General features: G+C 35.4%; 12 protein-coding genes and 2 non-coding genes across 31 annotated transcripts; 6 read left to right on the forward strand and 8 right to left on the reverse strand.

The window, feature by feature from the left end:
- Positions 1 to 2,649: 2,649 nt before the first annotated feature.
- Positions 2,650 to 5,952, forward strand: LOC111804816 (receptor-like cytosolic serine/threonine-protein kinase RBK2). The gene is made up of 9 exons (XM_087128114.1): positions 2,650 to 3,079; positions 3,699 to 3,808; positions 3,895 to 4,254; positions 4,336 to 4,587; positions 4,656 to 4,813; positions 4,977 to 5,056; positions 5,136 to 5,271; positions 5,350 to 5,499; positions 5,573 to 5,952. Exons 1-9 carry the CDS (start codon positions 3,039 to 3,041, stop codon positions 5,738 to 5,740), a joined length of 1,455 nt encoding a protein of 484 aa, XP_086984240.1. The 5' UTR covers positions 2,650 to 3,038; the 3' UTR covers positions 5,741 to 5,952.
- A 2,211-nt stretch (positions 5,953 to 8,163) lies between these two features.
- On the reverse strand, positions 8,164 to 14,468 carry LOC111805746 (uncharacterized). The gene is made up of 4 exons (XM_023690965.2): positions 14,309 to 14,468; positions 9,647 to 10,783; positions 9,435 to 9,551; positions 8,164 to 9,338 (listed from the first exon to the last, which is right to left on the reverse strand). The coding sequence occupies exons 2-4, from the start codon at positions 10,778 to 10,780 to the stop codon at positions 8,502 to 8,504; spliced, it is 2,088 nt and encodes a 695-aa protein (XP_023546733.1). The 5' UTR covers positions 10,781 to 10,783; positions 14,309 to 14,468; the 3' UTR covers positions 8,164 to 8,501.
- Positions 14,469 to 15,429: 961 nt separating this feature from the next.
- LOC111805749 (Ribosomal L18p/L5e family protein) lies at positions 15,430 to 18,083 on the reverse strand. Of its 3 annotated transcripts, none has more exons than XM_023690968.2 (3): positions 17,749 to 18,083; positions 17,261 to 17,407; positions 15,430 to 15,927 (listed from the first exon to the last, which is right to left on the reverse strand). In XM_023690968.2, exons 2-3 carry the CDS (start codon positions 17,369 to 17,371, stop codon positions 15,475 to 15,477), a joined length of 564 nt encoding a protein of 187 aa, XP_023546736.1. In that variant the 5' UTR covers positions 17,372 to 17,407; positions 17,749 to 18,083; the 3' UTR covers positions 15,430 to 15,474. The 3 variants fall into 3 exon arrangements, with proteins under 3 accessions (XP_023546736.1, XP_023546735.1, XP_086984247.1); XM_023690967.2 differs by having other exon boundaries at positions 17,261 to 17,430; XM_087128121.1 differs by lacking the exons at positions 17,261 to 17,407; positions 17,749 to 18,083 and adding an exon at positions 16,183 to 17,246.
- A 1,009-nt stretch (positions 18,084 to 19,092) lies between these two features.
- On the reverse strand, positions 19,093 to 36,497 carry LOC111805230 (putative manganese-transporting ATPase PDR2). Of its 3 annotated transcripts, XM_023690192.2 has the most exons (22): positions 36,349 to 36,497; positions 35,943 to 36,239; positions 34,410 to 34,502; positions 33,379 to 33,581; positions 31,265 to 31,337; positions 30,927 to 31,099; positions 30,664 to 30,835; positions 30,124 to 30,228; positions 29,930 to 30,040; positions 29,736 to 29,822; positions 29,479 to 29,661; positions 27,354 to 27,404; positions 27,136 to 27,261; positions 26,222 to 26,301; positions 25,259 to 25,367; positions 23,567 to 23,695; positions 22,479 to 22,544; positions 22,211 to 22,282; positions 21,070 to 21,221; positions 20,814 to 20,925; positions 20,616 to 20,732; positions 19,093 to 20,460 (listed from the first exon to the last, which is right to left on the reverse strand). In XM_023690192.2, the coding sequence occupies exons 2-22, from the start codon at positions 36,189 to 36,191 to the stop codon at positions 19,348 to 19,350; spliced, it is 3,576 nt and encodes a 1,191-aa protein (XP_023545960.2). In that variant the 5' UTR covers positions 36,192 to 36,239; positions 36,349 to 36,497; the 3' UTR covers positions 19,093 to 19,347. The 3 variants fall into 3 exon arrangements, with proteins under 3 accessions (XP_023545960.2, XP_086984411.1, XP_023545964.2); XM_087128285.1 differs by lacking the exons at positions 35,943 to 36,239; positions 36,349 to 36,497 and adding an exon at positions 35,038 to 35,174; XM_023690196.2 differs by lacking the exons at positions 33,379 to 33,581; positions 34,410 to 34,502; positions 35,943 to 36,239; positions 36,349 to 36,497 and adding an exon at positions 31,895 to 32,091.
- On the forward strand, positions 33,739 to 33,840 carry LOC111806239 (U6 spliceosomal RNA). Its single transcript, XR_002816789.2, has one exon. It is a non-coding gene; the product is annotated as a U6 spliceosomal RNA (small nuclear RNA).
- Positions 36,498 to 37,735: 1,238 nt separating the features above from the next.
- On the reverse strand, positions 37,736 to 43,258 carry LOC111785932 (uncharacterized). Of its 3 annotated transcripts, XM_023666311.2 has the most exons (11): positions 42,992 to 43,230; positions 42,260 to 42,380; positions 42,111 to 42,181; positions 41,929 to 42,010; positions 41,375 to 41,490; positions 41,091 to 41,309; positions 40,683 to 40,985; positions 40,180 to 40,272; positions 39,683 to 39,871; positions 38,857 to 38,934; positions 37,736 to 38,108 (listed from the first exon to the last, which is right to left on the reverse strand). In XM_023666311.2, the coding sequence occupies exons 2-11, from the start codon at positions 42,306 to 42,308 to the stop codon at positions 37,998 to 38,000; spliced, it is 1,311 nt and encodes a 436-aa protein (XP_023522079.2). In that variant the 5' UTR covers positions 42,309 to 42,380; positions 42,992 to 43,230; the 3' UTR covers positions 37,736 to 37,997. The 3 variants fall into 3 exon arrangements, with proteins under 3 accessions (XP_023522079.2, XP_023522078.2, XP_023522077.2); XM_023666310.2 differs by lacking the exon at positions 42,992 to 43,230 and adding an exon at positions 43,237 to 43,258 and having other exon boundaries at positions 40,683 to 41,309; XM_023666309.2 differs by having other exon boundaries at positions 40,683 to 41,309.
- A 2,745-nt stretch (positions 43,259 to 46,003) lies between these two features.
- TRNAK-UUU (transfer RNA lysine (anticodon UUU)) lies at positions 46,004 to 46,075 on the forward strand. The gene has a single exon. It is a non-coding gene; the product is annotated as a tRNA-Lys (tRNA).
- A 1,089-nt stretch (positions 46,076 to 47,164) lies between these two features.
- Positions 47,165 to 49,549, forward strand: ACP2 (acyl carrier protein 2). Its single transcript, XM_023691056.2, has 4 exons — positions 47,165 to 47,323; positions 48,079 to 48,180; positions 48,802 to 48,924; positions 49,286 to 49,549. The coding sequence occupies exons 1-4, from the start codon at positions 47,258 to 47,260 to the stop codon at positions 49,415 to 49,417; spliced, it is 423 nt and encodes a 140-aa protein (XP_023546824.2). The 5' UTR covers positions 47,165 to 47,257; the 3' UTR covers positions 49,418 to 49,549.
- A 1,256-nt stretch (positions 49,550 to 50,805) lies between these two features.
- On the forward strand, positions 50,806 to 54,223 carry LOC111785816 (superoxide dismutase [Cu-Zn] 1). 4 transcript variants are annotated; one of them, XM_087128019.1, is made up of 8 exons: positions 50,806 to 50,966; positions 52,199 to 52,287; positions 52,371 to 52,472; positions 52,580 to 52,675; positions 53,098 to 53,129; positions 53,219 to 53,294; positions 53,644 to 53,697; positions 53,960 to 54,223. In XM_087128019.1, exons 2-8 carry the CDS (start codon positions 52,212 to 52,214, stop codon positions 53,980 to 53,982), a joined length of 459 nt encoding a protein of 152 aa, XP_086984145.1. In that variant the 5' UTR covers positions 50,806 to 50,966; positions 52,199 to 52,211; the 3' UTR covers positions 53,983 to 54,223. The 4 variants fall into 4 exon arrangements, with proteins under 4 accessions (XP_086984145.1, XP_086984148.1, XP_086984147.1 ...); XM_087128020.1 differs by having other exon boundaries at positions 50,835 to 50,966; positions 52,156 to 52,287; XM_087128022.1 differs by lacking the exon at positions 53,960 to 54,223 and having other exon boundaries at positions 53,571 to 53,703.
- Positions 54,224 to 54,436: 213 nt separating this feature from the next.
- Positions 54,437 to 59,534, reverse strand: LOC111785815 (putative pre-mRNA-splicing factor ATP-dependent RNA helicase DEAH5). The gene is made up of 2 exons (XM_023666197.2): positions 56,056 to 59,534; positions 54,437 to 54,983 (listed from the first exon to the last, which is right to left on the reverse strand). Exons 1-2 carry the CDS (start codon positions 59,355 to 59,357, stop codon positions 54,590 to 54,592), a joined length of 3,696 nt encoding a protein of 1,231 aa, XP_023521965.2. The 5' UTR covers positions 59,358 to 59,534; the 3' UTR covers positions 54,437 to 54,589.
- A 1,551-nt stretch (positions 59,535 to 61,085) lies between these two features.
- Positions 61,086 to 72,397, forward strand: LOC111804819 (uncharacterized). 3 transcript variants are annotated; one of them, XM_087128528.1, is made up of 15 exons: positions 61,088 to 61,504; positions 61,994 to 62,224; positions 63,098 to 63,412; positions 63,849 to 63,956; positions 64,907 to 65,096; positions 65,946 to 66,208; positions 67,841 to 67,964; positions 68,481 to 68,557; positions 69,526 to 69,780; positions 69,860 to 69,936; positions 70,660 to 70,751; positions 71,437 to 71,519; positions 71,611 to 71,682; positions 71,887 to 72,012; positions 72,089 to 72,397. In XM_087128528.1, the coding sequence occupies exons 1-15, from the start codon at positions 61,370 to 61,372 to the stop codon at positions 72,134 to 72,136; spliced, it is 2,196 nt and encodes a 731-aa protein (XP_086984654.1). In that variant the 5' UTR covers positions 61,088 to 61,369; the 3' UTR covers positions 72,137 to 72,397. The 3 variants fall into 3 exon arrangements, 2 of the variants coding, with proteins under 2 accessions (XP_086984654.1, XP_086984655.1); XM_087128529.1 differs by having other exon boundaries at positions 67,841 to 67,952; XR_015422936.1 differs by lacking the exons at positions 71,887 to 72,012; positions 72,089 to 72,397 and having other exon boundaries at positions 61,086 to 61,504; positions 70,686 to 70,751; positions 71,611 to 71,669.
- Positions 72,398 to 73,076: 679 nt separating this feature from the next.
- LOC111805778 (putative nucleolar protein 5-2) lies at positions 73,077 to 76,519 on the reverse strand. Of its 2 annotated transcripts, none has more exons than XM_023691006.2 (9): positions 76,363 to 76,519; positions 75,897 to 75,996; positions 75,594 to 75,635; positions 75,259 to 75,438; positions 74,997 to 75,161; positions 74,674 to 74,874; positions 73,867 to 74,364; positions 73,651 to 73,785; positions 73,077 to 73,573 (listed from the first exon to the last, which is right to left on the reverse strand). In XM_023691006.2, the coding sequence occupies exons 2-9, from the start codon at positions 75,972 to 75,974 to the stop codon at positions 73,223 to 73,225; spliced, it is 1,650 nt and encodes a 549-aa protein (XP_023546774.2). In that variant the 5' UTR covers positions 75,975 to 75,996; positions 76,363 to 76,519; the 3' UTR covers positions 73,077 to 73,222. The 2 variants fall into 2 exon arrangements, with proteins under 2 accessions (XP_023546774.2, XP_023546775.2); XM_023691007.2 differs by having other exon boundaries at positions 76,360 to 76,473.
- A 1,501-nt stretch (positions 76,520 to 78,020) lies between these two features.
- On the reverse strand, positions 78,021 to 93,216 carry PES1 (Esterase/lipase/thioesterase family protein). Of its 5 annotated transcripts, none has more exons than XM_087128215.1 (15): positions 93,195 to 93,216; positions 91,994 to 92,443; positions 91,472 to 91,523; positions 90,994 to 91,049; positions 90,085 to 90,243; positions 89,877 to 89,981; positions 88,767 to 88,873; positions 88,019 to 88,140; positions 87,034 to 87,142; positions 86,121 to 86,254; positions 84,978 to 85,347; positions 84,087 to 84,200; positions 83,026 to 83,111; positions 82,425 to 82,769; positions 78,021 to 82,312 (listed from the first exon to the last, which is right to left on the reverse strand). In XM_087128215.1, exons 2-14 carry the CDS (start codon positions 92,406 to 92,408, stop codon positions 82,469 to 82,471), a joined length of 2,130 nt encoding a protein of 709 aa, XP_086984341.1. In that variant the 5' UTR covers positions 92,409 to 92,443; positions 93,195 to 93,216; the 3' UTR covers positions 78,021 to 82,312; positions 82,425 to 82,468. The 5 variants fall into 5 exon arrangements, with proteins under 5 accessions (XP_086984341.1, XP_086984338.1, XP_086984340.1 ...); XM_087128212.1 differs by lacking the exon at positions 93,195 to 93,216 and adding an exon at positions 92,804 to 92,948 and having other exon boundaries at positions 91,994 to 92,449; XM_087128214.1 differs by lacking the exon at positions 93,195 to 93,216 and adding an exon at positions 92,804 to 92,932.
- A 1,999-nt stretch (positions 93,217 to 95,215) lies between these two features.
- LOC111805337 (uncharacterized) lies at positions 95,216 to 108,767 on the reverse strand. Of its 2 annotated transcripts, XR_015422913.1 has the most exons (20): positions 108,606 to 108,767; positions 107,641 to 107,750; positions 105,626 to 105,781; positions 105,281 to 105,346; positions 105,088 to 105,177; positions 104,613 to 104,915; positions 104,399 to 104,496; positions 103,201 to 103,236; positions 102,954 to 103,074; positions 102,616 to 102,852; positions 101,972 to 102,067; positions 101,800 to 101,865; positions 101,535 to 101,573; positions 101,312 to 101,446; positions 100,542 to 100,903; positions 99,035 to 99,128; positions 97,540 to 97,713; positions 96,583 to 96,694; positions 96,029 to 96,172; positions 95,216 to 95,569 (listed from the first exon to the last, which is right to left on the reverse strand). XR_015422913.1 is itself a non-coding variant. In XM_087128370.1 (19 exons), exons 2-18 carry the CDS (start codon positions 107,737 to 107,739, stop codon positions 96,596 to 96,598), a joined length of 2,271 nt encoding a protein of 756 aa, XP_086984496.1. In that variant the 5' UTR covers positions 107,740 to 107,750; positions 108,606 to 108,767; the 3' UTR covers positions 95,719 to 96,172; positions 96,583 to 96,595. The 2 variants fall into 2 exon arrangements, 1 of the variants encoding a protein (XP_086984496.1); XM_087128370.1 differs by lacking the exon at positions 95,216 to 95,569 and having other exon boundaries at positions 95,719 to 96,172.
- Positions 108,768 to 111,698: the final 2,931 nt, after the last annotated feature.

Raw genomic sequence — 111,698 nt, forward strand, 5'->3', positions numbered from 1 at the left:
ATTAGAGACCCCTATCGTTTAAAACTATCATAGAGGTGACCTCCAACACTAGAGTCACCTATTGAGTATTTCTTAAAATACTCAAGTCGTGTGCTACTTCTATTTTTCAGGAAAAGACAAGACACAAATAGCTGACGATGACATCGCAAGTAAAGACCATAACATATGTATAGGATAATTGTATTTAAATTTTTAGATCATAAGTTAGTATAGAGCATTTTTTTCAATTTTAATATTTACTTCGTTTTATTTAATATTTCGTTACATTGCTTTAAAAACTTTTCGAAAATATGTAAATCCATGACATTGTTTTACGAAAATATTTTTAAATGCTTATTTCCGCATAAGAGATTACGATATGGAGACGGTAACGACCGTTAGCAGAAATCAATTTATTATTTCTATGAAAAGTTCAAATCTAACTGCGTGCGTCAGTATTTTAATCTCAGTATTCACACTTGCGTCAAAAAGAAACAAAACTGCTTTGATTACGTCACAAGATCTGTTAATGATGACTCGACCGACAAGATCTAATCAATTTGTCGTTTCCATTCTCGGTGCTCCAATCACCCAACTCTAATTACACTCGATCGATCAATGATGATTTGCCCGACAAAATCTAATCGATTTATAGTTTCCATAAAAAGTTATAAATGTAACAACTCCGTTCCCGAGATGTACTACTACTCACACATTTGTCAAAAAAGCGAACTAAAGTTGCCCTAATTAACCGCACTCGAACATGATCGACTCACCCGACAAACTGTAATCAATCTATACCGTCCATAAAAAATTAAAATCCCAATACGCCACTCGTTCGTGATTAAAAAAATCGAAATCAACACAATCATAGAATAGTCATCCGCAAACAATAATTCAACACAAAAAAAAAAAAAAAAAAAAAAAAAAAAAAAAGTGTAGCAAAATTCAAATCATTGGGAAAAGAGAATGAAACTAGACTCATTTATTTATTTATTTATTTATTTATGAATGAATGAATATAGAATTAATTATAGTGAATATTCCATTTAATTTTTTGAATTGGAAGTCCAAAAAAGGCAGCAAAATCATCCACTTTTTGGATACATATAATAAATCCAAAATTATATTGGAATTATCCAAAACGCCCTTCCTTTTTTGCCTCTCTCCATTATGAACCATGTAACTGCAGCAACCGGCAAACCTGCTCCATCCCATTTATTCACATTTACATTTTTTTTTTATATTGCCTTTTTTTATATATATATATATATATAGTTTAATTGTGGCTTAGTTGATGATTCGGGTTTTAGTTAAAACGAGTATAAAATTTAAAAACATCATCCAAAATAAATAAATTCGATATATGATGCTCGGAATTCAGACCTCTTACGATTGAACTACTAAAAAGATAGACAGTTGTTACAGTCCAAGCTCACCGCTATCAGATATTATCATTTTATGGGTTTTTCCTTCTTAAAGTTTTAAAACGTGTCGGGCAATGAGAGGTTTCCACACCCTTATAAGGAATGTTTGGTTCCTATCTCCTGTGAGATCATGAAAGTCCCACATTGGCTAATTTAGGGAGGCCTTTGGGGAAAGCCTAAAGCAAAGCCATGAGAGTTTATGCTCGATCTAGTTTCATTAATACATCTGATTTTTGCTCGAACGTCATGTTTTTCTCCTTATAAAAATATTATTTTTATTATTATTTTATCATCATATGGTATGGTCTCTACTTTGGAGACAAAACAACATTATGCACACTCCATTTGTTTTTCTCAAGTTGGGAATATTAAGACTAAATTATTTTCCTTAAAGTCCTTCAACTTCATGGATTTTACAAACCATGCCCTACACTCTTCAAAATTAAAATTGGGTTTATTTTCCAAAAAATAAAAAAAAAATGTTTATTTAGTTTATTGTTTGATATTAATTATTTGAATTAACCCATCATTTTTTATAAATTAAATTAAAGGTTTTTAAGAGTTATTTAATCAATTATCTTTATTGGTAAACATGAAATGAAATTAATTAATGACATCATCAGTCATTACTCAAGGAACTACTTTCCAATTAATTACCAATTTATTGTTTTCTGGTGTCTTACCCTCAGTTACTCTTTTTTTTGGGCATATATTTAATTCACCAAAACTATGGGTACAATTTATAAAATTCTAAATTAATAAAAATATACTCCTAAAATTTAAACTCCTTTTTTTTGGGCATATATTTAAATTTTTATTTTCAACTTGTGAATGAAAATTATTTATCGATATCTCATAGATTATCTTTATTTATTTTGAGATCATATCTAGTATTCAGAATTTGCCTCGATTTGGTACCACTTTTACAGCCCGCACCGAAACAGTGCTTTACTCCTAGATGTCTAGCAGCATTTAGAGGAGAACTAGGTAGCTCTAGGTTCGAGTGACGTTTTACTCCAACCACAATTCATTCACTGATTCTTCAACGTCGGTCAGTTCGGACTTTCACTTAGTTGAGAGGAATAAATCATCAACTTAATTAAGTTTTTATCTTCACATTAATTAATTAATTAATTTAAATATTATTTTCAATAAATAGAAAAATCTTACCTGCACTTAATTTGGATAATTGCGAGAAAAAAAAAAAAAAAAAAAAACGCTGATTTGATATTTGTTTCTCTCTGCTCTGTCATTCCTTCTCTCTCTCCTCTGCTGCCTTTTTGAAGGCTTGAGAGAAGAAATCGCTTAAATACGCCATTTCACCATTCCTGAGACCTCCATGGCCGAAACTCGCGCACCCCATGTCCTCATACCTCCTTCTCTTCAACATAGAACAACCCATTTCTTGATCAAATCTATTCTCCATTTTTAGCTCTCTTGATCGCTTTCATTCCCTTAACCCACCATGAAAATCTGTTCATTCTTTCATAGCTTCCATTTCTTCCTGTTTTTGTTGCTGTCTTACTCCAAAACTTAAATACCCTTCTCTAATGGTGAAGGGTATCCTCTAGCTTGACCTTCCTTCTCTGTTCTTTTTCCTCTGTTTTTCTCTCTGTTTTGTGGGTTTTCGCCATGGAGAATGATACCATCCGTAAAGCTTGTGCTTCTTCATGGTATGTCTTTTTCGTTTTCGCCTTGTTTTATGATGCTCTGTTTTGAAGATTTGGGGGTCTTGCATGTGCTATTGAGGGGTACAACTTTTAAGGGATTTTGGTATCTGGGTGTTTGTTGTTTGGTCATTTCTAGTGGAAATTTGCTTGTCTTTTTGGATTCATGTGCTGTGGAAAAGGAGATTCTGTGAATATCTGGCTTCTTTTTGTCCTGTTTTTGTTTGGTTCTTTTGGGTTTCTTGAGATTTCTTCAACTTTCCCCCCTTTTTCCTCTCCTTTTTGGACAAGGGGGACAAGAAAATTGGCTGCGTGAACTCAGAAATGTTTTGTCGGATGAACTGAGATATGAAATTGAGTATCATGACGTATAATCTTGTAGTAGCTGAATTTAAAGAACACAAAACCAATACTAAACTCTTGTGTTCATAATCATAATCACTGTTCTTTGGGATGTTTGGAGGAGGAATTCATGAAGGTTCTGGGTTCGAGCCTTCGATGAAAATCCTTGATATCTTGTAGAGTTTATGTCGGGTTTCGGGTTGGGTCGGATTCGACGAAATAAGTAGAAGAATCGCTCTTGTTTGTATGTTAAGATCTGTAGAGTTTCTATGTTGTTTTATAGGGAGAATGGTGGATGTTTGGATGAAGAAGCAAAAAGATCTCCACTTTACATGGCTACTTTCGGGAAATATAAGATGCGGAGTAACATGCTTCCATCGGCTTCGGCTCGAGGTTTGAATATCGGTTTGTTTTCGAGTTTTGCGTGCTTCTTTGGTGACATTGTTTAGGCTGATGAGTTGTAGCTGTGTTTTGTTTAGACTTGAGATGTTTCGACCTCGAAAGTGAGCAACGTGATGCATTGTCTCCTAGAGGAGTTTTGGAAGCCAGTTTACAGAGTTCGGAATTCGATCACGAGTCTTCACATGACAGTTACCCCGAATCAGAGGTTCAATGTTCACAATCACTTTCTCACTGGAAAAAGTTCTTCAAATCATGGAAGAAACGCTCGTTTAGACGTCTAGCCTCTTTTCCGCCCCTTGGGGTGCTGAAGATATCAAGAAGAGGGAACAGAAGCGAGCAAGATAACCCGGGGCTAAGCGACTTGTACAAGTTCAAGTCCTCGTTGGGAAACTTCACGTTCTCGGAGCTTCAAACTGCCACTAACAAATTTAGCCAGGGTCGGTTGCTATTCGTATTCCATATGATCGTTACTCTTAACTTTGGTGTCGACATTGCTGATTGTTGTTCTTTTTTTGTAGCGAATTTGATCGGAAAAGGTGGTTACGCCGAGGTTTACAAGGGTCGTTTACAAAACGGGCAGCTGATAGCAGTGAAGAAGCTGAATAGAGGAGCGCCTGATGAGAGAACTGCTTGTTTCTTATCCGAGCTTGGTATCATAGCTCATATCGATCATCCGAACACTGCTAAACTGATCGGTTGTTGCATCGACCGAGGCATGCACCTCGTTTTCAAATTATCTCCAAATGGAAGTTTAGGATCTTTTCTCCATGGTGATTCCTTAAACCTTGTTGAATTAACTGTTCTTTGGCTTTCAGAATTCTTACTCACCATTCTTCAGGTCCGAATGCGAGCAAACTTGATTGGCGTAAACGATACAAGATTGCTCTTGGTACGGCCGACGGTCTGCTGTATCTCCATGATTATTGTCAGAGGCGTATCATTCATCGAGATATCAAGGCCGATAACATTCTACTTACAGAAGATTTCGAACCTCAGGTAGCTATCATGTTCTAAATTTCTAGTTAATTATCAAAGTTTACGTGCTCACACACGAAAAAACACCTTCGAAAAGAGATATTAGCCCTTTGTATCTTCGTCGAACATAATCTTCGATTTACGGGAAAACGACAATGAACACTCTATTCTCAAATGAATGCAGATTTGTGATTTCGGCCTTGCAAAATGGCTACCCAAACAGTGGACTCACTACAGCGTGTCGAAATTCGAAGGCACATTTGGGTCAGTAGTATGCATACATACGTTTTCATCCTCGATGTTACTGTTTTTCTTTAGTTAACTTTCGCATCTCGAAATGTAGATACTTCGCTCCTGAATATTTCATGCATGGGATCGTTGACGAGAAAACTGACGTTTACTCGTTCGGAGTTCTACTTCTAGAGCTCCTAACTGGTCGTCGAGCTTTAGACGAACTGTGTCAAAGCCTCGTCCTTTGGGTAATAACAACGCTTAAACAAACTCGAGTAGTTCATTATATATACCTTTAATCACTGTTTGAATCTTCTTTATTTTAGGCAAAGCCTCTCCTAGATACCAACAATCCTGAGGAGGTCATTGATCCCGCTCTCATTAAAAGCTACGACCTCGAAGAGGTCGAACGTGTGATTTTGACTGCGTCTCTATGCATTGAGCAGTCTCCTATTCTCCGACCTCGAATGAGTCAGGCAAGTAGGAAAAAACTACAGTATGCGTCGTCTCTTTGCATAACATGTAATAGAACACTGTGGTTTATTGCAGGTTGTCATCCTGCTACGAGGCGACAAATACGTAGCGGAGTGTGAAAAGAACACGAGGGTGTCGCTGCAACGAACGTACTCGGAAGAGCTGTTGGACGCTCAAGAATACAACAAGACGAGGTACCTAAGCGATCTTAAGAAACACAGGCAGCTTGCTTTGGGGTGTTGAAAGTGAAGTTGGGAGTATTCACCTAAAGAAAGAAGCTGCAAAAGCAATGTGTTAGTGTTAAGTTAACAGAGTTTAGTTAACAGAGTTACTCTAATTTAGTGGATCAATTGCCAAACAGCACCTTAGGCCTTGTATTTGTGCTGCTGCTGCACTGTTTCTCAATACACATTAACAAACATTAAGCTGTTTCAATGAAAGGTGAAGTTTCGACTTTTGTTTATGCTAACTAATTTTGGGTCGAGATTTCGAGCTCGGGAAATTCCGACCAACTAGTCTTTTGCTAGCTCGGTTGTCTTGTTGTGCAGCTACAGTTAGATAATCATTTGGTTTTTTGTTTTTGAAAGTTATGCTCACGAACACTACTTTTGTTATGACGGAGATTTGAAACTTTAAAGTTTTATCAAATTTATTTTTAATGAATAATTAATGGACGATTTATATTGGGAGATTCTGCGTTTGTTGGAGGTGGAATGCAACATTTTTGTAAGAGTGAAAATCTCTTCTTAAAAGACACGTTCTAAAACTGTGAGGTTAACGGCGATAAATAATGGGTCAAAGTAGACAATATCTGCTAGCAATGGGATTGGATTGTTATAAATGGTATCAGAGTCAGGCGATGTTCCAGCGAAGACGCTGAGCTCCTAAAGGAAGGTGAATTGTAAGATCCTATATTGGTTGAGCAAAGAAACGAAACATTTTTTTATAAGAGTGGTACTTCTCACAGCAATGGAGGTCGGCGCTCTGGTTCTTAGTAAAATGGCATTGGAACTCGACTTGAACCGAAATGTGGCCGAGAAGGAAGAGGTAATGGGCGAGGAGTTGAGAGATGCTTGGGATGAGGTTTATGTGTTGGAATTGGAGAGGGATTTGATTTGTGTTTATGTGCAGATTCAACTGGTGGAAATGGATGGATTGAAGGCTGAGATTAATGAACTTGTTTTGAAGGTTGAGGAAGAGATTAGGGATTTAAGGGGGGAAATGCAAGAACAAGATCAGGAGAAGAAGAAAGCCATGGAGATCTTAACCCAACAAACGATTTCACCTGAGGTGAGCTTGAATCAAGTGCATGGATGAAGCTCAAATGGAGGAGGCGAAGACAGAGACGGAGAATATCATTGAAAACCTGTAAAGGGAATCGAGTAAATTAAAAGAAGATACAGCTTCTTTGACTGATATGAGTAACGTCGAGAAAGTGAGGAATGAAACATTACTGTCTGAAATAGGTCGTCTTCGAGATGCTTTAGTGGAAGCTACATTAGAGAGGAAAGAGTTTAGGGATTGAATCAAAGATTTCACAAGAGGATTCACTCAAAGTAAAGAAGGAGATGGAGAAGCGGATTGAGATCTTGGTCGGGGAACGGGATTCCGTGGCAAACAAGGGGAAAATGGTGGAAGAAATGAAGCGACAACTCAAGACCGAACAAGCCGAGGAACGGAAGAAGGCGAGCTTCTTCACCAGAGTGACTGCAGCAACAGCAATTTTGGCTGCTGTTTCTGCTGTTTATGTTGGGATAGGGCCCTAAAGCTGAGGCCATGGTTTAATAAGAAAGCACATTTGACAAAATTACATTTGATTCATCTCGAATCCACTATTAACCCTATAAAAACTTCTGAATTTCAATCAATAGCCTCTTTTTTTTTTCTTTTTTTTTCTTCTTCTTCTTCGTTTTTTTGTCGTCTAAATTCTAATCATTACTTCGATCTCATTTTCTATCATCAAATTTCGTACCATTTGACAGGGAGTTTTTCCATTCTCATTCTTCGATCTTCATTTTTCTCCGTGATCTCTTCTCGTCTGCGATTTTCATAAGATCATAGTGTTAAAATCAGATAAGAAATTTTCAACATTCAACCGGCACATTTTCATTCTAATTTCTTTTTCATTAAAACCCTTTGAATGGTTGGAAAATTATATGAGGGAAATTTACGTACTACTAATAAATCATAAATATATTTGAAAATACTCCAAAATAAAATGATGATGTAGTAGTTCAATGATCTCTCGAAAATTTGTTTTGAGTGAACATTTTTTTTCTCTCGACATGTTAAAACTCGAAAAAGAAACTCGAAAAAGAAATAAAGAGGGAACATATGATGTCTCAAGGTTCAAATCATGAGAAGTTTTCTCCCCATGTCTCCAAGCCTCACCTCAGATGTATAACTTTCTATCCTTTAAGAGACAATTGATAATTCCTAGCATGAAGATCTAGATTTAGGGCAAACTGAAGAAAATTTGTATTGAAATTTCAGAACCTTAGACCAAAATGAACACTTCAAAAAATAAGGGACTAAATTTGACATTTATGGAACGAAATTTGAATCCGACGAATAATCACTTATCTAAGTAGCATTAGAAACCTATAAAATTTACGTAACTAGCTAGTGTTTATAGAAATTTAACTGGTGAAAACGATTGTGCCACGTAAATAACATCGTCGATATAGACATTTTTAACCGATTCAAGATTTTCATCAAATCTAATTGTAACCATTCTCAAATTCTGTCTTCATCCATATTGTTACAACTTAACAACGCGTCGGAAAGAGGTGCAACAACGATTAAGATCGCCAGTTCATAGAGCAATCTTCCAAGTAAGCACTCACCGACGATCCAATAACAGCCAAAACCCACTTTCCCATCATTACCAATAAGGTAAGATAAACTCCAACTGCACAGTGAGTCTGAGACAATAATTTGATTCTCAAACGAAGTTCCTGTGCTACATGGAATTCCAGACGAACCTTAAGAATGGATACTACGGTTAGCGATACGAGAACGATGGACCTGGAAATGAGTACCGCGATGATACCGGCATCATATCACTTCCCACATTGTCAAGATGCATCTCATTGTAATGTGATGGAGCACCAATGGCATGTCTCATGGGCTCAATACCAGTAACATAACTTCTTGAATAAGTTGGAGGGGCGGCTGGTTTGTCCGTCATTGAAGGAAGCAGGTATGGATCGGTTGAAAGAGGCAGGTATGGATCGGTTGAAGGTTGCAGATATGGATTGGTTGAAGGAGGCAGATATGGATTGGTTGAAGGAAGGCCATATTGACGAGTGTAAATCAAATCATAGGCATTGCGTTCTGAACCACTAGCAGATATTGATCTAGGAGGTGATATTTGAGGTCTAGAATCAATACTGTAAACTGGATAATCTTTTCCATTAAAGTATACATGATCCTTGCGAACTATTTCCCTCTGTGCGTGTGCAGAGACATCATCCCTGTATCTGAGCTCTAGATGTCTAACTTGATAGTCCCTATCATGATCTCTGTGGTATGTTTCTAAAGAAGGCCGAGGCACAGGATCTAAATTTCTTCTCTCTTCCCGGAGATCATAAGTTCGATAGTCCTTTTCGTTTGGGTAAAAATCACGAGGAACTTCCTCTCTATGTCTAGGTGCCTCTTCTCGGTGTCGATCCCTTCCATGAGATGACAAATGGTATTTCCTGGTATCACCACCCTTGGACTTAGAGTTACTAAACCGAATGTCTTTAACTTCCCCATGAACATTTCTATCCCTAGACCGAACAGGAGCAGAACTCGAGTGGAGTCCAACTGGTCGGAAAAGATCTGAGAGCTTCCTAACCTGAAAGATGAAATCCTACAATGTCATCACAGGGAAAAATAAATTTAAGAGTGCTTTTGAAAACCCAAGCTAGCAGAAGAAACCTGACACATCCACCTGTTTAACAGAGAGTTCAGCTTTGAACTTGTGCTTCTCATAATAATTCTCTTGGATAGCCTTCTTGAAAATGTTCTCAGGTAGTGGAAAACAATCCTTGTAAACCTTGAACCGCACCTGAAATTTCAATTTTGTAATTGAGAAATTATCCCAAGCAGATGAAAAGAAGAGTTTCGGGAGTAGTTTATTATAGCTAACAACAAAACTTGAACCTGAGCAGGGAATGCCCCATTAAAAGCCTTTGGCTCAAGTTTCATGCCACCGGAAGAGGATGCTTCATAAATTCCATATAGAAGCTTGAGATCAAAATCATAGAGAAAAAGCTTCAATCCAGGTTTGATTGCCAAGACAACATCCAGTTTGCCAGCAGAAACACCCATTAAGTTGTAGTGAAAACAATCTGGCTTTGTTTTTGCACTGCACATGAAAATCAATCCACCAAGATTTTCTTTGTTTTTATCATCTCTTCGACTTTTTTGCGCTCTATCCTTTTCTTTCCTTTTCTGATTTTTTATGCTCTTATCTGAAGAACCAGCCTTCCCTGTATTCTTCCCTTCTTTTATTCTATTTTTAAGCTCAGAATTACGTTTATGCCTAGCAAAAGTCTCTTCACCCTTTTCCATACGCTCCTCTTTCGAGATACTTCTATTAATATTTTCCTTTTGGTTAGGCTTCTCGATATCTTCGACCTTTTTTTCACTACCTTCCCCATTTACCTGCAACAAACTCTTATTATTCTCCAGTTTCTTTCTGACTTGAACCTTAGGACTACTCTGAAGCTTACAAGTCTGTTGACTGCTGCCTGGAGATTTCTTTAGAATTTTCCTTTTCACCTTCAAATCTTTATTATTCTTCATCTTTGACGCTGGTTTGCTGGAATTTTCAGTGGGATTCTGAGCTTCAAGAGTTTCTCCCACTTCTTGAGCTACAGGAACCTCTTTTTCCTTTTTGTCGTCTTCCTGCTCAGCCTGTACCTTTTTTTTCTTCAACATACCGCTAGCTGGGGATTTCTTTATAATTTTTCGTTTTACCTTCAAATGTTTTACAGTTTTCTTTTTATGCGACCCTTCTCCAATGCACTTTTCAGCAGACTTCTCAGCTTCAGTCGTGTTCCCAACTTCAGTCACAGCTTCTTTCATGTCATCTACTTGTTCTGCAGGAAAGTCTTCTTTCATTTTGCTATCTTCTTGCACTGCCGAAGATGCGGCTTCTTTCTTCTTACCTTCATGTTCTGTTGAGAGCTCTTCAACATTTCCCTCAGTTTTCTGTACATCAGATCTACCAACTTCCTTCTCCTCAGATTCAGGCAGAGCAGAATCAGCTTCCATATTTGAATCTTGTTTCATGATCTACTCACATTTACATAATGCCAGAGTCAAAATTGCTACACATCGTATTCCTTTTTCAAACTCTCTCATCAAAGGAAGTAAAAGATAGATGCAAAAATCAAGTGGAAGGAGTCTTCAATACAAATCAAGGGTGCAGTCATGCAGATAAATCACCAAATATAATGAGTATTGAACACTCTTTGGCCAGTACTATGCAATTTGTGCTACCAGATGTGCAATTAGCCGCTTCAATGGGATCTTTTATTCTCGTCAGACGAGAAATTACCAAACATCTAGTATTCCCTTACGCTCGATGCCAATAAGTTTTTTTTTAGACATGGCACTTTTTGAACTCAATATGAGAACTTTTTTTTTTTTTTTTTTCTTTCTAAACCATTGATTTATGCATCAAAAGAGTAGTATGAGATAAATGGCATTTCCAAATTTAGCCGACTTATCGAAGGCCTCTTTCAGCGTTATAAACTTTTATCTCTTTAAAAGCTCCCTTGCGGCATGTACTTCAAGAGGCGTAACATTAGCGCCTTGGCATTTCCGAATTATTTTAATGTAACAGCCCAAGCCCACCGCTAGCGGATATGGTCCTCTTTGAGTTATGCCATTTGGACTTCCCCTCAAGGTTTTAAAACACGTTCTACTATGGAGATAGGACATAGTTATTCGGACCCCTGACACATTTGACAGATCCCACATCGGTTGGAGAGGAGAATGAAGCATTGCTTATAAGGGTCTAGAAACCTCTCCCTAGTAGACACTTTTTAAAACCTTAAAGGGAAACCCAAAGAGGACAATATCTGCTAGTGGTGGGCTTGGGCTATTACAAATGGTATCAGAGCTAGTCACCGAACGGTGCAAGGCACTGGTCGGAGTAGGGCTAGACCCTCTCCATAGTAGACATGTTTTAAAACCTTGCGGGGAAGCCTAGAAGGGAAAGCTCAAAGAGGACAATATCCGCTAGCAGTGGACTTGGGCTGTCATAGATGGTATCAGAGCCAGACATCGGGCGGTGTGCCAGAGAGGACGCTGGGCCCCCAAGGGGCTAGATTGTGAGATCCCATATCGGTTGGAAAGGGAAACGAAGCATTGCTTATAAGGGTGTGGAAACCTCTCCCTAGCAGACGCATTTTAAAACCTTGAGGGAAAGCCCAAAGAGGACAATATCTGCTAGCGGTGGGCTTGGGCGGTTACATTTAACCTTTTTTTTTAAAGAAAAATATCCCTATATGCAAAAATCCTTGCTTTTATTTTTTTCATGCCCATAATCCCCTTACGGGTGTGATACCCATTGGTAGTCATACTTATACAACACAACAAGGGCTTGTGGCAATACCCATTCACGGTAGACCTCTCCTCCATCTCCTTTACATTATTTCTTCTCATTTCTTCTCTAGATCTTGGCATCAGGGAGCTGTGTTCTCTTGAGGCCCTAACCTCAAATGGCTTCTTAATTACTTCTATTTTATTATAATAAATATCCCGAAATACAAAACCCTTGCGTTTTATCCAATCCCCCCTTGGCCGTACTTAAACACAACAAGGGTTTGAAGCGATACCCATTCACTATAGACCTCTTCTCTCTATCTCCTTCACATTTTTTTCTTTTCATTTCTTCTTCAATTCTTTGCATTAGGGAGGTGTGCGCCTTACCTATGGTTAGAGGGAGAGGTGCTGGTTCTTGAGGCCTAGCAAAGGTGCACGTCTCAAAAGCTTCTCTATAATTTTTATTTTTCTTTTAGGAAAAAAAGAATACTAAGCAAAAACCTAGTATTTATTTTTTCAATCCCCTAACGAACGTAAATTCCCAATGGCAGCAGTACTTAAACAATGCAACAAGGGTTTGTGACAATACTCATTTGCGGTTCTTCTTTGCATTTCTAAGTTCTTCGTGCTGCTTCTTTGATATACCTTGAATTTTTATTATTGTTATTTTTAGCGTGCATCCTACGGGCCAAGGAGTAGATGACCACACCTAGAAAGAAACCAGGCAATCAAGGACTGCCAATAATTTGTTATCTTGAGGAGGCTAAAAAAGAATTTTGTGTGGTTTGAGCACCACCAAATAGTTGTATGCTTTACATAGTCCCAAAGTCTATCCAACGAAGATATCCTGTTTTAAAAGCTTCTTTGATTATGCTTCTTCCATAACAGCCATACGATAACCCTTGCTGCAAATTTCCAATAATTCCAATTTTCCCAGTAAAATTCTTCCCCCAAGGCTCTGCGTTAATGTATTTTTTTTATACATAGAAATAGCAGTGTATCTGCATAGCAGCTAAACAATAACCCTCATTGGATGTTTACTATTATGTATATGTACATCTACAAATATATTTAGTGTAACTTAAACACAACATGCTTGCCAAAAAAAAGTTTTAAAAGAATAATAAATAATAAACTAAAAAAGAAGCATGCACTGCACAGCCCTATAGGACTACTGCACTTTAGTGCATCTCAAGCTTTAGAAAATCTACCTTTGGCTCCTCCCAACAGATTCCTCCATAAGCAAAATTAAAAACAGTACTTAAAATCAGCCATATCCATACTATCAACATAAATAACAGTATTCCCCAAACAAGCTGTAGACTTCTTTCTCTTTTTTTTTTTTTTTTTTTATTCCTAATATAGTGTATGCCTAAAATTTCCAGGTTTAACAACTTTTAGTCCAATTCATTCTCATAGTACCGCCTTGCCTTTTATATATATATTCTAAAAGGTTGCTTCAGGTGTTTCAAGAGATTTCCGAAGAGGGGGTTGCTAATAGAAGAACTAACGAGACTAGCAGTTGTTTGGATTCCAACAGTCGCTCTGTCAAGGTGAGCTTTCTTTTGTCTCTTAATAGAAAAATCATGGAATATTTCGGTGGAAATACTAAGAGAAGTACTTTCTTTCACCATTGATGGTTCCTAGTCCACTTCTATCAAAGGAAGAAAATTTTTGGAAGCTATATCTTTACAGTAGAGACAGCAGATAAATGTTCACACATGAAGAAGAAGGCTTCATTCTAGAGGAAAATAGACCATAAAAAACAAAACAATATAAAAATTACAAATAGAGAAAAGAACTCCAATTGCTAAAAATGAAGAATAAAAGACAATCAGAAGAGGAAAAAACTTATAAAAATTTTCAAACAACTGCTGCCAGGCTCCACGCCTAGAATCTAATGCCCTAAATACCCAGAAAAACCACAATACTCTTCTCGAGCCAAATGAACCCAATATATATGTAACTACAAGTAATCGACCTAACTTATCGAGCAACCATAGCTTGCTCTAATCCAAATTACAAAGCCCTGGCATAAACAAATATATATACAATTACAAAACCCTAAATTCTGAACCAGAAGTTACGTGCAAAGAACCAAGCCAAAAACACCAAACATACAACTCCCATTTCCCGCAACGAAAACACCAAACATCAGGCAATTCCAGCTCCATCTCATTACCCCCACTCTCTCTCTCTCTCTCTCTCGGCAAGCTAACAAAGATCAACAAAAACTCGCAGATAGAGATAAGAGACGCTAGCGAGTACCTGGGAAGCCGACGAAAATAGAGAGCGATCTGAGAAGAGAACCGATAATCTGGAAACGATGAACGATGAAGAGAGATGGGGATTTCGTGTTCCGTCGATTGCTTTTCAATGCAACTAAATCTGTCGGAGAAAAGAAAAGAGGGAATTATTATATTCTTCCAACTTTTAAAAACCTAATATATCTCTATATCTCTTTATGTTTAATATTAATTACGTCATTAATAAAAAATTTATAAATATTAAAAAACAATTTATCTATTAAATAGTCATTTATAAATTTTAAAAAATGTAAAATAGATTGAGGATTTAACCGATACAAAATTATAAAATTTAGAAATTTATTAGATAAAAAAATTGGAATTTTGTAAAATTATTAGATAATTTTTAAAATTCAATATATTTTACCTTATTACCTTATTTTAATAATTTATTTACAAAATATTTTCTTAAAATTTTATAAAATATTGATTAAAATATCTTTTGTTTATAACTTTTGAAAAATACATCCACATAGTGTCATTTAATGTTATGAAAATAATATTATTATTAAATAAATTTTTTTAAAAAATTAAATTACTAAATTTAAGACACAGACAAAAACGAAATAAAACCCAAAGTACAGACACCAAAATAGAATTACAACGAATAATGACAAAATAAAGAAATACCCAAAGTACAGACACCAAAATAGAATTACAACGAATAATGACAAAATAAAGAAATAAAACTCAAAGTATAGACACCAAAATAAAGCGCAATTATAAATATTTCACGTAACAAAATGAAACCCAAAGTACAGACACCAAAATAAGGATAAATATTTCGCGTAACGAAATGAAACCCAACACCAAAATAGGATTATAATGCACTAAATCTCACCCGTACTAATCTCTAGAGAGGCAAAATAGGATTATAATGCGCGATTAGAAATATTTCGCGTAAATCTCACCTATAATAATTTCTAGAGAGGTTTCGCTAAGAGTGCGAGGATTTTAAGTTATTAAGTTTTCATCGTTAGGATTCGAGTATTCCCCTTGGATGGTCGGAAACAAACGCTACAAACCACACCGTATCGAAACCTTGATATAATAAAACACCTAAATAGAAGATTCAGAAGAGCATTAATGAAGAATCCAAAGTGTTATTTCAAAAGGATAATTGGTTGTTTACTCCAGATAGATTTTTACATCAATCCCATTATCAATAAGAGACTGAACCACAGCTCTTATTTTGCCTTCAAATTTATCTCTCTCTCTAGGAGTATAACTAGCAGTATAAACATCAGCTTCTTTAGCCCTCTCAGATAAAATACGGCCTACAGCCAAACAAGCAGGAATGTCCGAACGAGACTGAAGAACAGCTTTGATATCTTTCGAGTTCGTACCTGCAACTGCAACTTGTTTACAAGTCACCCTGTGCGTGAGCGATGCTGAAACAAACCGCTTCGAGATGAACACGTCGAGTGTAAATGGCTCCATGTAGGCTACCGTCCGTTGTTTGAATGATATGTGCTTTTTTGGATTTTTGGATTTCTTCCCCTTTTGGTATGTGTATGGCCGACTATTATCATCGTCGACGAAGTCCTCCACACCAAAGAAACTTCTGGGTGCATAATGAGCCTGTGATAGAGTAATCAAAGGTTTATAAATCTGGGCAAGTAATTTTTCTAATGCAAAGATGGATTCATTTAAGCAGTATGAAAATGATGATTATCTGTGATCAAAACTTCTGGGATAACATCATGTGAGGACATTCATGTAGAAGTCAAAAGAGTAGCCAATAAGAGGATATAGGGATGCAAATATTGATTAAATTTGAATATGTGATTTCTCTATCATTGTTGGTGTCCTAGGCAAAACTTATATAAGGATTACCGTGAAGCTGTAACGGCCCAAGTCCGCCGCTAGCATATATTGTCCTCTTTGAGCTTTCCTTTCCTGGCTTTCACTCGTCTACTAATGTAGGATCTCACACCCTTATAAAGAATGTTTCGTTCTCCTCCCCAACCAATGTAGGATCTCACAGAAGCTCTCGACAGTTGATATTGAAAACTCGTAGAATATTTATAATTCTAGTTACCTAGTTTGAAGTTGACACCTCATAGATGTCTTAGATGTAATTCCGTTACAAAGGCGTAGAAATCTTCATTAGTTTTCTGAAATTTTCCTTGCACCTTTGGTAAGACCCCCAGTTTATAGGAGATAATGTCCAGCAACCTAACTAACTACAATAACAGCTATAAAAAACGACTAAGAGAATCCGCCACAAGTCGACAACTAACTAACAAGCCTGTTCCTCACAAAAACAAGAAACCAATAACCGAAACAAGAAAACCGAAAAAGACTAGGCTAAAGCCCTTGTTAGCCATTACAACATCTAAGATAACAACTTCGCTATATGATTATTGGGTCAACTCGTAGTGGATGATATGGTATCCATATCCTAAATTCTATGAACTCCCAGCTCCTATGTAAAGCTTCTGGGAGGTATCTCTTAAGTTATCTGTAAGAGATTAGGCCATTAGTTTCAGTGCTAAAGCTAGAAGTAACATATACGGTTCCTTAAGCAGTCACGGTGGCGAAGGAAAAGCTTGGATTCTTTGGATCAAAATTGTCAAGTACCAAAGGGAATTTGGTTTTAGAAGAAGATCTTTGACAACAAATGCTCCTCATGGGAAGAAACCTTTGAATCAATCAAGCTTCATATGGCTCCTCCTTGTGATCCATCCAAAGCTTTTCAAAACTATTCAATCCAGTAAATTACTACTGGGTAAAATTCCTTTTTGGTGAAAGTCTATGTTACCTCATTATGTAAATTATGCAAAGAGTGAAATATTGTGATTTTGAAGATGTATTGCGTGTAGTATCTTATTTTGGAGGTTTTGCTTATTAGAAAAAATAATATGTACATTTAAAAACAAACATACAGATAACTAAGGGAAGAAATTCTTACCTCCCCCTTATGAAAGTCACTTGTTGGCACAAACAAATAAGGCCTGGCCCTGTTTACTTCACATGCACAAACCGCATGTTTCCGCATGTTTCCAAGCAAGTGTTTCAACATCTTTTCCTCCTTCTACTAGCCAACCCCGCTTTTGTACTGAAAGAACCCGATTTCAACTCCTATGAGCACCCAAATCACATGAAGTATCTCAGGAGTAAATAAACGGATTAAACTACTAAATAAACATCGAGTACACTGGAGAAGGCTTAAATTCATCACGGAAGAACACACATACAGATTCAACCTCTATGAGGCATTTTGTCGAACAGTTAGCAGGCAATACATAATTCCTTCTATCGAACATTTCAAATATCAAAAGCGAGTAACAAATGGAAGAAGCCATGAATCCGAACAAGTTACGTGCATTATTGGCAATCCATAACCAAAACCCCATCAAGAAAACAAAGAAATTAATATGAGGAGCTGATAGAGAATACCCAATAGGATAAAAATGAAGGGGAGAATGGCGAAACAAATTTCTTCAATAATTCAAACTTCTTCCACAGCTTCTGCAACAAGTTAACGATCAGCTGCCAGTTCGTTGAGAGACAAATTAAACGGGAGAGAAAGCGAAGATCAGCGCGGTTGATTTTGGCTCAAAAGCTAAGAAAAGAGAGACCAATATGTAAAAGAACAAAGATTGATGCAGCCCGTCTCCTCGCCATTTTCACCAGCACTTCACCTTTGTTCGATTTGGTTCCTTATAGCCCTTTAGGTCTCTCGAGTCTCAATTCATAAATTAGGGTTTCCATTTTGTTACATTACAACAATCTCATATTTTCGGATTGAAGTCCAATATTTTATAATTAGGGCTAATATTTCATTTTTAAATTAATTTCCTTTATAATTACTTGTTTAAAAAAATTTGAAAATTTGTCCCTTAAATCACTTTTCATTCTAAATTTTTAATTTTATCAAATTACATCTTTTAATTTTAAAAAGTACTATTAATTTTAATTTTTTAATGAGTTATCACTCAAAGTATCATATAAATGTTTGAATATAAAAACATATATATGATATGAATTAATAAAATTTAGAGACACACAAAATTAAAGCAAAAATTTTTGTTCAAAATTATGAGTTTTGAAATGGTGTGGTTAATTTGTGCATTTGTCAACATTATTTTTGTGCAAATTTTTTATTTTATAAAAATTAATAAATTTATTAAAAAATTTACCGTTTTTATTAGAATTGGTGGACGATAATGCGAAAATAGAATCGAAGAAAAAAAAATTCAATTTAAGCTATCCGCAAGTGGGTCTTTTTTTTTTTTTTTTTTTTTTTTTTTTTCTTGTTTGTTACGTGAAAACACGAACATATAATCATATAAGGTTTATATCAATTAAACTACACTTAAGTTGATAGTTTCGTACTATTGGAGTTATGTCTAGTTAACTCAAGTATTGTGAGATCTCACGTTAGTTAAGGAGGGAAACAAAGGAGGGAAACAAAACATTCCTTCTAAAGAGTGTAGACAATATATGATAGTAGTGAACTTAAACTGTTACAAATAATACTAGAGCAGAGAGTGTGGACAATATATGCTAGTAATGAGCTTAAACTGTTACAAATAGTACTAGAGCCAGACACCGGGTGGTGTGTTAGCGAAAACGCCGGGCGGTGTGTTAGCGAAAACGCCAGGCCCCCAAAGGAGTGGATTGTGAGATCTCATCGGTTGAAGATGAGAACAAAACAAATCTTATAAGAATGAGAAAACTATTATTAATAGACCTGTTTTAAAACTATAAGACTAACGACAGTAACAATGCACGTAAATGTAGCATCAAACTCGGTAGGACCAATTCATTAGATTAGGATTTACATCGTTTGAATTTGAAAAAAAACATCATTCCAACCAAAAGTTGTCAGTTTAAGACTACCCATAAACAGAGTCTACACCTAAATTTTATAAGTAATTTTGACAAAATTCCACCACTTAGTAAGGCCTCAGTGGCAAATATAAATCATCATATCCTTCTTTCTATTGCTACAATACATGGGCTCAATCCCATTCTGCTACAAAAAAAATTCACTCACAGCTGTTTCTTCTTCTCCAGATTCGCAGCCGCCAGTCGTTGTCGCTTACGCCATGCCGGGATTTTACCCGGGAACATCCATCTCAATAGTCTTTCCCAGGAGTAACAGCACAAGAACATAAGAAGTGCCCAAGCTAGAAGCTTATCCCTCAATCCCGCAGGCAGTGGAACGAGTTTCAGCCAGTCGTTGAGATCTCTGAACAAATCCGAGGTAATAACGGTGAAGAAACCAACCGCAGCCAAGAGAGCGTACAGGAATGGCTTATTTTCGGATACGCTCTGGTTGAAGGGATGACCCATGTAGTTTACAGCAAAGGTTGCCACCTGAAGCATCATGCTTACCATGTATGAAACTGTGTTAACCAAGTTGGGATGAAAGTCTGAATCTGGCTCTATACATTCATCAGGCATGTGCTTTTCGGCTTCTTTCACTGAAGACATCAAGAAAAATAAGTGGATAGCAAATTGGCCTAACAGAGAAAGGAGAACATAAGAACAAAAGATGTGTGGATGGGGGCGTTCAGCTGAAAGTGTTGGAAGGGGGCGCGCATGTGAGATGAACAGAAAGAAGGCTGCTGTGAATACTCCACTGATGGTCGCTTGAACATCGCCAAGCTTTACACCGTCCAAATACATAACACTGAGTACATAGGCGGTAGCGAGGCAGTTGAGACCGAGTATTTTAAACATCTGAAGAGTTGTCACCAGAGTACTTCGACCTTGGCGAATAATGTCCGTAGTCGGGGCAACAGAAGCATGCTTTGCTGTGAATGGTGATGCCATGGATGCATCTCCAAGCTTGACAATAGGGGCGGAGCGCCCATCACCCTCTTCATTTAACTCATCCATAAGTTTCTTTAGCTTCTGTCTTTGCATCTCCGCAGGTGTCCGTGCGCGGTTACTAGCTTGCTCAGTAGCAGAATCCAGTTTTGCACTACCTTTGCTTTTTGAAGAACCTTCTCCAGCTAGAAGTGGTTTTCCTGATGATTCGGATGAAAGCTTAGATTTCTTCGACTTTGCAGACCGAGCAGCGTCGTCTTTAGATGCTTCTGAAGAAGACTTGCCACTTTGAGGAGGGACAGCGTTCAGGAGAGCAATTCCTACATGGGCCTGATAAACAAGGAAGGGAATTATAAATGCTATTTAGAAAAGGAATTCATCTCAAACATCCAAGTTAAATGTTCTAGCACAAAATCTATCTGCTGCTCCACATTAAAATTGTTAACGCCCTAAAATGTAAGTCGATAAACATCTTAAGACAAGACCTGTTTCAAAGCACCAACATCGTTCGTTCCATCCCCACACATCAACGTCATTCTTCCTACTGTCTTAAAAGTGGTCAATATGAGTTCTTTCTGCTCAGGAGCAACTCTTGCAAAAACCTGATAGACCAGTTCAGATATACGGCATCAAGTTGGCATCATTGCAAGAAACAATACTCTTACAAAAGAGAGATCGAGAACCTTAACGTATGGAATAACATCCAGCACAGTGAAGGTGCGTTGTAGCATTTCGATGCAGTCACCTCCAATACACAGATCATACATCTCTGATAAATCTCCCACCTCTTTCTCTCTGACGAAATATATATGAGGATAAAGAAATCATGTAAATGTAAACACTAACATATGTGGGAAAAAGATGTAAACCAGCACGGTTGAGAAGCATGGGAAAAAAAGTAGAACCAAAGTGAGGACTTCAAATACTCATAAAATTCACCTGTAGGGAACTGTCTGTAACTCATCTGGGGAGAGCCATTCATATTCCTCAGTTCCCTTCTTTGAATTGAGAATTAAAATCTGCTTTGAGGTAATATGAACTTGGCTAGCTACGTGGCATGCTGTTAAAGCTTGGTCACCAGTAATCATTACCTGATACAACAGAAAAGCATGTATTTCACTCAAGAAACTTGCTTCAGAATGATACAGAAAGGGATTGAAGATCGAACAATTTCAAATCATTTATTTTCAACGACTTATTAAAAGATATGGAATATATATATTTGTAAGGAACCAAACTTTTATGGAGAAGATGTAGGAATACAAGGGCATATAGAAAGAAATAGGTCCAATAGGTCCGAAAAAACGGGAGTCCATACTTGTTAAGGAAAAGACTCCAATCTAAAAAAACAAGACCAAGATCAAAATTACATAAAGGTAGTGACCGACATCCATAAAGAATGATAGGTAGGTTGCAAATATAGGAAAAAATTACTAAGCAGATGGCAGAATCCTATAAGACATGACGAGGCCTACAAGACTGCCTTGATAAATCAATCGAGTTTGCAGTTACATGATATACAAAAGAGACCAAAGGAGGTAAATAGAGGTTTCAGGGATCAAAGAAAATTCTTACGGCCATGGTTAGAGTCCAGATGATATTAAAAATTCAATGGACGTGGACTTCCTAATTTGAGTTGAATCTTTGTACCATCAGATCAATTAAGACTACACTTAGAATGGCTCTGTCATAAATTAGCGTGGGTTGACCTTCAGATTCTATTGAGAATATAAGAACTAATAATTGAGTATATTTTCCAAAAGTTATAGTTCTCGTAATGTCTTGTTCATCCAGTTAGATGCTTAATCCAGAAAATCAAATTTTCGAAGAATAAGAGTCTTTCACTTCGGAGTGCATAAACTAAAGAACATAGTCAGTTTCACAACAGAACAAATCCACTGGTACTGATTAATTCATACTACAGCCTCTCATCATAGACGCATAAAATGAATAATGGAAAGAAGATTAGTTCCTTAAGAAATTGATAATGATGCTCTTAAACCTCACTGATATAGTAAACCAACAAGTATTTTCTATTAGTCACAATTAAGTGGAAATAATTAGGCTGGATAAACTGTACCAAGTCATGGGATGATCCTTTAAGCTCAGATAATATTGTAGCCGAATCTGCTCTAATTGGACAATTGAACACCTGGAATGTAATTAATGAACATTAAACAAAAGAGAACAGAAACGAAAGAGAAACAGAAAAAAATAGCTCTAATTGCAAGCTGCATATTTCGTAAGAATGGAGAATCATTTATGGGTGGACAAAAAAACGAGTGGGTTTCCAAATGATTAAAATCAGATGTTAAAAATGAAACAAGAGAGAGGAAGTCCCTGATTACCGCAAAACCTGCAAATGTAAGGTCACTCTCCACCACGTCCCTATCCAGGGCTCTAGCTTCACTAACCTACAATATTGGAAAGAAATAGAAACCAGCCAGGTAAATGAAGCATTTATATAATGAAATTACAGATTTATTTACATTCCATTTCAAATAGTACATAATATTGATGACAATGACAGCAATAAAGAAGACAATGACAATGATCCAAGGAACATGGACACAAACATGAGAAAATCCAGACAATGAGATATAACATTTTCTAAGAAGTTGGGTCATGGGCACTTTCAATGAAATATATTTTAATATACTTTTCCACCTATTAATACTTCAATAAACTACAGAACTTCCATCTTCATCTACTCAATCTAAAGCAACTTTAAATAACGGTAAATAAAGTGTGTATCTTCTTGGACAAAATGTTATTTAACAACAAAATAAGAGCAATTTCCCTCAAAATATACATCTTTACAAAGGGGAAAAACACAAAAAACTTGATCTGAACAGTGAAAATTACTTTTACGCAGATTTATTAATAGAAATATAATTATTTTTTTTCGTTTTTTATTTATTTAAATATTATTGTTCAGTTCCAATAGATTTTCATCCTTCCTTGCATTAAATCTAAGATCCTTACGTGAATAATTTCACTTGATTAAAAGAAGACTTTTCTTTTTCTAACGTTTCTATGAATAGTTTTGTTCATTTTCTCTGTTGCATGTGTCACCCAATATATTCCCCTTCATGCTCAAATATGGCCTTAACATGTTCAAGATTTTACAAGTAATTTAAAAGATCAGAGATTTCAATCACACGTCCAGCATGTCTCCAGTGTATGTTCAAACATGCTTGTGCGGATAAACAACAATGTGCTCAAATAAAGTGCCCATGTTTCCGAAACAAAGATGGTGATCGTGAAAATCACAGTGGGAAAAATAACCCAAAGAAAAAAATGAAACTGTCAACTAACAGGGACAACTAAAATGGCAACGATGATGTTGGCCAAAACATACAAAATAGTGAATGGTCATTTTAAATTTATGCATAGATGTGGAAGGAGGAAGGGGGTGATGGGACGAATATCTTACTGTCATGTCTGGAAGTGATTTGTAAGCAAGAGCAAGGACACGGGAACCTTGTCGTGTATATTTCTTATACGTCTCAACATAAAATGAAGGTATATCCGTGAGCCTCTCCTGGATGGTTTCGGGGGCACCCTGAAATGAAGAGACAAGGTTTATTTAAACTGGGGAGGTTAAAACAATTATTTGCATGGCAAATAACAAACTCGACATGTAACTCTGGTGCTAGAATCTAAATACTTATATTCAGGCCAATGTATGCTAGATGTGTCCCTAGCATGTCCTAACATGTCTGAAATTAAATAACAATAACATCATTCTTTCGTTTCATCCTTGTGTTCCCAAATTACATTCTTGATGCAAATCTATGGGCGTATCTTACCAGTTTCGTGAAGAACTCAAACACTTAAAGTGTTCATACTTCATGAAAGTTAATACAACTATGAAACAAAGAATTCATACAATTTTCCACCAAAATCGATTTCAATATAATCAAATTGCTACACCACACCTGTTCATTCTAGCCTCTAATTGAACTTTGGCAAGCGAGCTTTTCTAAATTTTATGGCACAAGAGAAATAGGAGGGTCTTAATGGGTTTAAGAAGCCTGGGAAGGAGGTTTAGGGAGCGACCATTTCCCCGGCTCTCTATGAGCTTTCTAAGAGATTTGCAGTTGATCTTTTATATTCTATTCTTAACAACTAGAGCAGTTTTCTTGTAATTTTACCTTTTCTTCTCTTTTTATTAAATCCATAAATTTCATTAATAAAAATGAAACATACTAAAAGGGAGGAAGTCCTCCAAGAATAATGGGGTTTCAGAAAACCCCTCCAATTAACACAAATATTGCTAAGCATATCATTACAAAATGATCTATCTAGCATACACCAAGTAGTTGATGCATACAAAATTAGAACATATGGATAAGTGGGGTTTCTCTTCGTCTTCCCGAGGTTCTATTCTTCTTGTGGCTCTTCTTGTTGAAAAGTTTCATCAATAAAGAGAGAGGATCAACCACATTAGGACTGCCCAACAATAATTCCATCATGATCAGTGGAATTAATGATTTTTAAGGCATTTGGAAATTTCAAATTAAGAAGCGGATCATGCACTAAGGGTCCCTTAGAACCAACAGCTACTTCGTTCAACTTATCTTTATACAACAAAATAAATTCATCTTCCACCGAATTTGAAAAGTCTTTGAATGATAAATCACCATGAACTTGGAGTATCAACAGAAACTATATCACCAAAACAGAGAGAGAAACTTCTAATGCTACCATCCTTCACAACAATTTCTACTGGAATGAAGTCATAAATGTTCTTCTTAACTTCAATTAGGGCAGTTGAAAGAAAGTTGCTAGTTATATTGGCATGGCTTTTGTTCTGTTTCGTCTCAGTTGTCGTTTATTTGGGCCATTCTTTTTCAAAGCCCCTTTATTTATGCCTTCACTCAATTTCATGAAAGTTGGTTTCTTTTAAAAAAAATAATAAGTAAAAGAATCTAGCCTCATTTAAAAGATTGGTTGTGCTGGTTTTTTTTTCAGTTACCCATTGTATATCCTTTCAGATTCTCAATGAAAGTATGGTTCTTCATCCCAAAAAGGAAAGGGAAAAAAAGTCTTACTCGTGAAACAAGGTAACTAGAAATAAATAAGTCTAACACGTATGATGGACATGAAGAGGAAACAATCAGACCTTCACAAATGCAAGAAATTCCTCTTGAAGGCGTACAACAACTGCCATTCTCTTCAAATGTGAAGCAAAGTGGTGCCTCTGAACAATCTGGACAGCGTGCCCACTTCCCCTGCAATTAATTAAAAACAAATTCTACAATGAAAATAAAGAAAAATGCATAGCCATGCAGAGTTAGATGACTATAAGAACTAAATGTCTCACCTAGAGAAAAACAGAAAGAGCAGTTGCTGATGCACAAAACTTAAAGCAGGAGCATTTTTTTTTTTTTTTTGATAACCCAAAATATGTAATGAAGAATGAAGAGGATAAGATAAAATGCTTGAGTAACATTGAACGTGAATTCAAAGTGCATGGATGACTGTTCTAAAAAGTAAAGGCACGGGCATAAAGATTGCACAAAGTACAATCGTAGCATCTACCTTCCGTGGAAATGTCTATGTAGTTTCACTCAAATGTCTATGTTATGAAATTTGGCATGGCGTGTTTGTGTACGGAAGAGAGAGAGTTAAAAACAAGTACATTGCCACTTATGTGTATATCTAAAGCTTCTACTAAGACTTACTAACCATCATGGGGACCCTAAACAAAGAGAAAAAGTAAGTTGAGAAACAAATGGACTGGATGAGAGTAAGTCTACCTCTTTCAGTATTAGCAAGCTTGGGTATTAACATTCGAGGGAGGTGAACAAAAAAAACAATTTATAACCTCAAACAAATCTAAATTTGTATCTTATCGTTGACAGTTTGACCATGGCCCAACGTGCAACTTTTTACATGCTGAGATAATACATGTAAACATAAAATTTAAGTTATAAATTTGATCATATTCCATAGGATATCAGATTTAAACTAAAACTTCAATCAATTTAAGGAATCTTTCTACATTATAATTTACATATATAAGTACATCGACACATAAATTTCATATGTTTGTGGAACCTTAAAAGAAAGGAGGGGAACATACTTTCTGGGAATGGCTTTCTCATCAGATTTGTAAGCCCAATCAACTCCCTTGAGTGCAGCCTTTTCAAGAGGATCCCCCACCTATCGAAAAGTGAGAACAGATAAAGTAATGTTCCTAGATGTAATTTTAATATGAATGTTGAATGAATTTTAAAAAAAATAAATAAATAAATAAATAAAAAGAATATATTTTGACACGTGCAAACAAATAAATACCCTTTATCTAAGTCTGCATTTGAATATATATCTGAAAGGTACTATATGCAAGCAGGACCATCGAATCCCCCTTGACAGAAACTTGGGAACCATTATTATGTGAAAGTTTTTGGTTTGGGATAGTTCGGGTTATTTAGTTTTCAACATTTTCTTTCAAGAGGGATTGGATGGTCCTGCTTGTATATAGAATATATATTCACGATTTCTGTGAACATAGAAACTATAATCTCTGTCACACAACCTTCTCAACCATGAAGTATTTGGGTTGGGATAGTTCGAGTTATTTACGTTATTTGTTCAAATTCTTAAAAGAGTAAGAAATAATAATAATCCACTAAGAGAAGCCTAGAACGAAACACCCGGGCCAAGGCCACTCCAACATAGAGGGAATGCATTTGGTCAAAGGTAGCAGGAGCGGTTTCAAAATTGAAATAAATGTTTAAATACACTTGCTCCAAATGTATATCCAACAAGTGCTAGCAAAGTACAAGGTTTGGATGTCCAAGGCAACGTGTTTCATGAGATAATGTCAAATCAACCCCATTAATAACAACCTTTTCAAGCAGAGATTCCCACCCAGTTGAAAAGTGAAAACCAAATACAGTGTTCCATACGCAATATTTTGTAAGAAGCATATTCACGCAAACTTTTCTTTTCATGGATAGATATATCAAGAATTCAAGAACGAAGCTAGCTTACCAACTTGTTGTCCACAAACACCAATGCATGGCAAGAAGCCAGAATTTCAACTGTGCGCAAAGACACACTAGTCATGTCAGTTTCCAAATCCTCCTTATCACTCACCCCAACTACTCCTCGAAACTCCTACAGATGCCCAGATAGTGAAGAATAAACATCTTCAATAGAATTACATAATGGATAACTATTTCCGTATGTTGAGTTCAATATGAACAAACCATGTCATCTGATGTCAACGTTCCTGTTTTATCGAAACAACAAATATCAACCTGCAGAAAAAAAAAACAATAACAAAAAATTAATTACAAATACACACATAGAAAGGTACTAACATGCCAACCAAACAAAAACAGAATAAAAGCGAACTTACGCAACACAGATTTATGAATTACAGCTCTAAAAAGGCAATACATCAACACAAAGCCAGAACCAAAATCAACCGATATCAGAGCTACAAAATAATATTAAAAAAACAATAAAAATTACAAGCAGCCCCAATTGTTGGCGATTAGATGTAAACTTAAAGATAATCACAAACAAGTCTAAGACATTCAACCGTCCAAAGTCAGTTAAAACACCAAGGAAAAGCCATAATAAACTGCAACAAACTACAAGTCCTTGATAGGACCCGGATCTTGAAAATAGAAGTAAACAAGTAACATTGAAATTGTATTACAAAATAAAGAAAGAAGATATTACAATATCCAAGCACTTCGAGAGGCCAAAACTTACCCAAATTTTACCTCTCCATTTATAACCAACTCCCTCACTAACGTAATGTCTAATGACAAACATGCGCAGATAGTATCTTAATAATACTGATATTAATAATCCTTTGGTTGATACTAATATGAATAATCCTTTGGTTGAATTTCATTCAGGAAATAAACACCCAATCTTTTCTTACATCTATTTTTCTTTTTATCACTTGGTATAAATTGAACGCTCCCTTTGTAATTATAGTTCATCTTCTCTAATAACCAATTGGAGACGTTTGTTTATAATCCATTAGATAGGATCTCATATTTTTGTAATTTCATTCAGTCAATGAAAATTTACAGTTTCCTATAAAAATAAAAAGCATCTTAATAATACTAACATTTTTTTTTTTTTTTTTGAGAAGAATATATAATACTAACATTTCCCAACTAATATTCCTCATATATATACAAATAGAGACTGTTCGCAACTGTGTTATCACCATTGTGGCTCCAACATAACATTCCTTGTAAATAAGAGCTCTATTCTTAATCAATTTCACAAAGCATTTAAATCCTCAAGTGTTTGGACTAGATAGCATGCACCTTGACAATTCCCACGGAATAACCGCCGAACCTTAATACATTTAATTGCGAAGGTAACTCACAAATAAGTTCAATCTTTTTTATAAAAATATATACTTTTGTGGTTTTGTACAGTTTACAGCCTCTAAACGAGGTAACCAACACAAAATTTTGTATTAACTACTCTCCTTGTCAACCTAGATTGTACGGTCTTCTTCTTGTACATCCTTTGGTTTGGGGAGGGATCCTTGTCCCTTTGTCCTTTAGGTTGTTGGTTTTGTGGAATTTAGTGTTTTATCGTTTCTTATTCAAAAGAAAAGAAAAAAAGGGTAACACATAGTATGTTAAATCCTAACCCGAACTTAAACTCAACTCAGTCCCTCTAAACCATTTATACATAGCACTAATTGCTCATCGTGGTTAGTATAACTCTCTTCTTCTTTAGGCCTGCCTTGCACAAAGAACTCATAGGAGCGCAATAATCTGCCTTTACACTACCAAGCTACTTAGAATCTATCGTCTCTCCTCTTCCAACAATTTGATATCATTTGGTCCCACCACTCATCCATGCCCAACGCCATTGACCAGCTTCTTTGGGGATGTGCAGTCAATATTGTTTTATAAGAAATTTGAAGTAAACATGAACTTTCAATAACACAGGTAAAACCATTAAAAAAAAAAAAAAAAAAAAAAAAAAAACTGGAGATCATGCTCTTTAATGACTCTTGGTGTATGGCTTCCACTCTCTTTTGTATTTATGATATTTACCACCCATTTTTGTAATTCTTCTTTCATTAATGATAGTTTTGGTTTCTTATCAAAATAAGATATTTCCCAATGGAAGCTTTATAATTTTGTAATGGCATGACAACTGATAGAAAGTTGTCTTACCAGTTAATACGTCAAAGGTTGGAAATACAAAACAATGAATAAATATATCATGTATATGATCTGAAGATAAATTAACGATCTCACATTGTGTAAAGAAGAAAAGAGTTTGAAGTGGACTTAATTGCAAAAACAGAGGTGAAAATTCACTAGACAGGCGGAGGCAGACTACCTTTCCAGCAAATGGTATTCGGAAAGGCTCTGTACAAAATATTCCCCGACGTGCCAGAGCAATTAATGATGTATTAACGGCTATTGACAGTTCCATTGGTAGTTCAGGAGGAATTACAGAAGTGATTATAAGTGAGCAACTAAGGAAAAGCTTGTACTTGCTTCTCGTGGGATCTTCCAATCCCTGCATCGAAGAAACTAACTTCACCCTATATCATTGAGATCTACAACTTGAGCACAGAAAGTATTTCACCATACCTTTACAAGTACGTAACCAGCAGCTATAACGGCAAATACAACTAAGAACATAATAAATAGGCCACTTTCCCAACTGTTAGCTGTAACCTACAATTGGAGAAAAAGGTAAATACATATATATTATCGTATCTTGGACAATAAGCATAGTACAAATTTCATTACAGTTGCAAACCAATAAATGTCAAATTAGTTACCCTCTCCGTAGAAAATAAAATTGTGCGCATTAGTTTCCCTTGACTTGTTTCGAAACCAGTCCTCAAAACAACTGCCAGGCAGCCACCATCAGGGGTTCTAAGAGGAAAGGTCTGTTCCACCCAATAAATCATAAACATGAGAATATTCACAAGATCAAAACTAAAGACACCAAATTTCTTTTAAGAAAAACTACCTTATCTGGAGTATGCTGCAATATTTTGGTCCCACCAAATAACATATGACTTTTGTCTCTTTTAGCTGATAACTTCTCCTCAATTCCTCTCCCAGATATTGAAACCTGGGAAGGTAAGCTCTAGTTAATGTGGTTATGAAGCATAGATATAAAATTTTTCATATCCTTCTCAACCCTAATAAAGTACCCCACTCAGGAACTTATTTAAATAACTCAGCTTCACATTAATATTATTTAACAAAACTATTGTATAGATACTATAGGTTAAGTATGAAAAGAATACCTAGCTGAAATGCTTTCTTGAAATTTGAGTTGTAACTTTTCAAAACTATTCAGTACTTGAAATTAATTCTAGGTATTAACTTGCAAGTATACATTGCTTCAGCTTTAGGGAGCTATTCAGTTATGATTGTTGTAGAAAGTATGCTATTTTGTACATTCTGAATGTTGTCAGCTCTTCTTTTTCGTCTTTTACTTTTTTTTTTTTTTGGAGGTGGGGGGTGACAGAAAAATAAAAATACAAAATACAAAAAGAAACACCTTCCATTGTGGTGTAGACTCCCCAGTAAGAATGGCTTCATTAACAATAGCACTTCCAGCCAAGATAAGCATATCAGCAGGTACAGACTTATCTTCACCACTCCGACCAGAATCACGCCCTACAGAGACAACATCTCCTGGCAAAAGCTCAGTTCCAGGTAGCTTCACCCACCTAAGTTACACCATCACGTTTACATGTCAAGAAGCAGAGTCGGGGGAAAAAAAAAACAAGATAAATAGTCCAAGTGGTAAAAATGACATACTTTCCACAACGATGCACCATTAAGGTCTGAGTATCCACTCTAACACGCCTTAACTCACTTAAGGTCTTTAACCGACTTTTTGCCATTGTTGACTCAAACATAAACAGCATAAACAGAGTAAACAGGCTGTAATACCAATACTCATCCAAACACCATAGCCCCACACAAAAAACCTGGGAGAAGGCAGAAAAGGTACAGCCGTAAGAGAAATATTAAAAAAAAATGCCTCTTAAAACAAATCAAGTGGGGTTGTTGGGGGTGGGGGGGATAGAGGGGGAGAGAGAAGGGAGAGCAACTATAAAGTAAACACAAAATCCCTTGGATAAAATAGAGTCAACCTGAAACACAAAAAATGGTTCCATACACTGCTCTTTCATTAATTTCACGAACGTAGGTTGTGGATACTCAAATCTGTAAAGCAAAAAATGAAGAGAAAAAGAGCATTAAACAAACTATTAAAGATAATAAGTCTGTAACAAGGATCAGGTTCCACAACTTCAATTCCTCGCATCCAATAATAATATCCATATTATTATTGATGTTTACAAAAAACCTTCCCATTTTGCAATGAGGGAGGTATAACTATAGGAAGTAAAAATATTAGACAGTTTACACTAAGAAATAGTTTGGTAAACAACATTGTCAAAAAGTTTTGTATACAAGTCTGTGTCTTTTCTGCAAACATTCTCTATTTTCTTTTTTTCCACATATTCCAAAAGAAAACCATGATGAGATGTCATATCCTTCACTTCCCTAAGAAATGTGAGATGCCATCTGAATATATTGAGAATCATTGTCCAAAAATTTTGGGCGTATGTTCATTGCATAAATAAGTGGCTTTGTGATTCGTTTTCTTTGTTACATAATAGACACCAATTTGGAGAAAGAGTGATGTAAGGCATTCTTTTTTGAAGATTTTCACTTGTGCTAATGGCTTTATGCGCTATTTTCCAAATAAAGAACTTTACCTTTTAGGCTGATGTCCTTTCCATACTGTCTTTGCTAGCGCGAGATTTATTACTTCTACTTTTTTTCCCCATGTTCATCATCAAGGATTTTGTAGAAAAGACCCCGTCAGAGCTGGGGAGCCAAGTCAGTCAGTCCGCTTCGTTTGACAATACCACAGGGAGGTCAAGGCTTAATTCAGTCCATTTTGTTGCTTCATTATCCTTTAAATTCCTACAAGCTTCAAGTCCCATAATTTGTCTTTAAATTCCTACAAGCTTCAAGTCCCATAATTTGTCAACAACATTCAAAGTTTCTTTGATTGTGGCTTTTTTGCTATGTGAGAGCCTGTATAAAAGTGGATACCTCAAGGCTAGCGTGGTGTTTTCAATCCATGGGTCGGTCTAAGATGATGTGTTTTCTCCCTCACCCACCCTATGGCAAGTTTGGTTGGTGATGAGGTTTTTATATTTTTTTATGTACTTCCAAGGCCCTTTTATAAAAGATCGAGGGGTTGATTTTTGTTTGATGTAGAAGTATATTTGACCTTTATAAGAGTTCTCTACAAAGCCTTTTTTTCGTAATGATATCTCCATATCCATTTGGCGATGAGAGATTTGTTCTTCTTTTTTATCGAGAAAAGACCGAGGCCTCCCTTTTCTATTGGGAGGTTTATAATATTCCATCGAACAAGTCATCCTTCCACAGGTAGTTTCTGAATAAAGATTATTAATGATTGGAAGGCTTTTCTTCTGCAGTTCTTTTGGAAGAAAATTTCCTCCACCCCAGCCTCTAAGTTGTTTCCTCCTCTTTCGTTCTTAATACATTGTTTCTCATCAAAACAATAATAATAATAATAATAATAAAGGAGGCATATAGTACAATATCAATTTGAAACAGGGAATAATGACAGACTTTTTAATGAATGTTAAAGACACCAGATACAAAAACACGAAATTTTGGTGAGAAGTAAGAGGCTTGGTCTCATAAAATTACCGAAAGCCCTTCTAATGATGTGTACACGTTTCAGAAACTTCATTTGCAGTAGGAGTCCACAAAATGGCCTTCTTGAGTATTTTTTTAATCCAAAAGTGTATAGAAAAAATGGTTAAGAGACGAACCAAGTAAAAGATGAGAAAACATAGATTTGCATGAAAAATGCCCTGAAGCATGTAGCAATCATTTTCTCCCCATCTTCCCTGACATAAAAAGTCTAATGAAGTCCAACTGTTAACTGATACTACTCAGGGTTTTCTTGGTCCAACATATTCCTTCTAAATGATAGATATCAAGCAAACATTATCAGGAGAACTCAAGTTACTCAATCAAATAAGTGGAATGGTGTACATTATATGTAAAATGTATTATGGAAACATTATCTTTGCTATTTCACAGATGTAAAACATTATCAAGCCATTCAAGCATGCAGCAGTCAATTGTAAAACGTCCACATTTAACCAAAGCACAAAGTAATAAGAGTAAAAGTGAATCGCAAAAGAAAACCCACATATTGCGTCCCCATTTTTCAACAGCAGCTACAACTTTAGGCTCAGAGCCATAGCCGGTGTTCTTTAGATAATAACCAACAGTTTCTTTTGTTGGGTAAGGAAGCTTGCAGAAAGTTTCCTTCTCCTTCGAATAAATAAATCTTTGTTTTCTGAAATCAAAGTAGATCTCCTCAGTATCCACTGCAGATGCAGAACCGGCCAGCTGCAAAGCAAAGAGTTAAGGTGACTGATAATGAAAAGAACAGATACTAGAATTTTGAAAAACAAGGTCAGAATCAGAGTGCAGGGAAGACTGTACACCCGAAGAAACAGTTCTTCCCTTTTCTATGAAAATCCAGTTTTCATTTCTCAATGAAAGAATATGCAATCAAATAAAATTGGAATTGGAATGATATGGAGAAGATTAACAATGCCCTTGCACAAGGATGATGCGCACGAACCAATAAATAATCCAAAAATACAATGGAAATAAAAAGTAAATAAATAAAAAGAATTCCAAAACAAAAGGAACAAAAAAAAAAAAAAGAGAAAAAAGCTAACAAACTACAATAATTACCCATGGGACAAATATCTTGAAGTAAAATCTGTTCCATTAAAAATTCATAATTTTTAAATTTCGGTGTCCATGTAGAACTCATTTCACCCTCGTAATTATAATGGTCTCCATAACAAACAACAAGAAGACAATCTGATGTATACTTGCTAGTTAAATCAAAAATAATTTGTATTCTTATTTGTTTGAATTGTTTAACTAGGTTAGTAGAAGGTTATTATCAGGATTGACCTTAGATTAGTTTATTATTATGTTGATAATTGTAAACATTCATCTACCATCAAAAGTGGTCCTCGTACATAAATGCTTGCTGATTGACATTTTCCACTATATATTTTGACGTTCAATAAAAAATAAAAAATAAGTTCGCTCATTCAAGATCTTGATATGCACCCCACGCTTTATCAAAAGTAAATATTTACAATGCCTAATTTAGAATTTCAATCAAGATCTTGATATGCATGCTTAATCACTTACAATCTTACGAAAATGAAGCTGAACAATTTCTTTCGAGCCTGAAAATTTTGCAGGAACTATCTTGCATGTATCAGCATGGTAAATATCATTAACCTGCATCTCAAAAGAGCATCATGCACAAACATAAGATACTTACAAACTATATTGCTTTCATTCAAATTAAATTTTAAGTCATAATCACAACTAGAATATTAGGCAAGTACGTTTCAAAAATTTTAACGAATCCGAGTAATAAAGAAGTATGAGAAAAGAGATCAGTTTGAACTTTAAAAATATAAAATTTCTAAGTGAAAACAGTAGAAAGCACGTCAACCATGGAGAAAATGGTTTTTCCTTCTTTTCTCTCTTTGATGGGAAGTGATCGAGAATTATATCAATGCGACAAAAGGGAACAAGGAAACTTCCTCCCATAGAATACAATCATAAAAAGACTTTCCAAGTCGTGTAAAGACTACAAATTACAAAGAACCCTTGTGGTTTTAGCTCCGCCAAGGAGCCAAATGTTGTATGACATACACAAAAGAACCCTGAGTATTCACCTTCACCTCAAAAATTCTAAGGTTCCACTCCTTCCATGTTAACCAAAGGGTAGCTCTCACTGCAAACATCCAAAGGACCTAAGACTTACCATCAAAATGCATCCCCATTCCCCAGCAGAATTTGCATCAGCCAATCATCAACTCTTGGTACACACAAGGGAAGTTCAAACTCATTCAAAATAGTTCAACACATGCGGGGAGAGAGAAGGAGGAAGAATAAGCAAAAGTTAAGCAAAACAACACCATCAGGGTTCTATGCACAGACTAACAGAAGTTAACTGGTGTAATAATGGTGGTTAATAAAAACGTTCCTTAGGCAGATTGGAAGGGAATTTTCTAAGGAGGTTAAATTTGATCTGGATGCTCAACCATGAAAGCGTTAATAAATCATATACAATGATAGACTAAATTACCTATGTGAAAACATGGCTTTAAATCCAAGTTGTGCGTTATCTGTATGAGAAATAGGAACGATCAAGCTCAAATCATTCTCTTCGTTGATTAAGCAATAAGATTTAGACACTCATCCAGTGTTCCAAATTTTCATGGTGACCACTCAATCAAGGGTAATATCTCTAAACTGGTAACCAGAGATAGGCAAAGTGTGAAGATTCCATGCACTAATGCTGAAAATGCAATCGATTGGGGACTATGGATAGAAATATATGAAAGACTATTCAATGGGAAAAGTACTCAATCAAAGAACAGGGATTCTAATTTCCAACCAAGCTCCATGAAATTCAATCAGAGAAAATGGGTAATTTGTGAACTCCTACTGAAAGTCGAACTATTGAATATACACCCTCAAATCCAGCAGAAACATAGAAAGATAGAAAAAGTAATATTTTACGGTTATGCTGCACATATGCAGCTAAACATACTGCAGGCAACAACATGACAAGTCTACGTCTCAAATGCAATGGCAATGCATAAGCATCATCAAATGCAAGTACGAAACCAACGAAAGAAAAGAATGATGGTTGTAGAACGGCACCTGACTGTACTGAACAAAACATTTGAAATCAACCGACCAAGCAGTGAAAAGCAAGACCAGAACATGAAGAGCCGCCAGTCCACCTAAAACAATGAGAGCATCCCCGAAGTCTATACTAGGAACAACGACGGCAAGCCAGGCCACATAAAGAATGGCGAATGGCCACAGATCCAACCGCCATGCCCAGTGTTTCTTCCTCAACAAGTCAACTCTCTCGACCACCTTCCCGCCCACTTGGAATCTCAACATCTTTCACAACTCTGCAGCTCAATTCGAAGATTCGCAAACGTGGACCATCTGGTAATCAATCCGTAAGTGTAAATCGATCAGGTTGAGATCATGAAAGAGAGAAGAAATTGAAACGACGAATTGAACTGAGACCGGAAATGAACGAATCGGAAAATACCAAAGAGATCGGCGGGAAGCGATTGAATCAGCAGAGCAGCTGGGTTTTTGTTTAAGAGGATGAAGAGATGGTTTTAGATTCCTTGCTTATTTTTTTCTTTGCTTTTTTTTCCTTTTTTTTAGCTCACTTTTTATTTTATGCATTAATTAATTATAAAACATTGTACCATATGAAATTTATAAAATTGGATTTTTGTGTAAAAAAAAAAAAAAAAAATTATTTTTTGGTGTTTTATGCAGATTTTCAAATACATTAAATTAAATGGATTTAACACAAATATTTATTTGGCATTTTATTTAATGCTTTGGATCTTGTGAACAAATTAATAAAAAATTTAAAGAATTTAAAATTTTAACATTAAAAAATATGAATTTTTTTTATAAATATATTAATTCTATATTATAAAAAAAAAATGGTTAAAATTAAAACAGTTATAACACAATACATTATAAGTTATATAATTGTACAATTAACATAAAATATGTTCATAAAAATTTTAATTGATAATAATTTATATGTGTCATCAAACATGTATTAAAAATACTGAAAACTTAAAATATAACGTTATTTTTCATTGTAATTTTTAAATAAATAAATTTGACCTCTACACTTCGTTTTTATCCATTTGGATCCTACGTTTTTTATTTCATTAAATTAGGCTTTAAAACTTAAATATATGTTACAAATTTGATCTTTTAAGTTTAATTTATGTTAAATCGCCCACTAATTAATGGTGTAACAATCTTCATCAAGTCATAAAATAAAATGTGGCAAAAAAAGTGGACTAAAAATATAAAAAAAAATAAGTTGATTCGCTTTATGGTCGGATTGAGTTCATTATTTAATGAAGGTTGTTTTGGTTGAAAAAATTTGGTGTGGGGTAGGGGGGTGTGCGAGGGCGTGCAGGGCTCGCGCACGGGAAGCGTACGAGTGTGTGCAGGGCTCGCGCGCGGGGGGCATACAAGGGTGTGCAGGGCTCGCGCGCGGGGGGCATACAAGGGTGTGCAGGGTGAGCGCGTGGGGGCCGTACAAGGGGTGTGCGGGGCTCGCACGCGCAGGGAGCATGCGAGGGGTGTGCGGGGCTCGCACGCGCAAGGAGCGTGCTAGGGGTGTGCGGGGGAGCGCGCGCGGGAGGCGTGCAGGGGTGTGCGAGGAACCCTAGCAATTGGGTTGAGTCTAAAAAAGATTTCATAACCCCGATTACCCATGAACACCTCTATCCAATAGGTCTATCAGTTATACTCCCTCTTACTCATATGTTTACAACCAACTCATCCGAACGAACTATCAACTAACAACTAATTAGGACGATGCCACAACTTGTATCCCGACAAGACCAAAAGTAATTTCACTTACAAGAATAAAGAAAAAAAAAAAGACATTCCAATGCAAAATAAGATGAAAATTCCATAAATTTAGTTTAAAATAGACAAGAAAGCCAACATTAGTAAAAGCAGATGAACATCTCACTTAACATTTATACTCAAAATCTGAATTGCACACTAAATAAGCAGCAAACTTCCAGTGCCCAAAATCAAAATCTGCATCTTATTGATAACACCCAGCACGCTAGCTACCCCATCTATCTACATAAACTAAGATATTCCTTTACATGTTTTCTGCAATCCTCTACACCTTACCTTATACCTTCAATGGTGCAAAATGAATCCGAGCACAACGCAAATAAGCGCCACCATACAGATAAACAAAGGAGGAAAACCGACTTGATTGCTCGCCCTGCCCTTCCTACTCAGTTCCATCTGTGAAAATAGCGAGATGAAACATGGAATCACGAGACGATATAGAAGGTAGAGAAATCTTGCATATAAATATTGAGGAACTATCTGAAATTCAATGGTGTTATACAAAAACTGGGTGTCCATGAACAGTTCAATGGGCAGGATGAATGAATTCCTAATAGTAGTACTTCCAAAATATAACAAGCAGCTGAATTGAATTACAATGTTTCTTGTTTCTTGATTGATTTCGTGAAGTAAACACAGACACAATTACATGTAAGGACCCTAAGAAGACTTTGCAGCCAATCTAAATTCAGTTCTGAAAGACAATACCGATTTCTAACTTTTCAAGTGGGAACTTTCAACTCAGGACCTTGAAGATTGTTAGGAATCACGACCCTCTGCAATGGTATGATATTGTCCACTTTGAGCATAAGTTCTCGTGGCTTTACTTTTGGCTTCTCTAGAAGGCCTCATACCAATGGAAATGTATTCCTTACTTATAAACTCATGATCAAACCCTTAATTAGTCGATGTGGGACTCCTCTTCCAACAATCCACAACAAAGACATCTTCTCCTTACCGTCGGGGACCTAGGGTAAAGCTACACTTGGCCCTTTTGAATCTAAGCAAAAAGTTCCTAATCTCTCTAGTATTAGGGTACCCCTTAGGTGACCAGGCTTGAATATTTCTATCAAATGGACATCACAAGACTCTAAACATGGAAGAACGGCATCCACTAACAGAAAAATATGGTTCAGGAAGTTACCAATTTCTCCTTCAAGTGTTTTACTTCTTGAGCACTTAATCTCCTCGACTCGAACAGCATTGAAATGGTACCTTGAGCCTATTAAACAATGGGACAAAAGATCATCATTACAATTGTATTGGGCGCCATAAAAAGTAAAAATGGAGAAATGAATATTAGGAAAGTAGTTTTTTCCATTTCTATCAACATTTCATTTCTGGGTACTGAGATTATGATAAAATGAAGTCTTAAAAGGAATAATAATAAACAGATGATAACAAATTTTAAGAATCAATCTGTAGCACACAACAAAGCTTCTCTAAATGCAATGAAAAATCAAAATCAACCGCAAAAGTTGCATAATTGTACATCCAACCCAAGGAGCCTTATAACCCATGTTCGGAAGACAGGACTTTAGTGGCTCCCGGGATTGCAATTTGCAACAGAGTAAAATGAATCTTATCAGAAGTTAATATTTGACAGAGTGCAGAACTTTCGAGGATGGACATATAAGATTTTAGTGATTTTTTAAACAATACTAAATTTTTGGCTTCTTTATGGAACTCTCTTTCTAATGGTTTCAAAACTACTTCTTCCATCATAGCATTGCTAACTGGAATGATATGCTATTAGAACATACTCATACATAAGTTCATAGATCACGAATTGAATATGAATGAACGAAGTAAATCAATTAGAGCCGTATTTCCGAATTGAAATTAGATGAGGACAAACAATTTCACTGACCAGATTCTCAATTATAGCTTAAAACTCACCGGTTCGTTATATTCCTACATGTAAAAGCTGCAAAAACACAAGAAAAGCACAAAAGGGACTCAAAACTCACCTCTCCAAGCTTTAATTCAATATCATTTAGCTTTGATTTCATCTCTTCAATGTCCTTAACTAACTTTAGCTGTTCAGCCTTTTTCAGTGTTACCAGGTCCAGTTCTGCTGCTTTCTTTATCTCAGCAGACTTTTGTAATCTCGACACACCATTGTTCAGCTCTAGGGATTCATCCACACTGTCGGGGAACTGATGCACAGGAGAAAAACTTCAATTGTCAAGAAATTGAAAATCACAGAACATATCAATTGACAATTCCACCAACGGATTGAACAATGACCAAGCCACGACACTGTACAAGTTAACAGATTGCTTTACAATTTCCTGCAACAATTTGATTTTTTTAAGAAAGGAAACACTTTCTATTCGGGATAAAAAGGAAACCCTAGAGAATGTGGAAGAGGTTACAAAGAGACCACCAACAGATTCTTAGATCAACAACAATTAGGAGTATAACATCAAATTGAAGTCTATATAGAAAACAAGTTTTTCCTTACTTTTACACTAAAATCTGGAGGGCGAATTGCGACAGTTTCTGGTACTGGATCCTCCACATGTGAAGTTTTATATGCTAGCCCCCCCTCAGGAAACTGATGCACAAGAGAAAAACTTCAATTGTCAAGAAACTGAAAATCAGAACGTATCAATTGACAATGCCACCAATCAGATTGAACAATGGCCAAGTCATGACACTGTCCAAGTAAACAGATTGCTATATAATTTCCTGCTACCACAATTTGATTTTTTTTTTTTTTTTTTTAAGAAAGGAAACACTTTCTATTGGGGGAAAAAAAAAAGGAAGATAAGGCACCCTCCCTAGAGAATGTGGAAGAGGTTACAAAGAGACCACCAACAGATTCATAGACCAACAACAATTAGGCAGTATAACATCAAATTTAATAAGAAAAATGTTGATGCGATCCCTTAGGAGCATTTTTTGAGAGAGAGAGAGGGAGAACAAAAAATTGAACTCTATACAGATAAGAAAGTTTGTCCTTACTATTCTTTCAAATGGTGGAGGTTGAACATCAACAACGGTTGGTGGTAGATTCTCAACATTTGAAGTTTCATATGCTGGCCAGTCCAGTGCTCCATTTTGAACTCTTTTTTTGGGGACTTCAACACTCAACTCCTCCTCCTTTAATGCTCCATTTTGATCGCTCAGTTTTAATGCTTCATGAGGCAGCTCCTCCTTTGATGTTCCATTTTGATCCATCAGTCTTGAAGTCTCATGAGGCAGAACCTCCTTCCTCAATGCTCCATTTTGATCAGATGGTTTTAAAGCTTCAATGGTCCGCACCCCCTTCAATGCAACAAAATCATCTTTGAATCTTGAAGCCTCATTGGTCATCCCCTCATTTGATTGTCCATTTTGATCTCTTAGTGACGAAACCCCAGAGGAACGTACCTCATCCGATGAACCATTTTGATCTTTCAGCTTTGGAGTTTTATTGGTGGCTATCCCATCTCTTAATGGTCCACTATGCTCATTAAGTTTCATAACTTCATCCATGCTTGCGCCCAATGCTCCATCATCGGTAGGCGAGAGTAATGGGGAATTCAGCGGACTAATGAGAGCCACTTTGAGCTTATCCTCTTCAATATATTTACCTCCATCTTTTAAAAACTGAAAAAAGAGAGAACATTTAAAAACCTAAAGAATGAAAGCTGATTGTATCCACAAGAACTTACCATACTTGCGGTGATGTCCTCTTCTGTCATCCCTGAAGGAACAATTGTGCTTTGAATTAAAAACTTGTCTCTACACAACATATCAGGTGGGGCAGCCCGTTGAGCTTGCATTATAACTACATCATAATCACAGAAGAAATTAACTTTAAAACAACAACAACAACCATAGATAGTTCCAGATTTAGAATTTTTCTTTTTTAAAAAAAGAAACATGTAATAGGGTAAGACGGTTAACCTCATAAGACTATATACCCTAAAACTTCATGGGAGACATATTTGTTAAATGCAGGACAGGATCATCTCATGATATTAGACATTCTTAAGAGTTTTTTATCCACAAAACACTGAATGGTGTATGTTTCCAAATTGCCTTTCAAAAATTTTCAAGAAGGCTTGATATCCCTCATAATTGATTCGACACAAGAAAACACATTGTAAAGTAATACAAAATTCGTTGAAACTTGAATGGTGACGGCAGTAACTTCATTACCAATATCTATAAACTCTCCTTTCTCGTGCCTAAATGTTTTAGTTGGGACTTATGAAGAACGTACCTGAAAATTCATATGTCGATTTTGGCAAAATTATTCCAACATTTGGTCGAACACAATATTTTTTAGGTGATGTAGTTTTAACCTGCCAAACATTACAATATTATTACATATATCACATGAGAAATCACATGAACTATGAGACAAACAAGAGACAAATAAAATGAAAAGAAGACTGTTCATACTTTAAACGCAACATGATGATGAGTGTTATTTGCAAGTTGAACTGTGCACGTACTTTGTTTCCTCAATTCAACTGAAAACAGCAAGGTACTTTACTTCAATTCTTTTTCAAGAAGCAAGCAATAACAAGTATTACTAATGATGCACTTACATATGAATTGTAATTCCTTGGGCTGAATATGCAAGAGTTTCGTACTCATATCTCCTCGTCACAATACACCAAATTCAAAAGCAATTCTTCTGTTGCATCCAAAGCTTGGGTAACAATGATTCTGCACTCAGAAAAGTTAATTTCTCATAATCGTTGACCAACAATTTGAATTTGATTAAGAAGCAAATTGAAGGAAAGAACATAGGAAAAAGAAAGAAAGAAACAATAAATCTCAAAGTTACAGATCATAAAAGTTAATGACCACGTGCTTCCCATCCACCCTGTTCTTAGCTAACAGGAAAGAAAAGTAATGTCCCATTGCCCAATTTTCTAAACAAAAATCTGGGTTCCATTTTGTATCAATCAGTCAACCACAAGAAAGTCAAACCAAACCCATTTCCGGTGAGGATCAGCGACGCATCGCTGAGCTTATTCCGAAACAGATCGTTCAAAACAAACACGTCTCGAACAACAAATCAGAGTCGCTCTAAACACAAATCCGATTACAAATTCCGTCCCATTTCCAAACTCAAAACACAAAAAACACCAACCTCCGATCAAACAAACACCAAAACCAAACAAAAAAATCAAAAAAAAAACCAGCAGAAATTCAGCAAAATACACACCGACTAAGCTCTCAAACAACAAAACACAACAAAACAGTCAAACAAGAAGATTCTTCAACTCACGACAAACAAAAAAAGGCAGAAAAGAATTTAAAAAAGAACTCACCCGTCCCGTAGGAGAAGAACCTGTAAGAGAACACAAAGACACAAACAGAATTGGAGACGAATTGAAACTTCGGCGTGAAAAATCCGCTTTGAATAAATAAAAACGCACTGGCAAACAGAAATCGTAATAGAGTCCAAAGATTTGGTGGAATTTACAATTCCATAGGAAGCGAAAGATGAGAGAGAAACCCTGGAAGACTGCTCAGTGAAAGCAAAGTAGAGAGAGAGAAATGGTGTTAGTTGTACCGGCTGTGCTGTGATCTTAGCCTTGTGCCGGTGCGGCAGAATCCAATTCCCGTTTGAACATTTTTTATTTTTTTTTTTTTATTTTTTTTTTCAAATAATTTAACAGACTTCGGCTACAATTTCGAGGCTTTTTCGCATTATTATTTTTATGGGTATAATTCCACGGAATTTTCTCAATTTTATAAATATTTTACTTAAATTATACCTTTTGTCCTTTTTTTTAATTACTTTTTACTTTTTAAATCCAATTTTACTCAAATTTTATAATTCTCTAATTTATGTAAATAATAATAATAATTTTACCAAACCCAAAATTATATTTTTACCTTTAAAAAAATTGGTCTATTAGAATTAATTTTTTTTATAAATATATTTTTATATTTTATTATTAAAAAATTTATGAAAAAATCAAAATTTATAATTATATTAATTAAGAAGGGTGGGAATATATTTTCAAATTTAAAAGGTAAATGATAATAAAGACTAATTATTTTAATAAAAAATATATTAATAATATGACTATTTTTAAGATTTATTAAAAAAATTCTGTGACTAAAATAAAAATGAAATGAAACTCAAAATACCGATTCAAAAATAGTATTTTAATATTATTTATAGTATGTAAGTCAACGTTAGTAGCCCAGCCATATCATCAATATCTTGATTAACAACGATCAAGGTGAGCTCTCGATATTAGATTCCACATCGATTTGAGCGGGAGACGAAACATTCTTTTTAAAAGGTGTGGAAACCTCTCCTAGTATATACGTTTTAAAAACTGTGAGACTGATGGGATAATGCATAACAGGTCAAAGCGGATAATATTTACTAGTAGTGGTCTTGTGATACGAATTTTAAAAATCGTGAGACTGAATATGATACGTAACAATATCGGCTAGCAGTAGTCTTGAGTTGTTGTTGCACTCTATGGGTCGGAAATTGATTGAAATTGACATTTTGAAAGTATAGAGACTAAAATAGAATATAATTAATGGTTTCGGTACTAAAATATGATTGAATCGAAACTTTGAAATATTCAAAAGGTGATTTGATAATGAAAAGGGTAGAAAGGGAAAAAGGGGCAAAAAGGTTGAAAATGAAGCATTGGATTTCATGAATTTAAGATCTGATTGAATTGGCTTTTGGCTTTTGAGATGAAATCTTAGGGACAAAAAGGTAAATATATTTTTAAATTGAAACCTTGTGATTATCATCATCAAATATTTGGTCCCACCCAACCTCATCATATAATTCACACTTTATTTTATTTTATTTTATTTTATTTATTTATTTATTTGGTGAACTTTTGATGACCTCATAATTAATTAAAGCAAAAATACAATTATTTGGGAATTATTTTTACTATATAGTTTTATTAATCTCATCATATAGTAACTAATAAAATTAAATTTATGTCAATATTTTAAGTATATATATATTTCCATAAATGTAACAAATAAATCAATATCTTAACTATTTGTAGGGGTGTATATGGGTCGAGTTCGAGAGGATCTCACAATTCCACCCTTTGGGGTCCAATATCCTCACTACCACACCGTCCAGTGTCTGGTTTTGATACCATTTATACCAGTCCAAGTCCACTACTATAGATATTGTCCGCTTAAGCCCATTACATATCGACGTCAACCTCACAGTTTTTAAACGCGTCTACTAGGAGAGGTTTCCACACCCTTATCAAGTTTATTTCCAATCGATGTAAGATTTCACAATCCACCCTCTTAGGGTTCAGCGTTCTCACAGGCACATCACCCTGTATCTGATTCTGATACAATTGGTAACAGCCCAAGTCCGTTACTAGTAGATATTGTCTGTTTTGGCCTGCTACGTATCGTCGTTAGTCTCACGATTTTAAAACATGTCTACTAGGGAGTAAGACCACTCTCAAACCGATGTGAGATCTCACACCCTCCTTAGTTATACCGTGTTTCGAATTAAAATTTTAATTAGAAGACATCATTTTCAAATATATATATACCAAACAAAGGAGTTGGTTGAGAATTTAAGAAAGGTTGGAATAAAAGGAAACCCTAAGGGAGGTAGAGAGAGAGAGGTGGGTGAGACTAATAAAAACCACTTTAATTAATGCGCATTTATTTTGAGAAAATTAGTGAATAATTTGGTAATAAATAAATAAATAAATAATAAGATAATGCCAAGCCTTTTTTCAACCTTCCTTAATTCCCACTCTTTTAACCACAAACTATCTACTTTCCAAAAATACTAATATTAATTATTATAAAATAAATTATAATTTAATCCAATTTAAAATATCTATTTATGAGTCACAAATTGTCCAATTAAGGGGAAATTATTAATGAATGTAATTTTAACAATATTTATTATGATTTATTTAATAATTTTAAATACCCATTAATTTTTACAATATATAACCTTCCATTGTGACAATATTTTAAGTTTTTAATATTTGATATAAATAATTAGGCTAAATTAATAAGAATAATTTTAAACTCTACATTTTATTTTAAAAAACTCCAATAATATTTTTAGATTAAAAATAATAATAAAAAATAAGTTAATTTTTCGATGAAAACGGTTGATATTTTATTTTAAAAATACTATTGAAGATTTCAAAAATTAAGTTGAGTTTTCAAAATTTCATTATTATTCTCCATAAAAATACCTAAAAAAAAATTTCAAAACTTTTAAGAACATTTTATTTCTTTTAAGGTTAAAAGATACTCTTATCCGAAATCAATAAACAGAAAATTTTCACACCAAATTTATAGCCGTCTTAGCTCAGTGGTAAAGCGCATGGCTTTTAATCACGTGGTCGTGGATTTGATCCCCACAGACGGCGGTTATATTCATCATTTTTCTGTACGAATGATACCAAACACGTGTTTCAACTTATAGTAACGTAATCCTTTGTGAGTTTGAACAAATAATCTAGGGAGTGTCACTAGACTATTTTCGTCCATATATTAACGGTTCAAGCTCTACCTATCGCCCTCAATCCATGAGGTTGACGGGCATAACCTATTTAATAGTAAAAATATTACCTAATTAATTATTAATCATTATTTTAAAATATTATTAAATATCCCTATATTATTGAGACTAATAAGTTTCCGTTAATACCGTTTAGAATTAATACTTTACATTATTTTTAACTATTTAATGTAATTTATTATTATTAATTATTAATATTCTAATTAACTTATACTTATTTAATTATCTTTGTAATTAAATTACAATTTTTAGTTAGGTTTCATGTAAAGTATTTATTTATTGATATTTTAATGTGTTGATAAGTTAATTAATTAATAGAAAAATATATCAAATGATGATAATTTTGATTTATTATTACATCAATTTTTTATTATACATTTAATTAATTACATCGTGATACATATATTTAATTATTCATAAACTAAATAGGTATTTTGAAAAATGACCAAACGGTATATTCAAATATTAATTTAGATTTTTCAAATGACTAAAATACCCCCCACAAAATCCTATAAAAAGTTTTCTTTTTGTTAAAAAAAAAAAAAAAAAAGAAAACAACTTTATTGGGCAGTATACAAACCCATGGGCCATTTCTAAACCAGCCCAAAACCATTGAGGCCCATAAACAAGGCCCATGAGAGAGCTCCTTTGGATTCTCCGATTCCCAATTTTGTCCCTGTTATTTTGCTAATAAAAGTATATTCAGAGTATTTTTATTATTTTTTTAAAAAAATTAAATTTAAATTTAAAGGTATTTTGAAATTATTTTTTAATTTTTTTAAGGATATTATTTACATTTTGAAAATTGTAATAATATTTTTTTCCAACAAATTACAGTTGGAAGTATATTTTTATTAATTTAATAACGTATTATTTTATTCTAAAAATAAATAAATAAATAAGATACACAAACGAACTGCCTATTTAAGCTCTAGCATCGGCCACGTACTTACTCGCTTCGTCTTCTCCGTCCCATTTCTAGTTTTCGCCAGTCCAAATTCTCTCTCCCTTTTTCTCTATCAGTTCATCAATGGCTTCGATCACAGCTTCATCGTTTTGCGTGCGATCTGCAGCTCCTCAATCGCGCCAAATCGCTGTAAGTTTTCAATCATTTTCTCTTCCTCATGCGTGCATTTATGGATCTGTTGTACGTTTTCGTATTTGCCATGTCTCGTTGTTTTTGTGTTATCAATTGCTTCGAAACTGATCTTCTTAATTCCTACCTTTTGATCTGGATTTTGGCGTCCATTTCTGTTTCAATGTCGTTAATTACGATGTTTGGAGCATTTGTTTGAATATCGGTGTTGTGTTTGTATTGCATGGTTGTGAAACGTATGGATGATGGACTTGGCATCACTTCTTTGATTTCAGAATGTTTTATATCTCTTTATGGTGTTGTTTTACTTTCATTTATGTAATTTCACTTCTGATTTGAATTTCTTGCCTAATTTTCATGCTATTTGGGGACAGAGGGCTGAAGAGAATAGTTTTCAAACTATCAGCTCCTCTCTCTTTCAAAAATGTTCTGTGAAAATAGCCTGTTCAGTTGAAAAAGAAAATCGCAACAGACCTTAATTTTCTCTCGTAATTTTTGCTCGAAAAATTCTAAGCGCAAATGCAAACCATAAATTAAGAGCGATCTTGAAATCCTTGTATACAATTGTTTACCGTTGTAGTTATGAGCCAAGATGAAGTTCTTATGTCCTGAAAATTTTTCTGCATCACTGTATGTGTGTGTCGATTATAATTGATCTATTGTTCTCTTTGAATTCTCTTTCGCTGCTAAGAACTTGAGCTAGTATTAAACATCCTCTGCTGTTTCTTATGGTGAAATCGTTTCTTGTTAAGCAGGCAGGATCCAAGCTTTCTAGTTCGAAGAGGGTTTCCTTTTCTTACCAAGGGAGAAATAACTTCTGTTCTAGAAGATTACGGTCGCTTCAAATTTCATGTGCTGTAAGTCCTCTTTACTGCTCTTTGAGTAAAACTTTGGTGCTATTGGGCTTCACCCACCTTTTCTTTTAAAGAATATTCTTTTTACAAGTTCTTCGATAATATCAATTTCATTTATAATTTTATAATATTTTTCTTTTTAATTTTTTTAAATATATATATATACACCATTCATTTCAATTAATCAATTGAAAATTGAGAAATACATTTCAATCAATTTAATTTTTAATTTTATCATTTTTATTTATTTATTACTTTTTTATCCACACAACACCACCTAATTTCAACTAATCAATTTAAATTGAGGGTTAAAAATAATAATTTGAGAAATACGTTATATAACCCTGTAAGAATGAAATATGTTTGAAATTTAAAATTTCAAAGATTTTGTGAAGAAAACAAGAAAAAAAAAATGTTAAAATTTAAAATATAAACATAACATCTCTGAAAAGGAAAAACCTGTAAAATAACTGAAAAAATCAATCACGTACACGTAGCATCATAAGGTTAGGCCACGTGTCCGGGCTGCAAGAACTGAGTGCAGCCCGTCTAGTACCCAAATTTTGGTCCCCTGGACAACACCAATTACTGTTGCTTTAATGGTATTAATTGGGGTATGGACAGGCGAAACCAGAGACAGTTGAAAAGGTTAGCAGAATAGTGAAGAAGCAATTGGCATTGGCAGATGACTCCACTGTCAATGGCGAGTCCAAATTTTCAACGCTTGGAGCTGATTCTCTCGACACGGTAAACTTCTACTCTGTATATGTCTACCGTATATATATATATATATATATATATATATATATATATATTGTTGAGGATTATTGAGAGTGAGGCCCACCTTGGTTAATTTAGATCATGGGTTTATAAGTGAGGAATACTACCTCCATTGGTATGAGGCCTTTTGGGGAAGCCGTGAGGAATACTACCTCCATTGGTATGAGGCCTTTTGGGGAAGCCCAAAACAAAGCCATGAAAGCTTATGCTCAAAGTGGACAATATCATACCATTGCGTATATATATACTTCTAAAACATTGTATATGCTTTGAGACAATGGGCTCATATTGTTATAAGTTTTTGTATATGTGTGTGGGGTGATATCAGGTTGAGATCGTAATGGGGCTGGAGGAAGAATTTGGGATAAGCGTGGAAGAGGAGAGCGCACAGAGCATCACGACCGTCCAAGAGGCTGCAGATATGATCGAGGATCTGATCCTCAAAAAGGGGAGTGCTTAAAAATCCCACTCCCTTTCAGCATCTTACCATGTTTTTTGCCCTTCTGTTTCTTTTACTCGCACTACTACTGTCACACTGCTACTCAATGTAGTATTAGGTCGTAAAATAATGATACCACTTTTATTTTCCTAATCTTCTCTCTTTAAGATATGTTCCCCTAATTAGTTTTTAATCTTCTCTCTTTAACATATCTTTGCTTTCACATCTTTTTAACACGTTTAACTTATCTTCAAATGCTTCCTAATCCAGCTCGGTTTCTAAATTATTTAGAATCTATAGTTCTTATGCAATTTAGGGTATGGAATACATCTCCATGAGGCATTTTGGAGAAGTCCAAAGCAAAGGCAAAGGCGTGATATTTAAGTATGTATTAATTGTTATGGGGTTGGCCTCATTTGGAGAAGTCCAAAGCAAAGGCGTATGTATTAATTGTTATAAGGTTGGCCTCATTTGGAGAAGTCCAAAGCAAAGGCGTATGTATTAATTGTTATGGGGTTGGCCTCATTTGGAGAAGTCAAAAGCAAAGGCGGGTTGGCCTCATTTGGAGAAGTCCAAAGCAAAGGCGTATGTATTAATTGTTATGGGGTTGGCCTCATTTGGAGAAGTCCAAAGCAAAGGCGGGTTGGCCTCATTTGGAGAAGTCCAGAGCAAAGGCAAAGGCGTGATATTTAAGTATGTATTAATTGTTATGGGGTTTGGGTCTTGTCAGAAATGCAATTTGAAGTATAGAAACTTGTATTGATACATAATATTATATTATTAGGTAAATGAGTTAATTATTAACGAGGGGGAGGGGATTGAAAATAAAATAGGCATGAAAATTGAGAAACATTAAGGAACCAAGAAACAAAATTCGTATTGCACTTCCTACTGGAGGAGTTTTTGTTTTCCACATCTGTACATGAAGAGTCGTTCGTTAGTCGATTGCAACAGACGATCTGAATCTGATTGCAGACTAAGGTTTGGAAACTTGTGCGTGTTCGTTCGTTAGTCGATTGCAACAGACGATCTGAATCTGATTGCAGACGAAGGTTTGGAAACTTGTGCGTGTTCTTCTTTCTTTGCTCGGTTGTTCAAATAGGTCTCTGAAATTTGTGATATCCTACATCGATTTGGATTTGGATTTGTGCAATTCTCACTATTTCTTAGATTCGTGGACCCAATTCAATTCAGTGGGATAGCTACAAAGCAGGGCGATAAATGTGAATGGAGCTTGAGTCTCCCTTAAGACTTATCATGAGTGTGTCAAGATCGACTCTGACCGTCATGAGCTTTTCCCTTAAGACTTGTCATGAGTGTGTCAAGATCGACTCTGACCGTCATGAGCTTTAAATAAATAAGAATGTGGATTTGCGGAGTGAGGGGAGTTTAAAACGGTAGTCCACGTGGTGTCTTGTGGATTCGCAACGACGATTTTCATCCTTCGTTTTTTGTATGTTCGCTACCGACTCCTCCAGCCTCCTCCTCCAGCCTCCTCCATGCATACAAATCTCGCGCCACTTCACTGCTCTTTAACTTCTGTTTCCACTGCACTGAAGGCTCATCCTTGGTAATATGATTCTCTCCCATTTCTTCTGTAATTTCAGTGTTCTTTTCTCTCTTTTTTTTGCCGGATTATCGAATTCTGTGGTGAAGCTAAATTGTTGTATCCGATTTTTGTTTGAATTCTGTTTTCGACTTTTTTCTTTTTTTTATAATTGCGTATTGAAGATTTAGGGATTGCGTTGTTTATGCTTCATTTCTTTCCAGTATTCATATGGTTGTTACGTGTTATAACTATAACTCTTCGCTGAGATTTATATGGTTCTGATGCCTGTGTTTGATATCATTTCAATTTCTAAGTTACCTATTTTGAATAGAAAGAAAATTCATGTTGATTTCTGGAATGAAAACAGGCACCTGATAGTTATTGTTTACTGTTAATTAGAAAGAGAGTTCATGATGATTTCTGGTACAAATGCAGCTCACTACTTGGAAATGAGCTTATGAATTTTGGAAGTAAGAAATTTTTTAGACTACATAAACGAGGATGGTCAGCAGTTCTAGAATTGTTTGCCAAAAGGTATGAGTTTTGAAATTGAATTAAAATTTCTTAAAAGTTGATCCCACCTCGGTTGGGGAGGAAAACCAAACATTCTTTATAAAGGTGGGGAAACCTTTCCCTAGTAGAGGTTTTTTTTTTTTTTTTTTAAAACCTTGAGGGTAAACTCAGAAGGGAAAGCCCAAAGAGAACAATATTTGCTAGTGGTGGGCTTTGGCTGTTATAAATGGTATCAGAGCCAGACATCTGGCGATGCGAACGAGGAGGCTGAGCCCTGAAGGGGGTGGACACGAAATGGTGTGCCAGTAAGGACATTGGGCCCCGAAGGGGGTGGATTGAGGGGTCCCACATCGATTTGAGAAGAGAACGAGTGTCAGTGAGGACGCTGGCCCTGAAGGGGTGGTGGGGTGGATTGTGAGATCCCACCTCAGTTGGGGAGGAGAACGAAACCAAACTGATGAGCTCTTCGCCAACCTGGTGTAACAATGTCATAACTGACTACAACTTGAACTGGTTTAAGATGTTGAAGATTAGCATTGATCTTGTCCCCAAAATTTGGTCACTGGGATGACTTTTTGTGTCTTTCAGATTTTTGCTTTAGTGAATTCTCATTGTTCGTTGACTATCACCATGAAGAATATGTTCAAAAGTGAAATTTCCTTGGTTTACTTTGTTGATTAGCATCCAATTTTACCAGTTATTTCAGCTCTTCTGATAACCTTCATTGGGTTTGAGTTCAGTTAACGCAAAACAATGGTGAAAGCTGTTGCTGTTCTCGAGAGCAATCAGGGAGTGAAGGGAACCGTCTTCTTTAACCAAAATGGCAATGGTAGCTCAAATCGTAGTTTGAAATTTTAATTCATACAGATTTTTTTTTTTTTTTTTTTTTTTAATAGTTAGTATATTTTTCAGGTCCAACTACAGTTAGAGGAAATATTTCTGGCCTTACGCCAGGGCTTCATGGTTTCCATGTTCATGCCCTTGGGGACACTACCAATAGTTGCTCATCGACTGGTACGTTCTCATGAGTAACACCCTTTTAGTTCCTCAATGTTAATTACAGAGTGTCCATTGGAACTATTGGCACATTATGACTCTACTTGCAAGCAAATTGCTCGCAGGGCCTCATTTCAACCCTGAAGGCAAAGATCATGGTGCACCTGATGATGAGAATCGTCATGTTGGTGATCTAGGAAATTTGGTTGCTGGCGATGACGGTGTGTTTAATACTGTTCCATATCGCATTTCATTCTCCCTGAATTTTTTTTTTAGTAAACTGGACCCCAAATGATTAGCCCCTCCAAAATGCATGACCTTGGATTCTTAATGTGAGATCCCACGTCGGTTGGGGAGGAGAACAAAACATTCTTTATAAGGATGTGAAAACCTCTCTCCCTAGCAGGCACGTTTTAAAATCCTTGAGGGAAATCCCAAAAGGGAGAGCCCAAACACGACAATATTGGTTAGCGGTGGGCTTGGGTTTGGGTTGTTACACCTCATGATTCCAGCTTCCTCCCCATCTCCTATTGATGACAATATTAGAATAAAAATCATGAATTTCATGTTAAAGCACTCCTTCTTTTCCTTGTTTAGGATTAATTTGACATGATTGTAAAGATTGATACTGTCTATTATACAGGTACTGCTACTTTCTCTATTATTGACAAACAGGTTTGGACAATTTCATGTTTATTTGGATGTTTCACCATCTCTACTAGAAGTCTCAGCTAGTGAGCATCATGGCTTTCTATGTTATGCAGATTTCCCTTGTTGGACCAAATTCCGTTCTTGGAAGATCTATTGTTGTCCACGCCGATCCCGATGATCTTGGCAGGGGTAAGATTATATTATAAATCTTCATTGCTATATTTCCAGAAAGAATCCCACAGATAGTAACTTATTAATATGATCTTCTTCGAATTCAGTGATATCCTTTTGGGCTCCTCTTTTTTCACTTTGTACGTGTAGACATCCATGTTCTTCACACATATATATAACTAACTTGAATCTTGAACCATGAGATTATTTAATGTGCTGGAAGTATCGATCTTTGAAATGTATGTTCCCTTCGATTAATTATAAGCCTCCCCTTTGTCTTTGCACGTCAAGTAGGTGACCTCCACCAGGATGACCAAATAAAGAAATCTGAAGCATAATCCGTGAACTGTTCTGATCTTGTCTGCAGGTCAAACCGAACGTAGCCTGACCACTGGCAATGCGAGTGAGAGAATTGCTTGTGGTAAGTTACAGAATTTCTCATTACTTTGCTGGTTTTGAAGTGAGTTGCTATATGTCCCAACCTAACCATGGTTGTGCCCTCAAATAAATCATCGAGGACGATATCATGACGTTGCACAGTTGAAAAAGTATGACCGTGACATACTTTGACGCATATTTTAATTTGCACATGGCGTATTAATGGGCACTTTTTGTGGGACAAATCTGTTATCGAGCTAACTTTTTGGTTGGCATAAACATCCATTATTCAGTGTTTCTTGCAGGCGTTATCGGGCTGCAAGAGTGAAGTACATTTCGACCGCCATGGTTTAATGATGAGCGATGAAGTAGCGGAGTTATGCAAAGCTATACTTTGGTTTCCAACACATATGCAGTGTATTCAACTTGGTATGTGAAAAGGTATGAAAAGGCATGGTGAAGTTGGAAGTCTTATATCAGAAGTAAATAAGATTAGAGTTTATTGTATCAATACTCCACTTCATATAGATTTACATTATAAACAAATGATATTTTGCTCCTTTCAACAATTTTATGCAATTATAAAGGTTTATAAATCATAGATTACATGTAATTAAATATTATGAATCCAAGGTTAATGGAAACCATTCTAAACAACATAGAAACAAAAAACATTAATAGTCTAAATCTAAACCGAGAAAATAAAAATGGCTCTTATCACAAGATTTTCTTGGGTTTTCCCCCCCTCCTTTTCTCTCTTTTAACTCCACAACCCAACAACATTCATGGGAAGACAAAACTTTTTCACATATATAAATTGCAAAGGTCTAACCCTCCAGAGATTTATACTGCAACAGGGATATATATACATTTATGGCAAAAGCCCTTAAACCTACACAGTCAGGCAAATATGGGACAGAAAGAAACGACATGGATTAAGCTCGTCTCTTACTCAATCGCCAAGAGTTAGGTTCGTGATACCTGTCGTAGAGTGGTTCAATCCGCTCTTGTCGCTTTCGCTTACTCATCTTTGTTGGGTCTGCAACTTTGAAGTATCTTGGAGCTAGTTCAACAAGCCATTTGGGATCTATGACTGTAACTTCACGCATGTACTCTTTTGTTGTCATGACTAGCTCGTGGTATATGACCCAGTCGGGTTGTCTTTGGAATAAAGCGCTGCTTGGATGGATATAAACCGGTTGGTTCTCGACTAGCGTTCGATAACCCTCTTGAGGATCCTTTCTGGCTGCGTGGAAAAAGAACCCTGCTGTAATTGCCTTCCTTATCTGTGTGAAATTCTTGCCTGCACTCACCACGTCCAGTTTATACCTGAAATTGGGCAAACGTGTGTGAGCTAGAAAGCGAGGAGTCTGATAGGAACATTAAGATGCTAACATCCAAGAGACAATAGTTGAATGACGATGGATAAAGCAAAAACTGATAAAAGAATAGTAGATAACACTAGCTAAAACTCCCCCAGAATCCAAGAAACAGAATTTCTCTCTACCAGCGTTTCTATATATAAAATGAAGCGAAGAATCTTAGAAGTTGCTTTCACAAGTAGTAACAGCCCAAGTCTACCGCTAGCAGATATTGTCCTCTTTGAGCTTTTTCTTTCGGGCTTCTCCTTAAGGTTTTTAAAATGTGTCTGCTAGGAGAGGTTTCCACACCCTTATAAAGAATATTTCGTTCTCCCCAACCGATGTTGGATCTCACACAAGCCCAATGAACAGAGAAGTAAAGTTAGTCACTACCACCTACGCCTCAAAATCATTTCAACTCAACTTTCTGCATACAAATATAATCGTGCATCGCACCAAAGTTCATTCAGCCACGTTTTCCAAATTTTTTATAACAAGAAGATGCCTAAGTTTCCTCACCGAGGATAAGTAGTTTGCAAGTTCAGCCTGATTCTGTTCAGACAAAATTTATTTGGTACTAGAATCCATTCCTGCATGTCAACTATCTGTTTTTTTTTTAAAGGATGTACAAGCCCAACTAAGGGGGTCCAAACCTACACTAAAGAAAATGACTCCAATCCAATAAATAAGACTGGGCCGATAATCACAAAAAGGTCGTGCAACCGATACCCACATAAAAGCGTTAAACCTAACAGCTTCCTAAACCTCCTCACGATCTTTCTACCTCTCTGAATCTTTATTCATCCTAAGCCAAATATCCCACAAAACAGTAGAGAAACTAGTGTGCCAAAAGGAACACCTCAAAAGCACCTTATCCACCCTAGAGCAACCGTCACTACGCTGTACATGTAAACTATATATTTAAACTAAATAGAGGAAAAGCAAATGTGTGCATGCAAGACAAGACAACAAAAGACAATCGTAGCTGAAGACAAAAATGTAACAAAAAAAAATATCAAGAGGAGACTAGAAGATCATACTTGTCCATAATTGAAAGAAGTTGTTTCCTCACATCCTGTGCTCTCCTCAAGGATCGAGATTGAACAAAGTTTTCAAAACACCAAGGGCCTGAAAAGTTTTTGGCTTTCCACGCCTCATAAACTGCAAGCAAAGTCAGATGATCTCCCTCTGGCTGGAAAAACTTGGCCCTTTTTTGATCAGCCTGGGCTTGTTTTTCCCTTGGCCTGTAAAAGATATTTCCAGTCTGAATCATTGCAATTATCGTCAAAATCTCATCACTACATCCAAGGTCCACACTAGCTAGCAGCATCTTAGACAAAGGTGGATCTAAAGGAAATTCAGCCATTTTTCTACCCAATTTAGTCAGAAGTCCTTCTTCGTCCAGTGCTCCTAGACTGTAAAGTTGTTCCATGGCTGAAATTAGAGCTTGGGGTGAAGGTGGATCCATAAAATCAAATGACAGGAGATCATTTATCCCCATGGCTTTCATAGTAAGAGTAGTATGACCAAGATTGATTCTCTGGATTTCTGGTATTGATGTAGGAGACATCTCGTTGCGATAAGCACTCTCAGTATAGAGGCGGTAACATTTTCCAGGTCCTGTTCGCCCAGCACGCCCCGCACGTTGTTTGGCTGATGCTTGTGAAATTGGTGTGATAACAAGAGAATCAAGCCCTTGCTTTGGGTTATATACATTCTGTTTAGCAAACCCAGGATCAATAACATAAAATATTCCATCTATTGTCAATGAAGCCTCAGCAATGTTAGTCGCCACTACAACTTTCCTCTTACCAGGAGGAGCTGGTTCAAAAATCCTGGACTGCATTTCACTGGGCAAGGCACTGTAGACTGGTAGAATAATTAACTCGGGAACATTTTTACCGAGTCCTTTCATTCTCTCGTATAGAGACTGACATGCAAAATCAATCTCCTCCTGGCCAGTCAAGAAAAGAAGTACGTCACCTTCAGGCTCTGTCAAGTGGATCTGCAAGACTGTGATTAAAGCAGCATCAAGATAATCAGTTTCCGGCTGCTTAGTATAGAGGATCTCCACAGGGAAAGTTCGCCCAGGAATTGTAAAAATATTACAATTAAAGAAATATCCTGAAAATTTTTCGGCATCTAAAGTAGCAGATGTGACAATCAGTCGAAGGTCAGGTCTCCTTTTCACAAGCTGCTTCAGCAATCCAAAAAGAACATCAGTGAAGATTGTTCTCTCGTGAGCTTCATCAAGCATAACTACCGAGTACTGTGACAAGTTATCATCAATCAAAATCTCCCTAAGAAGCATACCATCAGTCATATACTTGATCACAGTATCAGGTCCAGTACAATCCTCAAAACGAATTGCATACCCAACTTCCTCTCCTAAGCGACATCCAAACTCTTCAGCAACCCTCTTCGCGACAGACATTGCAGCCACCCTACGTGGTTGAGTGCACCCAATTTTACCGGAGGTTGTGTATCCAGCTTCAGCAAGATACTGAGTTACCTGGGTTGTCTTACCTGAACCAGTCTCACCAATGACAACAAGTACCTGATTATCATGAACGGCCTGAATAAGTTCTTTCTTCAGCTTGTAAATGGGTAAGCTTTGCCTCTGTTCCTGGATAGAGAGCTTCGATTTCTGCCCGAAACTAATATCTTTTCCGTAAGCATCCTTCTTCCACTCAGGCATATCATAGGCCGACAAGCCAACGCCCCTGAGCTCCTGTGCAAGATGCCTCTCACCTGTCTCTGGCATAGGGTCTTCCCAAGGTCGATTAAGATCCTTTGGAATTGAATCGAGCATGGTCCTTTGCTGCTGCTCACGAACTTCCCTACGCTCCTTAATCAGTGCAGATTGAAGTGCAGCTGCCCGGCTCAAAGACCCTTCCGGATTTTTGAATATCTTAACCGGCGACATGTCAATTGAGTATCTACTCTGGCCTTGCAGAAATTCAGGCTCGTCTTCATTCAACTCAATCTCAAGCTCTTCTTCAGCACCCTCTTCTTGATATAGTAGCCCATCTCCCTCATCGTCATATGAAGGATAGTCGTTTACACTTAAAACCCCAGAAGCAATCAGTTGTTTGGCTTCCCATCTCTCAGGTGAGCTCATTCTCTTCAAAGGTCTGCGTGAAGGAATAGTAACATCATCTTCCACAATCTTAATTCCAGAAAGGCCAGTCCTAACCACCGGGCCATCATCCTTCGTATTTGAAGGATTCATTCTAGGACCATCGTCGGCATCTTTTTTCTTTAATGGAAGCAAATCCTTACCAGAATGTTGATCCACGTCCCTCATAGAAAGGCTCAACTTTTGCCCTGAAACTGAAATAACCTTGACATAAACCTCTTGATCTCGCTTTACAACATCCTTGGCATTGGTAATCCTTCGAGTAGCCATCTGAGAAACGTGAACCAGACCCTCCTTGCCTCTGAAATCATTTATCTGGACAAAGCAACCCGTGTCCATCACTCTAGAAACTCTACCCTTGTAGACCTTGTACAATTCAGGTTCATGATCGACAGGGAGGTGTCGCCCATTTTGTGTATGCTTGTCCCTATCATCTCTCCAATTGTCATTACCATCTCTTGCATCCCCTCTGTAACCTTCATTTTCTTCATACCCATTTCTCCTATTCCGATCCCTTGGCCTTCCACTTCTCTGATAATCATCACCACCATCATCATCACGATCCCTACCACCATGTCTCTCATCCCTTTCATATCTATCCCTGCGCCTATCTCTATCCTTATCTCGATCCCAATCCCGATCCCTGTACCTATCTCTATCTCTATCTCTATCTCTATCTCTATCTCTATTTCTGTCACCATCTCGATCCCTATCCCTGTCCCTGTCTCTGTCTCTGTCTCTGTCTCTTCCTCGGTCGCCTGCCCTCCCCTTGTATCGATCATCTTGTACGTCTCTGTCCCCACGCTTCTGGTGAGCCTCCAACTCAATTTCCTTCACGAGCTCCTTAGCTCTCTCCTTATCATCCCCGATCGCCAAGGCCCTAAACTTGCCCTTTTTCCCATCTGATTCCTTCTCCTTCTTGAACTCCTTCTCATTGTCATCCTTCTGCGGAGGAAGAATAAGGTGAATGATCCTAAGGAGCGAGCGAACAAAGTAATCGGGCATTTCGGCACCGTTCTCCTTCAATTTGGAATCGAACTCGTCCACCGTCTCACATCTCCGACCCATCTCGGTTATGAACTCAGCAAGTACTTTATCTCCGAACCCTAAATGAGTTTCGAGCTCAGAACATACCTTGGAGACGAGGGACAAGTACTCGAGCTTCTTCAATCCATCGTCGCCGTTAGCCGCGGAAGCAACCATCGTCGAATCCGAGAGAAACAACACAATAAAATGAATCAAGAGAATCTGAAGATAAATATGAAGTGATTTGAGAGATTTCTAGGGTTTGTTCTAGATAACTGGTTAAGCCTAATCACCAGAAGCTGCACATGAGGGCTCCCCTGAGTTCCCTTCTCCTATCATTACACTCATAACATCTTATTGAATTCTTTTTATTAAACATTCAATTTCTATTTTGTTCGATTAAAAAAATTAAAATAAAAGCAAAATAATAATAATAATTTTTTTTTTTAAAGATCTACAAATTTACTCGATACAAAATTTAAAGTCTTAAATCATAACGACATGTCCCTGCAACCCTTACGACATTGTCACGTTACTTACTCCTTATTATTAAGAGTGAAGACTATTCCTGCAAACCATCACCAGTTTTTTCAACGTGCTTTTATCCTCGCTCACATACATCCTGAAAAACTTGTATAGAGGTTACTCAACCTATAATTACTCCAAGCAAAACATACTTAAACTATGAAATTCATATTATCGAACAATCGAAAAGAAAGGTGCATCTTGTTGATATAAATAGTAACATTCATAGACATCCTATTTTATGGTTTTGGTTCATTCATGTACTTCTCTTTTGTTCCGATGTTACAGACCTAGAACGATGTAATGATTCAAATTCAAGGTTATGTTGGATGAAAGTCCCACATGGGTTAATTTAAGGAATGATCATGGGTTTATAATAAATGAATACTATCTCCATCGGTCTGAAACCTTTTGAGGAAGCTCAAAGAAAAGCCATGAGAGCTTATACTCAAAGTGTACAATATCATACCATTGTGGAGCGTTGTGTTCATCTAGTATCAGAGTCATGCCCTAAACTTAGTCGAATCGAATTGTGGGAATTGTGGAGAGTTGTGTTCATCTAGTATCAAAGTCATGCCCTAAACTTAGTCATGTTAATAGAATCCTAAAATGTCGAGAGTTGTGTTCATCTAGTATCAAAGTCATGCCCTAAACTTAGTCATGTTAATAGAATCCTCAAATGTCGAATTGTGGAGAGTCGTGTTCATCTAGTATCAGAGTCATGCCCTAAACTTAGTCATGCTAATAGAAGCCGTGTTCATCTAGTATCAGAGTCATGCCCTAAACTTAGTCATGCTAATAGAAGCCTCAAATGTTGTGGAGAGTCGTGTTCATCTAGTATCAGAGTCATGCCCTAAACTTAGTCATGCTAATAGAAGCCTCAAATGTTGTGGAGAGTCGTGTTCATCTAGTATCAGAGTCATGCCCTAAACTTAGTCATGCTAATAGAAGCCTCAAATGTTGTGGAGAGTCGTGTTCATCTAGTATCAGAGTCATGCCCTAAACTTAGTCATGCTAATAGAAGCCTCAAATGTTGTATGTTGTGGAGAGTCGTGTTCATCTAGTATCAGAGTCATGCCCTAAACTTAGTCATGCTAATAGAAGCCTCAAATGTTGTATGTTGTGGAGAGTCGTGTTCATCTAGTATCAGAGTCATGCCCTAAACTTAGTCATGCTAATAGAATCCTCAAATGTCGAACAAAGTATTATGAGTCTCGAAAGCATAGTAAAAAAAAATAGAAGGAGTGGAGGTGTGAAAAGGGTGTATTTTATTTTATTTTTTTATAGTAAAAAAAATAGAAGGATGATGATGATTGAGCAAATAGGAATGATTCTTTTACTTTTTTCACAATAACATATTATATTATATTCTACTGCAAACTCCTTTTTGCTATCACAACTTTTGTAAAGACGCCATTAGATACCATCTTCAAGCTCTGAGCTTATTCCCAGCTCACAAAGAGGGAAAACAAAAAACACCAAGATTCTCAGCCTTTCGTCTTCCTCATTAATTCCTACAGGTTTTAATTAGGGTTTTTCCCCTTCATCCAACCGGGTCTCAGTCCATTTAATCGCCTATTCGAAACTGCTAATCGTCGCATTGGTGCTGCTCTGCACATCGATCTTGTTGCATAGTGTTTTTATTCTTGGACAAAAACGAAGAAATGGGTGCTCAGAGAAAGGGGGCATCGCGGGTTTCCGAGGACTCCGAGGAGTTGGCACGAGTTTCGTTGCAGGCAGTTCTTCTTGCCGATAGCTTTACCACTAAGTTTCGTCCCATAACGCTTGAACGACCCAAGGTATTTTCCAGAAAACCGGAAGTGTTTCTTCGGAATTATAGTTCGTGCGTATTTCTTTCTCTGTGTTCATATTTTAGCTAATAGTTCGATACTAGTTTGGAAAATTATAGCCCTTCATTCGAGGGCTGTTACCCAAAAAAAAAAAAAAAAAAAAATCCTGTTGTAAGCTTTTTATCGGCCATAATATCAAGCTGCGTGCAATTCAAGTTGTCACAGCTATATGTTTACTTGCTACACAAGTTATTGTATGCGAACTTCATCATTTGGTAGCGGTTAACACAACTTAAAACTTTAAAACTAGAAGCTTAGCTATGCCAATTATCTATTCTCTCGTGTTGCTTCATTTTGTATAGCCACTTTGCTACAAGCTGATTGCATAGAGATCACGTATGAAGACCTTAAATAAGTTGCAACGTTCTTGAAGCATTGAAAATTTGTATGATGCTTCTTGTTCCATTAACATTTTCCCTTTTCTTTTAATATTTATAGGTATTACTGCCGCTGGTAAATGTCCCTATGATTAATTATGCCTTATCCTGGCTCGAATCGGCTGGTGTTGAAGAGGTGTTTGTATTTTGCTGTGCTAACTCGAAGCAAGTAATTGATTACTTGGAGAACTCTGAGTGGGTATCCCTACCAGACTTTGCAGTCACAACTATAGAGTCACACAACTCCATTAGTGCTGGAGACGCCCTGCGTTTGATCTATGAAAGAAATGTGGTACGCATGTCTGGAACTGATATATGTGACTTATTTTAATACCGGCATTCTCTATAAAAACTAAATCCTGACACATGAAATGGATTTTGAATGATGCATTTTTATCCATTCCCAAATCCAAATATTCACTCACATTTGTTTATTTATGGATTTTGAGCTGTTGATACGTTTTGTTCCACTCTCAAATCCGAAATAAACACATTTAAATATTTTCTTGAGTAACTCGAACCCATACTTGTTAATTTAATTTACTTAATTTGATATGATCATCTCATTAGTCAAGAGCAAGAGCAATTGTTACCCTTGAAAATTGGTCCACTTAGCTATTTTGATTATCATATCTTTCCTTAGATATCTGTATCATGAGGAGCGGTTTATTCAATTTAAGTTTGAACAGCATATGGTTTCAATTTGAAGTTTAACTAATTGATGCATGGTTTGTAATTTTGTGCAAGTGTTAAACTTTATTTTTGGCAACACTGATTGTTTTGTTTGAAAAGAAAATAAATGTTTACACGTTAGTGTTTTTCTCATAGAAAAAGGATATTCATGCGTCGACTTTTTTGTTATAAGAAAAGGAAGTTTTACGAGTGTATATAATGTTAAAAAGTGATGTATGTATGGTGGCACCTCTACCTTAATGCTGTTAAGATGATCAAGAGGGCAAATTTCTAAAGAGAAAAAGGAACTTTCTACTGTCACTTTTTCATTTACCACACTACATTATAAATTTTATTTACAGTGCCAAAAAACTGTCATAATGTGTGACTTTGCACTTTCATAACCTTTATGAGTGATTCATTGTGCAATCCAGTTTGTATAGGTTGTGTCACTCAGGTGTCTTATAATACCTCTAAATTTACCCTTTTGAAGATACATGGTGATTTTGTACTTATCACTGGAGACACCGTAAGCAACATGCCACTTACGCAAGCTCTTCAAGAACACAAAGATAGAAAGAAGAAAGATAGTAATGCCGTAATGACTATGGTTGTCAAACGGTCAAAGCCTTCTCCAATCACACACCAATCTCGGCTTGGCACTGATGAACTGTTTATGGCAATTGATCATAATTCTAAGCAGCTCTTATACTATGAGGATAGGGCTGACGATTCAAAAGGAATTATACATCTGGACAAGTCATTGCTAATGGATAATCCTTCCGTATCACTTCATAACGACTTGCAGGTTATTTAATTTAACTTCAAGTGCTTATCTTGTTTATTGTTGTTGTTAATGTTACATCTTGAGTTATAATTTTTCATGATAAGAAGCAAATTGCATTGCTAACAAAAAATGTAACATGAAGAGGACAAGTGGTCCAAACACGAGATAGGGACAGGGGATATTACAAATTCTCCAATTAGTCTTTCCACGATGGCTTTTTGTTGCATTTTGCATTGAAGGGTCTAAAGCTTATAAAAATATGTCTCGAGTGTGTTGGAAAACTTTTTAAAAATCAGACACATCTTCACATTTCAGAATGTGTTGGACACCGACAGCTACAATAGGAAATATTGTGCATCTGGCTCCTACCTTTGTATATCTTGTTAGTAATTGATAAATGCAGGAATGGCATCATGTCAAAAGAAAGGTAAGACTAAATCATGTTTATGTTATGCAGGATTGTTATATAGACATATGCTCCCCAGAAGTACTCAGCCTGTTTACTGACAATTTTGACTACCAACATCTACGTCGCCATTTTGTCAAGGGTTTGCTCTTAGATGATGTACGTATACCTTATTATGGACATGTAGCCTTTTTTTTTTAATAAGAATTTTATATCTATTAAATTAAGCTTATTTTATTTCATGAACAATGACAGCTTTTGATATATATGCTCGAATTATGACTCCAACGACATAATGAATTAATTCAGTTTCTTTCTGTTTTTTTTTTTGTTAATTATATATTTTCATTCATTTTCAAAATTATGTGGGAAGAAAGTTTTTTAGCAGAAAACTTTATCCTACTCTTTATGTTTTTCCCATTCAAGAATGAGTAAGGTGCTTACTTCTATTAGCACGTCACTTAAAATGGTGGGAGTTAGGACTTGGTTATTTATTTATTATCATATTTATTTTTGTGACTGAAGTTTGGTGACATTAAACCTAGCAACCTCCCAAACTTATCCCTTGATTGTATAAGATTTCATTCATTTTTCTTATTAAAAAAAGATCTGTTTTGAGTTATTTTTGAATAAGAAACCATTTTATTGATGGCATGAAATTACTATAAAAGAGGGGAAATCTCCGCATCCAAGGAGTTACAAAAAGCCTATCCATTGAATAAGAGAGTATTAAATTAACATAAAGACAAAATTTTTAGAATTAGTTTATGGAAATAAATGAGCAACCTTTTATATTCAAACTTGATTAATATTAAGTTTATTTGGTTAGGTTGAGAGGGAATCAAAAGTTAATATGTGAGAGGAAATACTTTATGGATGGGTGGGAGAGTGGGAAAGAGAAATGTGGAATTGAGTGAGAGATAGCGTAGAGATGGGTTGGGAGAGAGAAAATGTGGAATTGGGTAGAGTGGCTGAGAGAGAAACTTGTAATAATGTTTGTTATTATAAACATTAGTTAGTGTTGGAGCTCCTTTTGGTGGGCTTGTTTTTTTATATACCCTTGTACATTATTTTGTAATGCCAATATAATTATGGACAATGATTTTCAGATCATGGGTTACAAGATTTACACACACGAAATTTGCTCAAGCTATGCAGCCAGAATCGATAATTATCGAAGCTATGACACCGTTAGTAAGGACATAATACAAAGGTGGACATATCCACTGGTACCGGATGTTAAATTCTTTGGGAATTCTGCTTATAAACTTGAAAGGCAGGGAATGTATCGAGCATCAGGTAATAATTAAGTGATTAAACAAATTGCTTAAGTTGAGGCAAGGCTCGTTGATGTTTTTCTTCATGTTACTCAACATCATCACTGGAGACCAGTATTTTCTTACCCCTGATATTATATTCTTTCCTTTGCCCTCAAAAGCTCATGAGCTTGTCTTTTTCTTCTTTGTTGCGTTGCTATGTGATGCTTTTATTATCTTCTTTTGCAATGCCAATGACGTCTCTTTTGATTTTGATCACATAATTGTTTGTTCGTTAAATGGTTCCATGGAAAAAAATTTAGCTTCTGACTATCTTGGACGAGCTTCTTTTGCCTAGCTTACTTCACGATGTCATTGATTTCTTTTGTATGGAGGAGCCATGTTATAAACATACTTTTTAAAATAATATTGTTTTTTATTCATTTAAATGAGAAACAAGAAAAGCTATATTATAAATTACAAAAGGAGAACAATCTAGCTGCCTTAGGGGGATTAGGAGGAATGGAAGAAATGGCCTCCAATCCAAGTAGACCAACAAAATAGGTGTATTACAAAAGGTTTTTTCACAAATCGATTATTATGTCAATCTCACTTCATGGGTCAAGATCCAAGTTATGCACAAGAGATATTGTGGACTTCACGAAGTTTGGGTTTGTCTTGTATGATTTCATCAATCCAATATGCAGTATGTTTAGGTTTTATAGCGAGGGTCAGTGGCTCTCATATTATTCAGGTCAAGTTTCATGTTGGTGACATTTAGTTTGCTATATTACTCTCAATGCGGCCAATTTTTTTTTACGAACTTCTTTGGAGTTGTTGCTCTTCCCTTTCATATTCCATTTATTAAGTGATGACATTGCGTTCTCTTCAGAAATACTGCAGGCACGCTCTGCACAGGTTGGTCCGTTTACTGTTATTGGAGATAACAGCAAAATTGGTGACAACACCAAAATTACAAATTCAATTATTGGGCAAGGTTGTAGCATTGGATCTAATGTTACAATTGAAGGCTCTTATATATGGGACAACGTCACCATTGAAGATGGCTGTAAACTTAGTCATGCTATCGTCTGTGATGGAGTTATTATAAATTCAGGGGCAGAACTGGAACCTGGTGTAATTTTGTCTTTCAAGGTATTGTTCCTTCTTTTTGTTTATTAATGCAGCTAGTCTATTTATTGACCGTAATCAATTGAAGTGATCTATAGTACTCACGCACAGAAATTTATAATATCTGATAAAATTGGCTTCAAGAGTGTCAAATGATTTAACACTAACGACAAATGTGTTCCTTACGTTGATAATTGGCCTATGGCTGTTTACTACTCAGATGTCCTTGAAGCTGGATTGTGCCATCCATTTAATCTTTTGTATGCCCTTCTCTTTTCCCGAGTAGGAAATTGCTTTTCATTTTTGTTTTATCTCCCTAGCTTCACATTGGACGCCCTTTTTTGTGGCTTGGCTTTTAGGCTTCAATTTTTCTTACTATGAGCGTTTCTAATAAAAAAAGAACTTTTTGGATGTTGCAATTCTTTTTTTCTTTAATGAAAAACAAAGGATTTTATTCATGCAGTAAGATTCCTCAACAAAACAGCCCAAGGGACAAGGGGATAAGGCTTCCCTTTTCCGGAAGGAAGGGTTACAAAAAAACCTTTCAATCCAAGTTAATGGTTTCTAAAATGTAGTTACAAAACAACCTATCTTGAGCACTCTAACTAAAAGCCATAAACGGTACAAAATCACAAAAAGATGAAAAAGTAGCCGGCTTGAACTTATCTAATCAATATATGGTTAAAATTTTATTTTTTATAACCATAAGTTGACTTTGACTTCATATAGTTGAGTCTCTTTTCATTTCTGGTTAAAAGTTTTGTTTCATGTTCAAAACAAAAGTTTACGGCTCAGTCTTCGATGGTGTGCACTATGTATTTATGGGAAATGTTTTACCTTTGGTCCACTCTATAAGTTTAGAATTTCAAGTGTACCCTCTATTTTTCTACTTGGTTCTTTGGTTGTCAATGAGCGAATGTTATAAATTATATGTCAAAATGTTTCTAAAAAATGCATTATTGGATTGACATGCACTTTAAAATTATTTTCATTTGAATGGCTTAGTCAAAATGGATTGACGATCAATCCAGTGTATATCTTTTAGCTCTACAGTTCTCGAATCTCAAGGTGTTTTACTGTTATCCTATTCTTTTATTTTTGACTTAGTTGTTGGACAAGGAAAATCAATTTTTGTGCATAGGATCAAAGTCATATGAAATTGATTATTTTAAACCTGGCTAGGATGTTAGATATTAAACTTGTTTCATGCACCTAGAGATACACGAATTTGTGGGATACGTGTACATGAGAGGTCCATGTACTTGGTTAATATTTGAAGAGTCTTCCTCAATCAACTTTGAAATATAACACAACTCTTCCTCCACATAGCAAAAACTTTATCAACATTGGGTTGATCAAACATACAACTATGAGCAAATATGTGATGTTGTTAGGTACGATTTTATATTTGATAAATTAAATGTAGCGTTCCCACGTATATGGAGAAAAAAGATAAAGAAACCGTTTTATTAGAAGATTAAAAAAAATCATCGATTTTGTAAGACAATTTGAACCAATATATTCAATTAAATATTAAAATAAGAAATATCACGTTAATGTATTCTGGTTATGCCCTACTCTTGATATATGAACTCAACGTTTCTTGATCCTTTTTTCTTGTAGCTTTGCTGACTTTTCTATTTTGGCATTACACAGGTTGTTGTAGGGGATCAGTTTATTGTTCCATCATATTCAAAGGTATCTTTGTTTCAGCAGCCAATCAATCAAGATAGCGATGATGAGCTGGAATATGCAGATAATAGCAGTGGTATAGTAGAATGTAATAAATTAACTTCAAGGCAAATACTTCCTATTCATTTTGAGCAAACTTTACTTCAACGGGCCATTTAATGTTTTCTTGATGATAAGAAACCATTTCACTGAAGGTAATGAAATTATGAAAGAGTGAGTAAGACTAGAGAGAAAGAGGTCTCAAGGGTTTTCCAGGTGGCAAGAGATTTAGAATAGACGAGAGGGTGAGTGGTAAGGTGAATTTCTTCAATATAAGGAGACGAGGATCATTATGTTCATCAATTCTCTTTCTGATTTGAGGCATGGGGAGGAAGAAACAATAGAATTTCTAATGAAAAATGCTCTTCGTAGGAATATGATTGTGATTTGACAACAACAAAAAAAAAAAAAAAAAAAGGATTTATTTGGGCTGGAATGCCTTTGTGAACAACTTGGACTTTTAAATTGGTTGTTGGATTGGTATTTCGACTGAAAATTAAAGCATTTAGTTTTAAGGTCTTTGTGTAATGAACTGCCGCAGCTTACATTACTTTGGCATATACAGTTGCAGATACAACGGACAAGTCAAATAATGAACTGATGTCCAAATCGCTGGAAATGCAAGGCTGGCCTGCATCTGAGGTTGGTATTTTTCAGATCTTCTAGCCTGATAAACAATATTAGGAATATGTCAACAAACTCAAATTGATGTAGAGAAAAAAAAAGTGGTCATTCTTTGCATAGTTCTGTCCAAGTTTTTATGCTAAATCATATGCGGGATGTCAGCTTAGAATACTAGGTGATTACAATTAATAATGTAAATGTCTCGTGCTAGGGAAGTTATAGATGTGCATTATGAGATTTTATATGGGTTCAAGGTTCATGCTATCTGATCTAGATATCCCATTGAAATTTGCAGCTGATGGTAGTTTATGGTATTTACATATCTGCCGCCAGAAGCAGTAGAAACTTGTGGAATTCCATGGTTTGATGCGAAGAGAAAATTAAATAGCTCATTTTCAAATTAGGTGCCACAAGAAGTTCTATAATACTCGTAAAGGAGCAGTGTCCTTCGCAACTTTTCTGTTTCTATTAAAAAGAATAGGTGCTATGAAAATGCCTTTGAGCATTGCTTTTCCTAGGTTGTACAAGCTTTGTAGTTGCGAGGTTCACCTTTGTCAAAAAATGCGAGTATTGAATGGATAATGGTTGAGTCTTGCCATTTAATAAGCCTCTTAACGATAGGGAGGCTACACATTCGTCTTAATTAAACTGTTTTTTTTTTTTCAAAGAAGATTTTTTGCATTTTTATATAAAGCGAATGTACTGTTTTTTTTAAAAAGGTCTGGGGTTGGAGAATTTAGACTAATTCTCTATTATGATCTTTTTGAAACTTTTTTGTTAATTTCTTCAACTAGATTATATATGTTCAAATCCTTATTGTCTTCGAAACCCCTTAGCATATGTCTTTTTTAATTAACATGCCTTCTGAAATTTTTTATTTTTAAATATTGTCCTTAACTTTATTACGAATCAGGATAGAAACTTGACCTTTTGGGTTTAAGTATAAGAGAGTAATCGACTCTGACATTCTCTACTGTTATTCTCAGCTAGGCAATGGAGGTATAGGACATGTTTGGTCAATTTGTGAAGGAAGTGTTGAAGAAGAATGGAGGCACTCAGTTGCACCCATTCCTGCCGATAAACTTGAGAAGACTGCGCAAAAAGCGACAGATGATGAGCTGGAGTTAACTCGAGATGCTAATGTTCTTCCAACTTCAGGAGACTTGAAGTCTGATTCAAATGTCTCAGATGGTGATGATAACGAAGACTCTAGAGATGACTCCATCCACTTTGAGAAAGAGGTTAAAAGTTTCGTTTTTCTGATGGCTGGTGGCAGGGACAATCTTTTGCTTGCTAACTTCTATTAGTTTTTATTTACAGGTTGAAGCAACGTTTCTGAGAGGTGTGCACGAAAATATTAAAGTAGACAATGTAATTTTGGAAGTGAACTCGTTGCGGTATGCTATCATCTCTTTTTGTTTTTGCGGTGATTTCATATCTTTTTCTTCTTTCCCTTTTGAATGACTTTATGTTGTTGAGTTCTGCCCAATTTCAAATTTATTTTTTGTTCAATTGATTTTATTGTATTTATGTCGCTGCTGTTGGAGATATTATCACTTATTGACTGAAAAGTGTTCTCAAACCTCTTAACAGACGTTTTGTTGAATTCCTACATATGCAAGATGTCTGCAAGGTTGTGTCATGTAAAAGAAGATTAACGTTTCTTTTTCTAAAAAAACAAGGATTTTCTGTTGTGAGGTTTTACGTTTGAAATCGATTCACATTTGCAAGGTGTCTTCAATTTGTGTCGTTCAAGGTGCAAAAGAGATTAATTTTCTTTAAAAGAAATAAAAGTGAGATTTCCTGTCGTGAACATTTGGTTTTGGACGCTTCAGTCTCATTCTGGAGGTTGATTGTTTCTTGTTTTTGCAAATTATAATTTCTTGATGACAGCTATTCTCTTTCTATATTGTTTGCTATGGCAGGCATTTTTTCGGTTAAATTATCTATTAGAGATGAAGATATAAGAATATTTGCCGATAAAATTTTGTTCTTTCTTTAAAACAATTAATCGAGTATAAGTTTGTTTCTGCTTTCGCACTAGTGGTTGGGATGTTTTGAAGTTTTGAACCTAGGCTCAGTGTTTGTATACTGCTTGCTTAAATTAACTCTCTCGGCAGGTTGTCATATAATAAGGTGGCTGCAGATTGTGCAGGAGCATTGTTTTATTCTCTGATGAAATTTGCCTTAGACTCTCCACATGGTTCATCTAGTAAGTGCTTTGAGCTGTCTTTCCTTTTTGGTATGGAGACTTTATGATAAGCAAAGTTTAAAACGTTAATGTAAACGAAAAGGTTAAGTTCTCATTTTTATGAAAGTATTCATAGAAAGATTAAAAAAAAATGTCGATCTTGATGAATTTTTTTGTTATCGAAAAAAATCATAAAAAAGAAAAAATTCAAAAGTATTTAAATTAATAAATAATCATTTACACTTAGGCTTATTGTTAATATTAAAAACACTTGGTGACATCTTATTGCTATTTTTGTTTTTACATTTCGTCAATTTTTCTACGGTATATGGAGATCTCGAGGTTAGATCCATGAACGTATGGAAATAGACAGAAATTTAATACCTCATGATCAAGTAAAGTCTAATAATACCAAACTATGTGCTGTGATGATACATTTTGTGAAGATTTGCGTTACCTGTTAACATTTTATCATCTTGAATTTGCAATATATTATGCCGTCAATTAGTCTGCATTGGATTAGAGCTTACAATACCATGAAACTGAGTTTGAAGGTTGTCGAAGAAATTGCCTTATGAAAAACCATTCTAGCTAATTTTTTATGAAAAAATTGGTTTGAGTTTGAAGGGTTTCTTTCCTTCATGTACTCTTTGTTCCTTTTTCTTTTTCTTTTCTGAAACTGCCAAATTAATTCCATCTGTTTCAGGTGAGCTACTGCAAAACACTACAAATATAATTACGAAATGGAAAAAACTTTTGAAGTACTACTTAACTGACATGGATGAAGAGGTATTGCGGCTTTTAACACTGTTAGCTGATAAACTTAACCAATATATTGTACTTAGTGCAAGTAGTTGAACAAACCCCATATCCTCTGCAGATTGAAGTGATATTAAAATTTGAAGAGATGTGCCTGGAATCGGCCAAGGAATTCACCCCACATTTTACTAAGGTATTTTTATTGTTTTTTGGAAAATGAGTCTCTAGATAGATAACATGCATTCCTTATTCGAGGTTAATTACGATCAGTATAGATCGACTTCTAGATAATATTCGAGGCTGAAAAATGATAGTCTATCAGGATGTACCTGTATTTATGATATTTTTCCCTTAAGGGTGAGGTGAATGATTTTCGTACACATTTTGTGTTCCATAGATTTTGTGTCATCTATATGACCAAGAAATCATTCAAGAAGATGCTATTCTAAGGTGGGATGATGAGAAAAAGGAAGCGGATGATTCGGATAAACTTTTCGTTAAGCAGGCCGAGAAATTCATCGAAGTAAGGGAGACTTTTTACGTCCTGTTATCTGTTTCATTTTCAAATAGATAGGAACTTATTTGTAGCTTTGGTACAGTGGTTAAGAGTTGCATCAGAAGAGGAAGATGATGAAGAGGAGGAATAGAAATGGTGGAATAACATCTGTAGAATAGCAAAGATCACAGGGCAGAGTGAGGAAGCCCATTGTTGCTGAGTAAACGTCAAATCTTCACAGTAGCTACCAGGTTTCCCTAATGTGAAAGGAAACTTGGTTTTTTTTTTTTCCATTTTTTTTCAACTTCTATGATTGTCTATTGTCCATGTCCTGTCATAGAAAGAAAATTTTGGGGAAATGTTTAAATCTTACTTTGTGATTTTTTTCAGTTTATTTATTTGAGTTAGTGTATCTCCGATCTTCCACAAAAAAAAGTTTATTTTTGTCTCTGAGTAAGTACATAGTAATGATAGCTGAGTTAAGTTCGTTTACAATGAGTGAAATATGAAAATTTAAACCTTTGACTTGGGGAAGAGGTATATGTTAATTACCGTTGAGTTATGCTTGTCTTTACTTTTTATAATTTGACTTACTTTTGTGTCATGTTAAATCATCTTTCATTAATCTAATAAATGTACTATAGAATTAAAGTTTGGAATTAACTTTTGTTAAAAGAAAAAAACATTTCATTTATAGAATTGAAAATTTTATACTTCCAAACCATAAAAATTAAATTATATTTATAATCTATTTTTCTAATTTGAAATATATTACAAGTTACATTGTAAATTTTGTTTAAAAAACTTTGAGATTCAATCTATTTTGTCCTGTTTTTCAAAATTGCAAATTTGGGTCTAAAACGTTTTAACTTATTAAAACTTAGTAATAACCAAAATAAAAAGTTAATTACTATATTAGAGATAAAATTAATACATATATATATATATAATAAAGCAATTAATTTTTAAAATTTAAAAAATTGGCCAGAAGCCAACCAAATTAAAGAGACCACTAGTGCATTACAGCGTAACATTTCAATCACAAAACCATATTTTCCATGTGGAAGAGACTTAATAATGCAAGAAAGCTCTTCAACTAGAAGGAAGTTTTCCCCATGAGAATTAGAAACTGTAAGAATTTGGGGATTACATGAGAGATTTAGATGGAACTTCAAAAGTGCAGCGAACAACCAAATTTTACAGGCTATGCTAACAAAAATGGTTCCTTCCACAACTCTTAATCGTCACTTTTCTTCTTCTTCTTTTCCTTCTTCTTGCTCGGCTGCTCAGCTTCCTCTTCTTCGTCTTCTGCGTGCTTTCTCTTCTTTTTCTTCTTCTTTTCCTTCTCCTCACCACCATCTTCTTCTTCAGCTTGTTTCTTCTTCTTTTTCTTCTTCTTCTCGTCTTTCCCGGCATCTTCAACTTCAGGTTTCGACTTTTCCTCCTCCATTACTGTTTCCTCTTCTTCTGTCCTCTTCTTTTTCTTCTTCTTTTCTTTCTTCTCTTCACCAGTTACTGGAGCCTCTGATTCCACCTCATTAGCCTTCTCGAGTTTACCAAGCAATGAATCGGCTGCGGTATTATACGTCTACATAAAACAGAAAAGTCAATCATCCGTACAAACAAGTGAGAGTGGAGTTACAGATTTTGAAATGGCAATCAGACCTTAGCAGCAGTTATCAAGCCCCCGATGCTCTTCTTTCGGTCCTTGTCGTAGGCCTCGATTTTGGGTTTGCCTTTAGCCGACCCAGCAACATGTCCCAACTCTCTGCCCTCGAGGCTCCTTAACCTTGCTTCCAGCTGAGTAAGCATAGTGATTCAGACACTGGGTTCCATAGAACTTACAAAGACACAAGTGAGGAAAATACCGAGGAAAAATACCTTGGCACGATTTTCAAGTCCCATGGTGTTATCTTGGCCATCACCCAAAGCATCACACCTAATTGCCAGTGCAGTTTTGGCAGCAAGAGACCGAGAGATTTTTCCTTTGAGCTTTGGAGCTGCCTGGCCAATTAGGGATGCATGATAGATAAGACCATACTTGGGGGTTGCATGCTTTGTTTTCAGGGCTCTGAACAGAGCCTTCTCAGCTCCAAGAATTTGCACTGTGCTTCCAGGCTGCTTAGCAAGATTAAGTAAACTGCCACCATGGGCAATTAGGCGGGCACCAACGAGCTCTCCAACAAGTGCAGTCAAATTAGGAGCAATGGTGTTCATCCTACTTTTTAGATAATCATACAGTTGGGCTCTGTACTCGGAAAGCGAAAGGACCTGGTCACAGAGCTCTCTAATATTCATCAAGTCAAGTTCACTAACTTCAGTTCCCATTGATATCATACACGCCTCCTTCAGCTCAGTCTCAACCTCCTCTGACAATATCTAGAATGAAATATGCAAGAAAAATTAGTACGCCTACATTGGGAAACATCAAGTTCATTTTTTTGAAGCCACAAACACATTTCACTCCAACAAGGTTGGTCAAAGAGTTGACATTTTTCCCACTGGTCAAAGAGCTAGATAATGAGATAGTTCAAAACTTGTTCGAGTTTGAAAAATAGGTACACCAGATTTAAAAAAATGGCATGCAACAAGATACAGGTGACATCAAACTTCAACAAAGACCAAATATATAAATATGAGGGGTTGAACTTAGTTTGTTAAAGAAGTTCAAAAGAAAATGATACATACCTCAGAGAAATCGAGCTTGGCCGCATTGTCGCGGTTGCCCATAAATTTCACTGCCTTGGCATATTGGATGTTATCCTGAATAATTTTAGCAAGCTCTGGAAAATGCCAACCATACCACTCCCTAACACGCATTGCATAAGTATTCAACTCCTTGTCAAGATCATCAAGCAATCCAATAGCTTGTATGATCATTGTATCCACCTGAAATTAGTATAGAAAGTGAATTACGACAATTTGTTGGGAAAAGAGAACTAACAAATCAACAATAAACATCAATAAAAAAAGCCAGCAGCCATCAATCCCAAATCAGAAAAAGAACAAACCTTATCAGCACTGAACTTCAGTTTATACCTAGACAAACTATGAGACAATCCCAAGCTCATTGGTGCCAAATCTTGAACAGCTAGGCCAGATATGAGTTCGTTCAATTGATTTCTTAAACCTCTTACCAACTCCATAACAGAGTTGTTGTGCACACAATCTATTTGCTGCACAAAAACAAAAACAAAAAATGCACAACACTCATAAGTTATATCACTTTCATGAGGAACCAGTAAAACATAATTTTTAGAATAAGCAGCATACCAGCTTCTCTTTAATTATATTTCCAAGCTTAGAATCAGCAACACCCAAGGTTTCCCCATCACAGTTGGCTCGTAAAAACTTCCGCAAGCCTTTGCTAGGTTTGCTGTCAATCAATAACGTGGTAGCTTCCAAAGCTTCTGACATGTTTTCAAACTTAGAAAAAGCCTTCAGCTTCACCACCTAATATAACCAAAATGTTCAGGTCCTCAGCAACAGAGAATGAGGTGCAGCAAGCAAGCAAAAATATTAAAATGAAAGCGTTCAAATTGACATATTAGATGTCCTAATACAGTGCATTACTTGAATCGAGAAACCACGTTCGAAAGAGAGATTACCTGTCTAGCAGATTCGGCATTGGAAAAATCCTTCCACAAATCCTACATTCGAGGTAGTTTGAAAATCAAGATGCAGATACACATAAGGAAAACAATAAGTATACGCATTCATCAGATTGAAAGCCATCAGTAAACCACAAAGAGTGGACGGTGCATTTTCAACTTAACTCATACTTATAATTACAAAGATTGGGCAATCATAAGATTGAGAGACAACATAAACCACAAAGAGAAGTTATTTTTAAACATCCACCTTCAAATGAAACAAATTCAAAAACAGTATAATTTCCAAACATCACATACCTCAACTTTGGAAAGTTTTCCTTCATCCAAAACTTTAAACAGGGCAAAGCCCGCCGACGTCTCGAACAACACAAGCATATTGACGACCTCCCAAAGACACCTGAGAAATGCAACACCATTCCGATTGAACGTCAGTCAAACCATTCGCTTAAAACCCAAAATCCACAACTCCACAGTTCTTTCCACATTAAAACAGTATACACATTAGAAACAAAAAGAAATCCAATTCCAATAGTCACATTAGAATATCCAACGAGATACATCATTATCCTATTTCAAGAATCCAAAGTTCCTAGAAACTAAAATACTTCAACTCCCATGACCATTCAAGAAGCAACCCACCAAACTTCACGGCTACAGCAAACTATCGAACTTACTCATTAACGAAACTCAAAAGTTAGAAGCCATGAAAATACAGAGAGACGGAGAGGGAGAGAGAGAGAGAGAGAGAGATTTGCACTACTACCTTGACAAAGCTTTGCGTTGGGAGAGGGTAGAGGAGAAGAGAGAGGCTGAGACAGGAAGGGAAGCAAGAACTAGGGTTTAATGCCAAGAAGGGTTTGGGAAGAACGTTATATACAAATTTATATAGCAGTGTTTAAGAGCGGCTGAAAAGGGTTTTACTGAAGCTTGTCGGGGACATTTTAGGTATTTATAAAAATGTTATGCCTATTTTCGTCCATTAGTGGCAATGTATGTAAATTGAGTTTTTTAGGTTAAGTAAACCCATCATTGTCTCCACCCGATAGGAACTAGGAGATCGATCGATCCATCGATCTAAAGTGGAGGTGGCGATCGACTTTTGATCAAGGGTATGTATATATTATTAGTCAATGCTCACGATGAAAATGTCGGTTGATTGATTTTTTTATTGATAGTCGAGAATTCAAAACATTTCAGAATTATAATTTTGTTATTGAGACTGAATAATATGTGACGAGACTAAAAATTTAGTGATTATAATGATTATAGTCTAATAAAAATGATGGGAGTGATTGTTTTTAAGTTTGTGTTATATTGTTTCGTTAAATATATCAATTTTTTATATTAAAATTTAGATCGAGGGTAAATTTGAAGAGCAAAAATTGCTTCGTCTAAAAAAAAACATTATACGATGTGGAGTAAGTGTTAGATGAAAGTCACACATCGGCTAATTAAGAGAATAATCATGGGTGAGTCATTTTGGAGAATAATTAAGGAATACTATCTTCAATGGCGTGAGACCTTTTGGAAGCTCAAAGCAAAGTCACGAGAGCTTATACTCAAAGTGGACAATATCATACCATTGTGGAGAGTCGTGTTCGTCTAATAGTAAGCCACACATTTTAATACTTAAGTTAGTATCAAATTTGTGGAGAGTCGTGTTCGTCTAAGAGTAAACCTGAATGACTGATGATAGTTAGGTGGGCATGCATGTTTTGTGGTTCTTGGACCTATTTGTGGTATGGCTGACCCATGGGTCGTCCATGTAGGCTATGGCTGGCCATGGCTAATTCGTTGGGCTGGGGCCATTGGGTGGGCTCCTCTCTTTAGTAGTCATTCTATATGGCCTTAGCTTAGGTCTATTAGAGGCTCTTTGTAACGTCAAATACAAGTATCTCGATAAGAATTTGGCACCTGATGACTTTGACTTCACACGATTGAGCTGCTAAAAAGGAAAGTGCGTTTTGTTGGTATAGGTAATGATACGTTCAACGTCAACATAGAGAGTAAATCAACATTTCTATATCGTGAAAAATCCACGAACACGTAAATGTTTATAATATAAATAATATACCTTTTAGCTTATCTAATAAGTGTAAATGTTTATTCATTTAATCTAAATAATTTTTTCTAAAATTTTCATCCACATCCATATGAACTAAATCTAGTGGAATATTACATTAATCCAACATTAATCATAGTTTTACAATGATCGAATTTCTTCGAAGCATTATCCATTATAAAATAGCATAAGGGTTTATATTACTGGAGAATTTAACTGCATTCAAGCTCAGAAGATCTCTCACTTCCATTACATCGATGCAAAAATCGCAATAGAATTTTTCCAGAAACTTTTAGTTCATGGTCTAATCCACGAACATTTTACTTAAAACGTAGAAATTATTACTTCATACAAAAACCTTAAAAAAGAAAAGTTCCACTTCATTCATTTACAGAAAACAAAAGCACAAACTGACCCTTAACACAGTAGCTATATTTGCAAACTTAGTATTTTATGACTACATCCATGACAAAGTGCATACTCTTTTCACTAGGTTTCACACTGTTACACCTTTATACTTCCTTGCAGCCTCTTTGCAGTTAATGGTTGCTCCGTTGGCACTCGGCACCGGAGGTGGTACGTCGAAGTTCCCGAACCGACGTGCTGCTTCGTTGCTGTCAATAGTTTTTGTGTAGCCATCTTTCTTAGGATGATCTGGTGCGTGACAAGCATTGTTTTTGCAATAGGGAAGGTTTACAGCTTCTTTAAAGAACTCTATAGCCTTCTCAATATCATTCATTGGTTTACTTATCCTCATTTCATGTTTTACCTGGTCTTCTTCCATTTCGACTTTGACTAAGAGTCTATTGAACTCTGTTGGGCGATTAAGAGCGGGGCGACTTGGATGCCGAATCCCTTTATCATGGTGAAGTCCATAAGACTTCACTGGTTCAGAGTTCTTGGTATGGCTATATTGAAAGCCATCCCTTGAATTTGAGTAAAATTCTTCAGTATATGTCTCAGTTGTAGTAACATACCTTGGTCTGGGCAGAACGACGGTAGGAAGTCGTCTTCCTCCGGCATCGACATGAGCTGGTTTGTATTTGGGATCAGGGATATGGCTTGTTGTGTTCTTTTCTTCCTGTTGTGGTTCTAAGTTCTTGTTGTCGGGGCGACAAAAGAAACCATATCGAAAATCGGCCATAGCCTAAATGAGTCCGAGGTACTCACTCTTTATGCCTTAGAGACCTTGTGGTTGTGGTTTTACTTTCTACTTCTAACAGGTTTATTATATAGGCAGTTCAGACTGAGCATATAATCTTTCTAGACTTTTAGCCAGCATATAGCTCACGGCTTCCTTGAGTGCATCCATGAAATTACGGGTCAAGTTCTTGAATTGACTAAGGATATGAAAAGAACCTGGCTTTACTTTATTCAAGAAGTTAAGCCAACAATTTTAGCAAGCATGAAATTTTCTTTAGCATAACACAACTGGTTAAAACATTATTGTAAACTATTATAGCTTAAGCTTTTGGGTTAAACGTTAATTTAACCTTGCTAATCATCCAAGAGAATTAGTGTGAATTTAAACGAAGTCAATGTGTGAGATCCCACAATGGTTGGTGAGGAGAACGAAGCATTCTTTATAAGGGTGTGGAAACCTCTCCCTAGCATACGCGTTTTAAAAATCTTGAGGGGAAGCCCGATAGGGAAAGCTCAAAGAGGACAATATTTGTTAGCGGTGGGCTTGAGTGTGAGATCCCACATCGGTTGGAGAGGGGAATGAAGCATTCTTTATAAGGGTGTGGAAACCTCTACCTAGCAAACTCGTTTCAAAAACCTTGAGAGAGATCCTGAAAGGAAGAGTCAATATCTGCTAGTGGTGGACTAGGGTTGTTACATTTAGTAAGCCACTCCGATAATGAATTCGGCAAACATAAAGCTAAACCAAAGGTTTTGAACAAAAGGTTCCACCCCCTCAGGGAAAAAGGACGTCAAAGGAAAAAATGGTCCACATTTTCATTGGCCCCTAATACACAAACGACGAACCGAGGGAGAAAGCGTCGATGCTCCGAACTTCCTTTCGATTCTGTCATGTGTATTCAAACTTAATATGAATCCGACATTTCCTCTACTTGTGGACTTGAAAATTTGTTGTTGTTTGGAGTATTTGGACTGTGTTAGATTAGAACCCCTTGCCCCTTGTTTTTTTGTCTGACTCCTTTTTTTCTTTTTGGGCTCCTTTTGTATATCTTTACATTCCTTTCATTCTTTTTCAACTAAACTTCCGTGTCTTATAAAAGAAAAGTAAAAGGCTCAACAGGACGGAATCAATATTAATAATAGAGAAAATTTCAAGTATTTGAACACAGGATCTCCCATTCTCATACCAAGTTAAATAACTAATCAACCCGAAAAGCTAAAGGTAACAGGCTATAATAAACATAACCAAATCAACGTGAGCATAACTCAACTAGTTTATGCATATACTTAAACTAAACTAGTCAAACTACGAAAAATAATCTCTATTCATCATATGAGCGAAGTAAGAATCCCGTAGTGTTTGCAATCAAATACATAACTAAGAATGGTATTAGCTATATTGAATTCATATCACATTGAATGTAATGAACAGCAATAATTTGGAAAGAACCTAGAAATGAATCTCGAATGAGGACGATGAATTTCGATAAACAGACAATATCAGGATAGATTATAAAATCAATATTTCACAATTTATAGATATGTTTCTGATCTCTTTTCATGGAAAAATTACTCCTGCAAATATCCAAGATAATCCTCTGTGAAATTGCACCACGTCATTTTAAGGATCAATTCCCCCCCACTAAGAAAAAAGATAAGGAATCACATTCTTCTAATCTGGGTTTCTTCTGATTAGAGACAACCTCCACTGAGCAGAGAATAAAATGGCTTGCTTAATCATAGATTCTTTAATATGTTATTGGTGCAAGAAGGAATAAAAAAAAAACCCCACTCATCCTAATCTTCTCGAATCGACACTATTGTAGATACATTCTAATCCTTGGTATATTATGTTGGTTAAACGCTTGCATCTAATTCTGTTAAGAAGATTATCCCTAATTTATCTGTAAAAGCATTCAGACTTTGGTGGTGTTTTAAGATAAGGTTCTATATCCAAACTCCTGCAATGTCATTGCTTCTCTGATTGATATTGTAAATCAGAACTTCTTGGATTAAATCAATAATTAAGGCCATACACAAGGAGAGGGTTAAGAGTATATATAAAAGATTAACTATTTTCAATCAATTTAAACTTTTACGTCTAGTTGTGACTTTACAGAGTATCAAAGTAAAAAGGTCACTGATGTGTTATGTTAAAAGCCAAGTAAGAGTTACATTTTCATCTATTTATTGGCTGTCCTTCAGTTCAAAACAAGTGGAAAATTTTGGCTGGTATCATTTTTTCTACCTCGATTATTGCAGGTCACAGAAGCTAGATTGGTGTGGCATCATTGGGCCTTTTCTTTGGATCTTAGGGCAAGAAAGAAATATATTATGGACATTATTTTCTTTACTGCTTTTCATTGGGCTAAATGTACATCAAAGTTTAAAGATCAAAGCTTACTACTACTCTTAGTCACTAGTTGGAGATCCTTCTTATTTCATTCCTCAATGAAACAGTGATACTGTCCTCTTTGGGCTTTCCCTCAAGGTTTTTAAATAACATCTGCTAGGGAAAGGTTTCTACACCCTTATAAAGAATGCTTCGTTCTCCTGCCCAATCGATGTGGGATCTCACAATCTCAACCCTTATGTGAGGTGAAGTGTAAAGAGATTAAAACATACCCTAACCTATTAGAGTAGATTTGAAAACATTAACTATATCATGAGTCATTTGATTAAGTTTTTGGATTTAGTGGTGATTTAACATGGCAGTAAAACTCAGCATTCCATTCACAAATGTTGTAAATAGTTTATGCATTGAGCTTTGTAAATAGGTCGTCTAGTGGTGATCAAATAACTTTCACTTTAATATGTCAACTACAATAAAGGTGGTGGTTTAATCAACCGGACTACAATCCAAAGTAAATTAGAGAAATAGCTTAAACTTATCACTTTTCAACGTTAGGTTCTGGTCTAACCATCTGATCTTGCTGAGTTGTAAAAGAGATTCAACAGCTTATGATTAAACTTTTACCAATATTCTAATGAGGTTTCGAGAATAAATATGTAAAGCAAAGCAGAGTTTGACACATAACAAATCAAAGGTGGAGTTAATGCTTCTAGAAGGTATGGAAACTTCACCAACACGAGTTGCTGGGTTAGCACCTGATATAAGCAACTTCTAGGAGTTTTTTATATTAACAAGGCCAGTAACAATCTTTTTATTGAACTTATCCAATTCCAAATATTCAAATCCAGGAAACAGGGAAGCTTCCAATAGCTATGTAATTTAATAGAAAAAAAATGGGAAACAAGAATAAGCTAAAAAAATACAAGGTGACTTTTTTGTGTGTGGTTCAATCAGAGTTCGGATTTCCTTTGTGTTTCTAATTGTTTTTAGTATAGGCATCTTCTTCAAGCTGGGATGGGAGAACAAAACCAAATTCAAGCTCATAATTCGTACCCATTGAAGGCTTCTTCCAGACCACGACTTGACATATTGGGATGGAATTATTTGAAAGCAAACCTCCAACAGTCCAACCTTGGATAGAATGGTTGCATCCAACTGCAGTATCAAAATACAAACATAGACATAAATACCTCTATAAAATTGTTTTTTTTTTAAAAAAAAAAATTGAATGAGCGTTTAAACTTCACAGAAAGGAGGAGACAGTAACTTGTTACTAATAAAAGACCAGGCATCGCCTTCAAGAGTCATTTCTCATGGGTCAAATGAAGGAACTTCATGTTGAGAGGCATGAAGGGCTTTATACACCGTTCTGTCAATAAAGCTTCGGTATGGATCCTCCTTCCGCTTCTTAATCAAGTAAGCTAAACTATGTTCGACTTCAGATTTAACCTGATTATACAATTGGTTTGCATTTTTCTTGTCCTTCAGGATTTCCTCTCTTCCTTTTGTTTCTATTGGCTTACCAAACAGGTAGTAAAAACGACCGGGTACCTTGGGCAAGAGCAACGGGAGGAAAAGATCCGGATTACCAACCTCTCCACTATCCGTGTCCCTGAAATTCACAGTATATTCAACACCCAGACTGACAAATGAACGTCAATTTACATTTGTAATGCCCGTTTTTCCAAGAAGGAAAATAATAAGCCGTATAGCAAAGTCCAAATGTATACCCTTTTAAAGGAGAAAAGAATATATTGATAGATTAAATGAACAAATAGAGGTGAGAACGACCCCGTAGAGATGAAAAGGCAAAAATGTAGATAAATAATATAAGCAAATCATACACAGTGATGATGAAGCACAGTTACCTCACTTTAGCAGAATTCTGATTTGCCTTTCTGATGTTGTCATTAATTACAGGAATTTTCATCAGATCATTATAATCTAAAATCAGCTGCAAATACGAAATAAGAAGATAATGATAATGATAATTATAACTAGAAAGGTAGTAATAACAATAAAATTTATTTTCAAGCATTAAGATATAGACAAGCTTGCACCAATTTTTCTCTAATTAACAAGTTTTACGATTTTTTTTAATGAGAAACTGAACAAGTTTCACGCTTTCAGAACACTCATTTGCTAAACCAGAAAATTGAGTTCCCTCCTAAATTTCCATGAAACTTAAAATTCATCCTTTCATTTATCTATGACAGAGATGACAATGATCCCCTTCTGGACACCAAGACGACTTCAATACACTGCATAGCCCTGCCACCGACAGGATCAGACAAGAAAAATATGCACGTCTCTGAAGGATGCCCCTGGGTTTTCAGCCCCAAACTCTTTGCCCATTTGGCTCCTTGTTTGAGATGAGGGGGTTGGGATAGGATAGCCTTACGGCATTTGGTTAATTGTTTTACAAACTCACGTTATAGTGCTAGTTAAATCCAGTTTTTCTAATTTCTCATCCTGCAGATTTAGAAAAAAGTATTAAAAATTTTAGGAGGAAGGCAACTTGAATATAGCGCAACTGATTAAGTAATATATGCTTGACAAAAGGTAAGAGGTTTAAATCTCCATCCCTGCGTGTTGTGGAATTACAAACAAACAGTAGAAAAATATTAACTATTATTAGGATAATAAGGGGCATATTTGTCATGAACATTAGTTAAAAGGAGTTGGTTAGTAAAACGTCGTTATAAATAGGGTGGGTATGGGGGTGAAGGCAGATAGAATTTGGAATGTGGTTATTTTGGGAGAGTTCAGCTCTCTCAAAGTGCTTGAGAGGGCTTTTTGTATATTGTAATACAATTTCAGTGTTATTTTCTTTCTCGCTTCAAGAATAGGGTCCTATCAAATTTCTTATGCTTGAGCTACGAAATGGTGAGTGAACACTATCAAATCAAGGACTGGGAATTGAACTTACTTGTGCTATATCATCTTCTCCAACAGCACCAAACGGAACAATTGTAGCCCCAAAACGAGCAGCCATTCTCACAAATTCCTGTTGTTTTGGCCAGAACAGCTTATACTCTTCACCCTGTAAAGTTTTCAGAGGAAAAATGAACATTGGAAGCCTAATTCTCAACCATTATAGAAAAAGTTACAAAATAGATCATTTTGACTCAACAAAGATACCACCACAACCGACTTATGCCCACATCTTCAATGACAAAGGGAAGTCCTTTCGTAACTTTATGGATCTTCTAATTTGACTCTCAGCTGGTGTAAAAATTCTCAATACTTCACAATTACTGTTTATCTTCTTTAATAACTAACTGGAAGTGTTTTCTGTAAGCCCCTTTGGCTTGGGACTATTCACCAAGTCTTCGAATTATTTCATCTTATAAATGAAATGATAGAATGTTTCCCATAAATCCACCCCCTGAAATTCAACAGCTGAATCATGGAAAACTGAAGTACATGAAACGTTAAGTTGATGCAACTACATAGTCTCCTGCCCCTTTGGTTGCAATAAGTCCTCTTTCCAATTGTCATCTTATCCAAAGCATTAAGCTGTTTAATGTCGAAGCATATCCATCATATATTACTTCAATACACACATCTGGCGACCATGGGATTCACAATCGGAACTTCTAAAGATGATCCTCCAGATAGAACAGTTATCGTCATTGTTCTTACAATGTAAAGGAGTATATCACCTTAAATTGTTTTTCCATTCTACTTTCCAGTAATTATGACGTAGAGAAGATGTTAGAAGAGCTGCATGGAGTGTTATCTCTCTGACAGCATAAGTTGTCGCTCTCTATTAAACTGAATTTTTTTTGGGGAGGTGGAAGTTAGGAACTTGAAGTACCTTGTAATGAAGAGCCTCGCGTGCACCCCCAGGATAGAGGAGAACATGTGCTTTTTCTGCTAACAATTTGTATAGATTGTTAGCAGTGACAGGTACTGCACCAAATAATTTCACCCAGTCAACCATAGAAATTTCAGAAGATTCAGACTCGAGCCTTCCCAAGAACAATTCTGGATGTGCTATTCCACGAACCACGAGATTCTTCTCTCTCATGAATCCTTCAACTAAAGGAGAAAGCTCCATTCCTAATAAATTGTGATAACCTACTAGCAACACGGGACCTTGATTAGGAACTCCAGAAAGACCTTGGACTATAGTTCCATCTCCCAAAGTTGAGAACATCGTAGAACCAGTGAGAAAATGAAATAGTCTGCAAAATACACGATAGCCTTTAATAGTTTTCCTTTCTGCCTACAGAAGTAAATCTGAGGAGAAAGTTAACAGGTTGGTCCATGCATGGTGTAGTGTAGCAAAGCCCAGCCAAGCCAATTATATGCTATGACCAGTGTACTTCAAGTGTATTAGTGTCAATCTAAAAGTTATTTATAGCAAAATCATGTTCATCAGCATCATATATTCTAAGTAAGAGTTTCTCCAGATTTGCGTGAGCAAACTATGCAAATTAAGAGTTTCATGAGGCTTCAGTTGGTTTGATTAGTTATTTTTTGTATTGTCCATGAGTATTCTTTAACAAAAAAAAAAAAAAAATGAAAAATTGTTTTTTTTTTCATTAAAGAAACGAACACAAAAAATCAAGAAAAGATGTAAACAATGAATATAAACTAATCCAAAAAAAAGGTAATTGTTCTTTATGTCCGCACATATTTGAATATATCACAAAATTATTCACCTAAAATGAAGGTGGCTACAAAATCTCCTTCTAATTAATATTGATTTTCGCAGGCTGGGTCTCCCACAAAATTTTGAATTCACAAGTGAGGGAGAGTGCAAAAGTACTGATAAAAAGATGAAATTTACTGTGACCTATTAACTTAAAAAAATTTCTTTTCAGTTGATTGGTGTTGGGGTATTAACATACATATTATACCACATGAATTTGACCAATTTTCATGTACACAATTTCTGCCTACAGCAGCTACCAAGAGAGGGAGTGAAATAAGCAACAATTGATATAAAAATTACCCCGTCACTTCAGTAAAAGCATATTTGTACTCCGCTAAACTGGGCGGAAGATAATCCGAAATAACATCATGCTTTCTTGATCGACGATACTTGTAAGTGCTTCTAATTATTGTGAACAAACCAATACCATCTTCCTGTTACATGATACCATGGTGAAAAGTCATATGATTTTACTTGAAACATAGAAAGAAAAGTGCGTAATAAGCTTGCTGCAGCTCTCTTTTACAGCATTTTTTTTTTTTTTTTATCAGAAGCAAAAACATTTGTGTTAATTTGAATGAGACAAGGGAATACTAAAGAATTAGCGTAAACAAAGCTCATAGAGCAAATAATTTTTTTTATTATTTTATTAAAAGAGAATATTTTCATTGAAGTACTGAAAACAGACTAATGGTTAAGAGTATAAATTCCAAATGGTAAAAGTAAAACATAAGTCAAAAAATATAAACAGAAGCATCAAAACTAATTAGAAACAAAGACTTCCCAATTCAACCAAACATCATGCAAAGAAGCAGCAGAATAGAAAGGAGCAACATTGTGAAGCTTTTAGTTTAGCCAACTCAAACCGATCAAACCACGATTTCCGAACATTCTCGAAGATACAATGACTTTGCTCTAACCAATTTTCAGAAATTAAAGCATTCGTTGCATTAGACCAAAGTATTTGAGCTTTTGGAGGCAAGGAAAGCCCAATGAGGAGTCGAAGAATGTTGGCCTTTGAATTGAAAAAAAACCAAAATTTGAAACACCGAGTTCCAGCCAAACAGCATATTTTGGTTCTTAAAGATCGGAGAATATAATGTATTTTTTATAATTTCCTAGCATGAATGAGGATTTTTCTTTTAAACCTGGCGCTAGTATATGTTTTCTACCAGCAAATCATCATAGTGTTCTCTACCCTAGTTTCACATACCAATAATAAGGTGTGCCCATTTTCCTTGAAATAGCGTACTGTACAATTCTGTAATGACTTCCGAAGTCGTTGGGCTTCATCTCCACTTGGGACCATGTTATCCTTGCCACTGAAAGACGTAACAAATTTTAATTATTATAAGAATGTTGGACCAACTACGAAACAACACTATTCTGATTATTGAGTAAGATGATTGACAATTTAAAATAAAGCAGAACTCGAGCAGAATTATTTTAGCAGGAAGTGGTTCATGATAGAGAAAGGATAGGAACCCAACTTGAGATCGAAAGTTGCTGAAACTGTGCTACAAGATCAGAGAAAAAAAATACACGAGTAATAGCTTTCCGAGAGGGCCATTTCTTTCCAACAAAAACTTCCCAAGTTATTGTTTAACTCTACTTTTTTAACGCTATCTATAACCAAACTTTCCTTGATCCTTGATCCTGTCGGCCATCTAATCCACTGTCTTACAGCACACCACCGTATATTGAATAAGGTTATGTTAGCTAATCTAATGGAGGCTGTGGGAACGGAACTAAAAAAAAGTTCAACAAATGATGCAACAAATTAAGGTATTTGTGGCGTTGTATTTAATACACCACTCAAACCCTTCTATATTTACATTCCGTTTCGTCCTCCACAAGGCAAGGAGGGTAGGTTAATTTAGCGAGTTGAGGTTTGTGCTATTTTTGGGGCCTTTGGAGAGAAAGAGGAATGATAGAATCATCAAAGGGCTTGAGAGAACTTCGAGTGGTGTTTCATCCTGGTTCTATGTAGCCTTTTTGTAATTACCCTGAGATCTTGTTTTACTCGATTGGAGGCCCATTTTATAGTTTGTCCTTTTTTTTTGTGGACTTTAATTTTGTATGCTCTTGTATTCTTCCATTTTTATTCTCCATGGTAATTTAATTATTCATCCAAAAGAAAAAAAAAAAAAAAAAGCTACCACTAACAACCACACACACACTCAGTTCTGGGTAAAAACCTAGCAAGCACAAGTACTTCGGCATTAACAGCATGGAGACGAGAATTTGCATAAGCAGCAGCTGATTTGAGCAGCTTCAGCTTCCAAAGAAGGGTATCCTTCGGTATAATGCTAGCCAAATCCTGAAAATAGAAAGGAAGAGAAAAAAAAAATTCAAATCGATCATGTAAGAAAATTACAATGCCAAGGGCAAAAGATATGATAAGTTAGTTTAGATTACTACAAGTAAACCTATTACTGCATTGCCTTATAGAAAATTCCCAGCTACAATGCATGGCTTGAAGTTATAATAAACCAACTTACACTTTAGGATATAAATAAGGTTGAATATATAAATACACCCAAAACTTGGTATGGCTTAATTTTAATTTTTCAAGAAAAAAAAAATCTCATCTTGTATTGTATTGTATTGTTTCCAATACAATGCATGGCTTGAACTTTTATCACAAAATGCATTAAGACGGTCAAACTTTTCTATTTCTAAAATAGAATCTACTTAAGAAAGATATTTAAGAAAGGATAGAGATGGGAAGAAACGTAAGCAGCAGCAAACTAGGCAGAAAATTCTGTGTTTTGAGGGTGAAAAGAACTATGAGATGGAAAGCTTATCCATGATAGTAAGGGGCACATCAGTATATACTTTTTCTTTTAAAGGCAGTCCCTTAGGAGGCATTTTAGAAAGAAATATTTAAAATGCACAGTTTACACTGTAACCAGATTCTAAAAAAAACCATCATATCCTCCTTACCGAAAGATAGGGTAGTAAAGCAGTCAAGTTCTGTGACACTTTTTCTAATTTCTGCATTGGAGGAAGCTTACTTTCAACATTCACTGTTGACATTTTCAACGGGTCACCTGGTGTAGAAGTAGAGACAGTTATAAAGTTACATCCGAAAGAGAATTCCAGGAATCTTTACACTGCACCAAACTACCAAATGCGTAAATCTCATTCAAACAAAAATGACACAGGAAAAAGGTCAAACAAATTTTCTCAAGAAAAATATTAATTATATAAAACGCAGAAACGTTTTGTAGGCTATAACTGAAATGAAACAAAGAATTTCAAAAGTTTTTGCACTAGTGTGCAGATCTTTACTTCATGATGGTACTACTATAGAACAGCAAATTATTTTGTAGGTATCCTCCTTTGATTCTTCAAGATTGGAGGGCTCTTCTGTCATTAGCTCTTCAGGGAGGGGATCCTCTCTTCCCCTGCCCTTTAGGTTGTCTCTTTTGTTTATATATATACAACTTCACGTTTCTTAGGGGGGAAAAAAAAAACTTTAAGAAGATGAGTTTTTAATTATTAACCTTCCCATATAATTATTTCTTCTCTGTAGGAATAATTTACCCCAAAAGAACAATCATCACCCTCCCTCGGTCCATTCCCACGTGACAAGGAAACTAGGCGGCAAACTCAGTAGCCGCAACCTTAGATTCTTCAAATTGACCCTAGCAATTCCTTATTGTGAAGGTAGTAAGAAGTAAAAGCAGTGATGAGTGAAGCATTGGGGACAGGCACTGCAATTCTCCACCATTCTATTATTAGTGAACTCAATACTTGGTGAGATCAATGGTATGCCAGAAGGAGGTCCTTTTCTTAGCGAATCTCCAAAGTCTATAAGAGCAACAATCTTTTAACAGAAATTGACAATATATCAGGCACCAAACCTCCATCTTTACGATGTCTTAGGGGACATACTCGTCAACATCCAAGAAAACAGCGATCATGTATCTGATCTTCAGCAATAGTATGGTTGGCAGGATGAATGAAAAACAAAGGGTCGGTGCTAGATTTCCAATAATATATCTTATATACCTAAAGAAAAAAACAGACAATAAGTAGCAATCTACTTACCCATAACAAAACTAAGAAGATAGGGAACTGTTTCATGCAGTCCATCAGGCATAGCTTCTAACAACGGAAGTAAGGGCTGCAATTGAGACCTGCCAAAAGATGTAGCTAGTGGAAGACCATAAAACTGTCAGACTTGCTGAAAAGCGCATGACCCTAACAATGTCGTGATTACATGAACTTGAAGTTAAACTGCCAATACGAAACCAACCTGGATTTGCTAAAATCAGAACAAGGTCAATATTTGGATTACGTGAAGCCACTGCAAGTGCTAAGCATCCTCCAAATGAGTCCCCAACTAAATAAATCGGTTTCTTTGGGGAAGAAGCATGCTCTGACCTGATAGTTTCTTCAACAAGCTTCACAAGTCCTTCAGATAACACAAGTCTGCTTCATCAGCAGTATATATAAATGTCTAGCAATTAATGAATAATAATAATAATGAAGACCTTACCAAGTTAAAAGTTTTATGTGCAGCCACAAATCTATACGAGTTCCCTAAAAACTACAGGAACTTAGATCAATAATTCCAATATACCTATCTTCAGTTAATTCTTGATTATGTCAATGGTCTACATCAAATAGCAAAGAATTTGACTTGATATCATTACTCTCTGGCTAAGAATCATACTCAGGTGATACATGGCTAGGAAAAAAATTACCCACTCAATTTCTCCGGGAAAGGTTGAATACTGTTTTCAAACATCGTATCTTATATTTTTCATCTGTTGATATTAACATTAACTAGATAGCTTTTTTATTTCCGTTGTAACTCTATTTATTCACATTCTTGTAGAGTTTGTACTTTGAACAAAAATCTATTTTCAGTTATTCTGTGAAAAGTTTAATTTGTTGTTTAAAAAAAAAGTAGTTCCATTTTAACTTTTCTTGCCAGATCTTGTATTTTTTAGTCAGTTTACCCTCTGTTACTATTATTTACTCTTTCGACAGAATTGGTCAAATCAGTTGGGACTACTTGGGTTAGTTTTATGTTTTGCCCCGTTTGTGGACTTTATATGGCGGGTTCGAGGTTATAAACATATCATCAATTGAAAAAAAAGTTGAGATTTGTGTTTTGAAGAAAAAAAAACTTATCTAGCCATTAAGAAAAAGTTTAAACCTTCAAATGGTGTTCGATCTTGAACAGGAATATGTAGGCACCGAACTTCGAAAGCCCTGCGTCAAAAGATTGCTACTTTAATGAACAAACTATACTTACAAGTGAAAAAAATGTCACCAATTCAAACATATTTATTATCCTATTCATAAATCAAATATAAAATGACAGAACATTTATCCAAAATTGGGGTTCATTTGTTCGTTCTTACACAAATCTTCCTTTGAAATTCTTAGGAATTTTTTTTATCCTTTTTATATTATAAAAGGAACATGCATCTCTCTAAAAATCACATGGAGAATTGAGAACAAGATAGTTCATGCTTGCAACAATCTTTAAGTCACATTTAAAAGATTCATGTTTCAGTTCCCAAGTAAATTTAGTTTGCATTGTTTTGTTGGTTCATTTGCCACTCCACCAAAGAGCCAGATGCAAATTTCATCGAGTATCAATTCAACAGTATGAGAAGTGAATGGCTTACTTCCCGAGGGCTTTATGATGCATGATAAGGCCACATCCAGTGCCATCCAGTCCTACAGAGTACAGAACCAATACCAAATCCTAATTAGACAAAAACAATTCATTGAAAGTTGTAAAAAGAATAAAGCATGTGTTCAAAGATTAAGCATACAACTAAATAGACAAACAACCCTGTTTGTCGATTTTTTCCCCTCTGAACAGAAGCAAAGGAAACTTAGACAACTGCTTGGATGTATTTTCTAGAGGACAAGAACTATTTGCTATAATTCTTTCGAACGAGGTATTAAGAGCTCTAATTCTTTGAAGTTTTATTTTTAAAAAACCGTTTTGTACATATTCAGTTTCAATTAAAAACGCAGAAAAAAGCCATAATATTTTATTTATAGCCACAGATGACAACATATCATATTTTATACATTCAGCCATTCCATATTTTAAATATTGGAATTAGTTTTTCAAATACAAAAGCTCAAAACACCCTTTTCTGCAGTTTTGAACTTGTCAGCAAGAGCAGAATAATTACCAGGTAAAAACAAAAGAACTGGAGAACCCTTTAATGGGGATCCAGCTGCAACAGGGCAAAACCAACGAGGCAGACCGCCATCAGGATGCTGAGTAAAATCCTTAGCGGCAGCAAAGTAATCTTTCACAGTCACAGTCCCATACCCATCATCCCAAAATGGCTCCAACTTCTCTGGAACATCATCTCTCAACTTGATCTTCTTCTCTGCAGCTTCAGACTTTAACCCCCCATTGCCCTTATCTATTGAAGACCAACTTCCTTCCTTCGCCCCAACCAGAGAAGCTCCATTCACCACAGCTGAAACTGAATCAGCTGAAGCTCCACTTTCACTTCTAACTCGCACTCGCCATGAATTCCTACTCCTTTGAACTGAAGCTCCAAACAATGACACCCCAACGCCTAAACAAGCTGCCATGGCTTATGCAAGCAATGAGATAAGCCAGACCCTTTCTGCAGCTTCGAAAAAAACAAAACAACTTCAAGATCCTACACTTCCCACTCCCCAGAACAGCTTAAATAAAGCAATCATTAAGTTCCCAAAGAGAAAAAGAGAAAATCCCTCTGAACTCTCGAATTAAAACAACACAACCAACACGTTCTGCGTTCAGCTGAGAACAAAATGAATCACAAGAGAGTCGGCAACAAAAAGGGTAAACACAGATTTCCAGAAATATCACGAATATTTGAACTAGTCGGGAGAAAAGAAACAAAACAAAAAGAGGAAGTTTAAGGGGTTGGGGTTGTGAACTAGAGTGAGAATAAAAATAGAATTAAACTCGGGACCTGCAAGATGATAATATTAATTCATACCAACTGTACTGACGGCAGTAACTTGCTATTACAGAGAAAACTATCACCGAAAATCACCAAAAATATCGGCAACACCAACCATACAGTGGCCATACCGGGAAAAAAAGATATTCATTATTCCTAATGCACCATTGTCGAGGTCGTGAAATTATCGATATACCGCCGATATTTCTATCCACTAAATTCAAAATTCTCTTGGAACACGTATGGAAGAACTGTTCGGAACCAGACAAAAACAGGGAAAGTAGAAGGGACCTACATTTCACAGTCACATTCATAATTAAGCAATGAGAACCCTACGAATTACGCGTGATGATCGGAATCACATACATACATAAACAACAATGCATTGGGAAAAGCAAATAAAAAAGTGCGAATAAAGTAGAATTACGTGCAGCATTGTTCAACGAGCTTGAAATTATGAACAATTGTCGCCTCATGTGAGTCCAATAGAGAGAGAAACAGGAATAATGGGCCGCTGGTAGCCATTACCAGCAAGCCACGAGATCTTGGTTAGCTCGCGCTAAATTTCAACCACTCATGAACTGCGTCACAAACGTCTTATCAAAGCTTTTCTGAGATTATATGGTTATTATCTTATTATCAAGTTGCTCTCAAACAAAAAATAGAAAGAAGATATTTGTGTGTATATTTTAAATAATTATGAATATTTAAAATTTTTAATGACGTTAAAATAAATAAATAAAAGTTTTGGATTTAACTCGGATTTATTATTAATTTTATATTTTATATTTTTATTTACTATATAATTATATATACGTATTTTTATTTAATTTTTGTAATGATTTTTTTATTATGTATTCTCAAATAACTTAAAATAAATTTTTAATTATTTAGAAAGTAATTTTTCAAAAGAGATACTCAAATTAAATGTTTGAATTTAAATAAATATATATTTTAAAAACTAATATTTTACTTCGTTTAAAAATAACCATTTAAATAAATAACTCAAATAATTATGGTTGGGTTACGTTAGATTTATTATTTAATAAAGTTTATTAGTATTAAAATTTTTACAAGGGTTTTAAAATTTTCTCGATGTATAAACACTCTACTTGTAATTAAGATTTTATTTTTAATTATTTTTATTAGGATTTATGATGTGAGTTTTCGTAAAAGAATTAGCATATGGAAAATTTTAATTTTGTTAACAATATTATAGATTTTCCAAATAATTTTTTAGGCCGAGAAATTAAATTTTCAATTTTATATTGGTAATTAGAGTTTTATGTACGAATGAAAAGGCTTATTGAGGTACAATTGATTAAGGGTATTTTTACGAAGAGCGTAAATAAAGGCTACTTGCATAAACTATAAGTACAGGATATCAATAGCAACAACGGATCATTACTACTAATTTAGGTATATAATTTTGTCGAGTTTTGAAATAGTAAAAAGCGTATATTTTAGCTAACGTCGGTTACTACAATGACTTAATATCGCTTGACAAGTCATTGTCAAGTTTAAGTCTATGGATAATTAAGAAGCTAGAAGACTATATTAACTTTGTGATAAGTCTATTTTGCTGTAACATGTATTAGATAGACGTGTTGGACTATAATAAGACTAATCACATCATTTATTACGCACTTCTAAACTTATAATGTCATTTGAGTTACCGTCCACTTGGGTTCATTTGAGTTACCGTCCACTTGGGTTGGTTCAATTATTGACTTACCTGATTATATTAGGGTTTGGAGTCTAGTAGCTTCCCGTTTCATCTATATGACTCTTGATCTCACTTGCCTAAACTATGAATCTAATCTTATTCTCTCGTTCAGTAGTTTAACTATTAAGTGTCGTTATTGTACTACAATTGTGATAACTGAATGGACGAATACAGCCCACGTAAATTTTTTGTAATACTAAATTATACCTACAATAAATATAGTCGTTAAAGTTATGTTTCCACATTTCGTAACTAAAATAGATAAAAACAAATCTATGCACACATATTCCAAATTTACTTGCCAAGTTTCAAGAAAGCATATTACCAAAATCTTTCACTTGTTTTGGAAATTGGCTACGCGTTTGTAGCTTCAATGATAGCTAAGATGACGCAATGTAATATCTCATATTCGATATTCAGACTAGAATTTGAAATTTAAATTTAATAACTATTGCCTGATATGACATGATCATATTATCTACTTGACTTGAACTGTTTATAAGAGTGAAGACTATCAATATAAATTAATATGCATCCTTTTGGCGTGTTTTGTCCTCGTTCACATGTTTCGTAGAAAAATTCATGAAGCCACCCTACATAGAATTGATTCAAACTAAGCATGTTTAAGTTTAGCGTTACTACAATTAATTCGCGAGTTGCTCGAACCTACAACTTGAATCTCCTACCACTCACCCACAAAGCTCCATTGAAGTCCAAGCAACTCGAATCGAATAGATCCATGAGTGATCTCTTACACTAGAAAACCAACATAGCAACACGATAATTTTTCTTTTTTCCAATTATAACAATAAAATAAAACATAGATTATTAATTATAGAAGACTCTATCAACCTAAGCATAACTAAATTAGTTACGACACAACGATGACACAACGACGAAGAAATCAAAGTTCGAATATTTCACCTCCAAATACCCAAATATTATGTTGAACCAAAACAAAAACTACCGCAGATAGCTATGGTAAATATCGGGTTATTCGACATACTCAACAGAGATAGATAGAGATTCGAACTTCTGATTCGATCATCCATTTGTTGTATCATCAATCTATCAATCTGTATAAAGAAATCAAAATTCATAATACAAAATAGATAGAATCACAAGAAATCACAAGAAATCATGTAGCCAAACAAGAACACTACAAGAACATTGGCAGTCAAGTTACAGAATTCCATACGTTTAATGCAGAAGAAAACAGCAGAAGAGCACAAAGAGGGACCTCCTTTTTTATTTATGAATAAATAAATAAAAACAAAAATAAGCTTCACAACTTGGTTTTCTAAGACTAAAGAAGTATGTAATAGTAAGCCACCATTCAAATCTACACAGCTTTTTCCACATTCATTACTCTAAAACTTAGTGTCCCTCCCACCAAATTTTCCCATCCTCATGATTTCTCCTCCAAAAACTCAAAAAAAATACCCAAGCCTCTTCCCTATTGCAGTATTTTGTAAAAGCTACACCTAGCAGGCTAAATATGAAGATCGAAAAGTCTATAGCGCCTGCGGGATTACCTTCGAAATGATGACCAGAAAATTCTCGGTAGGTTCGAGAAGCAATGCGGAACTGAGAAACGGGTTGATGAAGTTCAGATTTTCGTTCATATCAAGCACCCCAAGATGAAGCAACATTCCCAGTTTCATCAGCAAAAGAATCACCTACATAAATGTTAACAGGACAAAGAAATGAAACTCAATGAGGGGTTGGCCACAGTGATGCATTCCAGATTTTCCTTTTTCTCTTGCAAGAACCCGTTCGATAATGTGCGTATTTTGGTATCTTCTAACCCGTCTCATAATGCATTAATCTCAATTAAATCATTTTTGAAACACTTTTGTTAAAATCGTTAATATCGTTAAATAAATGCAGCTTGAAAGGCTAGATACATGAAATAAACTCATCCATCATTAAAATCCAACCTACCCATCAACAAATCCATTTCTTCCAAACCGTACATTCATATGTTCAAATATGTAAATAAAACAATAATTTGATGGGACATAAAAGCGTTATTCAGAATTTTCATGAAGAAGTGGAACATCATACACTATAGAAGGGCAATACACACCTATTGCATGCATTCAACTGCTTTGAACCACTCTGTAATTGAGAACCAAATCCTCTGGCTTCTTCCAGATGTAATTCCTAACTGTGGCTAAGCTCATATCAGGAGACAAAACCTGAAATTTAACCCAAAAAAAGTAAATGAGCTGCTAAATACAACACCAATAAATACCAGAAGGCGTGTGTATGGAATTTAATGCCTGAACTCTGGAAGATTGAAACAATCCAGAAGCCTATAATTATTGGCTGTATGTTTTTGTCCATGATCAGTAGTTGGAGCGTTACAAAATGAGCAAAAAAAGCTCAAACCCCCCCATACAACCTCAGCTTTTCCACTTTGTAAGATCTCAAAAAACATATAAAGAATCTAATGCATTCCTTTGTCATCTTTGAGCAGTAGATAATAGACAATAGATACAAAGTTACTCAGATAAATGAAACAGAACAGATGAACTTCAGCACTACAGTCGTTCAGAAAGGTGAGAATCAAAGGTAAAACTGATTAGGCTAGAAGCAAAATTTTATCCAGTTTTCAAAAGAGACCCAAATTTAATCACTCCCCAGTTTTCTTTTGATTAAAACAAATGAGGAATATGGAGAAAAAAAAAATGAGGATGATTGTGAAAGAAACTCAGCGCCATCTAGATCCAAATCTAGTTTCCAGAGTATTTTAACAGTGTAAAGTAAGGTCAAAAAATGGAAAACGAAACAAATATAAAAGTAATTAAATTGGATTTTTTTTAATTTTTTTAAAAACTTAATTTTGATTTACATTTGAACAGTATAGAGATATCTAGTAGTAATTTGGTACTTATTTCTATAAGCATCCGTTTAAACGTGAGTGAAATAAGAAACCTCTAATATAACTCAGTACTACAACTCTTTTAAGTGCATAATTGCCTTGACGAAAACTCTACATTGTTATTCTTCAACATAGATAAGACGATGTACTTTCATTTACCTGATTATTGCATAAGATTTCTATAGAAGGTTTAAGCTTTTGCCAAGGCTTTAAACCAGACCTAAATGATCCATCACCAACTGTCGAAGAGAGTCCAGGACCAAAAGGAACGTCCGGATTTACATTATCCAATGGCTTGTCAAGAACCATCTTCTCTATGACATAATTTACAACCTACATTAAAAAGCAAATGGGTTATATTAAAACCACATTCAATCAAACTGAAATCATAACAGAATTATCATATTCAAATTCTTCACCAGAAAAAAATTAAATTTAAGCAAAAAGTAATCAAGTCCACCAGAAAACCAGAAATTACTCAGTAGATTCCCAGGTGATGGATGCGACTCTGTGTTGGTAATTCTGTAATAGATTTACGCAAAAAGACTAGGTCCTGATTTTTAAGTGATAAATTCTACAAAAAAAAAAAGTTGCAACTTCTTGTAAATCACCCAGCACAACATAGCAAGAGGGTTGGGTTGGACACAAAATTTACCTTCTTCCCATGAATTATCCATCTCAATGTCCCAACAAAAACTCTATCTAACCTATGGATCTTTTGGTACCACATATCATATAAACTTTGTACCGTTATTTATTTATTTATAAGAGACAATTTCATTGATATTTGAAGTTTACAAAAGGGATGTATAAATGGTGTTTACCAAAAACCTTCCCAATTTACAATGAGGAAGGTATGACAATAGGATGCAAAAATATTAGACAATTTACACCATGATATAGACCGGTAAACAACATTGTCGAAGAGTTTTGTATAAGTCTGTGTTTTTCGGGTGAATACTCTTTGAGCTCTTTCTTTTCACAGATTCCAAAAGAACGTCATGATGAAGTTTTTCCTTAGTTGAAGGGGTCGTATGGTAAGGTCATGTCCAATAAATTCTTTACCTCCCTAGAAAAAGTGAGATGATATCCAAAGATATCTTGAGACCGTCTATCTGGGGTTCAACCTCAAAAATTATCTTTACAACTATGTAACTTAAACCTCGTTTTGTACCACCAATCAACAATCTCGTTTTTTACCATCAATGAACAATCCCTAATGGAATTTTCTATCGGGATGGAGATTTTTTTCTATCTAGCTTTGTTCACAAATTTTCATATAATCGATGAAATGGTCTTATTTTATTTTATTGAAATCCTTTACCTTTGGTGATTGGTTGACAAAGAGGAAAGAGAAAAAGACTTGAAAGAATATAAAACTAGATTATCTTGTTGACCTACCTTAACGTAATTCAGATTTTAAGTATAAAGGAGGTTAAATATTGAAATAGTTTATTTTCTTGCAAACTAAGAGGGTGAAAAACTATTAGAATGTGCATAGTTTTCATAAGGGCAGTGCTCTCTTGGACTTTTAGGCAAGTATTATTTGCTTATATGATAATTATGAAAGGAAACATAGAGCATGTTCTTCTAAATAGCAAATACTCGATCAAAGCCACAATGAAGCATAAAAGTAACAAAATAGAAACCTGACCTTATGCACTCTCAAAATACGAGGAGCGCTTAGTTTTCCTTGTGTTAGGATCTGAATGGATGAACCTTCACAAGGATGTAGATAAAAGCTACACCTGCATGGAGTATTTTGAGTTAACATGTGTGCAAGGAAGCAGCGTATGGATTTATATCACTAACAAACACTAAATATTTCTTTACATCTTAACCCCTCTTCCTTATTAATAAGCTTGACACCGCGTATGCCATGCAGGAAATACTAACATTTTTTTATCATAATAACCACGTAAGGGTGTGAGCCATTAGGGTCAACACCCCCTTCCACCAAAAGGTATAACACTGAAGGAAGACCTTGGTTCTTCAAATTCATAAAAATTCAAGGAAAAAGGGGGGCAGGATTAAATTTAGGAGATATAAATGGGTGGGTTCCTCTTCTTTGGAGGAACCATTCCCCGACCTATTCTTTATATCTTAGAGAAAAGATGACATGGAGGTAGTGTTGGAATGTGGATAGCAACGATTGGGAACTTGACTGTAGAAGGTGGAATATGGATAGAGGGAACCTTGCTTGGGTTGAGAGCAATAATGATTGATACTTAAGGCTGGGTGATGGAGCGGACAGAAGACTATGGTCCCTTTAGGTATAGGGGCTTTCTCAACAAGATCCACCTTTATAAAGGATAGAAACAAGCTACTAGTTCAAAACCACAATAATCAATTTGATATGAAAGTTTAATGTCCCAAAGAAGGTAATGCTCATGAAGTCTGAATACTCATAAAAGATAGCGAAGGAAGCATGGAGATGATAACCCTTCTCCTTCAGTATGCAGCTTGTGTTTTCAGGGGAGAAGAAAACTTGGAGAATATCTTCCTAAGGATACAAAATGGAAGTAACGATAACCCTTGGTTTCAAATGATAATAATTGACTAGGAATCTTCTATAATTTTTATTGGGTCTGGTGTCCTCCAAGAACAGTGAAAAAAGGTTTAGCCAAACTGCTATCTGGGTGGTGGCTCAAAGAAAAAGACAAGATCCATGGGGCTACTAAAGGTTAGACCACACCTTCGGGAAGATTTGGAAAGAGAGAAACTTGAGAATCTTCTCTAGATAAGTTCTCTATCATAGATCCTTATTGTGCATTCGTGTACGGCAGACGCCATCCACCTGGAGTGCCAACCATAAAGTTTTTTGTAATATTTCCTTTTTTGTAAGAATATTCTCATTGTTCTCATCAACCTACTTTAGAAGCCTTTTTTGAGTACTCCTCTCTCTTAGTCTTAGAGATCCCTCATCTCTAGGGCCTTTAGGCTGTTTCTTTTGACTTCTTTGATAAGAGAAGATCTTTATTTCTTATCAAAATAATAACAATAATAATATTATTTGACTACCCTGCATAAATTTTTTAAGAATGCACTATCTGTTTTATACTTATCAAATCATGCACTATAATCTGTTTAAAAAACACGAGAAAACTCTGAACTTTTCAAGTCAATAATCAGGAAGGTGAGCATTGAATTTAGAAGTTTACTTGGTATTTTCTCTTGGAGGTAGACGGTTATTCAACACGCAATCCAAACACCACCATGGAAAGTCTTTCTCATCTTCTGTTCCATCCAAATCTGTAATCTTCCTTCTCCAAGGACCACCTTGTGAACCCTCAGTAATGATTGAAGGAGGAGAAACTGTTGAAAATTCAAATGGAGGATAGACCATGGAGTCATTTTCAGCATTGCCATCTGCTTCAAGCCTTGAATGGGAAAGACTTCTTGCACTAATATCCTTCCCAGAAAGAACTTCTCCATTAGCTGAAGCTTGTGATCCAAATCTTTGTTTTCTTTTGGCTAACCAATGAGCCATAAGTCCTTTAAGGGTCTCTCGTGCTAGATTAACCTGAAAATAAATAAATAAATAAATAAAATTCAGTACTCACCCATAATTGAATAATAAACTAGGTGAAGATGCAAAATGTCCAAGTATCAATTGACTAGTCCTTCCATCAATCATGATTCAACTTCAAGTCACCATTCATAGTCCAGCCCTTGGTTTGCTCTTTTTTTTATGATTATTATTATTTGTAGATTTATCACATGTTAGTGAAATATGTTATCTTTATTTAGTTGAGATTTCACTTATTTTATATTTATTGTGTAATAAATCTTCTTGTAAACTTTATTTTTGAGAGAATAAGAAAAACAAAATTCTCCCAAAGACCTCAGTTATTATTCCAAAAACAAGAAACAATATCATTCTATGACTATCATTGCTATATAAATATCAAATAGAGGGTTCCAAGGCCACCTTATCATCCTCTGGTTTTCCCGTAATATTAAGGTCTGCCGAATACATCTCTGCAGAAAAGCACTGTGGAGTGTCCAGATGAACTGACAAACTCCCAAGTCTCGTATCCACAGTAAACCATGCAGGAATGCTCACCTGGAGTCGAGTCAATTCAAAGTATGACTGTCTATCTAACAAAAATGGTAAAGACTGTGACATAAGTAATGTAGAAAAGATATCTTACCATCTCGAATAACTCTTCCTTTTTCTCTTCATATGAGACCTAAAATGTTTACATTAAAACCAAAAAAAAATATGTTATCAAAATATGTCAATTTGTTTCACGGAAGAATTTAATATCCTCCATGCGCCAATCAAGCTTTTTTTTTTTTTTTTTTTTTTTTCCCTTTTCAATGACCATTGACCCCTTTAAGCATTGGCTTGTATTATCAGCAATTTAATCAATTTTAGCAAATACAATTATGATGAATAAGAATGGCTAAGGCAACCTTTCCATAATCCTCAATTACAATGCCCCTGGTAACCTCCCATAGCTTCACAGAACCTGCAGCATCCTGTGATGGAAAATTCTCATACTTTTGAGGTACCATGCGTCATATAAATAGACGAGAAAAAAGGTATATGCCAGTAGAGAGTTCGCCATTTAAGTAATAGAACTACCTTTGTCAGGATATGCCTCCTATTATTTAAAATTTCATGCTGCACAATTGCCGGAGCTCCAGAAATGGTGAAGGTTGGTTCTTTATATACAGGAACCTATAAAAAAATTTCAGAAAATCATTTAGCTCATATTTTCCCAAATCCAGGAATCAGCAAAAAACTCGAGTCTTGATTACCCCGCACAACACACATACACATTCACAATGTAGGTTAGTGCGAGGTGGTGGAAGACGTAAAAAATTTAAAGCAATAAACAAGTAGAAAAGTGTTCAAGTTTCCAAAACTTGAACACTGATGAAACCTCTTTACACTGAATTTTATAAATATTAAATGCAAGCTTGCACACAAAAACAACAAAATTTGAAATTTAGTGGAAAGGTGGTGGAAGATCAGTACATATGCAACCTTTTCTTAACAACAAACAAGAAAAATTCATTGATACAAAGGGAAAATAGGCAAGAAACCCAGAAAAAGTACAAAAGTGCTGCCCAACGGACAACATAAAAGACAGGTTGTGTCTAAGAAAATAATATCCAAAGACCAAAGAAGAAATGAGTACATATGCAACTTAGTCAAGAGGAAAAATGAGATAGCAAAACTTTTAACAAATAAAACCGGGATAAATAACTAAATGAAGTACTCACTGGAGTAGATCCTTCTAAGGAAGCCCTTGCCCTAGAAAATGACAGATTTCCAGCTAAGAATGAACCACCCCTTTCAAAAACCTTCTGAGGGTTACGTCCTTCAGCAGGCCATCTACGGACAGAAGAATCTGTGGTCGCAACCCATATATTCTCATCATGTATTGCCAGTTGTTGAATGGGATATTCCCCTGTGCAAAGCAAAAGACTCTCTCTCGTCGACAAGTCTGTTATATACAGCTGAACATAAACAGAAATGGTTATTAAAGATAAAACTGAACATAAAAATCAAATCAAAATTGAAAATTATATATATATATTAACAACAAAATAAGACTTACAGAGAGGTCTCTACCACCACTATAAACATAACTAAATGATGGTGTACTTGCTAGTGCCCAAACAGAATCAGTATGTACTGCATAGGAATGCACACAACGTTGTTGACCAAGATCCCACAGTCTGCAAGGAGAGAATTACCGACCTTCATATTATGATGCTTGAAATAATTTAATAAGAGAAGGAAAGCATAACATTGGTGCAAGTTACATAAACATTACAGTAAGTAAAGTGGCAAGACTCATCTACCTGATCATGGAATCAGAAGATCCTGATAGGCAGAACCTGCAGCCATGAAAATAGAATCTTATTATAATTCCTAAAAATAATACTATGGACAAAGCAACGAGGGTGATAATAAGTGCAAAAGATAGCTCTGAGAGGAGAGAGAGGGGAGCTTTCTAGCAGTTTGCTTAATAGAACTTTTTTTCAGAAGTCATCAGGTGACTATAAATTTAGATTCCTATGCATTTAAAAACACTATTCAATAGAAACCTGCGGCTTTAGAAAGAAAAACAATGTTCATTGTCAATACAAAGATATGTCGTCCATGAAACAAAGGAAATAAACATTGCCAAACGCGTATTCACTGATTTTTATACTGGAAAACATTAAAAAAATGAATTACAAAAAATAACATAAACTCAACAGTTCGAAACTTCACTTTCCAATAGAGATATGAATAGTATGATGACTTGACACACATTCGAGAAATTTATGGAACCACTTTCAAGGTTTTTTTTTTTTTTTTTTTAAGAGACAAATTTTCATTGAATAAATAAAGAGAACTAATGCTCAAAAATAGGCAGTGAAAAAAGAACACAAAAAGAACCATTACAAAAAACCAAAAAGAACATAATGCAGAAGAAAACTTCCACAACAATAAACACCAAACGAACTAAACAAAAAGAAACTAGTAAAGAGAGTGCTTGAAGGACCAAACTCAGCACAAAAGACCGCACTCTGAAAAACTAAATTAAAGACAACACTAGAGAACCAAAAGCCTTGAACAAAAAAATAGGAAAAACTCAACGATCTAAGCCCAAACCAAAAAGAACAGCCACCATGGAGAAAAGCAGAACTAAGCCCCAAAACATCAAGCAAGAACCATTGAACCCAAACCACAGATGCAATGCAATCAAACTTCAACAAAGAATATTTTAGGAATCGAAGGAATTTCACACATCTTGAGACCGTATGTTCAATGAGAGAATTGCTAGGCCTTGATGAAGAAAGAGAATGAGGATGCCAAATGATGACCAAAAGAATCTTCTACATCAGTATCATCAATAATAGTTTCCATATGCTTAAAAGTAGATTCCACACTGCTCAAACTAACTAGGTTTGATGGTAACTAAGGTTTTACTGTCATAATAACTAGGTTTTAGTAAAACACCAGAAAAAAAAAAATTGTCCAAACAGATAAGAAAGACTCCATCTAACCAACCTGCCAGTCGAGTCCAACAGGAGAGCCCTAATATTATCGGTATGTCCTCTTAACTTCATGGTCTTTGAACCAGTTCTTGGATCCCAAACACGAACAACCTGGAGGAAGTGAGAAGGAACAACTAATTTCAACTAACTGACAGAAGATACCATTTTGAAGCTTGGGATAATTATATATGTCAACCAAACAACGGTTTGTAGGAGTTGGAATATACCTTTTCAGTTCCACCAGAGACAAGAAGTGTCCCACTGTCATTCATTGCTAATGCATAAACTGATTCCTTATGGCCTTTTGCAGCAATTGGAACATAACCGTGAGACTGGTTTGGGTGTGTAGAAATGTTGTTACTAGAGCTGATAGTGCGTAAACTTGTAACTGGAAGTGGATTTCCAGAAGCAATGGTTCCATTTGAACACTCCTCATCTGTTGCATCTGACTTTGAATTTGGAGCGTATGCAGCCTCCAAATCCCATATGAAAACCTCCCCACCAAGACCACCAGATGCAACAACATTGCTCTATTTATGCATGATACTACGATAGGATCAGAAGACAACCCATATAAAATGAAATACTAATTCCAAACAACATAACAAAATCCAACAGACTCACTACATGCTTTCACATTCAGCAATCTTTTCATCAGGGCATACACCACAAGGTTTACACAAAGTTTGGCAAAGAAATTACATTTTTTTCTGCTGCAGCAAGACAAGTCACATAGTCAGAATGCTGACGCAGAGTCTTAGTGCAACCTCCATCGGATAAGCAATTCCATGTCTAGCATAGGTCAAAGAACAGATCAAAATAATTCAATCAGACTATTAACAACATGACAGAAATGTGATGGAAAAGAAAATGAAGAATATCAAAAGCAAGAAACCTTCACAGTGCCATCTGAAGAACATGAAACAAGCCTATTGTTGCCTACAATGACCGCATCATTAACCTGAAAAGTAGAAAAGTGATGTTGATAAGTTAATCTTTTAGATGCAATGCCTTCTCTTATGTTCTTTCATTATTCACTTTTTAGCTAGTATTAATATTTTTACTGTATCACAAAAAGTTCTTCCTCGACGTGAAATAATACCTAGTCCTTTCCAAAATAAAAATCTAAGATGCTACATAGAAACCAAAAGAGACATGAAAACACTATGAATCCATAATATGACGATTATTAAGAACAGAAAATTCTATGGGAGAAAGGAAAAGGTAAAAAAAGAAGTACCCAGTCCACATGAGACTCAAAGGTAGCAGAGCAGGAGGCTACATCTTCAGACAGTGACCATCTTTTCAGCGTACCATCACGGCTCCCAGTATAAAGGTAATCACAGCCATCAATAGAAGACTTCGGCACAGCCAAGCAATTTATACCAGCAGAATGCTACATACATTGAAAGGTGAAAAAACTGTAAGTTTCAAGTGCACAATGCTTTTTTTTCTTTTTTCTTTTTTTTTTCTTTTTTTTGTAAGAGATAATTTCATTGATAATTCAAATTTATGAAAGAGATGTAATATTCATAATGCTTACAAAAGACCTTCCCAATTTCCAATGAGGGAGGTATAACTATAGGAAGTAAAAATATCAGGTATTTCCCATTTTACAATGATGATTGAAATTTGTCTCTTTTTCCAATAATAGTCTTCTGGAAGAAAAAAGATTTGTGGTTTTCTTTTAAAGGTAATCCTAGGTACATATTTGGTCATTCACCCTTCTTACAATCATATATGCTATCCAATTCTTCAATAATCTCAGTGCTAATATTGATGCCCATAATCTCTATTTTTTGGAGATTGATTGTCCAGAAAATCCTTCAAAAGTTTTTACTGTCTTGATCATGTCAAATCAGAAAAGAAGATTGTGTCATCCGCGAACTTAAGGTGGTTGATGCTTAAGCCTTCGTTGCCAATCTGAAAACTTTTTATCCGCCCTTCGTATTATGCTTTTGTCAGTAGTCGACTGAGGCAATCCATTACATTATGAAAAAAAAGGGGATAGATCTTCCCTCAATCCATTACATAGTGGATCCCCTTGTTGAAGACCCCGTGTGACATAGATCTTCCCTCTCGGTCTTCCATTTCAATTAGATTTTTAGAGACTCTAAACTAAAGCAAATAGCATATCCAGAGGAAATTTGTACATTATTGACCATGAAAAGTTATCTAAGGTTTTCCCTGCAAGAATATCTATCTTATAGCTCCAGTGCTTTATAAAGCACCTTGATGCATATGCATTGGCGCACCTTCCAGTGAAGCCCTAAGGTGAAAATCCCAGCTCCATTAATTTTAAAAAATAATAATAACTAATAATTTTAACTAAATGGAAATGCAAAACACCTCCCATTTAGGGTTTTTGATTCTTTATTAATTAAAAAGAAAATTACTAACCATAAACGTAAAAACCCTTGCTGTTAGGTTTTTTTTTTTTTTTTCCTTTAGTAGTTAATAAATACAATTTACTGACCCTAAACACAAAAACACTTTTTCATATTTCAACCATGCTAGACAGTGCGCTTCACAAAAATAAATAAACTGCACTTTTTGTTTCATCTCACGGTTCAGCTCCAGAAAGCTATTGCACTTTGAGCTTTAAAAAATACTTTGTAGCTCAACTTCATTACCAAATATTTTATTGTATGTTATATGGGAAAAGAATAAGAATAGAGATCTCTGAACCAACATAATCAGATACATGACATGGTAGCTCTCTCATCAACTCCTTCCCAGATTAAAAGTAAATAAACAAATGCAAACTACTAGCCCATATGTAATAGTATACTTGAATACGAAACGTAACACAAAACTGGAAGCCTTCATGTGAAATAATTGAAGCATTGAACAAAAAGATTGCATTTCCCTGGGTTTTTAAATATACATGAAGGATTACATGAGAAATTCCAGCTAATTCATGAACTCATGTCAAGTGGAAGAGCTATGTTTATCATGTAGCATGAGAAAATAACATAGACCAAGGGTTGATGCTCCACATAAAAACAAATTTCATGTATATCTTCTTCAAATTTTGGTACTGTATATGTATACAAAAGCATAACATGTCAATAAATATATACGAGAGCTTCACAAATTAATGTCCAGTTAAAGTACATTGAATCCAATTTTCAAACAGAGATCCTTATCATGAGGATGATAAAAGCGTGAAATCAATCAGTGTAACAAAAAGGAAATACAATTTCAATACACTAAAATTACAATGACCAAAAACAAAAAAAGGGAAAACATTACCTTACTATCATTGGCATCGCCCAAAACATATGTCAACCTCTTCTCCTTGCGGGGGCGAGAAGAATTGGATGTATTCCCCGCACTACCCACTCGGTGCATTGCAGAGCTCACTGGAAAAGCATAAACTAAAAGTTAACTGACAAGGTACCTTGGCAATCCAAACATGCAGCAAACCAAAACTTAAAATGTGCAATAGGTTAACATTTCTTCAGTTCTTTCTTTCTTTCTTTCTTTCTTTTAATGGATAATCACACTTCTATTGAGTAAACATGAAAGAATACAAAGGCATTCAAGAAAAGACTACGTCTCCAATATGCAACCATATACTTCGCCAACAACTATACTTATCATAACAAAATCATTTAAAGCATTAAAATGAAAAAAACCCAATCACTTTCAGAAAATTAATCATGGATTGACGAAGAAACGTAGCAGGAGTTGTCTCAAAAGGGAAAACTTAATCTGAACTTATTTGAGCTTCAACACAAACTTGAAATGAGGAATCATAAATGAAAAGTCGAATTGATTTCCATTGCCAAAGATTAAACGGCAGCGGGCATCTCTAATAGATTTCCAATAAACAGCCCGAAGAACTAACCAAGAACTAATTAAATTTTCAATACCATGCCAAAATTTACACAGTAAATCACCAAAGACTAACCCAACCCATTAGAGCTCTCAAACACCCAAAAAGACAAAGGGGAAAAATACTAAAATAGAAAAGAAAAAAAGCTCAAAAATCCCACAAAATTGATCTTCGCAAAACACACCAATCAGATCATAGAAGTGAAATTTGAGGCCAACGACCAGCTAAAGTCAGACGAACTCCACAACCCGAAATTCAGAAAACAAAAATCAGACCAAAATCAAATGTACGTATCGTATCGACGAACAACCACCAAGAAAAAAGAACAAAATCAGACTTAAAAGCACGAAAACCACGGTAGATGAAATGAAAGTGTAACCTTCAGAATTGAATTCGAAGCTGTATTCAACGATTCTGGGTTTCGTCCTTCTTGTTCCACTTCGGAAGTTGCAAAATAGTTTTAGAAAGAGAAAATCCCGTTGAGAGAGAGAGAGAGATGACTATGAACTGGGCTCTCTCTGTTTCGATTTTATTGTGGCCATTTCTTTGACTCGGTTTTCGGGATTGATCGAGGGTAAAATTGTTACACAAAACACAGATAAAACTGTGCAAAATCAACGCGCTCCATAATTGAGAGTTTCAGTACTCGCGATCCTAGCCCTAGACTGTTCGCATGGGGCTGGCCTCTGAGCACAAATCAACGGCATCCAATACCATAATCCGAACCCCGCCGAAATTACTATTTCACCCCTACATTCAGAAACATTTCTAATAATCTCTGAATTAATTTTTAGATAATATTCATAGCATTTAAAGCTTTCCTAAATAATTAGGATTTTTTTTTTTTTTAATTTTTAATTTCCAAATTTAAATTTAATTGTTTAAAACATTCGTCGGAAGAAATAACAAAATATATAAACTAAATGTTTTAAAATATTGTATTATTTTCTAAATTAAATCATATTTAATAGTTTTAATAATTTGTTCATTTTTTAAATATTTAATATTTTTTTTATTTTGTGTTTAAAATGGTTCGGGCTTGGTAGATTGGTAACCCAACCCAACACTCTATTTTCAAATTGGGTTATCAGTGGTTTGAATATATATATATTTTTTTTAACATAAATATGTTTTTAATTTAATAAATACGTAAATTATTTAATAATTTAAATAAGAATATATTTAACTGGCTAATGACATGTTTTAAATGAATACTTAAATTACTTAATAATTTAAATAAGAATATATTTAACTGGCTAATGACATGTTTTAAATGAATATTAATAAAAATTTAAATTAAAATGTAAAAATATAAATGTCAACTAAAATAGAGGTGTCGATGTTATTGATGGCGGTGGCAACCATGGCGGCTTTTGAAATCTTGATGATGAATAAATTTAGCTTCGTTAAAATGAGTGTAAGGATAGAAAAGGACGGTAACGAACAGAGTGGAGGCAATAATTATAATGAACTAGTCATAACCGACTTTGTCCGTATTGTCGACTGTCTTACATAATATGAAGACGCCACCAAAGCTGGTGATTAGGAACTCGAACCGACGCGAAAAGGCGGCGATGGACGGAGCGAAGCCCATAAATATAATGAACTAGACATAGTCGACCTGTTGTTGGTACAATCGATCGTCTTACAAAAGATGAAGACGCCACCTAACCTGGTGATTAAGAACTCGAACTGACAGGAAACCACAGCGTTGGACGGAGAAAAGCCCATAAATATAATGAACTAGTCATAGTTGACCTTGTTGGTACAGTCGACTATCTTACAAAAGATGAAGACGCCACCAAACCTGGTGATTAAGAACTCGAACCGACAGGAAACCACAGCGTTGGACGGAGAAAAGCCCATAAATATAATGAACTAGTCATAGTTGACCTTGTTGGTACAGTCGACCATCTTACAAAAGATGAAGGCGCCACAAAACCTGGTGATTAAGAACTCAAACCGACAGGAAGCCACAGAGTTGAACGGAGAAAAGCCCAATGAACTAGTCATAGTCGATCTTATTAGTATAGTCGACCGTCTTACAAAAGATGAAAATGACACCAAAGCTGATGATTCAGAGCTCGAGCTAACGAGAAATAAAAACAACAACAAATCGGTAGCAAAGAAAAGCTTAACAAATATCACTTTCACTTTACGTATCGTGGTCAACCCCACAATTTTAAAACGCGGATATACGTATATTTTTAAAAGTAAAGTCAACCCTCAGAATGCATGAAATGACAGTTTTAATTTCAATTCAAACAACCATTAGGAAAGTGGGTGACAACTAAAAAAGAGCCTATTAAATTCAAAATTATAATTTTGTTTCAAATTTTTATATTTTTATATTTTTTTTTCTTTAATAATATTTATGATGTTACCATAACTATTAACACAATTACAATAACATGTAGACTACATTTTTGGTAGGGACCTTTTTTTAGATATAAAGTTTATGTCCAAAATCAACCCAAAAATAATCATTTTGGAAACTACTTTAACTGTCGGTGTACCTCTCGATCTCTACGTATTTCACCGCTCGGCCGAAAGTTCTTCCGAATCGGATGTAAAGGTCTCCCCTCATCTGGGCTCTCTACTAAGAACGGATACTAGAAACACGACCATAGTCTAAGATATTAAAAAAATTCACTCAACTCAATTTCAACTGTTTCGATTGTGTTCAAATAAATAAAAAATTTATGGGTTGAGTTAATTTATTGTTAATTTTTTTAATATATAATTACATATAATTATATTTATTTTAAAGTTAATTAGTTTTATATTTATTTGTTCGATTATAAATTTTTAAAATATATATTAAAATTGAGCTACAAATTTTAATTAAACGCTTAAAATAAATAAATATATTTTACATATTATTTTACTCTTATCAAAAAAATTAAATAAATGAACCGAACCCAGCCGACTAAATCCAAAAATCTTTGTTGGTGGGTTGAAAAAATTTACGATCCAAACAATTGGGTTCGGTCTAAAATACCGAGCGCATTTATATTTAGAATATTTTTATTTATTATTATTTTATTTTATTTTTTCATTAATGATATGAAAAACAATGGTAATGGGTTAGCATGCAATGTGATGTGACGTGGTTATGAATTTAGGGTGTGGGCAATATATTATTAGGTATATAGTCAAAAAGGGCAACCAAAAGGACCACTTTGGAGGAATCCAAACAATCAAAGATAAGGGTATTTTGGGCATTCAAATTATGAGATCTTCACAACTTTATCTTTATAAAATCAATTTTGACTTAATGAAGAACTTCATTCACTCATCTATTATTTATTTATTTATTTATTTTATTATTATTGACGAACTTTTCTCGATTCTTTTAGACGACGGTACACGGAATACTAACCCAATTTTGATGAAAAAAGGCAAATTGGTCTTCGGGAGGAAAGTTTATCTTCTTGATTCTTTTCGATCTAACGGTACACGAAATACTAAT

The sequence above is a fragment of the Cucurbita pepo genome, chromosome 11, assembly GCF_057944985.1.
Source record: "Cucurbita pepo subsp. pepo isolate OVF chromosome 11, ASM5794498v1, whole genome shotgun sequence".
Lineage (NCBI taxonomy): Eukaryota > Viridiplantae > Streptophyta > Magnoliopsida > Cucurbitales > Cucurbitaceae > Cucurbita > Cucurbita pepo.

Coding starts and splice junctions, on each gene's coding strand:
- LOC111785932 (XM_023666310.2), bottom strand. CDS start 42,308: ATGAGTACGAAACTCTTGCATATTCAGCCCAAGGAATTACAATTCATA. Junction 41,310..41,374: donor AGGACATCACCGCAAGTATG/GTAAGTTCTTGT, acceptor CTCTTTTTTCAG/TTTTTAAAAGATGGAGGTAA. Junction 39,872..40,179: donor CTCCAGATTTTAGTGTAAAA/GTAAGGAAAAAC, acceptor CCTGTGCATCAG/TTCCCCGACAGTGTGGATGA.
- LOC111805778 (XM_023691006.2), bottom strand. CDS start 75,974: ATGCTTGTGTTGTTCGAGACGTCGGCGGGCTTTGCCCTGTTTAAAGTT. Junction 75,636..75,896: donor GAAAACTTTCCAAAGTTGAG/GTATGTGATGTT, acceptor CCTCGAATGTAG/GATTTGTGGAAGGATTTTTC. Junction 75,439..75,593: donor ATGCCGAATCTGCTAGACAG/GTAATCTCTCTT, acceptor TGGTTATATTAG/GTGGTGAAGCTGAAGGCTTT.
- LOC111785816 (XM_087128019.1), top strand. CDS start 52,212: ATGGTGAAAGCTGTTGCTGTTCTCGAGAGCAATCAGGGAGTGAAGGGA. Junction 52,473..52,579: donor CAATAGTTGCTCATCGACTG/GTACGTTCTCAT, acceptor AATTGCTCGCAG/GGCCTCATTTCAACCCTGAA. Junction 53,698..53,959: donor GAGTGAGAGAATTGCTTGTG/GTAAGTTACAGA, acceptor TGTTTCTTGCAG/GCGTTATCGGGCTGCAAGAG.
- LOC111805746 (XM_023690965.2), bottom strand. CDS start 10,780: ATGAAACAAGATTCAAATATGGAAGCTGATTCTGCTCTGCCTGAATCT. Junction 9,552..9,646: donor ATGGGGCATTCCCTGCTCAG/GTTCAAGTTTTG, acceptor TTGAAATTTCAG/GTGCGGTTCAAGGTTTACAA. Junction 9,339..9,434: donor CTGAACTCTCTGTTAAACAG/GTGGATGTGTCA, acceptor TTCATCTTTCAG/GTTAGGAAGCTCTCAGATCT.
- ACP2 (XM_023691056.2), top strand. CDS start 47,258: ATGGCTTCGATCACAGCTTCATCGTTTTGCGTGCGATCTGCAGCTCCT. Junction 47,324..48,078: donor CTCAATCGCGCCAAATCGCT/GTAAGTTTTCAA, acceptor CTTGTTAAGCAG/GCAGGATCCAAGCTTTCTAG. Junction 48,925..49,285: donor GAGCTGATTCTCTCGACACG/GTAAACTTCTAC, acceptor GGGTGATATCAG/GTTGAGATCGTAATGGGGCT.
- LOC111805337 (XM_087128370.1), bottom strand. CDS start 107,739: ATGCACCGAGTGGGTAGTGCGGGGAATACATCCAATTCTTCTCGCCCC. Junction 104,497..104,612: donor TCTCTGGTGGAACTGAAAAG/GTATATTCCAAC, acceptor CACTTCCTCCAG/GTTGTTCGTGTTTGGGATCC. Junction 101,447..101,534: donor AGGAAGAGTTATTCGAGATG/GTAAGATATCTT, acceptor ACTCGACTCCAG/GTGAGCATTCCTGCATGGTT.
- LOC111785815 (XM_023666197.2), bottom strand. CDS start 59,357: ATGGTTGCTTCCGCGGCTAACGGCGACGATGGATTGAAGAAGCTCGAG. Junction 54,984..56,055: donor CTTCTTTCAATTATGGACAA/GTATGATCTTCT, acceptor GCCCAATTTCAG/GTATAAACTGGACGTGGTGA.
- LOC111804819 (XM_087128528.1), top strand. CDS start 61,370: ATGGGTGCTCAGAGAAAGGGGGCATCGCGGGTTTCCGAGGACTCCGAG. Junction 63,957..64,906: donor AGGGTTTGCTCTTAGATGAT/GTACGTATACCT, acceptor AATGATTTTCAG/ATCATGGGTTACAAGATTTA. Junction 71,683..71,886: donor TCACCCCACATTTTACTAAG/GTATTTTTATTG, acceptor TGTGTTCCATAG/ATTTTGTGTCATCTATATGA.
- PES1 (XM_087128215.1), bottom strand. CDS start 92,408: ATGGCAGCTTGTTTAGGCGTTGGGGTGTCATTGTTTGGAGCTTCAGTT. Junction 91,524..91,993: donor AGTTCTTTTGTTTTTACCTG/GTAATTATTCTG, acceptor TGTACTCTGTAG/GACTGGATGGCACTGGATGT. Junction 85,348..86,120: donor GCTTTTACTGAAGTGACGGG/GTAATTTTTATA, acceptor TGTATTTTGCAG/ACTATTTCATTTTCTCACTG.
- LOC111805749 (XM_023690968.2), bottom strand. CDS start 17,371: ATGTTGAAACACTTGCTTGGAAACATGCGGAAACATGCGGTTTGTGCA. Junction 15,928..17,260: donor GTGACTTTCATAAGGGGGAG/GTAAGAATTTCT, acceptor ACTCTATCACAG/GCTCATTATGCACCCAGAAG.
- LOC111804816 (XM_087128114.1), top strand. CDS start 3,039: ATGGAGAATGATACCATCCGTAAAGCTTGTGCTTCTTCATG. Junction 3,080..3,698: donor AAAGCTTGTGCTTCTTCATG/GTATGTCTTTTT, acceptor GTTGTTTTATAG/GGAGAATGGTGGATGTTTGG. Junction 5,500..5,572: donor TCCGACCTCGAATGAGTCAG/GCAAGTAGGAAA, acceptor GGTTTATTGCAG/GTTGTCATCCTGCTACGAGG.
- LOC111805230 (XM_023690192.2), bottom strand. CDS start 36,191: ATGTTGAGATTCCAAGTGGGCGGGAAGGTGGTCGAGAGAGTTGACTTG. Junction 29,662..29,735: donor CTGGTTACGTACTTGTAAAG/GTATGGTGAAAT, acceptor TCTTCGATGCAG/GGATTGGAAGATCCCACGAG. Junction 27,405..29,478: donor GAATACCATTTGCTGGAAAG/GTAGTCTGCCTC, acceptor TTTTTTCTGCAG/GTTGATATTTGTTGTTTCGA.